The sequence below is a fragment of the Electrophorus electricus genome, chromosome 6 (assembly GCF_041902795.1).
Source record: "Electrophorus electricus isolate QZ-2024a chromosome 6, ASM4190279v1, whole genome shotgun sequence".
NCBI lineage: Eukaryota > Metazoa > Chordata > Actinopteri > Gymnotiformes > Gymnotidae > Electrophorus > Electrophorus electricus.
Window position 1 is genome coordinate 11,361,895 of NC_137502.1, and position 144,179 is coordinate 11,506,073.

The 144,179-nt window shown below is 40.5% G+C and overlaps 5 protein-coding genes and 2 long non-coding RNA genes across 12 annotated transcripts; 3 read left to right on the plus strand and 4 right to left on the minus strand.

Annotated features, from left to right (window-relative positions):
• Positions 1 to 27,075: 27,075 nt before the first annotated feature.
• On the minus strand, positions 27,076 to 48,666 carry LOC145658550 (uncharacterized). The gene is made up of 2 exons (XR_014124132.1): positions 48,072 to 48,666; positions 27,076 to 28,152 (listed from the first exon to the last, which is right to left on the minus strand). It is a non-coding gene; the product is annotated as an uncharacterized LOC145658550 (long non-coding RNA).
• An 11,847-nt stretch (positions 48,667 to 60,513) lies between these two features.
• On the minus strand, positions 60,514 to 61,804 carry LOC145658555 (uncharacterized). The gene is made up of 2 exons (XR_014124137.1): positions 61,760 to 61,804; positions 60,514 to 60,836 (listed from the first exon to the last, which is right to left on the minus strand). It is a non-coding gene; the product is annotated as an uncharacterized LOC145658555 (long non-coding RNA).
• A 101-nt stretch (positions 61,805 to 61,905) lies between these two features.
• LOC113577173 (inosine-5'-monophosphate dehydrogenase 1b) lies at positions 61,906 to 74,127 on the plus strand. The gene is given in 14 exon segments (XM_081715832.1): positions 61,906 to 62,833; positions 64,681 to 64,779; positions 65,981 to 66,029; positions 66,795 to 66,896; positions 66,974 to 67,378; positions 67,717 to 67,804; positions 67,931 to 68,130; positions 68,286 to 68,376; positions 68,525 to 68,620; positions 68,766 to 68,909; positions 69,109 to 69,253; positions 69,370 to 69,513; positions 70,295 to 70,378; positions 72,377 to 74,127. Coding segments are annotated over 14 exon segments (1,890 nt in total). The 5' UTR covers positions 61,906 to 62,612; the 3' UTR covers positions 72,399 to 74,127.
• Positions 74,128 to 74,756: 629 nt separating this feature from the next.
• Positions 74,757 to 80,596, minus strand: prrt4a (proline rich transmembrane protein 4a). 2 transcript variants are annotated; one of them, XM_027009673.3, is made up of 4 exons: positions 80,490 to 80,596; positions 80,061 to 80,257; positions 78,722 to 79,666; positions 74,757 to 76,969 (listed from the first exon to the last, which is right to left on the minus strand). In XM_027009673.3, exons 2-4 carry the CDS (start codon positions 80,077 to 80,079, stop codon positions 75,036 to 75,038), a joined length of 2,898 nt encoding a protein of 965 aa, XP_026865474.2. In that variant the 5' UTR covers positions 80,080 to 80,257; positions 80,490 to 80,596; the 3' UTR covers positions 74,757 to 75,035. The 2 variants fall into 2 exon arrangements, with proteins under 2 accessions (XP_026865474.2, XP_026865475.2); XM_027009674.3 differs by lacking the exon at positions 80,061 to 80,257 and having other exon boundaries at positions 80,490 to 80,570.
• Positions 80,597 to 85,256: 4,660 nt separating this feature from the next.
• On the plus strand, positions 85,257 to 92,706 carry si:dkey-5i3.5 (transmembrane protein 53). 2 transcript variants are annotated; one of them, XM_081716496.1, is made up of 4 exons: positions 85,257 to 85,940; positions 88,244 to 88,291; positions 91,535 to 92,016; positions 92,226 to 92,706. In XM_081716496.1, exons 3-4 carry the CDS (start codon positions 91,548 to 91,550, stop codon positions 92,585 to 92,587), a joined length of 831 nt encoding a protein of 276 aa, XP_081572622.1. In that variant the 5' UTR covers positions 85,257 to 85,940; positions 88,244 to 88,291; positions 91,535 to 91,547; the 3' UTR covers positions 92,588 to 92,706. The 2 variants fall into 2 exon arrangements, with proteins under 2 accessions (XP_081572622.1, XP_026865461.3); XM_027009660.3 differs by lacking the exon at positions 88,244 to 88,291.
• A 632-nt stretch (positions 92,707 to 93,338) lies between these two features.
• rbm28 (RNA binding motif protein 28) lies at positions 93,339 to 102,619 on the plus strand. 4 transcript variants are annotated; one of them, XR_014124144.1, is made up of 20 exons: positions 93,339 to 93,835; positions 94,088 to 94,237; positions 94,334 to 94,458; positions 94,741 to 94,816; positions 94,891 to 94,983; positions 95,079 to 95,150; positions 95,232 to 95,298; positions 95,577 to 95,791; positions 95,907 to 95,976; positions 96,768 to 96,877; positions 97,053 to 97,126; positions 97,214 to 97,349; positions 97,534 to 97,598; positions 97,744 to 97,902; positions 98,142 to 98,291; positions 98,910 to 99,023; positions 99,583 to 99,833; positions 100,081 to 100,195; positions 100,375 to 101,792; positions 102,197 to 102,619. XR_014124144.1 is itself a non-coding variant. In XM_027009685.3 (19 exons), the coding sequence occupies exons 1-19, from the start codon at positions 93,718 to 93,720 to the stop codon at positions 100,513 to 100,515; spliced, it is 2,301 nt and encodes a 766-aa protein (XP_026865486.2). In that variant the 5' UTR covers positions 93,339 to 93,717; the 3' UTR covers positions 100,516 to 102,619. The 4 variants fall into 4 exon arrangements, 2 of the variants coding, with proteins under 2 accessions (XP_026865486.2, XP_081572024.1); XR_014124145.1 differs by having other exon boundaries at positions 100,375 to 101,784; XM_027009685.3 differs by having other exon boundaries at positions 100,375 to 102,619.
• Positions 102,083 to 103,486, minus strand: lepa (leptin a). Its single transcript, XM_035525388.2, has 3 exons — positions 103,461 to 103,486; positions 102,667 to 102,858; positions 102,083 to 102,454 (listed from the first exon to the last, which is right to left on the minus strand). Exons 1-3 carry the CDS (start codon positions 103,482 to 103,484, stop codon positions 102,086 to 102,088), a joined length of 585 nt encoding a protein of 194 aa, XP_035381281.1. The 5' UTR covers positions 103,485 to 103,486; the 3' UTR covers positions 102,083 to 102,085.
• Positions 103,487 to 144,179: the final 40,693 nt, after the last annotated feature.

A 144,179-nucleotide genomic window follows, 5' to 3' on the forward strand; every position in this document is an offset into this window, starting at 1 on the left:
TCGCAGGTGGCTATGGGAGCAATCATCAGTCATGTCTCCTCGTTCTATCAGCATGGGTGTGTGGAACTCCCCACGGTCATTTGGTATATGATGCACTAACTGATATGAGAATGTGAGAGTGTAGCATGTATGTCTCAGTGAACTAATTGGTATATATTTTTTTATTTGGCTTGTTTTTCTTTGTTTGTTTGTTCTGTGGTCTTTGATTCAGTGATTTTCTGATCCTGCCTGGCTTCATTGACTTTACCTCAGATGAAGTGGTGAGTTCTTTTGCAAAATGCACCAAAACAGCTCAGCAGGTTTCCTGACATGCCCCATAAGGGCTTACCAGTGTGTGTGTTTCAGTAAATACAGCACATCTAGTAATGATTTAGTGAAGGGGGCGGGATCTTCCTAATTAATTAGGGAGCTGGCGGTCTCCTCTACCTTCAGTGAGATGGAGGAGCTGAGTCAGTTGCCATGTAGTGCGAACACGACTACAACAGAGGGTGGAGTGTGGCATAGTGTAAGAGAGGGATGAAGGAGTACAAATAAGATGTGCAAAATAGGTGGTGTTGGCATCCCAGGTGCATAGGGTGTGTTGTCACAGGCAGAGAGGCTGAGGGGGGTGTGTGTGTGTGTGTGTATGACAGTGTGAGGGAGGAGCGAACCAAAATTCCCATGTGTAATGGATATGGGATAGTAAATATTGTGGTATTTAAATTTGGTGTTACATTTTGTGTGTGTGTGTGTGCTGGAATGTGGGAGAGAACGTAGGATGTTTTTGTCTGTCTTACCACAGGGAGGTTAAACTGATGCCCTGCTTATAAAAACAGCAATATTTGTGCTTTGAATGAGCACATCCAAGTCACTTGAAGTCAAATTAATAATGGGACAGAGATGTGTGCATATATGAAAGCTTTCCAAAGTAACACCCCAAACTGTTCTTATCTTTGTGCAATGCATAGTCTGTATGAAAATACAAGCATGAACATAAACAAAGATAATTGTTCTGTAGAACATTGGTTCCTTTCTGTTACCATTTGCGTCTGTCATTCAGGATCTGACCTCTGCTCTGACCCGGAAGATAACCCTGAAGACGCCGCTTATTTCCTCCCCCATGGGTACTGTGACTGAATCCTCCATGGCCATCGCTATGGCTGTGAGTATCCCCCACACACTCAAAACCATGAAGTCCTGTTGCTTTTCCATTTAGCTTTCTGTGATTTTGTATTACAGCTCATGGGCGGTATTGGGATCATCCATCACAATTGCACCCCAGAGTTCCAAGCAAATGAAGTCCGGAAAGTTAAGGTGTCAAACTTTCAGTGAATTGTCTTAATAGGAATATAATGAACAACACGTTGAACATGCAGATTTACACACAAGCTTCCCTAAGGCCTCTCATCAGCAGAGCAATATATGGTGTCATGGCAGAAATTCGAGCAGGGCTTCATCGCGGATCCGGTGGTGATGAGTCCATAGCACACGGTCGGAGATGTGTTTGAGGCCAAGGTGCGACACGGCTTCTCTGGAATCCCTGTCACTGAAACCGGCAAGATGGGCAGCAAGCTTGTGGGAATCGTGACGTCACGAGACATTGACTTCCTCTCAGAGAAGGACTATGACCGGCTGTTGGAGGAGGTTTCTGATTCATCTTTGATTGTACATACAATATACAAAAGGTTTTTAAAAACACAAATGAATCACATATGACATACAATGCTTAAAAATATAGGTGGAATAGAACTATCATGAAATTGTGATATTTCTGTGTCAGTGTGTGAAAGAGGGCAATATATATATATATATATATAAAAATAAAAAATGTGTATATATATGTGTGTGTGTGTGTGTGTGTGTGTGTGTGTGTGTGTGTGTGTGTGTGTGTGTGTAAAATCACATTCTTTAAACTCACATCTTTTTGTGATTTATTTGTGATATTTGCCAGGCAATGACAAAGAGGGAAGATTTAGTGGTTGCACCAGCAGGTGTTACACTCAAAGAGGCCAATGACATCCTGCAGTGCAGCAAAAAAAGGTCTGATTCTTCATCTTTTCAGCTTGAGAAGTGAAACTGCTTCTAAAGGACTTTGAAAGGTTATTTTCACTTCTCCACTTCTTCTCTGAGTAACGGGTCGGTCGTGGGGACGCTTGTTGATTGCAGGTAAACTGCCCATTGTGAACGACAGTGATGAGCTGGTGGCTATAATTGCTCGCACTGATCTGAAGAAGAACAGAGACTACCCTCTGGCCTCTAAAGACTCCCGCAAACAGCTGCTGTGTGGCGCTGCCATCGTTACCCGTGAGGATGACAAGTACCGGCTGGACCTGCTCGTGCAGGCAGGAGTGGACGTGGTGGTGCAGGTAGGTCTTAAGGTCCTAAAGGGAGTGGGATTAGTCTCCATCCTGAGTATGGTGCCTGAATCAAATGACAAACTATTTTTGCTATGAGGCTGTGTAACACAGGACTGTGATTGGACATAGTGAATTTTTTCTGAAGGCTGTGTCTATTGTTTTAGGACTCATCTCAGGGAAACTCAGTGTTTCAGATCAGCATGATTAACTACATTAAACAGAAGTATCCTGAGCTCCAGGTGGTGGGGGGGAATGGTGAGTCACAGTTCTCACATTTGCTTGTTCTGTAAACTGAGAGGGTTGAGGTAGGTAAGAATTGATGGTGTTTGGTTCTTTTCATTTGTTGCTCTGTTCACTTTCATCCTTCTTCTCTCTCGCTCTGTCTCTGTGTATGTCTGTGTAGTAGTGACAGATGCTCAAACGAAGAATTTGATTGGTGATGGTGTGGATGCTCTTAGAGTGTGGATGGGTTATCTTTGATAAGACATCGTATACCAGAAAATTGTTTAAAAGATGGTAATAGCTAAACCACCAGACATAATAGTGATGGATAAACAGCAGAAAAGAGTCATAGTGACGGATGTAGCAATCGCAAGAGATAGCAACATCAGCAACAAGGAACATGAGACGCTAAAAGAAGAGGAAACACTGGCTCTGGTAGCAATCAGAGCACCAGGGGTTTAGGGACGATGACCATCAAACTGGGAGAGTGGCTCCAGCAGATCCCAGGAACAACATCCGAGATCCTCATCCAGAAGAGTGCAGTCGATGGAACACTTGGGATACTATGCAGGCAAATGTATATATTGTAAATTCCTGTTCTTTTTTATCAACATTCTTAGAACATAATTACTGTTCTAAGTTTACAACATCTGGTCGAGGTTTTCGTTTATTCAAGATGCATCCTGTAGTGCCTTTTCACATTTTTGCACTATTTCTTAATTTTGAATCAAATGTTTCAAAAATAATAATACAATCCACAAGGAAATGAAAACGAGAATTAAATCAAACTTATTGTTTCAGAAAGATTACTACTCATTCACACACCAGGACGCTACATCTTCTGGAGTATTATGCTCACGTTTCTAAACTTTTAAACATTATAATGTATTTCAGTTATGGAAATCAGTTAAACACTATAGGAAGGCCTACAACAGGAATGTACTACAAATACCATCCTACTCCAGCACCCCTAATCGTCCACTCCCAATGGTGGGATATCCCTGAATAACAGTTGAATGCTATCTTTGCCTATATTTGCCTCTGTCTGTCTTTCAGGAGACTACAATATGAGAGTTACACACTAACATTAAAGATGAATAATGAATTAAGTAAATGCTGCACCGGCTAACATCTACTTTCTTCCCTGTTTTATTACCTGTATTATTATTTATAATATTTGTGAGCTGAAAACATGATATCCACCAAAAACATGATTCACTGACTCATGAACAATGTCAACAAATCTACACCCACACACGCACACACACACACACACACACACACACACACACACACAGCAGGTGAGTTTTCTGTGGTGGCAGATGGGTCCAAGTGGGCTCATACTGGCCCTGCCCACATGTCGCCTCCTGCAGGTGTCAACCGTAGCCACTGTGCTCCATGTGCCCTTTCTCCTCTGCCACTGCTGGGAGAGGGCTCTGCCCACCCTCCTGACATGCTCCGCTACGCCTCCTGCATACCCCCTTTGTGCTTCAGACAGAGGCCAAAACCACTGGCTTTGCTGGTTCCAGGAACAGCCTGAGGTTGTCCAGGAGAGTGAAAGAATGCTATACCTTGCAAGGTATGATGGTCTTCATTGAAATGGGGGTTAAAAACATTTCAAGCCAGTGTTTTGTGCACTGACATCCCTCCTGCTACCGAAGGCCACCTGAGTGTTTCTTGTGTTTGTGAGTGTGAGGCAAAGGAGTGTGAAAGTGTTTGTGTGGATCAAGATGTAAATGCATGAAATGAAACGTACTGAGGCTATGTTTATTGTCACATATTTTATATCTAGAATGTTGGCCTACCTCCAAGTGAATTTGCACAAAGACCAAACATTTGTGTGGGGTGTTTGTTTGTGCATGTGAATATAGATGTGTGTAGTTCAATGGTGTATACATGTGTACATGTGAGTATGGATGTGTAAGTGTGAAAGATGTGTGTGTGTGTGTGTGAATTATATATTTGTTGGGGGCACATTCATATACTGCCACACTGCTATTCTCTCTGCTACTTTCTGTTTTTCAATTGGTGGATTGGATTAGGGCCTGTCAGAGAGACTCTGAGAGATCTGGTGAGCCCTGATTGTGATTCTTTTTGTTTCTCTCTCTCTCTCTCTCTCTCTCTCTCTCTCTCTCTCTCTCTCTCTTTGTGAGTGTGTGTTTGTGTGTGTGTCTCTTGTCAACACAGTGTGAATAATTTTGATTTTAATTGGTTCGTTGTTATGACATTATCTCTCAACTCTCTCAACCGTCTAAATCACACGCGCACACACACAAACAGTGACACCCCCCATCCTATAGTCCACATTCATTCATGAGAAACAGAAAATTTCAATTTGAAATGTATTGGATTGAATAACAAAGATCCTTTTCTTTAGAACCATGCACAGCATGGACATGACAATGTTGTGCTAAATGGTGTGATCAAACCCTATCATCATCCTTCCCAGCAAAGCCCTGATCTACTCCTTCTGTAGTGAGCTAAACGCTATTAATAAACTCCCAAACTCCTCCAGTGCTCTCTCACCATTCTGAGCAGAGCCTGTGCCAGGCCTGCAATTTTATCAACTACATCACAGCTCTGTTTTCTCTCTTCCAAATGTGTAGAGAAAACACACACACACACACACACACACACACACACACACGCGCGCGCGCGCGCTCTGTATTCTGACAGTCCCTGCAATGCTCCACTGTAATCCTCTTAGCCTGTAAGCGCTGGGCTCTCCCTGCAAACACACCCTAAACCCAGCACAGCATGGGACTATGTGGAAGACCACTTGCACAAACATCGACCGCACAGCTCTTTTTGCCTTTGCTTGCTATAGTTTCAACTGCTCGATGCACTGAAATGCCAAATACAGAGGCTAAAGCTCGAACACATGCGCCATGAACCAGCTGCACCCATTCCGAGGTAAATCAAATACACAGTTGCCAATGTTTAAAAAAGCTTTTTGAGCTTTTTACATTTTATTGATTTATTTTTTTTAAAGAACATGAGGACTTTTTCATTTGTATTTTTTCAGAATGCTAAATAGTAGTAGTCCCAGTAATTTTGTAGTTCCAGTAGTATCGTCATTCAGGTCTCCTTTATCAGGTTTTGGATGGATTGGTAGAAGTTCATATTGACTGGTTATAAACATAGTTCTGATGTAGTCAAGCACAGCGTCTGTCTCTTTGGCCAGTTGGTAATCATAGCCTTTTTATGTGCTCGGGAAACCTTTCTGCATACTACCGATTTCTTTAGCTGGTCCTCCTTGGGAAGTGTGTGGTCCCTTTGAGCAGTACAAAGCTTCCCCAGCCATGGCTCTCCCCATGCGCTGCTGCTTAGTTTTCTTCCCCACTACTTTGTCCCATAATGTCTTCAGGTTCTTTCTTTCACACTTTGGGTTTTGGTTTTCACTCTCTAGAGCCTCTCTTTCACTCTTCAGGTGTTGTCTTTCACTCTCAAGATTCTCTCTTTCACCCTTCAGGTGTTGTCTTTCTCTCTCCAGAGCCTCTCTTTCACTCTTCAGGTGTTGTCTTTTACGCTCTAGATCCTCTCTTTCACTCTTCAGGTGTTGTCTTTCACTCTCAAGATTCTCTCTTTCACCCTTCAGGTGTTGTCTTTCTCTCTCTAGAGCCTCTCTTTCACTCTTCAGGTGTTGTCTTTCACGCTCTAGATCCTCTCTTTCACTCTTCAGGTGTTGTCTTTCACTCTCAAGATTCTCTCTTTCACCCTTCAGGTGTTGTCTTTCACTCTCTAGATCCTCTCTTTCACTCTTCAGGTGCCATCTTTCACTCTGTTCATTTTTTGTCTCCTTCTGCTTCTCCAACTCCTTCCCACTACATTCCTCCTCAAATTTTCCAATTTTAACACAGTGTCGTTTTCTAATTTCCTTCGTATCTACTCTGTCAGGTAGTTCTTGTTGCAATCTACTCATTGCTTTTTGTGTGTTCCTGTCCAACAAAATCTTCGTTTTCTTCTTCTTCGAAGATCTTCTGTGAGAGCAGCAGAACTGCATTTTGCTGCTGCAACCTCCCATTTCTGTCAACAGACTGACCAATTTTACCTTTGTCAAGCAGATTATAAGAATAGCTATTATGACAATGGTCAGTGATATTATGACATCACAGTTTTGGTTTTGTTGACAATTCCATTGTCATCACACAGAATAGAATAGAATAGAATAAACTATTGTGGGCTTGCTTTGTTTTCACTTTAGTCTTAATTAGATTAATTAGATTCATATGTTTGCTTTAGATTTGCCTTTTTACATTTTATTTATACCATGAAAAACAATACAGAAATAATTAAAGAAGTCAAAGCCTTTGTCACAGTCTCTCCAGACATGCCTTTCTCTGGTTGTCAAAAAGACAAAAGAGATGATTGTGGACTACAGAAGGATGCAAATGCCTCACACCCTAATACATACAGTGAAGAGTGAGAACATACACTCTCTTAAAATCACAAACAATCTCTCATGGTCCCTGAGCACTTTTTCCTTAGTGAAGAAAGCTCTGCTTCCTGAGGAGACTGAAGAAGGACAGCATGTCCGTCATCCTGATCTGGTCTGCAACAGCATCATAGAGAGTGTCCCGACCTGCGCCATCGCTGTCTGGTACTGGCACTGCTCCCCCTGCTCTTTTGGATTGTTTAGTTGAATTTAGCAGTCTGCTCTCAAATTTTCTGTGCCTGTTTTCTGGGATTCTGAAATTCAGGCAATGTTTTTGTTGTTCTTCTGCAACACTATTAAAACTCTGAACTCCTCAAACTATTTTACTTCTCTAAGTAAATCTGTCACACATTTGTCTAGTACAGAATTATTAGATTTCTTTCTTTGACCATAAGCAAGATACACACATTTACTTTGCACATTTACATATTTCTTTGTCTGTTTCTCTATCGCTCTCCTTTTCTCAGAGAGTTGGATAAGAGATTAAGGACACTTCCTGAGGCAGAGAATGATTGGTCAGTAGTACATTAGAATGGCCCTACATACATTTCATCATTCCATATCTTTTCAGTGGTTATCAAAACCATTTATACACTTTTGCAGTTAAACAATGTTAAGATATTGATTAGTGTTTCAGTCAAATCAGTCTAACTCTGAAAGTATGTGTTTACCTTCCATATGAGACGCTATTTAAGACTACACACACATCAGATTTTGCAATGAAAATAAAAATGATAAAACAAACAAAGGGAAATAGTCAGTGTACACACACACACACACACACACACAGTCTGCATAATAAAACAAACTTTATTTAATAGTCCACAATTTGGTAAGGTGACCTGCAATTTTAAAATCCACATTCCACAGTCTGCATTTCTCAAGCATTGCAGATTATTATTATAATGTTAAGTATAGAGACGATCTCTATGCTGCATTAGTTCTGCTGTCCTACTGCAGAGGTACACGTGGTCAAAGTGCTGTGTGTAGGGGTAGAGAGAGAGAGAGTGAGGGAGAGTGTAGAGAGGGAGGGTGGGAGTGTTAGAGAACAATAATCAAATACATTAGAGCAATCTAGCCAGAGAGACCAATGAAGACTTTGTCCCTAGGGTGTGGCAGTCACTGCTATAGCTGTGTGTGTGTGTGTGTGTGTGTGTGTGTGTGTGTGTGTGTGTGTGTGTGTGTGTGTGTGTTCCTGTCTTGGAGGGGATCGAACACTTCACTTACCATAAGGAGGCAGATGGCGGATTCATGCATCAGCTGTACAGCCATGTTCCCCTGCTGCTCCCTCCCTCACCCAAACCTTAGACGCACTGCACAGGTAACACCCAGCACCTCCAGGACACTGGCAATGCCCACGAGACCCCCAGCACAGTGGCTCTCCGCCGTAACGTTCAGAAAACGCAAAGTCAAGACTCAGGCAACACCAGCTTCTGGGCTCCAGGCAGAGAGTTGTAGTGCAGCCTGCTCCTATTGTCCAATGCCTTGCAAGCGCTGGCTGAAAGGTCCACGTGCCAGCCCCTTGTCTTGTCGTTCCGCACAGTCTTTCCCTCTTCCGTCAGGACCCCCGGCTGTTCTGTCTGCGCTCTCTCACACACTCCTGCTTCTGTGACATCCAACGGCCAGTTAAAGCTCCCTCCTCCCCTCAGAATGGGTGCTGGGACATGCACACATGCGCGTATGCACACAAACACACACACACACACACAAACACACACACAAGCACTGGCTCCCTTCCTTCTCTCTCCCCTTCATGCACACTCTCACAGGAATGGTGATAGGACATGGATCGGCTTCTCGGGTGGAGAGGAGGGGCAGCAGAAGCCCATACATCCGCTTGTGTACTTTTCCGCTCCCAAATCCATCGCATCACACTCCTAAAACCAGGGCAATGAACAAGAGAGAAAGAGGGAGAAGGAGGGAGGAAGAAAGAAGGAAGGAAGAGATCAGTCTCACCTCCAGACTGCCTCTGAACTCATTTCAAGCTCTGCAAGGCAGAGGCACTGGCAAATACAGACACGAGTGCATACACACTCACACCTCAACCCCCCCCTCCACTGTCTGCACATGAGATGGTTCTTATAGTCTTTTTAACCTCTTGTTTGCTAGCAGAAAGCAAATAGAGTCTATAGGGATAAGAGAGAAAGAGAAAGAATGACATAAAAAATAAGAATGAGATAAAAAGAGATCCAGATACATGAAGCACATGTTGATGAGGGTTGGACTTGCAGAGGCCACATGGCAGTCACGTTAGAAGTGTTGATGCAGTAACTGCATCTGCAGCTAAACTAATGCTGCGTGCGTGTGTGTGTGTGCATGCGTGCGCGGGTCTGTGTATATGTGTATCTTTTTCCATTCTCCACCAAAAAGAGGCCAGGAGGCAATTGTCTCTCTAGAGATGTAACACACTTTCTGCAAACATATCATCAGATAATGGCAGAACACCTTACAACACACCAATGCATATCTGTTTACATATACAGTTGAATCATGAGAGATTATGCAAGGTGAGAATTATGATTTTAATGTCCTCTGGTTCTATGGCTTTTGATACAGCCTGTGCTAACTGAACATGGTTTTTCTTTTCTCCAAGACAATTGTGTCTCAGTTTTATTGCAGCTTAATGGTTTAATGCTTGGTTCCTAATATACATATACATATACATGCATGCACCCATACACACGTTTTTTCCTTGACAAGCTCTTATAGGCCTCTGGACTAATTAATCCCCAAGAAAAGTGAAATGACAAATATTTATATATATACACACACACAGCGCTTCACTTTTTCCACATTTTATGTTATGTTACAGCCTTATTCCAAATTGGATTAAAAAAAAAAAAATTCCCCTCAAACTCCTACACACAATACCCCATTATGACAAAGTGAAAAAATCTTTGTTTGGAGTTTTTGCAACTTTATTAAAAATAAAAAAACCAAAAATCACATGTACATAAGTATTCATAGCCTTTGCTCAATACTTGGTTGAAGCACCTTGGGCAGCAATTACAGCCTCAAATCTTTTTGAGTATGATGCTACAAGCTTGGCACACATATTTTTGGGCAGTTTCTCCCATTCTTCTTTGTAGAACCTCTCAAGCGCCATCAGGTTGGATGGGGCGCGCCGGGGTACAGACATTTTCAGATCTCTCCAGAGATGTTCAGTTGGGTTCAAGTCTGGGCTCTGGCTAGGCCACTCAAGAACATTCACAGAGTTGTCCTGAAGCCAGTCCTTTATTATCTTAGTTGTGTGGTTAGGGCCATAATAATCATAATAATTCACTAAAATGATTCATTATAGCTAATGTTTTGAAATAATGAAATCATAGTGTCTGTGATTTCTTTTTTGTGTAAAGTGTCAGACTTTGTTTTTACTAAGATGTTGGGCCCATCAGTTCCACCCTAGCTGCTAAGAACTGCTACTTCCTTTACTGAGCCTGTATTCCTCTGTTCACCACACTGCACTCACACTCAATGTGCAACACAATTAATGTGTGAAGAATTGTGAGTTTACTCAAATCTAATGGCTTTAGTTCACTCATTACACTTTAGTAAATCTAAACTCCAATTTCTTTTTTCTACTGAAAAAGAGATGAGCAATAGCTAATAATTAGTAATAGCTACTCTGCAATCTGAAATGGTTTTTTGTTTGTTTGTTTGGCATACATATTACCTCTTGGATTTTAAAGTTCTTTGAATCACAAAGAAAAACAATACGAGACAGTATGATGCTGCAGTAATTTAATCAAAAGAACAAAATTGATTATTCAGAATAAATTAACAGACAGGAATTAGGTCAAACCTTCTAATCATGTTTTTGTCAAATGTAATACTGTATACATACTACATTAAAATGACAGAAAAAAGAAAAGAAAAGTATAGGAAAATGCACTATTAAATGCACAATTATGAAGTTATGCATATTGGTCAGCATCATCCTCAGTTATAGCCTTCATCTCAGTTGCTGGTTTGTCTTCCTCCACCTTCTGAATTGGTTCCTTCATTGCATCTATTGCCTTCTTCAGATTGAGATTGTCCTTTTCACTCAGTGGGGCCAGTGCTGGGGTAAGGATTGTCTTGATTTGAGTTATTCTTTCCTCGCATCTGTTGTAAAACTCCTTCCTGTTTCTTGCTGCAAGGCTGTTGATACCATTTTGGGCAGATTCGCATTCCTTCCCTAACTTGTCAATCTCTGCAAGGAACTGAGGTGAGTTTGGATCCATGGTCATCAGTCTTCCCAGAGTACTGACATTGTTCATCAGGTACTGGACAGACACCTCAGTGTAAGTGGTAGATATCATGTTAACCAAATAGGCGTAGGCAGAAGCATTCAGAGCATTAGTGTAGATTTTGTCTTTGACAAACATGCTGTAGGTGTAGTTGTTCTCTACAGCTATTTCAACAGTCTGCTTAAAATGTTTAAGATTTTCACTAAGAGTGGTCTTAACAATGTTTGAAATGATCTGAAAGAAGTGCACCAGTTTCTCCCACTGTTCTTTCACCTGCCCCATGATTTCCAGGCCTTTCGCTAGCACCACAATTCTCTTGTTGAAGTCGATCTCCTTGAGATTATAATGTTTCAGCTCACTCACAATTTCAGCAAGAGCTTTTTTCTTCTGATCCAAGTTGTCCATAGTCTTCTCGTTCCGTTCATTTGCAATTTTTAGCTGGGTTTCAGCCATTTGTAGACGTAGATGAGATTGTCTTAAGTGCATCTGGACCACATCTGTATTTGCTGAGTCATAGATTTGCTGTTGACTTGACTTGGGGGGTGCTGTCAAGAAAGATGGCTGATTTGTAAAAGACTTGCTTTTGGAATAAAAGGCCATGGCCCTTACATTCAGTTTGTCAATGGCTTTAATAAGCTCCTCTGTTTTGGCATCATCACATTTCCCCTCTGGAGCATATTTACCTAGCTCTGTTAAAGTGGAGATACCCTTGTCACAGATGCCTAGTGCCTCGGATTTAATCGGGCATTCAGCTTCTTGCTGTATATCTCTGCTGACTTGCTGAAATAGTCCCACCAAGTAATCAGACTTTACCGTTTGCTTCTCCTGATCATACACCTCAGGCCAATTTATTTCCTTACCTTTGCAAAGTTCTTCCATTTTCTCAACCACTAGTAGAAATGTTATAGATTTAGAAAATATGTTACTTGTTGCCAACATTTCATCCACGTTACTCTTCATTCCAGTGGCCATGTTTCTGTGGCTTTCAGGAGTGCCTTTTCAGTTTTTGATCACATGTGTTATGGCTTTTGGTGTAATAGTGTCCGCTTGGAGATAGGTTTGGATAATTTGTCCTGGAAGAAATTCAGTTGCAAACGCAAAGGCTATTGATATTGCTTGCTCTGACATACTTGATATTAGCTTCAGGCCAAAAAGGCCCCATCCACTTGGCAAATCTTTCATTGCTTGCTGGTAGGCCCTTCTGTCCTCAGCTAATTTTTCATTAGCCAGATTGAAAGCAGCCTCGGCCCTGTCGCTTGCCTCCTTAGCTTCAGCCCGTTTAATCTTTGTTATCTCAATGTTTTTCTTGATTTCTTCCATCTCCTCATCATGACTCTGTCTTGCATTCACCAAAGCCTCCACCAGTTCTTGCATCAGCTTGATGATATCTGAGAATTGTTTCTCAGTCATGATGGCCAGGTTTAAGCATTCTGATGATATGTGCGCAATGTTCTGAAGCTCAGCTGGTAAGAAGGCTTGGACAAGACCATCATCCTCCTGTATTATGAGCCCAACTGAGTTTTTGATGTACTCTGGAACCTGTCCGGTGTACATACGAATTTGGTCCATGTTCTTGTGAGCAACATTAAAGGCTTGCCAGCAACCATTACATACTTGAAAGAGGCAGGCCCTAAAAGAATTGGGGTATCTGATGAATTTGAACCCGTCTTTTGGTGGATTTTTATTGATGGAGAAGTCATCTGCAGCAGAAATGCGTACCAGCTGAGACAGTAAATCGATGGAGACGGGTGCCGGCAATAGATACTGCTCCCAGTTAGCATAGGGCTGCATCAGCAGCATGATGTCATTTCTGTAATCCTGTGCTTTGGTGAAACTCTTAGTAGCTTGGTTGAGCTTTGACAGCGCCATTGTTTTCCCTAAAATAGAGTAAGGCAGAAAATTTGTATAACATAAAGCCATAATAAGACAATCAGGAGATTCAGCATTTATTATTTCTGTACTATAAAGCAGTTAGCACTAACAACAACAGCACCTGCAGTGTTTCATCCACTAAACAATTTCAGATTAGAACACATCATAAGTTACATGTGGTTGCTTAGTAGTTTTTTTTTCCTTCACAACAAGTGAAGTAAAATTAGTAGAAAGCAGAAAATAATACTATTTTAACTACCCACCATTTTACAAAATTAATAATCTTTGATTGAGGAGCATTTAAATGCTTTTTTTCATAAACATTGTTTTTTCATAAACTTCATTATGGTGTAGACTTCAAGAAATTCACTATACAGTATATTTCATAAAAAAGTTGATGAATGTAAACAGAAATTCATATTATGCAAACATAAACTCACAGAAATCTGTAGAGGATAGAATAGAACGGTTTGTACCTGAAGTACTGTGGATACCTCTTGAAGAAGTGAGTAGTTGAAGTAGTAGCCTACCAGACTAGATGCTGTTCTGCTCCAAAACAACAACTTTTATATCATCCTTTCATATTTGTCAGCAAAGCAATATAACTGTGTCCTGCAAAAATATGCAGTCTGAGTTGTAATTCTGAATTCTACAGAACAGCTTTACTTCCTATAACTACTGAAATTTCTTTGTTTTTCGTGTCTTTATTTGGATCCCCATTAGCTGAGGTAGCAGCTGCTCTTCCTGGGCTCCACCAACAAAACTGTGTACTCCCATGATCATAGTTGGTAACTTGTTCCATACTGTGGTGACCAAGACAATACAGATCTGCACGCTGCATCTGTTTTGGGTTTTGGTTTAACTAACCTGCCTGGCAGTGTGACTATGTTGAGCTCTCGCATAATTTATATTGTGTTTACTATCACAGATATTCCTAAAGACGCCCATTAGACCGCAGGCCAGCCTCTCCTGAGCTCTGAGCCATGAGAGAGGCATGCTCGCTCTCCTTACTGACAGGGCAGTGTGAGGCTTGCAGATTCATTCTCAGCTAACCAGAGCTTAGACAGCTCTTTCCTGACAGCTCCCCTGGGAAACACCACAATGAAAGCATCTAGGGGAGGAGAAACTGCTGTTTTACCATAGACTAAACCCATATATACTTTGTTTTGTTAATAACAAATGCCACAGTAAAGTCAAGTAATACGATTCCGACCATTATTTTCTTGTAAAAATATCTTGTCGATCATTTTTGTCAGTGCTGTGCACGTAGAATGATCTGCTTTATAGGCATGCTTGAAATCAATGATTCATTAAGTGAAAAATAGTAGATTATCTGCTCAAGAATAACTTTTTCCATTAGGTTGCTCAATACAAAAGAAACTAATTCCAGGCAAAACACACCATTCTAAATTTGATAATAATAGCCCAAAAGTAACACCAGCAACCTTTGAAGGATGATCAATACAATGTTTGATAATAATAATAATAACAATAATAATAATAATAATAATAATAATAATAAGAAGAAGAAGAAGAAGAAGAAGAAGAAGAAGAAGAAGAAGAAGAATTTTATTCTCATTAAGAAATTACGGGCATTTCTTGTTACCCAATGACACTTTACAAGTTCATACAATATAAAAAAGGTCAAATAAAATATAAAGAAGATTCAAATATATAAATAAGATAACAGGATGGAGTAAAACTGGTTAAAAAAAATAGACATAATATTGATGCAAGTGCATACTATAGTAACCAATTAAAGGTTGAAATGATCTCAGACAAAGAGATGAGTTATGAAATTCTTGTAAATGAGCAGCTGGAGGAAGAAGCCTTGGGTCTGCAGCTCCAGAAACGCCAATAGTGCAGAGTGTGATGTGAGGGACAGAGAGCAGATGAGTGTCAGAGGGATGGAGACAGAGTGAAGGAAAAGACATATGAGGAACACCAGAAAGGGATGGACAGGTCAGACCATGAGGGCAAAAACCAAGAGAAGGATTTTGTACTGCACACAGCCACGAACAGGAACCCAGTGTAAATGTTTGAGTGTAGTAGTTATATGTTCCCTTAAGCTGGTGTGTGTAAGAACTCCAGCAGCCATTTTCTGAATGTTCTGCAGCTTCTTTAACCTACAGACAGGAAGCCCATAAAGAACAACACTGCAGCAGTCTAATCAACATCGCACAGCACTGTATTAGCCTAATCAGCATCACACAGTGCTGCAGTAGTCTAACTGGTATCATACAGAACTGCAGTAGTCTAGCTGGCATCACACAGCACTTCAGTAGTCTAATTAGCATCACAGAGCACTTCAGTAGTCTAATTAGCATCACACAGTGCTGCAGTAGTATAATCATCATCAAAAATGCCTAAATAAGTAACCTTGTATCAAAATTTGCATGCCTATATCCTTACACATAGATATATTTGCTGACTATTACGCCATTGTAACATTTTTTAAACAAATTAATTGCAATAACTAAACAATTGAATAATTTAAATTTAATGTCTCTTATACAATCATAAAGCTGACTAAGGCTGACAACCAATCAATAGGAGAACTTCTACCTTAAAGGATTAGTGTGACGGTTGAGTCTAAGGCATTGTGGGAATTGGAGAAATAATTGAATCATGTAGGTGTAACATAATGAAGAGAGGATAATTTAATAAAACATAGAAGGCTAAGGTTAGTCTAATTTTAATTGGCCCAGGCCATTCACTACCACTAAATGACTAAATAGGGATGTTGTGCCCTCTAGTGGGTGAGTCAGAGATAATTATGCAACAAAAATACTTGTGAAGTCTGGTATGCTTTATCATTAAAGTTGCTATAAGATCTTTTTTGGAAACACTTTGACTAAACTGTTTTATGTATTTGTAGCTACCAATAAACCTCTCTTGTAGGAGGATATATTCTGTATCTGTTAATTCTATGTGTACATTCAGCACATGGAATCTGCCAACATCCATTCCTGCATGTTCTTTCAGGATCAAGGCCTCTGGAATGGTGACTGATGTAGCAGAGCACCTAGGCAACTTTCAGTATGTGATAAAAATGAAAAATAATATTGAACAAGCTGGTATGCATGCACACATGTGCACACACAAGCAGACCTTTCTTAACCTCTACTCTTGCCAAGCCCAGTTCACCTGTTTCTTACAGTTTATGGAAGTTACTGTTTCTCCTTTCAATGTTCCTGTTATTAAAGACACATTTGTTACATATGTTTAATGTTCATAGGAATCATTATTTGTGACTTAATATTTTAATTTCAAAGAGCTGGACAAAGACTTTGAATTCCTCTGAACAGTACATGGAGATCAGATTACATCTCAGTAAGATGCATGATGAGATCTTGTACTGCAGCTTGTGTTCATTGTAGTTTTCCATGGAATGACCATGAGATTTGCACTAAATAGATGCCAGTCAGTTCAGTCAGCAATATATATTGCTAAAAAGATTCCCCTGTGTTCTAACAGGCAAAACCTGTATGTCTTGGTTGGATGTAATCATTGAATGTGTTGGATGTAATCATTGAATTAGAACTGAAATTTAATTAATTATTAAGATGCACAAAATATGGTTGTTTTTGATTGTGTAATGTTTTCCTTTTCCACATATGTCTTTTAGCACTTTAGTTCTGTTTAGTGGTTTATACTTCAGTGGAAACAGGTGCTTACATATTCCGCAGAAAGCAAAAAATAAAAACAACTAAACAACTACCAACTAATAAAGATGTCAAGTTGAACATGGAAAGTCTTGTTTTGTTTATTCATTTGTTGTTGTGGTTTCTCTTTATGCCATTCTGTTGATTTGTATCCACTTCATGGCAAGTTGAAAATGATTTGATTCTATGAGACATTTGGAGGAAGTGCGAGTACAGAAAAAAAAGCGTGTAACTTAAATGTGACGTTCTTTAATAGGCTGTATCACTTTTTTTTCTGTGAGTCTGTGAGGACCTCATAAAGCATGGCTTGTGGCAAGTGGGTTAGTACAAGGGTAAATATGGGATAGGAGTGTCAGACGAGAGGCTGATGCCTCTTGCCATGAAGCAGACCCTCCAGCAGATCAGAGTGCTCCTGGACTGGGACAGTGGTCTGATCTCCTTCTTTGATCCTCTCAACAACAGATACGTGCACACTTTCAGACAAACATTCACCAAGCAAGTCTATCCATACTTCTATAATGTTTGTCCTGCTAAAACTATGAGGGTGTTACCAGAATAGGCTGCAACCACTAAGAACATTATGCTAGTGTAATGAAAAAAATTGTAATTATGGATGGCCTTTTCCCACTTGGCCAAAGTTTTTGCTTTTGGCTCAGTTTTCCATTGCTCTGAGGTTGTCTGCTTGAAGGATTCAAACCTAGTTTAAAGGTAATCAGACTTTCTTTTGTTTCCTGTGATCATATACCTTCAATCATTTAATGTGATAATGCTATTTCTATTTAGGAGTTGTTTTCCTTGTGCACGCAGATGCATGCAATTGAGAAACCATTGTTTAGTGAAAAGAATCAAATTTGTTGGCAACTTCCTGGATTTTCATTTATTTGCAATTTTCCTCAGAACTGTTGTGAGAATACACACTCCCTGATAAACAAATATAAAAGGTTTATTGTAGATATTTCCTGTCCACTAGACACCTCCAATGTTTGCTGTCTAGCAAATGTCAGCTGGGTTTACTAGTTTCTTGGAAAACCCATATTATGTGCATCACTTTCATGGTAACCTTTATAATCTCTGGACCTTTAGCTTCGCTGTTGATTTTCTCAAATACCCCAATATGGTCTTATGTAGCATTAATGCATGCTTTAAAATCTTCTAAGCCAAGTGAAAAGCACTCAGGTATTTACTCTTAAGTGCTGGTCATACTGCTGTTTTACTGTGATGTTTTCAGTGTTGTGTAATTACTAAATAGGGCTTAAATAAAACCATTGTCAGTGTAAGAAGGCTCAACAGCAGTACTCATCTACCGAAAAAACAAGATGTGAGTTAAGATGATTCTATTTCCCTTTTCATGTACACTGAAAAACATCAGAACAAATGCTAGGATATATTTTGTCTACAAACACATTTCTATTTATGGTCTTTCTTATCTTTTATAGCATCAAGGGTTCTTTGGAATTTCAGCAGAAAATGGAAGAGAGGAAGCTGTGTGTGAGTGAATGCTTGTGTGTAATGTCGTTTTCTATGTTGAGTGTAGCTCTATGATGTACCCTGGAGATCTGAAGTTTGAGAAGAGGACCATGTCTGCTCAGTTGGAGGGGGGTGTTCATGGCCTGCACTCGTAAGTCTTCGTCCTCTCTGCTCACTAAACTCCTACTACCGAATCCATCATGCTCAGAGGCTCTTTTAGGGAACACTCCACCAACTGTCAAGCAGTGCCACAAAAGCACTCAGGGACTGGAAAATAACCTGTGTGTGTCTGTTCACACAGTTTGCAGGCACAGTGTTATGAATAATAATACACAGTAATAGACCCCTGCTGATCTCCACTGAAATCTGAATGAACATGAAGCTGACAATTTATTTATGAATAATTAATTCAGATAAATTGTGGGTTTCTAATAGATAACAGGGTCATGACATAATGAGTAATGCCTCTATAGATTTCTATAGACAGAATTGGAGATCATGACCTCTCTTGTTCTGCTTTTCAAGTAGGGCAGTGCAAAGAGCTTTCTTTGATGATGTTATCAAAGATGTGAAGATGTATCCCTAGGCACTATCTAGCTGAGAAGAGGTCTCTGTCTATTTCTGCCCACTAGGCCGCCATCTTTAATCTCTGTAATGGAGGCTTTATCTGCACTAGATCCCACACTAGAGGACACTCTCAACTGTGGCCTTATGATTGTCGTACTGCTGGGATGCTCTCTCTCTCACACACGGATGTTCGCATACGCTGCTCTATTTTGTTTACAGTTAGGCTTCCTTTGGCTGCCTCTCTGTCTCCCGTGTCCTCTCAAGCAGTGGTGGGACATTAATGCCACTTTAATGGATAGGCTGTGACATGACGCCAGCTTAAGAACATTAACACGACATCATTGGACAACATACTCTTAGGTAGATTAACTTATTCCATACTCCAGAATATGCGCTCAACTCTGCAAATCAAGCAGGTATGTTCAATTCATGCTACTGGGACATGAAGTTTGAAGTTGAAATTGACCTCACATGTATGCACACAAAGTGTCCGAGCTTCTGCTAGTCGCAGGTGGCTATGGGAGCAATCATCAGTCATGTCTCCTCGTTCTATCAGCATGGGTGTGTGGAACTCCCCACGGTCATTTGGTATATGATGCACTAACTGATATGAGAATGTGAGAGTGTAGCATGTATGTCTCAGTGAACTAATTGGTATATATTTTTTTATTTGGCTTGTTTTTCTTTGTTTGTTTGTTCTGTGGTCTTTGATTCAGTGATTTTCTGATCCTGCCTGGCTTCATTGACTTTACCTCAGATGAAGTGGTGAGTTCTTTTGCAAAATGCACCAAAACAGCTCAGCAGGTTTCCTGACATGCCCCATAAGGGCTTACCAGTGTGTGTGTTTCAGTAAATACAGCACATCTAGTAATGATTTAGTGAAGGGGGCGGGATCTTCCTAATTAATTAGGGAGCTGGCGGTCTCCTCTACCTTCAGTGAGATGGAGGAGCTGAGTCAGTTGCCATGTAGTGCGAACACGACTACAACAGAGGGTGGAGTGTGGCATAGTGTAAGAGAGGGATGAAGGAGTACAAATAAGATGTGCAAAATAGGTGGTGTTGGCATCCCAGGTGCATAGGGTGTGTTGTCACAGGCAGAGAGGCTGAGGGGGGTGTGTGTGTGTGTGTGTATGACAGTGTGAGGGAGGAGCGAACCAAAATTCCCATGTGTAATGGATATGGGATAGTAAATATTGTGGTATTTAAATTTGGTGTTACATTTTGTGTGTGTGTGTGTGCTGGAATGTGGGAGAGAACGTAGGATGTTTTTGTCTGTCTTACCACAGGGAGGTTAAACTGATGCCCTGCTTATAAAAACAGCAATATTTGTGCTTTGAATGAGCACATCCAAGTCACTTGAAGTCAAATTAATAATGGGACAGAGATGTGTGCATATATGAAAGCTTTCCAAAGTAACACCCCAAACTGTTCTTATCTTTGTGCAATGCATAGTCTGTATGAAAATACAAGCATGAACATAAACAAAGATAATTGTTCTGTAGAACATTGGTTCCTTTCTGTTACCATTTGCGTCTGTCATTCAGGATCTGACCTCTGCTCTGACCCGGAAGATAACCCTGAAGACGCCGCTTATTTCCTCCCCCATGGGTACTGTGACTGAATCCTCCATGGCCATCGCTATGGCTGTGAGTATCCCCCACACACTCAAAACCATGAAGTCCTGTTGCTTTTCCATTTAGCTTTCTGTGATTTTGTATTACAGCTCATGGGCGGTATTGGGATCATCCATCACAATTGCACCCCAGAGTTCCAAGCAAATGAAGTCCGGAAAGTTAAGGTGTCAAACTTTCAGTGAATTGTCTTAATAGGAATATAATGAACAACACGTTGAACATGCAGATTTACACACAAGCTTCCCTAAGGCCTCTCATCAGCAGAGCAATATATGGTGTCATGGCAGAAATTCGAGCAGGGCTTCATCGCGGATCCGGTGGTGATGAGTCCATAGCACACGGTCGGAGATGTGTTTGAGGCCAAGGTGCGACACGGCTTCTCTGGAATCCCTGTCACTGAAACCGGCAAGATGGGCAGCAAGCTTGTGGGAATCGTGACGTCACGAGACATTGACTTCCTCTCAGAGAAGGACTATGACCGGCTGTTGGAGGAGGTTTCTGATTCATCTTTGATTGTACATACAATATACAAAAGGTTTTTAAAAACACAAATGAATCACATATGACATACAATGCTTAAAAATATAGGTGGAATAGAACTATCATGAAATTGTGATATTTCTGTGTCAGTGTGTGAAAGAGGGCAATATATATATATATATATATAAAAATAAAAAATGTGTATATATATGTGTGTGTGTGTGTGTGTGTGTGTGTGTGTGTGTGTGTGTGTGTGTGTGTGTGTAAAATCACATTCTTTAAACTCACATCTTTTTGTGATTTATTTGTGATATTTGCCAGGCAATGACAAAGAGGGAAGATTTAGTGGTTGCACCAGCAGGTGTTACACTCAAAGAGGCCAATGACATCCTGCAGTGCAGCAAAAAAAGGTCTGATTCTTCATCTTTTCAGCTTGAGAAGTGAAACTGCTTCTAAAGGACTTTGAAAGGTTATTTTCACTTCTCCACTTCTTCTCTGAGTAACGGGTCGGTCGTGGGGACGCTTGTTGATTGCAGGTAAACTGCCCATTGTGAACGACAGTGATGAGCTGGTGGCTATAATTGCTCGCACTGATCTGAAGAAGAACAGAGACTACCCTCTGGCCTCTAAAGACTCCCGCAAACAGCTGCTGTGTGGCGCTGCCATCGTTACCCGTGAGGATGACAAGTACCGGCTGGACCTGCTCGTGCAGGCAGGAGTGGACGTGGTGGTGCAGGTAGGTCTTAAGGTCCTAAAGGGAGTGGGATTAGTCTCCATCCTGAGTATGGTGCCTGAATCAAATGACAAACTATTTTTGCTATGAGGCTGTGTAACACAGGACTGTGATTGGACATAGTGAATTTTTTCTGAAGGCTGTGTCTATTGTTTTAGGACTCATCTCAGGGAAACTCAGTGTTTCAGATCAGCATGATTAACTACATTAAACAGAAGTATCCTGAGCTCCAGGTGGTGGGGGGGAATGGTGAGTCACAGTTCTCACATTTGCTTGTTCTGTAAACTGAGAGGGTTGAGGTAGGTAAGAATTGATGGTGTTTGGTTCTTTTCATTTGTTGCTCTGTTCACTTTCATCCTTCTTCTCTCTCGCTCTGTCTCTGTGTATGTCTGTGTAGTAGTGACAGATGCTCAAACGAAGAATTTGATTGGTGATGGTGTGGATGCTCTTAGAGTGTGGATGGGTTATCTTTGATAAGACATCGTATACCAGAAAATTGTTTAAAAGATGGTAATAGCTAAACCACCAGACATAATAGTGATGGATAAACAGCAGAAAAGAGTCATAGTGACGGATGTAGCAATCGCAAGAGATAGCAACATCAGCAACAAGGAACATGAGACGCTAAAAGAAGAGGAAACACTGGCTCTGGTAGCAATCAGAGCACCAGGGGTTTAGGGACGATGACCATCAAACTGGGAGAGTGGCTCCAGCAGATCCCAGGAACAACATCCGAGATCCTCATCCAGAAGAGTGCAGTCGATGGAACACTTGGGATACTATGCAGGCAAATGTATATATTGTAAATTCCTGTTCTTTTTTATCAACATTCTTAGAACATAATTACTGTTCTAAGTTTACAACATCTGGTCGAGGTTTTCGTTTATTCAAGATGCATCCTGTAGTGCCTTTTCACATTTTTGCACTATTTCTTAATTTTGAATCAAATGTTTCAAAAATAATAATACAATCCACAAGGAAATGAAAACGAGAATTAAATCAAACTTATTGTTTCAGAAAGATTACTACTCATTCACACACCAGGACGCTACATCTTCTGGAGTATTATGCTCACGTTTCTAAACTTTTAAACATTATAATGTATTTCAGTTATGGAAATCAGTTAAACACTATAGGAAGGCCTACAACAGGAATGTACTACAAATACCATCCTACTCCAGCACCCCTAATCGTCCACTCCCAATGGTGGGATATCCCTGAATAACAGTTGAATGCTATCTTTGCCTATATTTGCCTCTGTCTGTCTTTCAGGAGACTACAATATGAGAGTTACACACTAACATTAAAGATGAATAATGAATTAAGTAAATGCTGCACCGGCTAACATCTACTTTCTTCCCTGTTTTATTACCTGTATTATTATTTATAATATTTGTGAGCTGAAAACATGATATCCACCAAAAACATGATTCACTGACTCATGAACAATGTCAACAAATCTACACCCACACACGCACACACACACACACACACACACACACACACACACACAGCAGGTGAGTTTTCTGTGGTGGCAGATGGGTCCAAGTGGGCTCATACTGGCCCTGCCCACATGTCGCCTCCTGCAGGTGTCAACCGTAGCCACTGTGCTCCATGTGCCCTTTCTCCTCTGCCACTGCTGGGAGAGGGCTCTGCCCACCCTCCTGACATGCTCCGCTACGCCTCCTGCATACCCCCTTTGTGCTTCAGACAGAGGCCAAAACCACTGGCTTTGCTGGTTCCAGGAACAGCCTGAGGTTGTCCAGGAGAGTGAAAGAATGCTATACCTTGCAAGGTATGATGGTCTTCATTGAAATGGGGGTTAAAAACATTTCAAGCCAGTGTTTTGTGCACTGACATCCCTCCTGCTACCGAAGGCCACCTGAGTGTTTCTTGTGTTTGTGAGTGTGAGGCAAAGGAGTGTGAAAGTGTTTGTGTGGATCAAGATGTAAATGCATGAAATGAAACGTACTGAGGCTATGTTTATTGTCACATATTTTATATCTAGAATGTTGGCCTACCTCCAAGTGAATTTGCACAAAGACCAAACATTTGTGTGGGGTGTTTGTTTGTGCATGTGAATATAGATGTGTGTAGTTCAATGGTGTATACATGTGTACATGTGAGTATGGATGTGTAAGTGTGAAAGATGTGTGTGTGTGTGTGTGAATTATATATTTGTTGGGGGCACATTCATATACTGCCACACTGCTATTCTCTCTGCTACTTTCTGTTTTTCAATTGGTGGATTGGATTAGGGCCTGTCAGAGAGACTCTGAGAGATCTGGTGAGCCCTGATTGTGATTCTTTTTGTTTCTCTCTCTCTCTCTCTCTCTCTCTCTCTCTCTCTCTCTCTCTTTGTGAGTGTGTGTTTGTGTGTGTGTCTCTTGTCAACACAGTGTGAATAATTTTGATTTTAATTGGTTCGTTGTTATGACATTATCTCTCAACTCTCTCAACCGTCTAAATCACACGCGCACACACACAAACAGTGACACCCCCCATCCTATAGTCCACATTCATTCATGAGAAACAGAAAATTTCAATTTGAAATGTATTGGATTGAATAACAAAGATCCTTTTCTTTAGAACCATGCACAGCATGGACATGACAATGTTGTGCTAAATGGTGTGATCAAACCCTATCATCATCCTTCCCAGCAAAGCCCTGATCTACTCCTTCTGTAGTGAGCTAAACGCTATTAATAAACTCCCAAACTCCTCCAGTGCTCTCTCACCATTCTGAGCAGAGCCTGTGCCAGGCCTGCAATTTTATCAACTACATCACAGCTCTGTTTTCTCTCTTCCAAATGTGTAGAGAAAACACACACACACACACACACACACACACACACGCGCGCGCGCGCGCTCTGTATTCTGACAGTCCCTGCAATGCTCCACTGTAATCCTCTTAGCCTGTAAGCGCTGGGCTCTCCCTGCAAACACACCCTAAACCCAGCACAGCATGGGACTATGTGGAAGACCACTTGCACAAACATCGACCGCACAGCTCTTTTTGCCTTTGCTTGCTATAGTTTCAACTGCTCGATGCACTGAAATGCCAAATACAGAGGCTAAAGCTCGAACACATGCGCCATGAACCAGCTGCACCCATTCCGAGGTAAATCAAATACACAGTTGCCAATGTTTAAAAAAGCTTTTTGAGCTTTTTACATTTTATTGATTTATTTTTTTTAAAGAACATGAGGACTTTTTCATTTGTATTTTTTCAGAATGCTAAATAGTAGTAGTCCCAGTAATTTTGTAGTTCCAGTAGTATCGTCATTCAGGTCTCCTTTATCAGGTTTTGGATGGATTGGTAGAAGTTCATATTGACTGGTTATAAACATAGTTCTGATGTAGTCAAGCACAGCGTCTGTCTCTTTGGCCAGTTGGTAATCATAGCCTTTTTATGTGCTCGGGAAACCTTTCTGCATACTACCGATTTCTTTAGCTGGTCCTCCTTGGGAAGTGTGTGGTCCCTTTGAGCAGTACAAAGCTTCCCCAGCCATGGCTCTCCCCATGCGCTGCTGCTTAGTTTTCTTCCCCACTACTTTGTCCCATAATGTCTTCAGGTTCTTTCTTTCACACTTTGGGTTTTGGTTTTCACTCTCTAGAGCCTCTCTTTCACTCTTCAGGTGTTGTCTTTCACTCTCAAGATTCTCTCTTTCACCCTTCAGGTGTTGTCTTTCTCTCTCCAGAGCCTCTCTTTCACTCTTCAGGTGTTGTCTTTTACGCTCTAGATCCTCTCTTTCACTCTTCAGGTGTTGTCTTTCACTCTCAAGATTCTCTCTTTCACCCTTCAGGTGTTGTCTTTCTCTCTCTAGAGCCTCTCTTTCACTCTTCAGGTGTTGTCTTTCACGCTCTAGATCCTCTCTTTCACTCTTCAGGTGTTGTCTTTCACTCTCAAGATTCTCTCTTTCACCCTTCAGGTGTTGTCTTTCACTCTCTAGATCCTCTCTTTCACTCTTCAGGTGCCATCTTTCACTCTGTTCATTTTTTGTCTCCTTCTGCTTCTCCAACTCCTTCCCACTACATTCCTCCTCAAATTTTCCAATTTTAACACAGTGTCGTTTTCTAATTTCCTTCGTATCTACTCTGTCAGGTAGTTCTTGTTGCAATCTACTCATTGCTTTTTGTGTGTTCCTGTCCAACAAAATCTTCGTTTTCTTCTTCTTCGAAGATCTTCTGTGAGAGCAGCAGAACTGCATTTTGCTGCTGCAACCTCCCATTTCTGTCAACAGACTGACCAATTTTACCTTTGTCAAGCAGATTATAAGAATAGCTATTATGACAATGGTCAGTGATATTATGACATCACAGTTTTGGTTTTGTTGACAATTCCATTGTCATCACACAGAATAGAATAGAATAGAATAAACTATTGTGGGCTTGCTTTGTTTTCACTTTAGTCTTAATTAGATTAATTAGATTCATATGTTTGCTTTAGATTTGCCTTTTTACATTTTATTTATACCATGAAAAACAATACAGAAATAATTAAAGAAGTCAAAGCCTTTGTCACAGTCTCTCCAGACATGCCTTTCTCTGGTTGTCAAAAAGACAAAAGAGATGATTGTGGACTACAGAAGGATGCAAATGCCTCACACCCTAATACATACAGTGAAGAGTGAGAACATACACTCTCTTAAAATCACAAACAATCTCTCATGGTCCCTGAGCACTTTTTCCTTAGTGAAGAAAGCTCTGCTTCCTGAGGAGACTGAAGAAGGACAGCATGTCCGTCATCCTGATCTGGTCTGCAACAGCATCATAGAGAGTGTCCCGACCTGCGCCATCGCTGTCTGGTACTGGCACTGCTCCCCCTGCTCTTTTGGATTGTTTAGTTGAATTTAGCAGTCTGCTCTCAAATTTTCTGTGCCTGTTTTCTGGGATTCTGAAATTCAGGCAATGTTTTTGTTGTTCTTCTGCAACACTATTAAAACTCTGAACTCCTCAAACTATTTTACTTCTCTAAGTAAATCTGTCACACATTTGTCTAGTACAGAATTATTAGATTTCTTTCTTTGACCATAAGCAAGATACACACATTTACTTTGCACATTTACATATTTCTTTGTCTGTTTCTCTATCGCTCTCCTTTTCTCAGAGAGTTGGATAAGAGATTAAGGACACTTCCTGAGGCAGAGAATGATTGGTCAGTAGTACATTAGAATGGCCCTACATACATTTCATCATTCCATATCTTTTCAGTGGTTATCAAAACCATTTATACACTTTTGCAGTTAAACAATGTTAAGATATTGATTAGTGTTTCAGTCAAATCAGTCTAACTCTGAAAGTATGTGTTTACCTTCCATATGAGACGCTATTTAAGACTACACACACATCAGATTTTGCAATGAAAATAAAAATGATAAAACAAACAAAGGGAAATAGTCAGTGTACACACACACACACACACACACACAGTCTGCATAATAAAACAAACTTTATTTAATAGTCCACAATTTGGTAAGGTGACCTGCAATTTTAAAATCCACATTCCACAGTCTGCATTTCTCAAGCATTGCAGATTATTATTATAATGTTAAGTATAGAGACGATCTCTATGCTGCATTAGTTCTGCTGTCCTACTGCAGAGGTACACGTGGTCAAAGTGCTGTGTGTAGGGGTAGAGAGAGAGAGAGTGAGGGAGAGTGTAGAGAGGGAGGGTGGGAGTGTTAGAGAACAATAATCAAATACATTAGAGCAATCTAGCCAGAGAGACCAATGAAGACTTTGTCCCTAGGGTGTGGCAGTCACTGCTATAGCTGTGTGTGTGTGTGTGTGTGTGTGTGTGTGTGTGTGTGTGTGTGTGTGTGTGTTCCTGTCTTGGAGGGGATCGAACACTTCACTTACCATAAGGAGGCAGATGGCGGATTCATGCATCAGCTGTACAGCCATGTTCCCCTGCTGCTCCCTCCCTCACCCAAACCTTAGACGCACTGCACAGGTAACACCCAGCACCTCCAGGACACTGGCAATGCCCACGAGACCCCCAGCACAGTGGCTCTCCGCCGTAACGTTCAGAAAACGCAAAGTCAAGACTCAGGCAACACCAGCTTCTGGGCTCCAGGCAGAGAGTTGTAGTGCAGCCTGCTCCTATTGTCCAATGCCTTGCAAGCGCTGGCTGAAAGGTCCACGTGCCAGCCCCTTGTCTTGTCGTTCCGCACAGTCTTTCCCTCTTCCGTCAGGACCCCCGGCTGTTCTGTCTGCGCTCTCTCACACACTCCTGCTTCTGTGACATCCAACGGCCAGTTAAAGCTCCCTCCTCCCCTCAGAATGGGTGCTGGGACATGCACACATGCGCGTATGCACACAAACACACACACACACACACAAACACACACACAAGCACTGGCTCCCTTCCTTCTCTCTCCCCTTCATGCACACTCTCACAGGAATGGTGATAGGACATGGATCGGCTTCTCGGGTGGAGAGGAGGGGCAGCAGAAGCCCATACATCCGCTTGTGTACTTTTCCGCTCCCAAATCCATCGCATCACACTCCTAAAACCAGGGCAATGAACAAGAGAGAAAGAGGGAGAAGGAGGGAGGAAGAAAGAAGGAAGGAAGAGATCAGTCTCACCTCCAGACTGCCTCTGAACTCATTTCAAGCTCTGCAAGGCAGAGGCACTGGCAAATACAGACACGAGTGCATACACACTCACACCTCAACCCCCCCCTCCACTGTCTGTACATGAGATGGTTCTTATAGTCTTTTTAACCTCTTGTTTGCTAGCAGAAAGCAAATAGAGTCTATAGGGATAAGAGAGAAAGAGAAAGAATGACATAAAAAATAAGAATGAGATAAAAAGAGATCCAGATACATGAAGCACATGTTGATGAGGGTTGGACTTGCAGAGGCCACATGGCAGTCACGTTAGAAGTGTTGATGCAGTAACTGCATCTGCAGCTAAACTAATGCTGCGTGCGTGTGTGTGTGTGCATGCGTGCGCGGGTCTGTGTATATGTGTATCTTTTTCCATTCTCCACCAAAAAGAGGCCAGGAGGCAATTGTCTCTCTAGAGATGTAACACACTTTCTGCAAACATATCATCAGATAATGGCAGAACACCTTACAACACACCAATGCATATCTGTTTACATATACAGTTGAATCATGAGAGATTATGCAAGGTGAGAATTATGATTTTAATGTCCTCTGGTTCTATGGCTTTTGATACAGCCTGTGCTAACTGAACATGGTTTTTCTTTTCTCCAAGACAATTGTGTCTCAGTTTTATTGCAGCTTAATGGTTTAATGCTTGGTTCCTAATATACATATACATATACATGCATGCACCCATACACACGTTTTTTCCTTGACAAGCTCTTATAGGCCTCTGGACTAATTAATCCCCAAGAAAAGTGAAATGACAAATATTTATATATATACACACACACACAGCGCTTCACTTTTTCCACATTTTATGTTATGTTACAGCCTTATTCCAAATTGGATTAAAAAAAAAGAAAAAATTCCCCTCAAACTCCTACACACAATACCCCATTATGACAAAGTGAAAAAATCTTTGTTTGGAGTTTTTGCAACTTTATTAAAAATAAAAAAAACAAAAATCACATGTACATAAGTATTCATAGCCTTTGCTCAATACTTGGTTGAAGCACCTTGGGCAGCAATTACAGCCTCAAATCTTTTTGAGTATGATGCTACAAGCTTGGCACACATATTTTTGGGCAGTTTCTCCCATTCTTCTTTGTAGAACCTCTCAAGCTCCATCAGGTTGGATGGGGCGCGCCGGGGTACAGCCATTTTCAGATCTCTCCAGAGATGTTCAGTTGGGTTCAAGTCTGGGCTCTGGCTAGGCCACTCAAGAACATTCACAGAGTTGTCCTGAAGCCAGTCCTTTATTATCTTAGTTGTGTGGTTAGGGCCATTGTCCTGTTGGATGAACCTTCACCCTGGTCCAGAGCACTCTGGAGCAGGTTTTCTTCAAGGATGTCTCTGTATGTTGCTGCATTCATCTTTCCCTGACTAGTCTCCCAGTTCCTGCTGCCAAAAAACAACCCCACAGCATGATGCTGCCACCAGCATGCTTCACTGTAGGGATGGTATTGGCCAGGTGCTGAGCGGTGCCTGGTTTCCTCCAGACATGACGCTTGGCATTCAGGCCAAAGAGTTGAATCTTTGTTTCATCAGACCAGAGAATTTTGTTTCTCATGGTCTGAGAGTCCTTCAGGTGCCTTTTGGCAAACTCCAAGCAGGCTGTCTTATGCCTTTTACTGAGGAGTGGCTTCCGTCTGGCCACTCTACCATACAGGCCTGATTGGTGGAGTGCTGCAGGAATGGTTGTCCTTCTGGAAGGTTCTCCTCTCTCCAAAGAGCAATGCTAAAGCTCTGTCAGAGTGACCCTTGGGTTCTTGGTCACCTCCCTGACTAAGGCCCTTCTACCCCGATCACTCAGATTGGCTGGGCGGCCAGCTCTAGGAAGAGTCCTGGTGGTTCCAAACTTCTTCCATTTACGGATGATGGAAGCCACTGTGCTCATTGGGACCTTCAATGCTGCAGAAATTTTTCTGTACCCTTCCCCCGATCTGTGCCTCGATACAATCCTGTCTCAGTAGTCTACAAGGAATTCCTTGGACTTCATGGCTTGGTTTGTGCTCTGACATGTACTGTCAACTATGGGACCTTATATAGACAGGTGTGTGCCTTTACAAAGCATGTCCAATCAACTGGATTTACCACAGGTGGACTCCAATCAAGTTGTTGAAACAACTGAAGGATGATCAGTGGAAACAAGATGCACATGAGCTCAATTTTGAGTGTCATGGTAAAGGCTGTGAATACTTATGTGCATGTGATTTTTTTGTTTTTTTTATTTTTAATAAATTTGTTACAATTCCAAACAAACTTTTTTTACTTTGTCATTATGGGGTATTGTGTGTAGAATTTTGAGGGGGAAAAAAATAATTTAATCCAATTTGGAATAAGGCTGAAACATAACAAAATGTGGAAAAAGTGAAGCACTGTGAATACTTTCTGGATGCACTGTATATATATATATATATATATATATATATATATATATATATATATATATATAGAGAGAGAGAGAGAGAGAGAGAGAGAGAGAGAGAGAGAGAGAGAGAGAGAGAGAGAGTGTTTATTATAATGGCTTTGTTTGCATACATGGATGTCCTTACTTGAGCAGTCATAATTCATAATCATAATAATTCACTAAAATGATTCATTATATCTAATGTTTTGAAATAATGAAATCATAGTGTCTGTGATTTCTTTTTTGTGTAAAGTGTCAGACTTTGTTTTTACTAAGATGTTGGGCCCATCAGTACCACCCTAGCTGCTAAGAACTGCTACTTCCTTTACTGAGCCTGTATTCCTCTGTTCACCACACTGCACTCACACTCAATGTGCAACACAATTAATGTGTGAAGAATTGTGAGTTTACTAAAATCTAATGGCTTTAGTTCACTCATTACACTTTAGTAAATCTAAACTCCAATTTCTTTTTTCTACTGAAAAAGAGATGAGCAATAGCTAATAATTAGTAATAGCTACTCAGCAATCTGAAATGTTTTTTTGTTTGTTTGTTTGGCATACATATTACCTCTTGGATTTTAAAGTTCTTTGAATCACAAAGAAAAACAATACGAGACAGTATGATGCTGCAGTAATTTAATCAAAAGAACAAAATTGATTATTCAGAATAAATTAACAGACAGGAATTAGGTCAAACCTTCTAATCATGTTTTTGTCAAATGTAATACTGTATACATACTACATTAAAATGACAGAAAAAAGAAAAGAAAAGTATAGGAAAATGCACTATTAAATGCACAATTATGAAGTTATGCATATTGGTCAGCATCATCCTCAGTTATAGCCTTCATCTCAGTTGCTGGTTTGTCTTCCTCCACCTTCTGAATTGGTTCCTTCATTGCATCTATTGCCTTCTTCAGATTGAGATTGTCCTTTTCACTCAGTGGGGCCAGTGCTGGGGTAAGGATTGTCTTGATTTGAGTTATTCTTTCCTCGCATCTTTTGTAAAACTCCTTCCTGTTTCTTGCTGCAAGGCTGTTGATACCATTTTGGGCAGATTCGCATTCCTTCCCTAACTTGTCAATCTCTGCAAGGAACTGAGGTGAGTTTGGATCCATGGTCATCAGTCTTCCCAGAGTACTGACATTGTTCATCAGGTACTGGACAGACACCTCAGTGTAAGTGGTAGACATCATGTTAACCAAATAGGCGTAGGCAGAAGCATTCAGAGCATTAGTGTAGATTTTGTCTTTGACAAACATGCTGTAGGTGTAGTTGTTCTCTACAGCTATTTCAACAGTCTGCTTAAAATGTTTAAGATTTTCACTAAGAGTGGTCTTAACAATGTTTGAAATGATCTGAAAGAAGTGCACCAGTTTCTCCCACTGTTCTTTCACCTGCCCCATGATTTCCAGGCCTTTCGCTAGCACCACAATTCTCTTGTTGAAGTCGATCTCCTTGAGATTATAATGTTTCAGCTCACTCACAATTTCAGCAAGAGCTTTTTTCTTCTGATCCAAGTTGTCCATAGTCTTCTCGTTCCGTTCATTTGCAATTTTTAGCTGGGTTTCAGCTATTTGTAGACGTAGATGAGATTGTCTTAAGTGCATCTGGACCACATCTGTATTTGCTGAGTCATAGATTTGCTGTTGACTTGACTTGGGGGGTGCTGTCAAGAAAGATGGCTGATTTGTAAAAGACTTGCTTTTGGAATAAAAGGCCATGGCCCTTACATTCAGTTCGTCAATGGCTTTAATAAGCTCCTCTGTTTTGGCATCATCACATTTCCCCTCTGGAGCATATTTACCTAGCTCTGTTAAAGTGGAGATACCCTTGTCACAGATGCCTAGTGCCTCGGATTTAATCGGGCATTCAGCTTCTTGCTGTATATCTCTGCTGACTTGCTGAAATAGTCCCACCAAGTAATCAGACTTTACCGTTTGCTTCTCCTGATCATACACCTCAGGCCAATTTATTTCCTTACCTTTGCAAAGTTCTTCCATTTTCTCAACCACTAGTAGAAATGTTATAGATTTAGAAAATATGTTACTTGTTGCCAACATTTCATCCACGTTACTCTTCATTCCAGTGGCCATGTTTCTGTGGCTTTCAGGAGTGCCTTTTCAGTTTTTGATCACATGTGTTATGGCTTTTGGTGTAATAGTGTCCGCTTGGAGATAGGTTTGGATAATTTGTCCTGGAAGAAATTCTGTTGCAAACGCACAGGCTATTGATATTGCTTGCTCTGACATACTTGATATTAGCTTCAGGCCAAAAAGGCCCCATCCACTTGGCAAAACTTTCATTGCTTGCTGGTAGGCCCTTCTGTCCTCAGCTAATCTTTCATTAGCCAGATTGAAAGCAGCCTCGGCCCTGTCGCTTGCCTCCTTAGCTTCAGCCCGTTTAATCTTTGCTATCTCAATGTTTTTCTTGATTTCTTCCATCTCCTCATCATGACTCTGTCTTGCATTCACCAAAGCCTCCACCAGTTCTTGCATCAGCTTGATGATATCTGAGAATTGTTTCTCAGTCATGATGGCCAGGTTTAAGCATTCTGATGATATGTGCGCAATGTTCTGAAGCTCAGCTGGTAAGAAGGCTTGGACAAGACCATCATCCTCCTGTATTATGAGCCCAACTGAGTTTTTGATGTACTCTGGAACCTGTCCGGTGTACATACGAATTTGGTCCATGTTCTTGTGAGCAACATTAAAGGCTTGCCAGCAACCATTACATACTTGAAAGAGGCAGGCCCTAAAAGAATTGGGGTATCTGATGAATTTGAACCCGTCTTTTGGTGGATTTTTATTGATGGAGAAGTCATCTGCAGCAGAAATGCGTACCAGCTGAGCCAGTAAATCGATGGAGACGGGTGCCGGCAATAGATACTGCTCCCAGTTAGCATAGGGCTGCATCAGCAGCATGATGTCATTTCTGTAATCCTGTGCTTTGGTGAAACTCTTAGTAGCTTGGTTGAGCTTTGACAGCGCCATTGTTTTCCCTAAAATGGAGTAAGGCAGAAAATTTGCGATAATAAGACAATCAGGAGATTCAGCATTTATTATTTCTGTACTATAAAGCAGTTAGCACTAACAACAACAGCACCTGCAGTGTTTCATCCACTAAACAATTTCAGATTAGAACACATCATAAGTTACATGTGGTTGCTTAGTAGTTTTTTTTTCCTTCACAACAAGTGAAGTAAAATTAGTAGAAAGCAGAAAATAATACTATTTTAACTACCCACCATTTTACAAAATTAATACTCTTTGATTGAGGAGCATTTAAATGCTTTTTTTCATAAACATTGTTTTTTCATAAACTTCATTATGGTGTAGACTTCAACAAATTCACTATACAGTATATTTCATAAAAAAGTTGATGAATGTAAACAGAAATTCATATTATGCAAACATAAACTCACAGAAATCTGTAGAGGATAGAATAGAACGGTTTGTACCTGAAGTACTGTGGATACCTCTTGAAGAAGTGAGTAGTTGAAGTAGTAGCCTACCAGACTAGATGCTGTTCTGCTCCAAAACAACAACTTTTATATCATCCTTTCATATTTGTCAGCAAAGCAATATAACTGTGTCCTGCAAAAATATGCAGTCTGAGTTGTAATTCTGAATTCTACAGAACAGCTTTACTTCCTATAACTACTGAAATGTCTTTGTTTTTCATGTCTTTATTTGGATCCCCATTAGCTGAGGTAGCAGCTGCTCTTCCTGGGCTCCACCAACAAAACTGTGTACTCCCATGATCATAGTTGGTAACTTGTTCCATACTGTGGTGACCAAGACAATACAGATCTGCACGCTGCACCTGTTTTGGGTTTTGGTTTAACTAACCTGCCTGGCAGTGTGACTATGTTGAGCTCTCGCATAATTTATATTGTGTTTACTATCACAGATATTCCTAAAGACGCCCATTAGACCGCAGGCCAGCCTCTCCTGAGCTCTGAGCCATGAGAGAGGCATGCTCGCTCTCCTTACTGACAGGGCAGTGTGAGGCTTGCAGATTCATTCTCAGCTAACCAGAGCTTAGACAGCTCTTTCCTGACAGCTCCCCTGGGAAACACCACAATGAAAGCATCTAGGGGAGGAGAAACTGCTGTTTTACCATAGACTAAACCCATATATACTTTGTTTTGTTAATAACAAATGCCACAGTAAAGTCAAGTAATACGATTCCGACCATTATTTTCTTGTAAAAATATCTTGTCAATCATTTTTGTCAGTGCTGTGCACGTAGAATGATCTGCTTTATAGGCATGCTTGAAATCAATTATTCATTAAGTGAAAAATAGTAAATTATCTGCTCAAGAATAACTTTTTCCATTAGGTTGCTCAATACAAAAGAAACTAATTCCAGGCAAAACACACGATTCTAAATTTGATAATAATAGCCCAAAAGTAACACCAGCAACCTTTGAAAGGATGATCAATACAATGTTTGATAATAATAATAATAATAATAATAAGAAGAAGAAGAAGAAGAAGAAGAAGAAGAAGAAGAAGAAGAAGAAGAAGAAGAAGAATTTTATTCTAATTAAGAAATTACGGGCATTTCTTGTTACCCAATGGCACTTTACAAGTTCATACAATATAAAAAAGGTCAAATAAAATATAAAGAAGATTCAAATATATAAATAAGATAACAGGAGGGAGTAAAACTGGTTAAAAAAAATAGACATAATATTGATGCAAGTGCATACTATAGTAACCAATTAAAGGTTGAAATGATCTCAGACAAAGAGATGAGTTATGAAATTCTTGTAAATGAGCAGCTGGAGGAAGAAGCCTTGGGTCTGCAGCTCCAGAAACGCCAATAGTGCAGAGTGTGATGTGAGGGACAGAGAGCAGATGAGTGTCAGAGGGATGGAGACAGAGTGAAGGAAAAGACATATGAGGAACACCAGAAAGGGATGGACAGGTCAGACCATGAGGGCAAAAACCAAGAGAAGGATTTTGTACTGCACACAGCCACGAACAGGAACCCAGTGTAAATGTTTGAGTGTAGTAGTTATATGTTCCCTTAAGCTGGTGTGTGTAAGAACTCCAGCAGCCATTTTCTGAATGTTCTGCAGCTTCTTTAACCTACAGACAGGAAGCCCATAAAGAACAACACTGCAGCAGTCTAATCAACATCGCACAGCACTGTATTAGCCTAATCAGCATCACACAGTGCTGCAGTAGTCTAACTGGTATCATAAAGAACTGCAGTAGTCTAGCTGGCATCACACAGCACTTCAGTAGTCTAATTAGCATCACAGAGTACTTCAGTAGTCTAATTAGCATCACACAGTGCTGCAGTAGTATAATCATCATCAAAAATGCATAAATAAGAAACCTTGTATCAAAATTTGCATGCCTATATCCTTACACATAGATATATTTGCTGACTATTACGCCATTGTAACATTTTTTAAACAAATTAATTGCAATAACTAAACAATTGAATAATTTAAATTTAATGTCTCTTATACAATCATAAAGCTGACTAAGGCTGACAACCAATCAATAGGAGAACTTCTACCTTAAAGGATTAGTGTGACGGTTGAGTCTAAGGCATTGTGGGAATTGGAGAAATAATTGAATCATGTAGGTGTAACATAATGAAGAGAGGATAATTTAATAAAACATAGAAGGCTAAGGTTAGTCTAATTTTAATTGGCCCAGGCCATTCACTACCACTAAATGACTAAATAGGGATGTTGTGCCCTCTAGTGGGTGAGTCAGAGATAATTATGCAACAAAAATACTTGTGAAGTCTGGTATGCTTTATCATTAAAGTTGCTATAAGATCTTTTTTGGAAACACTTTGACTAAACTGTTTTATGTATTTGTAGCTACCAATAAACCTCTCTTGTAGGAGGATATATTCTGTATCTGTTAATTCTATGTGTACATTCAGCACATGGAATCTGCCAACATCCATTCCTGCATGTTCTTTCAGGATCAAGGCCTCTGGAATGGTGACTGATGTAGCAGAGCACCTAGGCAACTTTCAGTATGTGATAAAAATGAAAAATAATATTGAACAAGCTGGTATGCATGCACACATGTGCACACACAAGCAGACCTTTCTTAACCTCTACTCTTGCCAAGCCCAGTTCACCTGTTTCTTACAGTTTATGGAAGTTACTGTTTCTCCTTTCAATGTTCCTGTTATTAAAGACACATTTGTTACATATGTTTAATGTTCATAGGAATCATTATTTGTGACTTAATATTTTAATTTCAAAGAGCTGGACAAAGACTTTGAATTCCTCTGAACAGTACATGGAGATCAGATTACATCTCAGTAAGATGCATGATGAGATCTTGTACTGCAGCTTGTGTTCATTGTAGTTTTCCATGGAATGACCATGAGATTTGCACTAAATAGATGCCAGTCAGTTCAGTCAGCAATATATATTGCTAAAAAGATTCCCCTATGTTCTAACAGGCAAAACCTGTATGTCTAGGTTGGATGTAATCATTGAATTAGAACTGAAATTTAATTAATTAGTAAGATGCACAAAATATGGTTGTTTTTGATTGTGTAATGTTTTCCTTTTCCACATATGCCTTTCAGCACTTTAGTTCTGTTTAGTGGTTTATATTTCAGTGGAAACAGGTCCTTACATATTCCGCAGAAAGCAAAAAATAAAAACAACTAAACAACTACCAACTAATAAAGATGTCAAGTTGAACATGGAAAGTCTTGTTTTGTTTATTCATCTGTTGTTGTGGTTTCTCTTTATGCCGTTCTGTTGATTTGTATCCACTTCATGGCAGGTTGAAAATGATTTGATTCTGTGAGACATTTGGAGGAAGTGTGAGTACAGAAAAAAGCATGTAACTGAAGCATGACATTCTTTAATAGGCTGTATCACTTTTTCTTCTGTGAGTCTGTGAGGACCTCATAAAGCATGGCTTGTGGCAAGTGGGTTAGTACAAGGGTAAATATGGGATAGGAGTGTCAGACGAGAGGCTGATGCCTCTTGCCATGAAGCAGACCCTCCAGCAGATCAGAGTGCTCCTGGACTGGGACAGTGGTCTGATCTCCTTCTTTGATCCTCTCAACAACAGATATGTGCACACCTTCAGACAAACATTCACCAAGCAAGCCTATCCATACTTCTATAATGTTTGTCCTGCTATGAGGGTGTTACCAGAATAGGCTGCAACCACTAAGGACATTATGCTAGTGTAATGGAAAAAAGGAACCTAGTCTATTGAAAATGAACACATTTCTACTTGATCATCATTTCAACAAGGGTGCACCGTGAGATAACATTTATTATGGTAATTATGGATGGCCTTTTCACACTTGGCCAAAGTTTTTGCTTTCGGCTTAGTTTTCCATTGCTCTGAGGTTGTCTGCTTAAAGGATTCAAACCTAGTTTAAAGGCAATCAGACTTTCTTTTGTTTCCTGTGATCATATACCTTAAATCATTTAATGTGATAATGTTATTTCTATTTAGGAGTTGTTTTCCTTGTGCACGCAGATGCATGCAATTGAGAAACCATTGTTTAGTGAAAAGAATCAAATTTGTTTGCAACTTCCTGGATTTTCATTTATTTGCAATTTTCCTCAGAACTGTTGTGAGAATACACACTCCCTGATAAACAAATATAAAAGGTTTATTGTAGATATTTCCTGTCCACTAGACACCTCCAATGTTTGCTGTCTAGCAAATGTCAGCTGGGTTTACTAGTTTCTGGGAAAACCCATATTATGTGTATCACCTTCGTGGTAACCTTTATAATCTCTGGACCTTTAGCTTTGCTGTTGATTTTCTCAAATACCCCAATATGGTCTTATGTAGCATTAATGCATGCTTTAAAATCTTCTAAGCCAAGTGAAAAGCACTCAGGTATTTACTCTTAAGTGCTGGTCATACTGCTGTTTTACTGTGATGTTTTCAGTGTTGTGTAATTACTGAATATGGCTTAAATAAAACCATTGTCATTGTAAGAAGGCTCAACAGCAGTACTCATCTACTGAAAAAACAAGATGTGGGTTCAGATGAATCTACTTCCCTTTTCATGTACACTGAAAAACATCAGTTTTTCAAATGCTAGGATATATTTTGTCTACAAACACATTTCTATTTATGGTCTTTCTTATCTTTTATAGCATCAAGGGTTCTTTGGAAGGTCAGCAGAAAATGGAATGCTTGTGTGTAATGTCATTTTCTATGTTGAGTGTAGCTCTATGATGTACTCTGGAGAGCTGAAGTTTGAGAAGATGACCATGTCTGCTCAGGTGGAGGGGGGTGTTCATGGCCTGCACTCGTAAGTCTTCGTCCTCTCTGCTCACTAAACTCCTACTACCGAATCCATCATGCTCAGTGGCTCTTTTAGGGAACACTCCACCAACTGTCAAGCAGTGCCACAAAAGCACTCAAGGACTGGAAAATAACCTGTGTGTGTCTGTTCTCACAGTTTGCAGGCACAGTGTTATGAATAATAATACACAGTAATAGACCCCTGCTGATCTCCACTTGAAATCTGAATGAACATGAAGCTGACAATTTATTTATGAATAATTAATTCAGATAAATTGTGGGTTCCTAATAGATAACAGGGTCATGACATAATGAGTAATGCCTCTATAGATTTCTATAGACAGAATTGGAGATCATGACCTCTCTTGTTCTGCTTTTCAAGTAGGGCAGTGCAAAGAGCTTTCTTTGATGATGTTATCAAAGATGTGAAGATGTATCCCTAGGCACTATCTAGCTGAGAAGAGGTCTCTGTCTATTTCTGCCCACTAGGCCGCCATCTTTAATCTCTGTAATGGAGGCTTTATCTGCACTAGATCCCACGCTAGAGGACACTCTCAACTGTGGCCTTATGATTGTCGTACTGCTGGGATGCTCTCTCTCTCACACACGGATGTTCGCATACGCTGCTCTATTTTGTTTACAGTTAGGCTTCCTTTGGCTGCCTCTCTGTCTCCCGTGTCCTCTCAAGCAGTGGTGGGACATTAATGCCACTTTAATGGATAGGCTGTGACATGACGCATGCTTAAGAACATTAACACGACATCATTGGACAACATACTCTTAGGTAGATTAACTTATTCCATACTCCAGAATATGCGCTCAACTCTGCAAATCAAGCAGGTATGTTCAATTCATGCTACTGGGACATGAAGTTTGAAGTTGAAATTGACCTCACATGTATGCACACAAAGTGTCCGAGCTTCTGCTAGTCGCAGGTGGCTATGGGAGCAATCATCAGTCATGTCTCCTCGTTCTATCAGCATGGGTGTGTGGAACTCCCCACGGTCATTTGGTATATGATGCACTAACTGATATGAGAATGTGAGAGTGTAGCATGTATGTCTCAGTGAACTAATTGGTATATATTTTTTTATTTGGCTTGTTTTTCTTTGTTTGTTTGTTCTGTGGTCTTTGATTCAGTGATTTTCTGATCCTGCCTGGCTTCATTGACTTTACCTCAGATGAAGTGGTGAGTTCTTTTGCAAAATGCACCAAAACAGCTCAGCAGGTTTCCTGACATGCCCCATAAGGGCTTACCAGTGTGTGTGTTTCAGTAAATACAGCACATCTAGTAATGATTTAGTGAAGGGGGCGGGATCTTCCTAATTAATTAGGGAGCTGGCGGTCTCCTCTACCTTCAGTGAGATGGAGGAGCTGAGTCAGTTGCCATGTAGTGCGAACACGACTACAACAGAGGGTGGAGTGTGGCATAGTGTAAGAGAGGGATGAAGGAGTACAAATAAGATGTGCAAAATAGGTGGTGTTGGCATCCCAGGTGCATAGGGTGTGTTGTCACAGGCAGAGAGGCTGAGGGGGGTGTGTGTGTGTGTGTGTATGACAGTGTGAGGGAGGAGCGAACCAAAATTCCCATGTGTAATGGATATGGGATAGTAAATATTGTGGTATTTAAATTTGGTGTTACATTTTGTGTGTGTGTGTGTGCTGGAATGTGGGAGAGAACGTAGGATGTTTTTGTCTGTCTTACCACAGGGAGGTTAAACTGATGCCCTGCTTATAAAAACAGCAATATTTGTGCTTTGAATGAGCACATCCAAGTCACTTGAAGTCAAATTAATAATGGGACAGAGATGTGTGCATATGTGAAAGCTGTCCAAAGTAACACCCCAAACTGTTCTTATCTTTGTGCAATGCATAGTCTGTATGAAAATACAAGCATGAACATAAACAAAGATAATTGTTCTGTAGAACATTGGTTCCTTTCTGTTACCATTTGCGTCTGTCATTCAGGATCTGACCTCTGCTCTGACCCGGAAGATAACCCTGAAGACGCCGCTTATTTCCTCTCCCATGGATACTGTGACTGAATCCTCCATGGCCATCGCTATGGCTGTGAGTATCCCCCACACACTCAAAACCATGAAGTCCTGTTGCTTTTCCATTTAGCTTTCTGTGATTTTGTATTACAGCTCATGGGCGGTATTGGGATCATCCATCACAATTGCACCCCAGAGTTCCAAGCAAATGAAGTCCGGAAAGTTAAGGTGTCAAACTTTCAGTGAATTGTCTTAATAGGAATATAATGAACAACACGTTGAACATGCAGATTTACACACAAGCTTCCCTAAGGCCTCTCATCAGCAGAGCAATATATGGTGTCATGGCAGAAATTCGAGCAGGGCTTCATCGCGGATCCGGTGGTGATGAGTCCATAGCACACGGTCGGAGATGTGTTTGAGGCCAAGGTGCGACACGGCTTCTCTGGAATCCCTGTCACCGAAACCGGCAAGATGGGCAGCAAGCTTGTGGGAATCGTGACGTCATGAGACATTGACTTCCTCTCAGAGAAGGACTATGACCGGCTGTTGGAGGAGGTTTGTGATTCATCTTTGATTGTACATACAATATACAAAAGGCTTTTAAAAACACAAATGAATCACATATGACATACAATGCTTAAAAATATATGTGGAATAGAACTATCATGAAATTGTGATATTTCTGTGTCAGTGTGTGAAAGAGGGCAATATATATATATATATATATATATATATAAATAAAAAATGTGTATATATATGTGTGTGTGTCTGTGTGTGTGTGTGTGTGTGTGTGTGTGTGTGTGTGTGTGTGTGTAAAATCACATTCTTTAAACTCACATCTTTTTGTGATTTATTTGTGATATTTGCCACGCAATGACAAAGAGGGAAGATTTAGTGGTTGCACCAGCAGGTGTTACACTCAAAGAGGCCAATGACATCCTGCAGTGCAGCAAAAAAAGGTCTGATTCTTCATCTTTTCAGCTTGAGAAGTGAAACTGCTTCTAAAGGACTTTGAAAGGTTATTTTCACTTCTCCACTTCTTCTCTGAGTAACGGGTCGGTCGTGGGGACGCTTGTTGATTGCAGGTAAACTGCCCATTGTGAACGACAGTGATGAGCTGGTGGCTATAATTGCTCGCACTGATCTGAAGAAGAACAGAGACTACCCTCTGGCCTCTAAAGACTCCCGCAAACAGCTGCTGTGTGGCGCTGCCATCGTTACCCGTGAGGATGACAAGTACCGGCTGGACCTGCTCGTGCAGGCAGGAGTGGACGTGGTGGTGCTGGTAGGTCTTAAGGTCCTAAAGGGAGTGGGATTAGTCTCCATCCTGAGTATGGTGCCTGAATCAAATGACAAACTATTTTTGCTATGAGGCTGTGTAACACAGGACTGTGATTGGACATAGTGAATTTTTTCTGAAGGCTGTGTCTATTGTTTTAGGACTCATCTCAGGGAAACTCAGTGTTTCAGATCAGCATGATTAACTACATTAAACAGAAGTATCCTGAGCTCCAGGTGGTGGGGGGGAATGGTGAGTCACAGTTCTCACATTTGCTTGTTCTGTAAACTGAGAGGGTTGAGGTAGGTAAGAATTGATGGTGTTTGGTTCTTTTCATTTGTTGCTGTGTTCACTTTCATCCTTCTTCTCTCTCGCTCTGTCTCTGTGTATGTCTGTGTAGTAGTGACAGCTGCTCAGACGAAGAATTTGATTGATGATGGTGTGGATGCTCTTAGAGTGTGGATGGGTTATCTTTGATAAGACATCGTATACCAGAAAATTGTTTAAAAGATGGTAATAGCTAAACCACCAGACATAATAGTGATGGATAAACAGCAGAAAAGAGTCATAGTGACGGATGTAGCAATCGCAAGAGATAGCAACATCAGCAACAAGGAACATGAGACGCTAAAAGAAGAGGAAACACTGGCTCTGGTAGCAATCAGAGCACCAGGGGTTTAGGGACGATGACCATCAAACTGGGAGAGTGGCTCCAGCAGATCCCAGGAACAACATCCGAGATCCTCATCCAGAAGAGTGCAGTCGATGGAACACTTGGGATACTATGCAGGCAAATGTATATATTGTAAATTCCTGTTCTTTTTTATCAACATTCTTAGAACATAATTACTGTTCTAAGTTTACAACATCTGGTCGAGGTTTTCGTTTATTCAAGATGCATCCTGTAGTGCCTTTTCACATTTTTGCACTATTTCTTTATTTTGAGTCAAATGTTTCAAATAAAATAATACAATCCACAAGGAAATGAAAACGAGAATTAAATCAAACTTATTGTTTCAGAAAGATTACTACTCATTCACACACCAGGACGCTACATCTTCTGGAGTATTATGCTCACGTTTCTAAACTTTTAAACATTATAATGTATTTCAGTTATGGAAATCAGTTAAACACTATAGGAAGGCCTACAACAGGAATGTACTACAAATACCATCCTACTCCAGCACCCCTAATCGTCCACTCCCAATGGTGGGATATCCCTGAATAACAGTTGAATGCTATCTATGCCTATATTTGCCTCTGTCTGTCTTTCAGGAGACTACAATATGAGAGTTACACACTAACATAAAAGATGAATAATGAATTAAGTAAATGCTGCACCGGCTAACATCTACTTTCTTCCCTGTTTTATTACCTGTATTATTATTTATAATATTTGTGAGCTGAAAACATGATATCCACCAAAAACATGATTCACTGACTCATGAACAATGTCAACAAATCTACACCCACACACGCACACACACACACACACACACACACACACACACACACACACACACACACACACAGCAGGTGGGTTTTCTGTGGTGGTAGATGGGTCCAAGTGGGCTCATACTGGCCCTGCCCACATGTTGCCTCCTGCAGGTGTCAACCGTAGCCACTGTGCTCCATGTGCCCTTTCTCCTCTGCCACTGCTGGGAGAGGGCTCTGCCCACCCTCCTGACATGCTCCGCTACGCCTCCTGCATACCCCCTTTGTGCTTCAGACAGAGGCCAAAACCACTGGCTTTGCTGGTTCCAGGAACAGCCTGAGGTTGTCCAGGAGAGTGAAAGAATACTATACCTTGCAAGGTATGATGGTCTTCATTGAAATGGGGGTTAAAAACATTTCAAGCCAGTGTTTTGTGCACTGACATCCCTCCTGCTACCGAAGGCCACCCGAGTGTTTCTTGTGTTTGTGAGTGTGAGGCAAAGGAGTGTGAAAGTGTTTGTGTGGATCAAGATGTAAATGCATGAAATGAAACGTACTGAGGCTATGTTTATTGTCACATATTTTATATCTAGAATGTTGGCCTACCTCCAAGTGAATTTGCACAAAGACCAAACATTTGTGTGGGGTGTTTGTTTGTGCATGTGAATATAGATGTGTGTAGTTCAATGGTGTATACATGTGTACATGTGAGTATGGATGTGTAAGTGTGAAAGATGTGTGTGTGTGTGTGTGAATTATATATTTGTTGGGGGCACATTCATATACTGCCACACTGCTATTCTCTCTGCTACTTTCTGTTTTTCAATTGGCGGAGTGGATTAGGGCCTGTCAGAGAGACTCTGAGAGATCTGGTGAGCCCTGATTGTGATTCTTTTTGTTTCTCTCTCTCTCTCTCTCTCTCTCTCTCTCTCTCTCTCTCTCTCTTTCTTTGTGTGTGTGTGTTTGTGTGTGTGTCTCTTGTCAACACAGTGTGAATAATTTTGATTTTAATTGGTTCGTTGTCATGACATTATCTCTCAACTCTCTCAACCGTCTAAATCACACGCGCACACACACAAACAGTTGACACCCCCCATCCTATAGTCCACATTCATTCATGAGAAACAGAAAATTTGAATTTGAAATTTATTGGATTGAATAACAAAGATCCTTTTCTTTAGAACCATGCACAGCATGGACATGACAATGTTGTGCTAAATGGTGTGATCAAACCCTATCATCATCCTTCCCAGCAAAGCCCTGATCTACTCCTTCTGTAGTGAGCTAAACGCTATTAATAAACTCCCAAACTCCTCCAGTGCTCTCTCACCATTCTGAGCAGAGCCTGTGCCAGGCCTGCAATTTTATCAACTACATCACAGCTCTGTTTTCTCTCTTCCAAATGTGTAGAGAAAACACACACACACACACACACGCGCGCGCGCTCTGTATTCTGACAGTCCCTGCAATGCTCCACTGTAATCCTCTTAGCCTGTAAGCGCTGGGCTCTCCCTGCAAACACACCCTAAACCCAGCACAACATGGGACTATGTGGAAGACCACTTGCACAAACATCGACCGCACAGCTCCTTTTGCCTTTGCTTGCTATAGTTTCAACTGCTCGATGCACTGAAATGCCAAATACAGAGGCTAAAGCTCGAACACACGCGCCATGAACCAGCTGCACCCATTCCGAGGTAAATCAAATACACAGTTGCCAATGTTTAAAAAAGCTTTTTGAGCTTTTTACATTTTATTGATTTATTTTTTTTAAAGAACATGAGGACTTTTTCATTTTTATTAATTTCAGAATGCTAAATAGTAGTAGTCCCAGTAATTTTGTAGTTCCAGTAGTATCGTCATTCAGGTCTCCTTTATCAGGTTTTGGATGGCTTGGTAGAAGTTCATATTGACTGGTTATAAACATAGTTCTGATGTAGTCAAGCACAGCGTCTGTCTCTTTGGCCAGTTGGTAATCATAGCCTTTTTATGTGCTCGGGAAACCTTTCTGCATACTACCGATTTCTTTAGCTGGTCCTCCTTGGGAAGTGTGTGGTCCCTTTGAGCAGTACAAAGCTTCCCCAGCCATGGCTCTCCCCATGCGCTGCTGCTTAGTTTTCTTCCCCACTACTTTGTCCCATAACGTCTTCAGGTTCTTTCTTTCACACTTTGGGTTTTGGTTTTCACTCTCTAGAGCCTCTCTTTCACTCTTCAGGTGTTGTCTTTCACTCTCAAGATTCTCTCTTTCACCCTTCAGGTGTTGTCTTTCTCTCTCCAGAGCCTCTCTTTCACTCTTCAGGTGTTGTCTTTCACTCTCAAGATTCTCTCTTTCACCCTTCAGGTGTTGTCTTTCTCTCTCTAGAGCCTCTCTTTCACTCTTCAGGTGTTGTCTTTCACGCTCTAGATCCTCTCTTTCACTCTTCAGGTGTTGTCTTTCACTCTCAAGATTCTCTCTTTCACCCTTCAGGTGTTGTCTTTCACTCTCTAGATCCTCTCTTTCACTCTTCAGGTGCCATCTTTCACTCTGTTCATTTTTTGTCTCCTTCTGCTTCTCCTCCAACTCCTTCCCACTACATTCCTCCTCAAATTTTCCAATTTTAACACAGTGTCGTTTTCTAATTTCCTTCGTATCTACTCTGTCAGGTAGTTCTTGTTGCAATCTACTCATTGCTTTTTGTGTGTTCCTGTCCAACAAAATCTTCGTTTTCTTCTTCTTCGAAGATCTTCTGTGAGAGCAGCAGAACTGCATTTTGCTGCTGCAACCTCCCATTTCTGTCAACAGACTGACCAATTTTACCTTTGTCAAGCAGATTATAAGAATAGCTATTATGACAATGGTCAGTGATATTATGACATCACAGTTTTGGTTTTGTTGACAATTCCATTGTCATCACACAGAATAGAATAGAATAGAATAAACTATTGTGGGCTTGCTTTGTTTTCACTTTAGCCTTAATTAGATTAATTAGATTCATATGTTTGCTTTAGATTTGCCTTTTTACATTTTATTTATACCATGAAAAACAATACAGAAATAATTAAAGAAGTCAAAGCCTTTGTCACAGTCTCTCCAGACATGCCTTTCTCTGGTTGTCAAAAAGACAAAAGAGATGACTATGGACTACAGAAGGATGCAAATGCCTCACACCCCAATACATACAGTGAAGAGTCAGAACATACACTCTCTTAAAATCACAAACAATCTCTCATGGTCCCTGAGCACTTTTTCCTTAGTGAAGAAAGCTCTGCTTCCTGAGGAGACTGAAGAAGGACAGCATGTCCGTCATCCTGATCTGGTCTGCAACAGCATCATAGAGAGTGTCCCGACCTGCGCCATCGCTGTCTGGTACTGGCACTGCTCCCCCTGCTCTTTTGGATTGTTTAGTTGAATTTAGCAGTCTGCTCTCAAATTTTCTGTGCCTGTTTTCTGGGATTCTGAAATTCAGGCAATGTTTTTGTTGTTCTTCTGCAACACTATTAAAACTCTGAACTCCTCAAACTATTTTACTTCTCTAAGTAAATCTGTCACACATTTGTCTAGTACAGAATTATTAGATTTCTTTCTTTGACCATAAGCAAGATACACACATTTACTTTGCACATTTACATATTTCTTTGTCTGTTTCTCTCTATCGCTCTCCTTTTCTCAGAGAGTTGGATAAGAGATTAAGGACACTTCCTGAGGCAGAGAATGATTGGTCAGTAGTACATTAGAATGGCCCTACATACATTTCATCATTCCATATCTTTTCAGTGGTTATCAAAACCATTTATACACTTTTGCAGTTAAACAATGTTAAGATATTGATTAGTGTTTCAGTCAAATCAGTCTAACTCTGAAAGTATGTGTTTACCTTCCATATGAGACGCTATTTAAGACTACACACACCTCAGATTTTGCAATGAAAAGATGCACACATGCATACATGATAAAACAAACAAAGGCAAATAGTCAGTGTACACACATACACACACACACACAGTCTGCATAATAAAACACACTTTATTTAGGATTCCACAATTTGGTAAGGTGACCTGCAATTTTAAAATCAACATTCCACAGTCTGCATTTCTCAAGCATTGCAGATTATTATTATAATGTTAAGTATAGAGACGATCTCTATGCTGCATTAGTTCTGCTGTCCTACTGCAGAGGTACACGTGGTCAAAGTGCTGTGTGTAGGGGTAGAGAGAGAGAGAGTGAGGGAGAGTGTAGAGAGGGAGGGTGGGAGTGTTAGAGAACAATAATCAAATACATTAGAGCAATCTAGCCAGAGAGACCAATGAAGACTTTGTCCCTAGGGTGTGGCAGTCACTGCTATAGGTGTGTGTGTGTGTGTGTGTGTGTGTGTGTGTGTGTGTGTGTGTGTGTGTGTGTTCCTGTCTTGGAGGGGATCGAACACTTCACTTACCATAAGGAGGCAGATGGCAGATTCAGGCATCAGCTGTACAGCCATGCTCCCCTGCTGCTCCCTCCCTCACCCAAACCTTAGACGCACTGCACAGGTAACACCCAGCACCTCCAGCACACTGGCAATGCCCACGAGACCCCCAGCACAGTGGCTCTCCGCCGTAACGTTCAGAAAACGCAAAGTCAAGACTCAGGCAACACCAGCTTCTGGGCTCCAGGCAGAGAATTGTAGTGCACCCTGCTCCTATTGTCCAATGCCTTGCAAGCGCTGGCTGAAAGGTCCACGTGCCAGCCCCTTGTCTTGTCGTTCCGCACAGTCTTTCCCTCTTCCGTCAGGACCCCCGGCTGTTCTGTCTGCGCTCTCTCACACACTCCTGCTTCTGTGACATCCAACGGCCAGTTAAAGCTCCCTCCTCCCCTCAGAATGGGTGCTGGGACATGCACACATGCGCGTATGCACACAAACACACACACACACACACAAACACACACACAAGCACTGGCTCCCCTCCTTCTCTCTCCCCTTCATGCACACTCTCACAGGAATGGTGATAGGACATGGATCGGCTTCTCGGGTGGAGAGGAGGGGCAGCAGAAGCCCATACGTCCGCTTGTGTACTTTTCCGCTCCCAAATCCATCGCATCACACTCCTAAAACCAGGGCAATTAACAAGAGAGAAAGAGGGAGAAGGAGAGAGGAAGAAAGAAGGAAGGAAGAGATCAGTCTCACCTCCAGACTGCCTCTGAACTCATTTCAAGCTCTGCAAGGCAGAGGCACTGGCAAATACAGACACGAATGCATACACACTCACACCTCAACCCCCCCCTCCACTGTCTGTACATGAGATTGTTCTTATAGTCTTTTTAACCTCTTGTTTGCTAGCAGAAAGCAAATAGAGCCTATAGGGATAAGAGAGAAAGAGAAAGAATGACATAAAAAATAAGAATGAGATAAAAAGAGATCCAGATACATGAAGCACATGTTGATGAGGGTTGGACTTGCAGAGGCCACATGGCAGTCACGTTAGAAGTGTTGATGCAGTAACTGCATCTGCATCTAAACTAATGCTGCGTGCGTGTGTGTGTGTGCATGCGTGTGCGGGTCTGTGTATATGTGTATCTTTTTCCATTCTCCACCAAAAAGAGGCCAGGAGGCAATTGTCTCTCTAGAGATGTAACACACTTTCTGCAAACATATCATCAGATAATGGCAGAACACCTTACAACACACCAATGCATATCTGTTTACATATACAGTTGAATCATGAGAGATTATGCAAGGTGAGAATTATGATTTTAATGTCCTCTGGTTCTATGGCTTTTGATACAGCCTGTGCTAACTGAACATGGTTTTTCTTTTCTCCAAGACAATTGTGTCTCAGTTTTATTGCAGCTTAATGGTTTAATGCTTGGTTCCTAATATACATATACATATACATGCATGCACCCATACACACGTTTTTTCCTTGACAAGCTCTTATAGGCCTCTGGACTAATTAATCCCCAAGAAAAGTGAAATGACAAATATTTATATATATACACACACACAGCGCTTCACTTTTTCCACATTTTATGTTATGTTACAGCCTTATTCCAAATTGGATTAAAAAAAAAAAAATTCCCCTCAAACTCCTACACACAATACCCCATTATGACAAAGTGAAAAAATCTTTGTTTGGAGTTTTTGCAACTTTATTAAAAATAAAAAAACCAAAAATCACATGTACATAAGTATTCATAGCCTTTGCTCAATACTTGGTTGAAGCACCTTGGGCAGCAATTACAGCCTCAAATCTTTTTGAGTATGATGCTACAAGCTTGGCACACATATTTTTGGGCAGTTTCTCCCATTCTTCTTTGTAGAACCTCTCAAGCTCCATCAGGTTGGATGGGGCGCGCCGGGGTACAGCCATTTTCAGATCTCTCCAGAGATGTTCAGTTGGGTTCAAGTCTGGGCTCTGGCTAGGCCACTCAAGAACATTCACAGAGTTGTCCTGAAGCCAGTCCTTTATTATCTTAGTTGTGTGGTTAGGGCCATTGTACTGTTGGGTGAACCTTCACCCTGGTCCAGAGCACTCTGGAGCAGGTTTTCTTCAAGGATGTCTCTGTATGTTGCTGCATTCATCTTTCCCTGACTAGTCTCCCAGTTCCTGCTGCCAAAAAACAACCCCACAGCATGATGCTGCCACCAGCATGCTTCACTGTAGGGATGGTATTGGCCAGGTGCTGAGCGGTGCCTGGTTTCCTCCAGACATGACGCTTGGCATTCAGGCCAAAGAGTTGAATCTTTGTTTCATCAGACCAGAGAATTTTGTTTCTCATGGTCTGAGAGTCCTTCAGGTGCCTTTTGGCAAACTCCAAGCAGGCTGTCTTATGCCTTTTACTGAGGAGTGGCTTCCGTCTGGCCACTCTACCATACAGGCCTGATTGGTGGAGTGCTGCAGGAATGGTTGTCCTTCTGGAAGGTTCTCCTCTCTCCACAGAGCAATGCTAAAGCTCTGTCAGAGTGACCCTTGGGTTCTTGGTCACCTCCCTGACTAAGGCCCTTCTACCCCGATCACTCAGAGTCCTGGTGGTTCCAAACTTCTTCCATTTACGGATGATGGAAGCCACTGTGCTCATTGGGACCTTCAATGCTGCAGAAATTTTTCTGTACCCTTCCCTCGATCTGTGCCTCGATACAATCCTGTCTCAGTAGTCTACAAAGAATTCCTTGGACTTCATGGCTTGGTTTGTGCTCTGACATGTACTGTCAACTATGGGACCTTATATAGACAGGTGTGTGCCTTTACAAAGCATGTCCAATCAACTGGATTTACCACAGGTGGACTCCAATCAAGTTGTTGAAACAACTGAAGGATGATCAGTGGAAACAAGATGCACATGAGCTCAATTTTGAGTGTCATGGTAAAGGCTGTGAATACTTATGTGCATGTGATTTTTTTGTTTTTTTTATTTTTAATAAATTTGTTACAATTCCAAACAAACTTTTTTTACTTTGTCATTATGGGGTATTGTGTGTAGAATTTTGAGGGGAAAAAAATAATTTAATCCAATTTGGAATAAGGCTGAAACATAACAAAATGTGGAAAAAGTGAAGCACTGTGAATACTTTCTGGATGCACTGTATATATATATATATATATATATATATATATATATATATATATATATATATATATATATATATATATATATAGAGAGAGAGAGAGAGAGAGAGAGAGAGAGAGAGAGAGAGAGAGAGTGTGTTTATTATAATGGCTTTGTTTGCATACATGGATGTCCTTACTTGAGAAGTCATAATTCATAATCATAATAATTCACTAAAATGATTCATTATAGCTAATGTTTTGAAATAATGAAATCATAGTGTCTGTGATTTCTTTTTTGTGTAAAGTGTCAGACTTTGTTTTTACTAAGATGTTGGGCCCATCAGTACCACCCTAGCTGCTAAGAACTGCTACTTCCTTTACTGAGCCTGTATTCCTCTGTTCACCACACTGCACTCACACTCAATGTGCAACACAATTAATGTGTGAAGAATTGTGAGTTTACTAAAATCTAATGGCTTTAGTTCACTCATTGCACTTTAGTAAATCTAAACTCCAATTTATTTTTTCTACTGAAAAAGAGATGAGCAATAGCTAATAATTAGTAATAGCTACTCTGCAATCTGAAATGTTTTTTTGTTTGTTTGTTTGGCATACATATTACCTCTTGGATTTTAAAGTTCTTTGAATCACAAAGAAAAACAACACGAGACAGTATGATGCTGCAGTAATTTAATCAAAAGAACAAAATTGATTATTCAGAATAAATTAACAGACAGGAATTAGGTCAAACCTTCTAATCATGTTTTTGTCAAATGTAATACTGTATACATACTACATTAAAATGACAGAAAAAAGAAAAGTATAGGAAAATGCACTATTAAATGCACTATTATGAAGTTATGCATATTGGTCAGCATCATCCTCAGTTATAGCCTTCATCTCAGTTGCTGGTTTGTCTTCCTCCACCTTCTGAATTGGTTCCTTCATTGCATCTATTGCCTTCTTCAGATTGAGATTGTCCTTTTCACTCAGTGGGGCCAGTGCTGCGGTAAGGATTGTCTTGATTTGAGTTATTCTTTCCTCGCATCTGTTGTAAAACTCCTTCCTGTTTCTTGCTGCAAGGCTGTTGATACCATTTTGGGCAGATTCGCATTCCTTCCCTAACTTGTCAATCTCTGCAAGGAACTGAGGTGAGTTTGGATCCATGGTCATCAGTCTTCCCAGAGTACTGACATTGTTCATCAGGTACTGGACAGACACCTCAGTGTAAGTGGTAGACATCATGTTAACCAAATAGGCGTAGGCAGAAGCATTCAGAGCATTAGTGTAGATTTTGTCTTTGACAAACATGCTGTAGGTGTAGTTGTTCTCTACAGCTATTTCAACAGTCTGTTTAAAATGTTTAAGATTTTCACTAAGAGTGGTCTTAACAATGTTTGAAATGATCTGAAAGAAGTGCACCAGTTTCTCCCACTGTTCTTTCACCTGCCCCATGATTTCCAGGCCTTTCGCTAGCACCACAATTCTCTTGTTGAAGTCGATCTCCTTGAGATTATAATGTTTCAGCTCACTCACAATTTCAGCAAGAGCTTTTTTCTTCTGATCCAAGTTGTCCATAGTCTTCTCGTTCCGTTCATTTGCAATTTTTAGCTGGGTTTCAGCCATTTGTAGACGTAGATGAGATTGTCTTAAGTGCATCTGGACCACATCTGTATTTGCTGAGTCATAGATTTGCTGTTGACTTGACTTGGGGGGTGCTGTCAAGAAAGATGGCTGATTTGTAAAAGACTTGCTTTTGGAATAAAAGGCCATGGCCCTTACATTCAGTTCGTCAATGGCTTTAATAAGCTCCTCTGTTTTGGCATCATCACATTTCCCCTCTGGAGCATATTTACCTAGCTCTGTTAAAGTGGAGATACCCTTGTCACAGATGCCTAGTGCCTCGGATTTAATCGGGCATTCAGCTTCTTGCTGTATATCTCTGCTGACTTGCTGAAATAGTCCCACCAAGTAATCAGACTTTACCGTTTGCTTCTCCTGATCATACACCTCAGGCCAATTTATTTCCTTACCTTTGCAAAGTTCTTCCATTTTCTCAACCACTAGTAGAAATGTTATAGATTTAGAAAATATGTTACTTGTTGCCAACATTTCATCCACGTTACTCTTCATTCCAGTGGCCATGTTTCTGTGGCTTTCAGGAGTGCCTTTTCAGTTTTTGATCACATGTGTTATGGCTTTTGGTGTAATAGTGTCCGCTTGGAGATAGGTTTGGATAATTTGTCCTGGAAGAAATTCTGTTGCAAACGCACAGGCTATTGATATTGCTTGCTCTGACATACTTGATATTAGCTTCAGGCCAAAAAGGCCCCATCCACTTGGCAAATCTTTCATTGCTTGCTGGTAGGCCCTTCTGTCCTCAGCTAATCTTTCATTAGCCAGATTGAAAGCAGCCTCGGCCCTGTCGCTTGCCTCCTTAGCTTCAGCCCGTTTAATCTTTGCTATCTCAATGTTTTTCTTGATTTCTTCCATCTCCTCATCATGACTCTGTCTTGCATTCACCAAAGCCTCCACCAGTTCTTGCATCAGCTTGATGATATCTGAGAATTGTTTCTCAGTCATGATGGCCAGGTTTAAGCATTCTGATGATATGTGCGCAATGTTCTGAAGCTCAGCTGGTAAGAAGGCTTGGACAAGACCATCATCCTCCTGTATTATGAGCCCAACTGAGTTTTTGATGTACTCTGGAACCTGTCCGGTGTACATACGAATTTGGTCCATGTTCTTGTGAGCAACATTAAAGGCTTGCCAGCAACCATTACATACTTGAAAGAGGCAGGCCCTAAAAGAATTGGGGTATCTGATGAATTTGAACCCGTCTTTTGGTGGATTTTTATTGATGGAGAAGTCATCTGCAGCAGAAATGCGTACCAGCTGAGCCAGTAAATCGATGGAGACGGGTGCCGGCAATAGATACTGCTCCCAGTTAGCATAGGGCTGCATCAGCAGCATGATGTCATTTCTGTAATCCTGTGCTTTGGTGAAACTCTTAGTAGCTTGGTTGAGCTTTGACAGCGCCATTGTTTTCCCTAAAATAGAGTAAGGCAGAAAATTTGCGATAATAAGACAATCAGGAGATTCAGCATTTATTATTTCTGTACTATAAAGCAGTTAGCACTAACAACAACAGCACCTGCAGTGTTTCATCCACTAAACAATTTCAGATTAGAACACATCATAAGTTACATGTGATTGCTTAGTAGTTTTTTTTTTCCTTCACAACAAGTGAAGTAAAATTAGTAGAAAGCAGAAAATAATACTATTTTAACTACCCAACAATTTTACAAAATTAATACTCTTTGATTGATGAGCATTTAAATGCTTTTTTTTCATAAACATTGTTTTTCATAAACTTCATTATGGTGTAGACTTCAGCAAATTCACTATACAGTATATTTCATAAAAAAAGTTGATGAATGTAAACAGAAATTCATATTATGCAAACATAAACTCACAGAAATCTGTAGAGGATAGAATAGAACGGTTTGTACCTGAAGTACTGTGGATACCTCTTGAAGAAGTGAGTAGTTGAAGTAGTAGCCTACCAGACTAGATGCTGTTCTGCTCCAAAACAACAACTTTTATATCATCCTTTCATATTTGTCAGCAAAGCAATATAACTGTGTCCTGCAAAAATATGCAGTCTGAGTTGTAATTCTGAATTCTACAGAACAGCTTTACTTCCTATAACTACTGAAATTTCTTTGTTTTTCGTGTCTTTATTTGGATCCCCATTAGCTGAGGTAGCAGCTGCTCTTCCTGGGCTCCACCAACAAAACTGTGTACTCCCATGATCATAGTTGGTAACTTGTTCCATACTGTGGTGACCAAGACAATACAGATCTGCACGCTGCATCTGTTTTGGGTTTTGGTTTAACTAACCTGCCTGGCAGTGTGACTATGTTGAGCTCTCGCATAATTTATATTGTGTTTACTATCACAGATATTCCTAAAGACGCCTATTAGACCGCAGGCCAGCCTCTCCTGAGCTCTGAGCCATGAGAGAGGCATGCTCGCTCTCCTTACTGACAGGGCAGTGTGAGGCTTGCAGATTCATTCTCAGCTAACCAGAGCTTAGACAGCTCTTTCCTGACAGCTCCCCTGGGAAACACCACAATGAAAGCATCTAGGGGAGGAGAAACTGCTGTTTTACCATAGACTAAACCCATATATACTTTGTTTTGTTAATAACAAATGCCACAGTAAAGTCAAGTAATACGATTCCGACCATTATTTTCTTGTAAAAATATCTTGTCGATCATTTTTGTCAGTGCTGTGCACGTAGAATGATCTGCTTTATAGGCATGCTTGAAATCAATGATTCATTAAGTGAAAAATAGTAGATTATCTGCTCAAGAATAACTTTTTCCATTAGGTTGCTCAATACAAAAGAAACTAATTCCAGGCAAAACACACCATTCTAAATTTGATAATAATAGCCCAAAAGTAACACCAGCAACCTTTGAAAGGATGATCAATACAATGTTTGATAATAATAATAATAATAATAATAATAATAATAATAAGAAGAAGAAGAAGAAGAAGAAGAAGAAGAAGAAGAAGAAGAAGAAGAAGAAGAAGAAGAATTTTATTCTAATTAAGAAATTACGGGCATTTCTTGTTACCCAATGGCACTTTACAAGTTCATACAATATAAAAAAGGTCAAATAAAATATAAAGAAGATTCAAATATATAAATAAGATAACAGGAGGGAGTAAAACTGGTTAAAAAAAATAGACATAATATTGATGCAAGTGCATACTATAGTAACCAATTAAAGGTTGAAATGATCTCAGACAAAGAGATGAGTTATGAAATTCTTGTAAATGAGCAGCTGGAGGAAGAAGCCTTGGGTCTGCAGCTCCAGAAACACCAATAGTGCAGAGTGTGATGTGAGGGACAGAGAGTAGATGAGTGTCAGAGGGATGGAGACAGAGTGAAGGAAAAGACATATGAGGAACACCAGAAAGGGATGGACAGGTCAGACCATGAGGGCAAAAACCAAGAGAAGGATTTTGTACTGCACACAGCCACGAACAGGAACCCAGTGTAAATGTTTGAGTGTAGTAGTTATATGTTCCCTTAAGCTGGTGTGTGTAAGAACTCCAGCAGCTATTTTCTGAATGTTCTGCAGCTTCTTTAACCTACAGACAGGAAGCCCATAAAGAACAACACTGCAGCAGTCTAATCAACATCGCACAGCACTGTATTAGCCTAATCAGCATCACACAGTGCTGCAGTAGTCTAACTGGTATCATAAAGAACTGCAGTAGTCTAGCTGGCATCACACAGCACTTCAGTAGTCTAATTAGCATCACAGAGCACTTCAGTAGTCTAATTAGCATCACACAGTGCTGCAGTAGTATAATCATCATCAAAAATGCATAAATAAGAAACCTTGTATCAAAATTTGCATGCCTATATCCTTACACATAGATATATTTGCTGACTATTACGCCATTGTAACATTTTTTAAACAAATTAATTGCAATAACTAAACAATTGAATAATTTAAATTTAATGTCTCTTATACAATCATAAAGCTGACTAAGGCTGACAACTAATCAATAGGAGAACTTCTACCTTAAAGGATTAGTGTGACGGTTGAGTCTAAGGCATTGTGGGAATTGGAGAAATAATTGAATCATGTAGGTGTAACATAATGAAGAGAGGATAATTTAATAAAACATAGAAGGCTAAGGTTAGTCTAATTTTAATTGGCCCAGGCCATTCACTACCACTAAATGACTAAATAGGGATGTTGTGCCCTCTAGTGGGTGAGTCAGAGATAATTATGCAACAAAAATACTTGTGAAGTCTGGTATGCTTTATCATTAAAGTTGCTATAAGATCTTTTTTGGAAACACTTTGACTAAACTGTTTTATGTATTTGTAGCTACCAATAAACCTCTCTTGTAGGAGGATATATTCTGTATCTGTTAATTCTATGTGTACATTCAGCACATGGAATCTGCCAACATCCATTCCTGCATGTTCTTTCAGGATCAAGGCCTCTGGAATGGTGACTGATGTAGCAGAGCACCTAGGCAACTTTCAGTATGTGATAAAAATGAAAAATAATATTGAACAAGCTGGTATGCATGCACACATGTGCACACACAAGCAGACCTTTCTTAACCTCTACTCTTGCCAAGCCCAGTTCACCTGTTTCTTACAGTTTATGGAAGTTACTGTTTCTCCTTTCAATGTTCCTGTTATTAAAGACACATTTGTTACATATGTTTAATGTTCATAGGAATCATTATTTGTGACTTAATATTTTAATTTCAAAGAGCTGGACAAAGACTTTGAGTTCCTCTGAACAGTACATGGAGATCAGATTACATCTCAGTAAGATGCATGATGAGATCTTGTACTGTAGCTTGTGTTTATTGTAGTTTTCCATGGAATGACCATGAGATTTGCACTAAATAGATGCCAGTCAGTTCAGTCAGCAATATATATTGCTAAAAAGATTCCCTTGTGTTCTAACAGGCAAAACCTGTATGTCTTGGTTGGATGTAATCATTGAATGTGTTGGATGTAATCATTGAATTAGAACTGAAATATAATTAGAAAGATGCACAAAATATGGTTGTTTTTGATTGTGTAATGTTTTCCTTTTCCACATATGCCTTTCAGCACTTTAGTTCTGTTTAGTGGTTTATATTTCAGTGGAAACAGGTCCTTACATAGTCCGCAGAAAGCAAAAAAAAAAACAAGTAAACAACTACCAACTAATAAAGATGTCAAGTTGAACATGGAAAGTCTTGTTTTGTTTATTCATTTGTTGTTGTGGTTTCTCTTTATGCCATTCTGTTGATTTGTATCCACTTCATGGCATGTTGAAAATGATTTGATTCTGTGAGACATTTGGAGGAAGTGCGAGTACAGAAAAAAGCATGTAACTGAAGCATGACATTCTTTAATAGGCTGTATCACTTTTTCTTCTGTGAGTCTGTGAGGACCTCATAAAGCATGGCTTGTGGCAAGTGGGTTAGTACAAGGGTAAATATGGGATAGGAGCGTCAGACGAGAGGCTGATGCCTCTTGCCATGAAGCAGACCCTCCAGCAGATCAGAGTGCTCCTGGACTGGGACAGTGGTCTGATCTCCTTCTTTGATCCTCTCAACAACAGATACGTGCACAGCTTCAGACAAACATTCACCAAGCAAGTCTATCCATACATCTATAATGTTTGTCCTGCTATGAGGGTGTTACCAGAATGCTGCAACCACTAAGGACATTATGCTAGTGTAATGGAAAAAAGGAACTTAGTCTATTGAAAATGAACACATTTCTACTTGACCATCATTTCAACAAGGGTGCACCGTGAGATAACATTTGTTATTGTAATTATGGATGGCCTTTTCACACTTTTTGCTTTCGGCTCAGTTTTCCATTGCTCTGAGGTTGTCTGCTTGAAGGATTCAAACCTAGTTTAAGGGCAATCAGACTTTCTTTTGTTTCCTGTGATCATATACCTTAAATCATTTAATGTGATAATGTTATTTCTATTTAGGAGTTGTTTTCCTTGTGCACGCAGATGCATGCAATTGAGAAACCATTGTTTAGTGAAAAGAATCAAATTTGTTGGCAACTTCCTGGATTTTCATTTATTTGCAATTTTCCTCAGAACTGTTGTGAGAATACACACTCCCTGATAAACAAATATAAAAGGTTTATTGTAGATTTTTCCTCTCCACTAGACACCTCCAATGTTTGCTGTCTAGCAAATGTCAGCTGGGTTTACTAGTTTCTGGGAAAACCCATATTATGTGTATCATCTTTATGGTAACCTTTATAATCTCTGGACCTTTAGCTTTGCTGTTGATTTTCTCAAATACCCCAATATGGTCTTATGTAGCATTAATGCATGCTTTAAAAACTTCTAAGCCAAATTAAAGGCACTCAGGTATTTACTCTTAAGTGCTGGTCATACTGCTGTTTTACTGTGATGTTTTCAGTGTTGTGTAATTACTGAATAGGGCTTAAATAAAACCATTGTCATTGTAAGAAGGCTCAACAGCAGTACTCATCTACCGAAAAAACAAGATGTGGGTTAAGATGAATCTACTTCCCTATTCATGTACACTGAAAAACATCAGAACAAATGCTAGGATATATTTTGTCTACAAACACATTTCTATTTATGGTCTTTCTTATCTTTTATAGCATCAAGGGTTATTTGGAAGTTCAGCAGAAAATGGAAGAGGGGAAGCTCTGTGTGAGTGAATGCTTGTGTGTAATGTCATTTTCTATGTTGAGTGTAGCTCTATGATGTACTCTGGAGAGCTGAAGTTTGAGAAGAGGACCATGTCTGCTCAGGTGGAGGGGCGTGTTCATGGCCTGCACTCGTAAGTCTTCGTCCTCTCTGCTCACTAAACTCCTACTACCGAATCCATCATGCTCAGTGGCTCTTTTAGGGAACACTCCACCAACTGTCAAGCAGTGCCACAAAAGCACTCAGGGACTGGAAAATAACCTGTGTGTGTCTGTTCTCACAGTTTGCAGGCACAGTGTTATGAATAATAATACACAGTAATAGACCCCTGCTGATCTCCACTGAAATCTGAATGGACATGAAGCTGACAATTTATTTATGAATAGTTAATTAATTCAGATAAATTGTGGGTTTCTAATAGATAACAGGGTCATGACATAATGAGTAATCCCTCTATATATTTCTATTCATGTCTTCAAGTAATTCATGTACATACATTTAATTGAAATAAAACTGGCTTTGGCATGACTGGACAGAGCATTGTAATGTAAACTTCAGTACTATGCACATTTTGCAGTGTGGACTTTTATAAACTCATCAGCTCTGTGCAGACAGACTGTAGCGCTCTATATTGAATTGTGGATGAGCATATTAAAACCACAAGGGGGAGCATCTAGAAAATGGATGAGAGAGAGAGAGAGAGAGAGAGAGAGAGAGCGAGAGAGAGCTGAAAAGAGAAGATGAAACAGAGCTTTTTAATGTTCAACAAATGGAAAGAAGAAGAAAATTATGAAAATCAGTAGAACTATTAGCAAAGTTGAAACTAGTTAATATTTAGGGACAGTACTTGTGGTAGCCTTTTTAACAAAGTGTACTTAAAATCAGACATTAGCACACTAAAACATTAAAGCATTAAGATAAATCCTTTATGCAAATGCAGTTGTTTCTTAAAGATTGTTTCCTTTAGAAATATAAGTTCTTATCACACCTGTATTAGAATATGAGCCCAGGAGAGTAACCCTAGAACACTAGGAACATTTATGTTACAATTTCCTTGCAAAATCACAAGCCTGATGTGAATATTAAAATGAGAACAACAAATAGATACACCTGTTATCATTTTATTATCCATCTTCACATAATATAGGGAAGGTGCTTATGTGCTCATTTCTCCTTTGTTAAAAAAGCACTGACATTTTGCTGCATCAAACATTTGTGTGCCATGCATTTAGTGTGTAGCATAACAACAAACAAATTCTGCAAACTCCTACTTTATGAGCATTAAAGGCGGTTGGGCAGAGTGTTGAGTGAAGCTTCAGAGCTTGACTGTAACCTTGTTATATTTCAATGGCAATGAGGGCAGTACAGGTAGTGACTAAGAGGCTTTCCTTCCCAATCCCTCTGCAACTGTCACAAGCACTCTGTCACCTGCAGATGAAGTCATTCACAGGAACCTTAGCAACACATTGTCCTACTTGTGTGTGTGTGTGTTTGTGTGTGTGTGTGGGGGGGGGGGGGTGTAGGTGCATGTTAATGCAAGAAGTATGACACTTTTTTGGCACAATTACGTATGCAAAAAGAAACAACACAAAGTCTGGAATATTAAATAGAAAGCAGATGGTACTAATATTTAAACTGGACTAATATTTAGGATGAACTGAATTCATCGTCACGTAATCAACATATACAGTAGGTAGTTTTTCTCTCGAAGGTTTAAGGACAACAGCCACTTTTTAATCCTAAAGTAGGAAGATGAATGCACATTAGAGGAACTAGAACAAGTGTCACTGTCACTTTGACCCTCAAAGACATGTTCACACACACACACACACACACACACACACACACATTAATCAGAAGGCAACTGTTTTATGGGATAGACTAATCTCTATGATGTCAGAAGAATAAATACAAGCCTCAGCTGTGGATACTTTAAGGAGAATTAGCTTCTTGAATACCTATTTAAAATTTAGTTTGAATTTTTAATGGAGTGTCTGCTAGTACTTGTACCAGAGTGTATACTAGTTTGTACAGGTGAAGAGTACATGCTAGCCTGTCTAATGCTACTGCTGTAGAGGCTGGCAGTGTCTCTTGGGAAAAACCCTCACAACCATCACAAACTCTAGGGCTTGACTTTGTTTGTCTCTTTGGGCAAAAGCTGTTTCCATGACCTGCTCACACATATACACACTTGCATGCCAAACAACCCAATGCCAACACACACAGTCCCATATTTGCACCCCCCCCACACCAACACACACACACACACACATAAAGATATCTACAAATACAAATTTTGTTTATACATGAACCTTTCTTACACATGACGTAGAAATGAGGAACTACTATACCTTAGAGATATCACTAAGCAGATAACTCCACCTGTGCCCTCCCTTGTCCTTCTTTCCTTTGTTACCCAGCATGCACCTCAGTTCCCCCTCCCCACTACTCCACCCTCTCTCTCTCTCACACACAAAACACACACACACACACACACACACACACACACACACACACGCACGCACACACTCTCACTCTTAATGCTGCAATCCTCCTTATGAAACGGATGCTCTTCTGTCAGCAACAGAACTAAGCTGGAAAGAGACAGAGCCAGAGAAACATATGTCCTCTTGCAGTCCATAGAAATTAGTGATTTGTATTCTTTCAAGCCCTGCACCCTGCTATGCCGTTGGTTCCGTGTGTGGAAGCTGTCACTTTCCAGTGCTGAAGTAGCAACTTCATCTCTTCTCATCCTTGAAGACAGCAGATTTTTCCACAACCAGGTTGTCTCTGACAACACTCCAGACAGCACTTTAGAGAAAACAGTAGTCCAATGGCAGCAGACAGGCCTTTTTAGGGATCACCACTTACAGAGTCTTACCAAGACACCCAGTAGCTTTATTTTGTTTGGGATGAAGCCTCTATCAGAGCCGTATTTCAGTCTACCTGATTCAGCTGCTGCTTGTATGATGCATGTTGGATGAATCTCTTACTCTGCTCCTCGGCTAAGAGAAAGCTCTCCATCTCGATCTGAGGAACAAACTTGGATTGTGTGCGTGGCTCCAGCACAACCACTGGTGAATGCGCACGCAGTGTCCCAGGAGCCGCTCTGTGGTGCAGGTGGAGAGGGGAGGTGGGCGGAGGCCCGGGGCGTCAGCTCACGCAGGGTTGTAGAGGAGGATTGGAGTACTGGACATCGCTTACATGGAGGGCCATGTCTATGAGCACTTTGCCAATGGCAAGCACGACAGCTACCAGATCGACTACCGCCTCTTTGTGGGCGACACAGAGCCAGCCAGATTGCAGCTGTCGCCTCGCGACCCTGAGCACCAGGGGCCATTTGGCCACAACACATCTCATGGGCATGAGACTGCAGCTCAGCGCTACAGCGCCACGCGCATCCAGGCTGGCTACGAACCAGAGAGGTGAGACTCCTACGGTTTCAAAGGAGTGCTGATCAGCAAAATTAACCGTTTGCATCACTAGGTTAACGTTAGTGTCACTAAACAAGTTCATTAGGAGTGGACTTTATTTTTCTTTTGGATTGTGTACTTTTAAACTGTTGCACAGACTGGGTTGGGTTCTCAGTGATGTGCAATTTTAGCCCAATTCCATATTGTTGGTCTGAGAAGAACACATTCCTTTCGGGGATTATCATCACATAAAATAGACCTATAAATTTAGTCTCTACAGAGAAATACAGTCATGTCATAGTATAAAAAAAATGTCCTAATGTGTAAATAGTGATGTTTACTCATTAATAATGTCCAGCACTACTCAAATATAACTGCTTGCCTTCTTTGCCCATCATATTAACATTCCCATGTCAGCAGAGTAAAAAGGACCATAAATCTGATTAAGGATTATATTATCAAAGACCGATATAATCTGTGTTGTAGAACAGATATGAAAACATTTTGTCATAGCAATGCTCAAAAGCATCACATTCCATTTGTTTTACAGACCCATATCTCTGTACATTTCAATTTACAGAATGGACTAAATTAACTTCCAGGTGTTTAAAGCTCAGTTGGGGGCTGTGTCAGATCCTTTGTGAATAACATAATAAAGTTGAGTATTGGGCAGCCTGACCACGGCTTCAAAACGATTGTGTAGATTTGCTACATCACCAGTCCTCCTTTTATAAGTAAGATGATTAATTCAACCCAAGTCAAAAACATTTTTGTCTCATCCAAACGGAAATTTCACACCTGAACTGGGCTGGCCAGCTAATAGCGTGGACAGTAAAACAAAGGCGCATCGCCCGTCTGTTCTCTCTCACTTCACATCCAAATCCAACTGAAACGCACTATCAGTATTTCAGTTCCATGCCGGAGCTGAGAGACGTGAGCGCCCTTAAAATGTCCCGTCGTCATCCACCACGTTGAGAGGATGAGAGTTTTCTCAAACTGAGCAGGTCGAGTCTTTAAAATGTGTAAACTCCAACTGTGATTCTGGGTGATTTAGCTAAGGGCTAGACTTTCGCTTGACTTTGAGAGATGCCACAGAGGCTAGTCTGTAACGGTCGCAGATGAAGACCAGCTGTGTTCCTTGACGTCGTTTTTTGTTGTCTGAAGTACGCGACGCTATCGTCTTGTGAGTAACCCGAGAAGCGGGATTTTCATTCACATTCACTAAGAATAAAGCATCATTGTTCAGTCTTGGAAGTATATCACACTAAATCCGTGTGTACTACTTGAGTACGATAATGACGGTTATTGTTTGCATGCTGCGAATGCGAGACATCGGCTCTCCCGAATAAAAGGATAGCACGTCGAAATGGAGAAAGGGCAAAGCGTAACGAATAGAAATAGCTTTAGCATCCTCGGCCAACACCCACTGGATAAATATTTCGATCCGCGGATCAGTAAAACGCTTACGTTTTAACTCTGTTTACATGAGGGCACAGACAGAATAGCCTTCCTTTAGCGTACATCTTCTGATGTGACTTGTATTTGCTAGGTTGTTAGTATAATGTATTTGTAGTATCAGCTATTTCTTTATTAATTATTTGTATAACACACTTGTAAGGTTACAATCCCACTAAAATAAGGCTTTGATGTTTTTATAGTATTCATAAATTTAAAAAAGAAAATTAGTTTCTTTTAGGTGTGTGTGTGTTGTGGGTAGAAGGGGGCATAATATCTTAAATGAGGCAGCAATTAGCTCAATAAAATCCCATGAATCTCTCTCTGTCTCTCTCTTTCTGTGTGTGTGTGTGTGTGTGTGTGTGTGTGTGTGTGTGTGTGTGTGTGTGTGTGTGTGTTTGCAGTATGGCTGACTACCTGATCAGTGGGGGTACAGGCTATGTGCCTGAAGATGGGCTCACTGCCCAGCAGCTTTTTGCTATAGGAGATGGTCTCACATACAAGTAAGTCTTTGTGACTCATTCCACATCACATCACTGTGGTCAAAGAGCCAACTGGAGCTCACTGCCATGGTGCAAGGATATTCAAGCACGTTTTATGTTTTGAACACAAAATTGTACTTTTCAGAGACTGTTTTTGTTCATTTTGTGGATCATGGATCACAATGACTTAAATAGCCTAAAGAAGCAGCATTTGCAAGCTGTCCAGACCTGTGTAAGAGAGACATGCTATGTCATATCGGGTAGAGTTGTGTGTAAACAGCCTAGATTTTTTTGTAGACAGGCTCTTCTTTGGACATCTGTCCAGGAGAGGGCTCTGAGCACTATGGTAACCTTCAGACTGTATCCATAGAAACAAAGCAGTTAATGGTTCAAGCCTAAGGGGGGGGGGGGGGGGGGGGGGAAACAGAATTGGAGATCATGACCTCTCTTGTTCTGCTTTTCAAGTAGGGCAGTGCAAATAGCTTTCTTTGATGATGTTATCAAAGATGTGAAGATGTATCCCTAGGCACTATCTAGCTGAGCAGTGGTCTCTGTCTCACTCTGTCACTAGGCCGCCATCTTTAATCTCTGTAATGGAGGCTTTATCTGCATTATATCCCACATTAGAGGACACTCTCAACTGTGGCCTTATGATTGTCGTACTGCTGGGATGCTCTCTCTCTCACACACGGATGTTCGCATACGCTGCTCTATTCTGTTTACAGTTAGGCTTCCTTTGGCTGCCTCTCTGTCTCCCGTGTCCTCTCAAGCAGTGGTGGGACAGTAATGCCACTTTAATGGATAGGCTGTGACATGACGCATGCTTAAGAACATTAACAGGACATCATTGGACAACATACTCTTAGGTAGATTAACTTATTCCATACTCCAGAATATGCGCTCAACTCTGCACCTCAAGCAGGTATGTTCAATTCATGCTACTGGGACATGAAGTTTGAAGTTGAAATTGACCTCACATGTATGCACACAAAGTGTCCGAGCTTCTGCTAGTCGCAGGTGGCTATGGGAGCAATCATCAGTCATGTCTCCTCGTTCTATCAGCATGGGTGTGTGGAGCTCCCCACGGTCATTTGGTATATGATGCACTAACTGATATGAGAATGTGAGAGTGTAGCATGTATGTCTCAGTGAACTAATTGGTATATATTTTTTTATTTGGCTTGTTTTTCTTTGTTTGTTTGTTCTGTGGTCTTTGATTCAGTGATTTTCTGATCCTGCCTGGCTTCATTGACTTTACCTCAGATGAAGTGGTGAGTACTTTTGCAAAATGCACCAAAACAGCTCAGCAGGTTTCCTGACATGCCTCATAAGGGCTTACCAGTGTGTGTGTTTCAGTAAATGCAGCACATCTAGTAATGATTTAGTGGAGGGGGCGGGATCTTCCTAATTAATTAGTGAGCTGGCGGTCTCCTCTACCTTCAGTGAGATGGTGGAGCTGAGTCAGTTGCCATGTAGTGCGAACACGACTACAACAGAGGGTGGAGTGTGGCATAGTGGAAGAGAGGGATGAAGGAGTGCAAATAAGATGTGCAAAATAGGTGGTGTTGGCATCCCAGGTGCATAGGGCGTGTTGTCACAGGCAGAGAGGCTGAGGGGTGTGTGTGTGTATGACAGTGAGGGAGGAGCGAACCAAAATTCCCGTGTGTAATGGATATGGGATAGTATATATTGTGGTATTTAAATTTGGTGTTACATTTTGTGTGTGTGTGCTGGAATGTGGGAGAGAACGTAGGATGTTTTTGTCTGTCTTACCACAGGGAGGTTAAACTGATGCCCTGCTTATAAAAACAGCAATATTTGTGCTTTGAATGAGCACATCCAAGTCACTTGAAGTCAAATTAATAATGGGACAGAGATGTGTGCATATGTGAAAGCTGTCCAAAGTAACACCCCAAACTGTTCTTATCTTTGTGCAATGCATAGTCTGTATGAAAATACAAGCATGAACATAAACAAAGATACTTGTTCTGTAAAACATTGGTTCCTTTCTGTTACCATTTGCGTCTGTCATTCAGGATCTGACCTCTGCTCTGACCCGGAAGATAACCCTGAAGACGCCGCTTATTTCCTCTCCCATGGATACTGTGACTGAATCCTCCATGGCCATCGCTATGGCTGTGAGTATCCCCCACACACTCAAAACCATGAAGTCCTGTTGCTTTTCCATTTAGCTTTCTGTGATTTTGTATTACAGCTCATGGGCGGTATTGGGATCATCCATCACAATTGCACCCCAGAGTTCCAAGCAAATGAAGTCCGGAAAGTTAAGGTGTCAAACTTTCAGTGAATTGTCTTAATAGGAATATAATGAACAACACGTTGAACATGCAGATTTACACACAAGCTTCCCTGAGGCCTCTCATCAGCAGAGCAATGTATGGTGTCATGGTAGAAATTCGAGCAGGGCTTCATCACGGATCCGGTGGTGATGAGTCCACAGCACACGGTCGGAGATGTGTTTGAGGCCAAGGTGCGACACGGCTTCTCTGGAATCCCTGTCACCGAAACCGGCAAGATGGGCAGCAAGCTTGTGGGAATCGTGACGTCACGAGACATTGACTTCCTCTCAGAGAAGGACTATGACCGGCTGTTGGAGGAGGTTTGTGATTCATCTTTGATTGTACATACAATATAAAAAAGGTTTTTAAAACACAAATGAATCACATATGACATACAATGCTTAAAAATATAGGTGGAATAGAACTATCATGTAATTGTGATATTTCTGTAAGTGTCAATGTGTGAAAGAGGGCAATATATGTATACACATTTTTTATTTATATATATATATATATAAAAACACACACACACTTATATATATATAAATATATAAATAAAAAATGTGTCTATATATATATATATATATATATGTGTGTGTGTGTATAAAATCACATTTTTTAAACACATCTTTTTGTGATTTATTGTGATATTTGCCAGGCAATGACAAAGAGGGAAGATTTAGTGGTTGCACCAGCAGGTGTTACACTCAAAGAGGCCAATGACATCCTGCAGCGCAGCAAAAAAGGTCTGATTCTTCATCTTTTCAGCTTGAGAGGTGAAACTGCTTCTAAAGGACTTTGAAAGGTTATTTTCACTTCTCCACTTCTTCTCTGAGTAACGGGTCGGTCGTGGGGATGCTTGTTGATTGCAGGTAAACTGCCCATTGTGAACGACAGTGATGAGCTGGTGGCTATAATTGCTCGCACTGATCTGAAGAAGAACAGAGACTACCCTCTGGCCTCTAAAGACTCCCGCAAACAGCTGCTGTGTGGCGCTGCCATCGGGACCCGTGAGGATGACAAGTACCGGCTGGACCTGCTCGTGCAGGCAGGAGTGGACGTGGTGGTGCTGGTAGGTCTTAAGGTCCTAAAGGGAGTGGGATTAGGCTCCATCCTGAGTATGGTGCCTGAATCAAATGACAAACTATTTTTGCTATGAGGCTGTGTAACACAGGACTGTGATTGGACATAGTGAATTTGGTCTGAAGGCTATGTCTATTGTTTTAGGACTCATCTCAGGGAAACTCAGTGTTTCAGATCAGCATGATTAACTACATTAAACAGAAGTATCCTGAGCTCCAGGTGGTGGGGGGGAATGGTGAGTCACAATTCTCACATTTGCTTGTTCTGTAAACTGAGAGGGTTGAGGTAGGTAAGAATTGATGGTGTTTGGTTCTTTTCATTTGTTGCTGTGTTCACTTTCATCCTTCTTCTCTCTTGCTCTGTCTCTGTGTATGTCTGTGTAGTAGTGACAGCTGCTCAGACGAAGAATTTGATTGATGCTGGTGTGGATGCTCTTAGAGTGGGGATGGGTTGTGGCTCCATCTGCATCACACAGGAAGGTGTGTGTGTGTGTGTGTGTATGTTTGCGTGTGAGAACTAATTATACACTTAATACTTCTATTTGTATAATGTTTTGCTTTCAAAATTCAATATTATGCAATATGAGAGATACAGTATGAAACTGTGTGTGTGTTCTGCCCACAGTGATGGCATGTGGGAGACCCCAGGGCACCTCGGTGTATAAGGTCGCGGAGTATGCCCGTCGTTTCGGAGTGCCCGTCATTGCTGATGGTGGCATTCAGACAGTGGGCCATGTCGTAAAGGCTCTCGCTCTGGGAGCGTCCACGGGTCTCTGCCCTGACAAGCCTCCTCACCTGAACTTTAATGTTTCTGAGAGATACATATACAGTTTAGCCATGCCTGCCCAGTCAGTCCTGTAATGTTAATGGTCTCCTGCTTGTGCATTTTCCTCTTGTGCTTGTGTGTCTTTGTCACTACTGCCCTCGACCTGTGCTGCACTCCTTGTTCTGTGCTGCACTGCCCCCAGTGATGATGGGCTCCCTGCTGGCTGCCACCACCGAAGCCCCTGGTGAGTACTTCTTCTCAGATGGTGTGCGGCTCAAGAAGTACCGTGGCATGGGTTCCTTGGATGCCATGGAAAAGAACAGCGGCAGCCAGAAGCGCTACTTCAGGTAGCCTGCTCACATACACTCAGATCACTCTAAAATACACCCAGACACAGTGAAGTGCTTATAAATATGCCCTCCAAGCATCTGAACATATATGTGTGTGTGAGTGTGTGTTACAGTGAGGGCGATAAGGTGAAGGTAGCTCAGGGAGTGTCTGGCTCCGTTCAGGACAAAGGCTCCATCCATAAGTTTGTCCCATACCTCATTGCTGGAATTCAACATGGCTGCCAGGATATTGGTGCGAAGAGCCTGTCCATCCTGCGGTAAGAGCATGAATCAGCATAATCTCATTACAGGACTATTCAGAGGTCCATGCTCATGTGTTTATGCATGTGTGTTGATGAGGTGCTGGGTGTATCTGACAATTTGTGTGTGATATGTTTTCTATACCAGTACCTGTAAGGTGCTGTTAGTAGTAGCTTGTATTGTGCTGATACTCAGTAGTAGTAATAATGATTATATTGTGCTGATACTGTGTAGTAGTAGTACTGCTTGTGTTGTGCTGGTACTCAATAGTTGTAGCAGTGCTTATATTGTGTTGATACTCAGTAGTAGTAATACATATATTGTGCTGATACTTATGCTTATATGCTTATATTTTGCTGAATAGTTGTGCCATTCTCAGTAGAAAAAATCCAGAAAAATATAACAGATTAATATGAGCAGTGAAGTTATATGAGCAGTGATTGACAGACACCACATGTTGCATGTAAGGCAACCACACTGTAAACTATTATGGCCTGCAACATTTAAAATGATCACCTTTGAAGATCTTTTCTTTTAAGGTAGATGTTCATTTTATGTACTTGTGTATGTATTCTGAGAGCTGATATTTTTATGTAATGTATAAAAATTACATGTGTTATTAGTTCTGGGATATAGGGGTAGCTATGAAATGTACTATGAAGAGCTGGGGTTTTATTGTTTTTTGTGTGTGTGTGTGTGTGTGTGTGTGTGTGTGTGTGTGTGTGTGTGTGTGTGTGTGTGTGTGTGTGTGTGTGTGTGTGTGTGTGTGTCTAATGCCCTTTTCTATGTTGAGTGTAGCTCTATGATGTACTCTGGAGAGCTGAAGTTTGAGAAGAGGACCATGTCTGCTCAGGTGGAGGGGGGTGTTCATGACCTGCACTCGTAAGTCTTTGTCCTCTCTGCTCACTAAACTCCTCCTAACAAATCCATCATGCTCAGTGACTGGAAAATAACCTGTGTGTGTCTGTTCTCACGGTTTACATGCACAGTGTTATGAATAATAATACACAGTAATCCTCCTGCTGAGTCCTGCTGACTCTTGCTGATCTCCACAGAATCTGACATGGACATGATGCTGACAATTAATTTGTTAATAATTAATTCAGAAACGTTGAAGGTTTCTAATCAGCAACAGGGGAATTGTGTATGTATTTGCTGTTCTCTCTTAGCAACTAAGCTTTTCATTAAGTCAGGTACTGTCTCCCATAATGCATCAAGGTCAAGGTTCTAAGATGTTCACCTCTGAGTAGCTTTTTATTGTCTATCATCTGACAGTGTGACTTAACACAGATTGGGAGTAAAACAGACCACTGCAGTTACATCCTATAGGTGTTTTGCCCATATTAGGAACTCCAGGGTCTAAAGGGTTTTTCTCTATGAAAGAAATAATGGTATTTTCAAAAACTGCCTCTATTACACCATGTGATAAATAAAAATGTTTAATATTTGACATTTTGTCCTACATACTTTCTTCTTGCAAATGTCACTAGATTCCTTGAATTGAGAGCTCATTAGTAGCTGAATAGTAAAATATTGCTATATAGAAACTAAAGTACTGCACAATAAAATGGCATCACATTATTTGTTTGTGTTGAACATATCATTTCCCTCTGTGGTCTGTTGAAGGACGGTCAGAGGAGGAGCATATTAAAAGGGGTGAAATCCACTTCCAGTCTGGTCATGTTGAGCAGTGTAATTTGAGTTCAGGTCAGCTTCTCAGGCTTGTCAAAGCAAGATATGAACAGAAGAAAATGACCTGTCATGTGTCAGATTAAGTAAGTCATCTAACTGCATTGTAGCGTACAGTATAGCTCAAGCAAACCAATTTACAACAGATAACTGACATCTGCTAGCTAAGTTGTAGCTCGCCTAACAAAAAGCAAATTTGAAACACCTAAATAGAAAATGTGAAAAACTACAATAACAGGATAGTTTGCTAGTTTTGTGATGTCAGTTCAATGTTATCTTATCTGTAGCAAATTCCGTTTTTCAACTGTTTCACAACATAATTAAATTGATCCAGTGACAATTGGGAGAAAATTGTAAATGGGACCAAATGCATTGAATACAGGAAGTGTTTGTGTACTCCACAGAAAGACCGAGCCGGTTTTCAAAAACATTGAAAAAGGCCATAAAACCCCTGCAAAAAACAAAACAAAAGTAAAATCTCAGTGATGTTTCCACAGTTTGTCTCCAGTACCACATTCAAATGGATCATTCCTACACCCTTTACCTTTTAGCTTTTAGCTCTCAGTCAAACACTACCTTTTCCTACATACGTCTGGAATTGTAGACTTTCCATGTGAAATTGTCCTCTTCTCCTCTTTTTTATGCACTCATCATAGATATTCTTTTGTGCAATGTAAGTACTCTCTCCACGTATTTGTGCCTCTGTTGTAAACAGTGGTGGAGGGGTTTGTACTGGGTATTTAGTGAGATGTAGGATTTAGGGAAGGATAAGTTTAATTTTTCTCCTATGGGGCCCATCACTTCCTGTGTTGTCTTGTGATATTCCCTTCACCTATTCCACCTTATAACCCCTTTTATCTGTATTCGGTGTTCATGCTTTTAGAGGGTTGGCTTGGGCAAAAATACTTACACTGAACAGGCTCTGTTAACAATTTGACATTAACTTTCCCCTTTTATAATTGGAGGAGTGGAGACATATACCATAATGTGTCCTATTGCTATTAAAGATAGCAGTGTCATGGAGGCTTCCTTAAAACATGCTTTAAAATGGCAGTTGTTTCCTTCTGAATCACAACTGCATATTTGCTCTTCTTTTCCTGCATATTAACATATTCTCATTCTCATTCTCTCTCTCTCTCTCTCTCTCTCTCTCTCTCTCTCTCTCTCTCTCTCTCTCTCTCTCTCTCTTAGTTATGAGAAGCGACTATACTGAGAGTGGCAACAGAAGCCAAGCAAGAGTGCTCCCAAATGTTCTGACCCCAGCTGTGACCAATTAAAAACATCATCACGTGCTCCCTCGAACACTCCTCTCCTCCTTCCCAACAGTGACCCTCCTCCGAGGAAAGGCTGATGTGCTGTTGCTCTTCAGGTAGGACCTGCAGTGAAGTCCAACTGCCCTAACACAGAATGTACTGTGCACTTCCTGCTTCTGCTGTGTGAAACTGTATTTAGCTGTTTTCTCTGTGTATGACAATCCTCCAATGTCCTTTGTGGGTGGTAATCCTAATTTAAATTACCAAGATGTTTACGTGACACAATATGTGATATTACCCTCCATACCGTTGGATACACTGTAACCAAATGTCTTGTAGAACACCTTATCTGTGGGGTCATTAGCAATAAGCTCTAATACTGTGACCTGGTGGCACTAAGAGGTGGCATCCTGAACACAGTGAGATTTATGGCAGTGGGAACTCTCCTGAAGCAGGGCAGGTGGGCTGCTGAGACGCTTCAGCTTGCCAGCTACGGGGCCAGAACCTTAGCCTTAATATCAGGGATTCTTTCCACCTGCATGCCTTACAAGTTAAAGCAGAGCGTGGTATTAACACTACACTACACTACATGGATGCTCTCTGATGTCATTTTAGCATTTTGTTCAAACATTGTGGTCAGTACACATACAGCCTTGATCAATAGAAATACTGATACTATCTTAAGATGTAATGTGTCAAGCGCAACATTACCGCTACTGCTGCAATTTATTCATTAGTGATGGAAACCAGTAGCTTTCTTGTTGTTAGCTTTCATTAAACTTTTCAGTGAATTTGACCTGAGTAGAGCATCACCTGGCTTGCTTATGGGGAGCATTGTGGCATAATGCTGTAATGCTCTTACACTGGTTGCAGGCCACATGACCTTTTCTGGGAGAGCACCCTTGCCTATTTATTTGGTTAATGCAGTGAAGTAAACAGGGTTAGTTAAAATGAACTGAAATGGAGTAAAAATGAAGATGTTTGTTTTGTATACTTGCTAACAGTAATAGCAAGAATGCTACTTTGCAGAGAATGTGTATGCCATAGTGAATATTAGACTCATTATTTAACAGCAAAAATATAATGTATGGATATGGCTCTTTTATTGGTGTTGATATGAGTGACTATTCTTTTGCTATTGCTTGAATCATTTTTTGAGCTCAGTGGAATGTATACCGTGGGTTTACAGTGGGTTTACTAGCCATATTTTTCCCAGAATTTGTACAAAGTCTTTTGGACAAGAGAAACTGGTAAAAGAAATCTATTTTATTATAGTGCTTTATTTTGTTTAATGTTCATGCATCCTTGATAATATTCTTCTGTAAAGGAGGTTATTGCAGAGAAAAACTAAAGATTTCATTTAGAATTTCTTCAGGTGAAAGAATAGTTATTGGCCTGCTGTTTTAGCAAAGGGCACACAATGGTCTCTAAGCATCTCAAATAATTAAATCTCTGTGCTCTGGCTACGTAAAGTGCAGATAAAGCTAAAGACTGACATTTTAGTGTGTATAATCAGGGATAATGAAGACTGTTATGACTTATCTGTATGTCAGGCTTTGGCTGCTCATGTTCTGCACGATTACTTCCTACTTATCCTGATACACAGAATTAAATCCCAATAAATTTGTGCATGCAATCATCTGGTGCAATAGATTTGCATTAATAAAGATGGTTATGATATAAAAGTCAGTTGTGTGTCATTGATTTTTCTTTGCATATTTGCACCAATAGAGGGCAGTATAAACTATGAAAATTAGACAGCCCTGCAACAGCATTCCAATAAAGGGGATTGGTCAAAAAGATTTGATGGAATGGATCAGAAACAATTGGATAGCAAAGATGAGGGTTTTTTTGTTAAGTTTATTTGTCATTAATTTATACATCCAAATAATTCCTTGACTTCCTTATTTAATTTCCTTATCGACTCATGTTGCGTCTAACTCTACCCAGTACATTAGGAAGTAGTGCAAAATCTTGGAATGAATGAATGAAAGCCAGGACAGAGGAGAAAATGTTTTCATACATTTGCCCATACAGCTGCATAGGGAAGAAATACCCACTCAAAAGGGTATAACTAATTCCCTACCACAAGCATGCAATGATGGTATTGCTATATTAGTGTCACACAAATGGTCTTCTTTAACTTAGTTACTTTATATAATGACATCTTCATGCAGACTTCACATGAGCACTTTTCTTTTCCACAAGTAAATGTTTCCTGTGAAACCAGCCCCCTCACACACCAATCTGAAACACACCTCAGCGTTTTCTTCTGAAAGGTTCTGAATTGCTAAAAAGGTAGGCTTATTGCTAGTAGATTTAAAAAAAATTATATTTACTTACATCATAGTGTTACACCTGGTATCATATGCCATATATGCAAATCATTTTGACCTGTGAAGTTCAATGTGTAGAAAGTTCATTCTTAAACAAAGCTCTTTAGGGGGAAAAAAATTGTCAATCTCTTCATAAGATGTGTAGCAAACTGCTGCAGGTTGGAACACTCCAACAGGATCCATTTTGAATGACATGTTCTTCTGAGCATAAAATGTTCTACCAGAGCAACTTCAGGCATTCAAAATGCCTGTCCAATTGCCCTACAGTTCGATTGTGTCACTGCTGACACTCAGCGCGTCTATTTGTCTGCAGACGCTCATGAATTCAGCTTGCACAGCCTGTTCATCAGTTTGTGGGTGAGTGGGGTTCTCCTCAAACAGACTCTCTCTGGAGGATGAGCCAAGCATCATATACTGCTTCTGGGTAGGGTTCCCCAGCTGCACCCCTCTAGGCAGGCTGCTCTGACGCCCGGTACCAAAACTGCTATAGTAAGGCGCCTGACCTCCATGACTCCTTGGCCCTCCACACAGAGATTTGGAGTTGGAGCACTTCTGTGCTGCCCCACTCTGCTGTGAGGGGAAGGTCACCGAGGGCGCATCAACCTCTCCACACGAGGCAGTGCGGTAAAGAGCAGACTCGGACGAGGTCCCCCTGCAGGGCTGCCCGTCGGGGGGTCCGCGTGTGCTCAGAGACAGCCTGGAGGAGCCGAAGAGGCTGCAGCGGAACAGAGCCTCGTTGTTCAGAGCCTCGTCGATGCTGCGCCGCAGATCGATGGGAGACGGAGGCCGCAGGTCAGCCGTGGAGTCGCCAGCCAGGCTTGCCAGGGAGGGACTCCGGGAGACTGACCGGGCCTTCTTTGCTGCTCTGGGGGGTTGTGCGGAAGCCTGGCGTGGAGGGCTGCTAGGAAAGTGGAGGTCCAGGCCATCCGATTCGCTGAGCGGCATCTCCACCAGGGTGTATAGCGGCACGCTCTCGCTCTCATGATGCGCCATGCTATCGCACAGGCCCAGCTTCTCGCCAGGCCTCTTGGACCAGCCACTCGACAGGATAGGGGGCTTGGCTGTCACAGCACCCCCTGTGGATGACCTTTTGAGCAGCGAGCCACAGCAGCCAAGCTTGAAGGGAGCTACCCCACAGCACAGGAGAGGGTGTGTGACGACGAGCGCTAGGCTGAGACACACGCCTGCCTCGCACACTCTGCAGCTGAGCTGAAATCCCCACCACGGCCAAGGCGCTAGTCCGCCCGCGTGCACCATGGCGTAAACCCTGAGCCCGGCACATGCCAGCAGAAAGAGTGCAGAGAGCAGCCCCAGATCGGCTGCCCGCTCCCACATGCTGGCCTCAGCCAGCGGGTAGCGGCGTCCCCGGTGGCCTGGGTCCTCCGGGGAAGCCTCACTCAGCTGGTAGATGTGCCTGGCACAGGCGTAGGTACGGCAGTAGAGCAGCAGGTAGGTGGCGGCAAGCAGCGAGGAGAGCAGCGTGAAGGCCGACGCCGGCAGAAGAGCTGCGACGGGCAGGCCGGGGAACAGACGCAGCACAGCCACAGTGCCCGCCACCAGGGCGGTGTGCACCAGCACCAGGGCGGCCAGCAGGCCCGAGCAGCGGCGCAGGGTGCTGCGCAGGAGGAGCTGGGCGGGTGAGCGAGCGCTCAGCAGCAGCAGTAGTAGGCCGAAGGCGGCTGCCAGGCATGGGTAGGTGGCCTCGTGGAGCAGGCGTGCCCAGGCGGCCGGCAGGCGCCCCTGCTGCCCGTATGGGTCGTAGAAGAGCCAGAGGGCTCGGCTGGAGCCAGCCAGCAGCTGCAGAAGGTGCAGGAGCCCAAAGCGTGTGCAGTCGGAGGGCCAGCGCATGGGCAGGCAGAGCAGGCCGAGTGCCGACAGAGCTGCCACCAGTGAGAAGATGCAGGCCAGCCCATAGACCTGCAGCTCCCATGCCAGGCCCCACGTTGCCAGTGCCGCGTTCCAGTCGGACAGCAGAGGCACCAACATGGGTGGGGTCATGGCAGAGTGAGGTGGGGTCATGTGACCAGGAGAGGGCATCGGGGAAGCAGGAGACAGAGTGCTGAAAAGGTTGTTGTAAGGGTTGATTTTGAGGTCGTCAGAGGAGTTGCAGGCCCCTGTGGTATCCATGTTGCAATCCGGTTGAGAGGAAGATTCCATGAAGTCATTGTCATGTCCGTCATCAAGCACAGACAAGCCTGAAATATGCAATATATTAATTAGCATATTAATATTAGCACTTCACACTTTTTGTCAATAGCTATGAACTGTAACTTCTGTTTATTATCATATGTATCTAAGGTAGACATTTTAATCCAATGGAGTCTTCTTTTAAGAATGCACCGTACTCCTCATATATAGAAAAGTCTGTATATTATAGCCTAATGTTGAAATACAGGATGCAAAATAATCTAGAGTCTCATATTTAATATGGGTCTTTTGAACACAAATAGATACACACATATCAAAAACATACTTGAGTAGATGGGACTTTTGCCAAAACTACAGCCACCCTAGTTCCAGAATGCATATCATTATTAAAATAGGACTATTGACCTGAGAGGCACATACAACATGAACTGTGTTAATTAGCTGGTCCAGGGAGAGATGTGGAAGTAGGACTGTATTAAGTGGGTCACACACACACACACACACACACACACACTCAGAAAATAGAGAGTATTGACCTTGTTGCTGCTCTCATTTGTGTGGCTATTTAAAAAAGCTACAACTGGCACACTTGTAGCAGCTACATGGCTTAAATAATCAGAATAATTAGATGCATCGCAGTGTGGGTGTCCTATGTAAAGTGTTAATACTTAAATACTAGAAAACCTGATCAATCTGCCATACTTAATAAATGGTGCCTTGACAGAAAAAGTACAATGTAAGGAATGATCATCTAAATGATCAGCATTTATTATTGCTTATTGAACAGTAGGTACACTGTGCATCAGGTGTGTTGCCAATCATGATTCAGCAATATTCCCTAAGATAAATACAGTCTCCAGGGTCCCTCACCTCCCCATCCCTGTCTTCTTTGGGGCATCTGCCTAATTTTGACCTCACTAAGATACAGGAGAGCATGCTCTGTGAGCTAACCTTGATTAATGGTGCATGCTGTCATTACTGAGATCACTCTAGCTGTCTGCTCTCCACTAATGTTCCTTATACAGGGCATTGTCTCGATGCACTCTGTCTAAGCCAGACCTTGTTTTACTGGTGAGAGACTCTGATTTCATCAGTACAGGATAAAGGGAGCACAGGATCAGATATCTGTACCTAAACCACCGGCCAAGCTCAAGCCTAGTCTAATACGAAAATGCTTTCAAATGGAAAAAATTGCATCTGTGTCTGAGAAGCTGACTCAAAGTATCTAGAACGAAGTTCCTACAGATTTATGGCAAGTGGATGACATATCATCATGTCATTATTAAATCAGGACAGTAAACTAATCTGCTAAAAAACTACATTCTTTGAGCCATGTCATAATCATTTACTCTTGATGAGGTTTAACAGAAATAGAATTGAAGTGAGAGAAGAGAGTGTACAGTGCACAGGGTCGCAGGCAGCTGGACTTTTTTTACTCTCTCCCTCTATCGTGCTGTGGTGACAGACGACCCCACAAACGCCACTGGAATACTGAGCACGCACACTGCAGCAAGCAGGACACCAACTGGACAGCCCCTCGCCAGCTCCATGACATCTCATGGACAGGAAAGTGAAGATGGAAAGTTGGTGGAGACACAGCATGTCTCCTGTAGGAATGGAGGGCTTTTAGCAATAAGACTGCAGACAACACCAGGGATGGTGTAGCACCGAACTGACTGCTTGTAGAAGTGGGTGGCGTGTTTAATAAATACATCATATTAAGACTCTCACAGGAGCACAGAATCAACATCAATCGCTATATGAAACTGTAGCTATCAAATGTAATGAAGGTTATTTACCTTTGAGGGAATCACTCACAACCATTTCATGAAGTGGCTTTTTTGTAAAATCCTCTACCTGCGTACCATTGTACCATTGATCTGCTTGTCTCTGTCCCAGACCTGCACCGCCTGAAAGCTCTCCTGTATCCAGTCTATGTGAAATGACTTCAGACTGCCTTAGCCCCCACTCAGCACTGACTCTGGTTTCTACTCTTTCTTGGTCGGGAGATTTTTGTGCTGTGCGGGAGTGGATGAACTTTGGGGAATCGGCAGGCTCAAGAGCTTGGAATGTTTTGTTCCAGGTCTGGGCAGCTGACTGAGGAGATGCAGCCAATCTTAGCTCTGCCAATACGGCAGTTTCAGAAGAACGACCTTTACGTCCTGAAGAGGTAACAGAACGCTCTGTTACAGGATTCTGCTCGTCGCCCTGAGTAGCTGACCAAGAGTTTTGTCTCTTGGTTGGAATATCAGTCAAAATGCCAGTTTTGTTGGTTTTAAAGGAATTTGTATTCTCAGCCCATGTTGCACTTGAAGCTGACCGTGACGACTTCTTGTTCCGTCTACTTTGGAAATTTGCTTTTGTGAAGGCAGCAACTCCCAGATCTTCCAGTGCTGTGCTGTTCTTCTCAGAGTTCATGATGAGCTCTGAAAAAAGGGAGATGGTCATTGATGGAGTAATGGTGTCAATCTTGGCTCTAGATGTATGTTTGGTCCATAGTGAGCTGCTAGCAGGCTGGATATGGTTTGTGGGATCTACAACTCGGTTTGTAAGAGTCCAGACCTGGCTTCCTCCATCTCTATTCAGGGACACGGTGTGTAGGCTGCTGAAAAATGTGAGACTAAAAGCCAGTAAAAATGGTCCACTGTAATGGACCATGCTTGCAACCTTTTTCAAGAAATCACTGCTCAAACATGTGCCTGGTTTCCTCCATCTCAGGCCTCCAGACTCCTCTGCTACTGAACCTGTAAAACAAGTCAAGTAAAAAGAGTTGTTCTTTAGTTGCCTCTCTGTTGTAGTCAGCACACAGGCAGGCAGGGTCCAGGCAGGGTCCAGGCAGGGTCCTGTCAGACTGTTATCTTTTAACTTGAGCCAGTTCTTAGCTGCATTTTGGTGTGGTAAAGCTTTTAGTTCCAGGGCTCTGAATGCCTGGATTACTGCTGAAGCACTAACCTCCCAGCCAGTTAGCTCTCATCAATCTTACTCTAAGAGTATTGATCAGACATATGACCTAGGTTTCCCCCTCATATCAGTCGAGAGAGAGAGAGAGAGAGAGAGAAAGAGAGAGCGAGAGAGATGAATTTAACAATTTAATATTAAAAATAGATAAGATAAAAAAAGATTAAAAAAAAGATATACCCATAGCAAGCACTACCATCCATTATAATGCCTCCAGGACTGTGGATCTGAAGTCTGCATTAAGACCTCTGCAGTAGGACCTTCAACTGCCTCGCTCCCCTATCAAGTCTTCCTTGCCCTCCTTGTTCCTCTTCTGGTTCCTCTTTCTGAATTTCCCTCTCCATCTGACCACACGGTGCACTAGTATCCCTCACCAGCTGCATTCAGTGACATACATTCCCAAATAGCAGCAGTTTAAAGATGTGCACGCACACATACGCACACAAACATACACACACACACACACGCACACAAACATACACACACACACACACGCACACAAACATACACACGCACACACACGCACACAAACATACACACACACGCGCACACGCGCACACACACACGCCTACGCATGCATGTAGGTTAAGCTAAAAGAAAGGGGCTCACCCCAGCAAGCATGAAGGCAGAGATGAAAATAGGAGTAATCCCTCTGCTGCTGCTCTGCAGCTGTAAAGCGCTGTCTGTGCCTGTTCCTGCGCATGTGTGTGTGAGTTTTAGTGCTCTCGCTCTTACTCTGTCACACACACCCCCTCACACCCATGCACCATCTCTGTCTCAGTGCCTCATAAAGACACACTGGCTGACACTCCCCCTCTCTGCTTGCCCAAAGCTCTTACACTTTTTAATCTGAGCTCTGCCATCACTGACAGTGTTCATCTGAGCTCTTCTCCCTCTGTCTCTTTGCCAGGACAGTATTAGCTCATCTAAGTGTTTGACTTTCCTGATCTTACCTCAGTGAACAAACTGCATAATAACAAGACAGGAACAATACCTAACACAGCACAGAGAAGCACATTTGCAAGAGGAGAATACATTTTCTTTCCACATATTTGACACTAGATTAGTTTTAATGTCATTCATTGAGTGAATAAGTGTCAATAAATATTTATTATGTCTGAAATTAAATGTGACGATTACTAATTGGTTTGACCTTTAGGAGTCTTGGGCTATTTTGGCTATTTTTTATAATTCTGATTTTGCCTTTATATTCAAGTTTCAAGTTTGGTTTATTTGTCACATACATAGTCATACACAGTATACTCGCAGTGAAATGGTTGAGTGGTCCCAGTTGTCCCAGTTGTCCGAAAACCTATATTTTACTTAAAATTAGCATTTTAATGAGTCATGTGACATGATTATGTGACATGCTCTGTCCAAACTGAGGAAAAAGAAAACAGGGGTGCATAGCGAAATATATATTCTATATATATACAAAAATATATTACAGTGTATGTACAATATATGTATATTATGTTTATATACACAATGTACAATGTATATATGGATATTTAAATATGTATGTACACAATGTACAGAATGTACAGTCCCATCTTGCAATTGACATATTTACAGTTATGTTACATGGTGGTAATTGAACATATTACAGTTATGTTTCATGGTGGTGGTGGTCCCCACAGTTTATCAGTTTCCCTGATTCAGGGCCCGAAAGGCCTGTGGGAAGAAGCTCCTCTTCAGTCTCTCTGTCTTGGTCTTCAGGGAGCGAAGGTGCTTCCCTGACCTCAACAGAAAGAAGAGTCTATTGTTGGAATGGGTGGGGTCCTTCACAATCCTCCTGGCCTTGGTCTGGCACTGCTTGTCGTAGATGGTCTGCAGGTCAGAAAGTTCCGTACGAGTGATGCGCTCAGCTGAACGCACCACCCTTTCGAGTGCTTGTCTGTCCTGCTTGGTGCTGTTCCCAAACCAGACTGTGATGTTCCCCGTGAAGATGCTCTCGATAGTGCAGGTGTAGAAGTTCCGCAGTACCTTGGAGGGCAGTCTGAAGTCTCTTAGGCGTCTGAGGTGGTAAAGACGCTAACGAGCCTTCTTTGCCAGGGAGTTGGTATGGCGGGACCAGGACAGGTCCTGCGAGATGTGAACACCAAGGTACTTGAAACTATCTACTCTCTCCACCGTGGTTCCACTGATCCTCAAAGGTTAGTAGTGCTGCTCCTGCTTCTTGCTGCAATCCACGATCAGCTCCTTTGTCTTGCTGACGTTTAGGAGGAGATTATTTTATATACCACCTTAAATAATGTTTACAATGCTAATGTTTGGTATCTTTTTCAACATTACCTATATAAGCTTGTGCATACAGGTTATTTTTCACTTTGATATACTGTATCAACATATTGGACCCAAAAAAACACACAAAATTGTATTTGAACAAACATAGTCAATTAAGCATTTTAAAGACTGAAAATGAAAATGAAAACACGGGTTGCAAATGTGAATGTATAAGTGTAAAATTTAAATAAAATCAGTGATCTGTGACTCCAGAAGGTATTAAAGCATTAAAGGTATTAAAGCAGTTATTTTCAACCCATGACTCAAAACTCTACCCATGGCTCCCAACACAACTCTTCCCATGACCCACCTGTATTTTCATCCAGAAGTGGGTAGAGCAGCCAGAGACATTTTCAGCTAAATGTACTTCAGTTAATCACATAAGCAGAAGAAGTAGTAGTCTATAAAATCACAACACAATAGGTGTAAAGATTTCAGGAGTTGCCTATGGAGTTGGAGTTTGTTAGGTTATATTACTATTTTTTTGTGACTTTTGGTCTAAGAGTAAATAATAAAGTTTGAAGGTGAGGGACATCAGTAACAGCAAACCCTTGTGTTATCACCAGTGTGTAAAAGAAGATCCCTTCGCTCAATAATAAACTATAAAGAAAAGTATTATGTTTGGAAAATGACCAGAAAAGTATAAATCCATCAGAACTTAATTGAGGGTCACAGCTGCGAGTGCTCTGATTACCACCGGAACCACTGTTGCCTTCACCCTCCACATCTTTTCCAGCTCTTCTTTCAGCCCTGGGTATTTCTCAAGCTTCTCGTGTTCCTTGTTCCTGATGTTGCTATCTCTTGGGATTGCTACATTTGTCACTACAGCCTCTTCTGCCATTTGTCCATCACTATTACGTCTGGTTGGTTATCCATTAACATTTTGTCAGTCCGTATCTGGAAGTCCCACAGGATTTTAAGATTGGTCATTCTCACTTCACCTTTAGGGGTGTAGCTCATTTTGACTTTGGACTTTGAGCCCATTCTCGGCACAAATGTTCATTTATATAATGCCTGCCACTTCATTATGCTATTCCATGTACACTGTGCCTGCTAGCATCTTGCATTCCGGTGTTCTGTGCTGGATTGGCTCAGGGGCATCTTTGCACAGTCTGCAACTAGTGTAGTAGATTCCCAGATTTCTGCTCTTTGAGGTATTCACTAAGCACTTCTTCACTTGCGGACATCTTCCTAGTGTACTCCTAGATCTTGGTTGTTTCATCCTGGACAGTAGCTCTGATGTTCACTAGTCCTTAGCCCCCCTTTTTCCACTTAGTGTAGCTCAGTGGGCTGACTTCAGTATAGGAGACTAGAGGTTTGAGGGCTGCCCACGGTGACTCTCCAGTGTGGTCCCTTAGGCAAGGTCCTATATACTACCTGCCTACCTCAGTAATAATGAGAGCCAGAAATGATATTGGCTCGGACGTCGCCTGAGTCAACAAGGTCCAAGGTAATCTGAAGAAAAGTGGTCTACTGGAACAAATACAAGACACTTATGGACAAGAGTTGAGTGTTTGTGTGTAGAAAAGTAATATTTATAAATGTGTGTATATATGTATTATTTCAAACTTATTTTCAGTCCATCATTAGCTGATATATCATACTTTATTATGTTTAACTGTTGCTGAAACTTATCCAATCATTAATAATTGTATTTTGTAAATATTATATGTATTCATGTGGATTTGATGAAAGTGTCTGTGAGCACAGGAAAGTAGCAGCTGAGGCAGAACTAAAAGAGGGTTTGATTTAGAACAATGAGGGGCTGGTTGAACATATGACATCAATGTCCACATTCACGTTAACGCCCCCCCCCCCCCCCCCGTAAAAGTAAAAGTACAGTTTACAAATTATTCGGTACAAATTATTAAAACAAGGGTACAGTTCATAAAACGAGAAATTTCTATACCATGGGTACAGATTTTCCTCCAAATATTTCTCTAAGCCCTGGCGGGTTCCGTATAAAAGAGATTAATTGTAAATACCTCAAAAATTAAGCATTGTGATTCTAGCAACACTTAACACTTAATTCAACAATAGTGAATCAAAATCTGTCAAAATAAAAGTCATGTAACGTACATTTTAAAAGCGAAAACAGACTAAAAACAAACAATAAGAAGAAATAACATTTTAATGAAGATTTAATCCATTTAAAAATTCAGTACAAAATTAAATATTGACCAAAAATTCATCCATAAACAGAAAGAAGGAATTTTATAAACTAAAACGTCTAGTGACTAAAATTCAATCTAATCTGATTTCAGGCTATACACAACAAATGACAGAAATGCCCTGTTTTTGACTCATTGCTTAGTAGATGTGCTCCCAATTGTACAAAGACCTATATTTTACTTCAAAATTGCATTTTTCTTAAAGAGTCATGTATCCTGACAATGACACAATAAATTGTAGCACAAAATTGTATGTCCCAGCCACACTAGTTTAATTATGGGTATACCCCCAAAATTACAGAAATGTCCTGTTTTTGACTTATCACCTGTTATTAAATGTGGTCCCAGTTGTCCGAAAACCTATATTTTACTTAAAATTAGCATTTCAATGAGTCATGTCACATGATTATGACAGTATCAGTAAAGTACCAGCGGAAAACTATTTCCCAGCCACAGTAATTTGCCTACAGGCTAAACACCCTACATAACAGAAACCTTTTTGAAAAATGTAACCATGTTGGCTATGATGATGTTTCAGTGTCTCAGCCTGTTTTAAAACAAACAAACAATATTTAAGCATTTTATTTCTTGTTTTTTAAATTATGTAGATAATAACATCCCACTGCAAAACCTCATGTCCCATAGTAAAGCATCTATATGTTTTATTAGTGTATCATATAGTGAACTCATAATTGCTTGCTATTCAGCATTAGATTATCTAATATATTCCATAAGCAAAATACCATGAATGAGGACTTTACCTTTAGTTAACTAGCTGGGAAAATAGCAGTCTAACATGCCTTGTCTTGCTTAAAATTCAGGACGTCGATTTTTCCCTTTTTCTTCTTTTTTGTGCAACACAACTACTGGTTTTCCGTGCTGACTTTTATTTTGACGGAAAAGTCACTTGACCGTCCAGTGCCTGTTGCTCATTCCACGGAGCTAAAAATGCCGTGTTTACAATGTTATGGTTTCCACTGAACTGATTTTATTTTATTTTATTTTTTCGGTAATTGCTTTAGCGGTTAAAATGTTTGCTGACACATGACGCTTTAATATTTAATTTTACCGACAGTATCGACAAACATGTTTAAGCCCAAAAGCAACTTTGAATGGAAACGTATTTTGTTTTGTAGCAAGAAATGCCGAAGAAGCCAACTTTAGAAGCAGTTAGAATCCCTCATCTAACACTAAAGGGGAAACAAGCTCCAGCCTTGGTTATCTAGACAACAAATGTGTGCCTGCTTTATTTGGTAATATGTATATAATTAGTGATATATTGGTTTAAAATAATAAAGTGAAACTGAAGACTGTTACTTTGAAGATTAATTTTCCTGATTTATTTCCTTCCATCTGGTGTTTTGCCTCGGCATACGGTATCTGTAGCTATTATAGAGTTTCCTTGTCTTGCAATGGGTGTGGGAGAAACTCTTCTCTTCTATACTTTTCACTGCAACTGGCAACTCTGCGTTTTCTGGCTCTGCGTAGTGTTTATTACTGTACTGTTTATCGGGGTTTGTCCGCAATTGTTCTCAAGACCAAGGACATCAGATATCTCCAGACGTAAAGCATATATGTTTAGATCTTCTCTGTTTTTGCGAAGGTAAAGTTATGTTGCGTTATGAATTAGCCCTAAAGTGTTGCTATGCTTTGAATGGCTTATACACATAAGGTAGCTGTCGGTTTTGTACATAACCAGACGGAAACGTTGCTAATTCGTTAGCTCGTTTCATTATTGCCCGTTCAGGCCATGTTGCTAATCAGTTAACCTAGCTATGCTAACGGTAGCTATTTAATCTCTATAGAGAAGATAGCTTGTTAGGTGGGGCAGACGCATATAGGTTATCTAGCTATGTATTTAACTTAGACCTCACTAGGAGCAACGGGAAAGAACAGTGCTTGTGATTTTTTACGTGTGTTTGTAAATGTCATCCGTTTTAGATTGAGATTACCTGTAAATATTTAGAGCATCTTCGTGAATTTTCATCACTAGACTAAGGACGTTTTGCTGGCTAAAAGGTCTACGTATTTTTGGTAGGCTAAAGCTAGCTTGTTATCCTAAAAAGTTAGCAAGCTAACTATCGATCTAGGTAGCTAGCTACTAATATTGATTTTGCTATGTTAACACGTTGCATGCAGCCGAGTTATAACTAGGTTGATAGTTGCATTTGCGCCGTAAGCGAAGTGAAATCACTTTCCAAATATAACCTACTGTTGGTTTTTCACCTTGATGCTTGAGAGTTAAAAGCGTTGACATGCAAGATAGATAATTACTTATTATGTAGTAACAATTATTACTTCAGGCATCATTTTGCATTCAGTCAATTTATCCTTATTTTTGTGTTTGAACACTTGCGTTTAGGCAGTTGGCTTTTGTGCGCTGTGGGGAGGACATATTTCTTGATCTAAACTCTTTACCCATACAACGATAAGCGTGCGCACAATGCGTGTAAATGTGAATTTAAAGCTGAATATAAATCCAGAAAAATAACACGAAATTTAGATTTTCATTTTGCATTGCGAAGTATTATAGAAACATGACATGACGATACTTAAAGTGTGATTGTGAAGGAAAAGCCTTGTATGAATACTGGTATGCATTTATCAGGCGTCTCAGAATAGCTCCCATTGAATTCGGCTGAAAGGTTTACTAACCTTTACCTCAAAGTAGGACATAATTAGTTATGAAGTTTCTTACATGTACTATAAACATGGGACAGAGGTGCTCTTTAATGATGAAGCAACATTACTGGTGATTGATGTTTAAGTTTTTTATTTATTTATTTATTTTATTGTCACATCAAGGCTTTTATCAGTTGATGTTTTGCAATATAACATTATTGGATTTCTGTCCTCATCATGCAGTCTTACACTCTTCCTTGTTGGAGTGATTAGGTGCAGAATAGTTTCTCTTGCTGCATGTCTGTTTTTGAACATTTTTGTTTTTCAGATATGCTTATTGCCTGCTTTCTGACAGAATTTAGTCTGTTCATTCTGTTTTTACCTTGCTTATTATCTTTGCTTATTATCTTCTGTTTACACACCTGAACCCTGGACACAAAAAACTGAGGCAGTAAACTTTTTGAAAACCAAAATTTGTGTGAGTCTCAACCTTTGGCCTGTATGCCGGCTTCCTGGTTAACTTGGTCTTCAACAGCACTTATCCTTCACCTTCTCTTTCTCTCCTGTGCCCCTTGCGGTGCTTTCATGGATAATATGTATTAGCTGATTGTAGAACTAAGCTCTCCCGTTCTGTCTGGCAGTGCTTAGGTTTCACTTGCACACCCCCGTTCACCTACTGACAGAGCTTGTCACTCACTACCTCATTATTAGCACAAAGGTCACACTTTTTTAAGGTCATATTTTTCCTTACCTTTGTACAGCGTGTACAACATGCAATACTGATAGCAGCGGTAGCATACAGAGCATAGTGCTTATTTTATTAATGTGTGCAGGGTCCTTGCTACAATAGCAATACATCTAGAAATGCCCTCAGAAAAAGCAGGGATCTGGCAGGCCTTCTAACCACCTGTATTCCAGTTTTAAGTGGAATATGAATAAATTATGTAATCTTTTAAATCTGGAAAATGTATCCAGTGTTAACACTTTCATGTCAAGCTCAGACAGCCCTGAGGCCTAACTCTAGAAGCTAGAGTAACTCTAAAGGCTTTTCTCAGTATCTCATTTATTTTTAGTTAATGTTAAATATGTCTCTGGAGAGATCAAGAAAGGAGGTAGAGTAGATGTTCTTTTAAAAATATACATTCCAGTGCACACCCATAACATTGTAATTTCTCCAGCAGATTTTAGTTTCTTTATTCTGTACTCAAAGGTAGGCCAGAAATGTTACTGCTGTCTGCTTAAAGGCCCCATAATACTCTGAAAATGTCATTAATGATTTTACAGAACTGCTGTCAGCCACTATCAGTGAATAAAGCTGTTTTGTCATAACTGGTAAGTTCAGTATGCACACAAATATGCCAAAGGACAATACATATACATTTTAGGCAATTAGCAGATGGTCTTATCCAGGGCAACATATAAAAGTGGTTTGTCATGTACACTTAGGATGTATCCTAGCCAGTACAGTACATTAAGAGTCAAAGATAGCATGGATCTAGAATAGTAATAAATGCAGGAATCAATGCTGAAGCTAAGAAGAAATGCAAAATGAGCATAAGTGCTATATCAAACTATGACAACTACAATGCCACACTAAGTGCTAGAAGTGATATATAATAGTAGTACAAAATTTGGGGTAATTTGAATACTCCACAAATAGGTGATTCTTCAAATGAGTCTGCTGGTTAGGCAGTAAGTGGAAGTTCATTCCACCATCTGGGAGTCAGATTACAGTCAAAGTCCTTAATGCTGCATTTGACTTGACTATGCTATCAAACAGCTAATAATGTGTTGGTAATATTAGACAAGCCTGGTCTATATACGGCATTATAACATCAGTAGCAGAGAAAACATAAGGCATTTTTGCTCTAATAACACACTTCTTTTTGAAAACAGCACGGCAAAGAAACAAGGAAATATGGAAGGGTAATTAACTAAAACAGCACAAACACCAACTAAATTTCCATGCGCATAACTATGCTAATAAACTACAAAATACACACAACTTCACAGAATAGGGAAATAACATTTTCAACATTAAATGTAACTAATTTACACGTTGTGCGGAGGCACAAGGCACCCTGGGATACCTAGCTGTGCCCTCCCTGTCCTCTTTCTTTCCCACAGGCGAGTGGTGGACTCCACAGTGTACTGTGTGCAGGGTACAGCAGTTGTATTGACAGTGAAACCTAACGAGACTAACCTTAAATCTTCATAGATTTAAAATTGATTTATGATTTCTTGCATGATAGTATTTATAATAAAAAAGCTGCCAATACATTTCATATTCTTGAACAGGTTCTCAGTGCTATGGATTAGTGAGATTCTAATGTTTATTTTTATCTTGTTAAATGTATATTTTATTTACTAATGTTACGGAAAAATGGGGGTGAGGGGTGGGGGGTGTTTGTGGGGGTGTGAGAGGTCCCCCCCACACACACATGAGAAAGGAGACTGGGTGTTAGTTCAGAGTTCGTTTGGCTGTGATTGAAACTTTGTTTGACCTTATTTTTCCTCATTTTTGGACTTTGTCTTTGGCTTCACCCCTCCTGCTTCAGTAGCTGTGTATATATACATATATGTAGATTGTGTAAAGAGTGTGAATATGGTTTGTTAGGTATTTTGGTGTTGGATACTGGTGGTAGGGAGTGTCTGCCATTTTTGTGGGGTGGCCTTTGTCTCTGTTTATGTATCAGGGAGTTAGGAAAGTCTGTTGTATGTTTCTTGTGTTATTAGGATTAATTAGTGTGTAGTTTTATTTCAGTAGTGTGGGTTTTGGTTATTATTTTGGCCTGGGTCACTCCTAAATGAATTGCACCAGTAAGATTATTTGTAAATGATAACCTCTGTACAATACACACAAAAAGCTCTTCCATTTGTGCTTCTGTTTTGTTTTGTTTATGTTCATTTTTTTCACAACTTCTATTACGTTAGCCGGTTGCACTTCTTCCTTTTCCATGTTACGGCCTCACAGCCTAGATTATTTGTTTGTTTGCTTTTTATACTTCTCTCCTTCTGATGCCCCTGTACTGTTCTCTGTAATTTGTGACATTAAAAAATAAGATAAATTTGAGGAGGGAAAAACATTTGTATTGACAATGCATGGCGATGTGTACATTTGAAAAGAATAAAAACATGCTTTAGAATTCCCAATTGAAAAGATATTTCCAAACAAGCAACTTTATATCCATGTCATTACCCTCTGCTACTGTTACCATTGTGAACAACCCCAAACTCAGTTTTCTGAAAATTATTGCAATGAATAAAGCCATCATCAAATTTATCTATCTATCTATCTATCTATCTATCTATCTATCTATCTATCTATCTATCTATCTATCTATCTATCTATCTATCTATCTATCTATCTATCTATCTATCTATCTATCTATCTATCTATCTATCTATCTATCTATCAACTTGACATGAATCACTGTTTAACTTGGCAGGTTCACATTGTGAAACCTTATCTAGCACAAGGTAGGTTTGTAGTACACAAAACAAATGGACATGTTGGCTCATACTCAGTGTAGCCCCAGGTTAAATGGATAGAACAGTGGCTTCTATATATGTTTTTGCAATAACAACTTTTTTGTTTTAATAAAATTTTCAGAACAGTCCTCTGTGGAATGATTACTGCAAAGTAGAATTTTCTCTGGAGGTTTGGCTGGGACAGTCTGATTTTTACAAATAAACCACCCATTTCTATATGATTTCCAAATATGTGGGAGATGCATGAAGGCTCACGTTTTATACTTTTGCAACTTTAAGTGCATACAGAACATCTCTGATATTGTTTTGAAAGTATAAAAAAACCCCCCACCAAAATACCTAACAAACCATATTTACACTCTTTACACAATCTACATATACGTATATATACACAGCTACCGAAGCAGGAGGGGTGAAGCCAAAGACGAAGTCCAAAAATGAGGATACAGATTCAGACAGCCGATTTATGATTTATGATACAGATTCAGACTGCAGTTGCAAAGCCAAAATGCTTAGTCTTGGTGCTGATGGCTTATTTCTCACCTGATTTGTCGTTTAGCATATAAAAAAACACCACATGGATGTCTTTTAAAATTGCATTTCTTAGTCTTTTAATTACATGTTCCTACTTAATTTATCTTATCTTATTTTGACTTTCTCTGTCTTTGTAATGTATTTCCCCCTGTTTGGTTCATACATACTGGCTGTGTATTGTAGCTGATGTATCAACTTGTACTCTAACAGACTGCTTGAGCAAATCTTTAACCAATCACCTAAAAAAGGTGACTTGTCAAATTCCATTTTTAGAGGTTTAAGTGACCTAAACCATTGCACAGGCTGTACATGTGAGAGATGCCTCATGCACTGCCTAGTAGAAATATCTTTCTGTGTAATGGTTGGTCCAAAGTCCCTTCTAGTTGATGCAAGAGACTGATGGACAGAAGAAATACTTATGTCATATCTGTTGGATGGAGGAAACAGCAGTTGCTAAAGAGTTAAAAATTCTCAGCGAGAATTGTGTACTTTCCCACACCTTTGTTAGCTAGCATATTCTGTTTTACTAATAAGTCTGTATCTTTACAGGTCCCCTCTTGGAATGCTTTCCACAGAGGTTTCTCTGAGTGGGGTAACTACACAAAAGATCAGCAAAGGTATCACCTTCTATGAGAATGAGTGTACGGTGCCGCCTTCATCCACTGGCCGACTCAGACCCCTGCTGCTGCTGCTGCCCTGGCTGGGCTCCCAACCAAAGGCTCAGGCCAAATACTGTGAGATCTACCTTAGAACAGGCTTCAACGTGCTCGTGGTAGAGAGTAATTTGAGCATGTTCCTATGGCCTCGATGGGGGTTTCAGAACAGCAGCAGGGTGCTGGAGCTCCTCAAGAGCGAGCGCTTCTCACAGCAACCCCTGCTTATCCATGCCATTTCCATCGGGGGATACACTTTTGCCCAGATGCTTGTTCAGATGTCCAGAAATGCTGAGCACTACCAGGACCTGACCAGTAGGATCCAGGGACAGATCTATGACAGCCTGGTCATAGGCTCACTGGAACACATGATTACAGGTAAGAAATGAGACAACATGGCTTACTTATTCAGTGCTGTTTTATTTTTTCCAGTGCAACTTTTGCAGATGTTTAGGTTATATGCATCAAATTGCAATAGCAATAAAGTCAGTAATGTTGTGGTTGAGTTGTTGAGAATGTGGGTGTGTCTGGATTATTTACAGCCATTTATCTTCTGATGATTTTTCTGTGCTTTTGTTGCACTCCAGGTATAAGCAGATATGTGTCCCCTCTTTTGGAGAGCCTAGTGAAGCATGCTAGCCTCCTATATTTCCAGGTCTTCAAACACCAAACAGTGGATTACTTCAACCACAGCATTGATGTGTTCCGAAACACTCCAGTGACAGCTCCTGCACTTTTCTACTACTCTGACAGTGATGCACTGTGTGATCCAAAGGTTATGCAGGAACTGCTGGAGTACTGGAAGAAGAGGGGCATTACAGTGATGAGCAAGAATTGGACAGAGTCTGTTCATGCCGGACATCTGCGTGCTCATCCTCAAGAGTACCTGTCTCTCCTGGAACACTTCCTGTGCTCTGTGAAGATGACTCCTTTCAAGGCTAAAATGTGATGGACATTTAAATTGACATGTGAAGTCCTTCTTGTCTAAAATGTATTTAATCCAGCAAAATATTTTACTTTTACTTTTAGATTTTACTTTTAAAATAATTTAAAAATTCCAATATCTAATATTTATCATGGTGTCTTCTGTAATTGTAGCCTACTGAATTTATATTTTGCAGATTTTTCTCTTCTGCTGATGCTATAATGCTGTATAAAAACAGTTTTTGACATTTTGTAATTCAGTTCTAATTTTGATTTACAACTGTTTAAGATGACATCCAATAAATAGAAAAAATATATATATAAAAAATATTTATATATATTTATATATATATATATATATATATATTTATTTATTTATTTATATATATATATATATATATATTTATATATATATATATATATATATATATATATATATTTATATATATATATTTATATATATTTATATATATATATATATATATATATATATATATATTTATATATATATATTTATATATTTTTATATATATATATATATATATATATATATATATATATATATTTATATATATATATTTATATATATTTATATATATATATATATATATATATATATTTATATATATATATTTATATATTTTTATATATATATATATATATATATATATATATATATATATTTATATATATATATATATATATTTATATATATATATATATATATATATATATATATAAAAGAATAGAATAAATAAAAGGCTCTACGCCTGTGGGTATATTCCCGTCCATATTCTCCAGTTCTGTGTGCGGCGCTGTTGCTTGCAAGAGTCGCCTGCCATGTAAAACAAAAGAATAATGACTTCCGCTCCTTTCAAAGCATGTCAGCTTCGTAGTAAAACGTGTGTAGTGTGGAAATGTTTACACTTCTTTGAGACTAATAAATGCAGCACTGGTAGTTGTAAATGTTGGAGAACTGTCCGTTTCGCATTGAAAGGTCAGGCAAATGAGGACATTTAGCTTGCTGGCATCGAATTTAGCAAGCTAGCTTGGCTAACTAAGGTTGCTTTGAGCGAACCTAACGTTAGGTTAGCTAAAACCCACGACTGGGAGCATTCCGAGTTTTCGACACAGTTAGCTAGAGATCTAACCAGAATGTCAGCATTAACCTTATTTGTGCGAAATTTACCCTCATCGGCGTCCAGTGACCACTTGGAGGAAATATTCTCTGAAGTAGGACCAGTGAAGCACTGTTTCGTTGTCCGAAATAAAGGTAAGTTGGCTATTTAGCCAGTCCTAGTCGCACCAGAGTGTGGAGAACGTACTAGCTAACCTAGCTACGAGTGTTGAAAGTCATACTCGCTTTACAGATGGTATTTATTTATTTTGCTACTTACATGATGTCCTAGTTTGTGTGGTGCGTTTCCTTTGCGCAACGGGTGGCATTGCTGTCTTGCTGTTTCTGGCTGAAAGAATTGCCTTATTTGATCTTGAGCTTAACTATAGCCTGCTTTCTTCATCTAAGGCTCAGAAAAGTGCCGTGGTATAGGCTACGTTACGTACTCTATGGCAGAAGATGCTCAACGAGCTCTCACAGAAATCAACGACTACGACGGAAAGAAAATATCTGTGGTACAGGCAAAGAAAAAACTTGATAAAGGAAAGAAAAACAAAGGTATACATTATGCTGTACTTACGTGTATTGCTTCAGTTCCTATGTTTATGTGGAATCCGTTTTTGACTTTTAATTTCTTTTGAAAAATCTACATAGCTCTGCAAGAAACTCCGCAAGAGTGCCCAAAGGAACCACCAGAGATCAAAAGTCATGAAAAATCTAAAGGCACGAGGAAGAAAAAGCTTAAGGCCAGACTTATAATTAGAAATCTTAGTTTTAAAGTAAGTGTTGTATGATGCATGCTAACTGATTAATGTATATGTAATTCTATATCTTAAGTGTGGCCTAAGTGATAGATGTGTAGTTTTCCACTTTGTTTTGGTTGCTCTGTGAATATGAAGCGATGAAATGAGTGAAAATAATTTGAGTCCAGCTTTGCCTATTCTTCTGTGGGCTTGTAAATTTTATGTTACCTAATTCGCATTTTATTTATCCAATTTTTTGTTTTGTTTGTTTATTTATTTTACAGATTTTATAGTTGTAATATTTGTGTGTTTTATCAGTGTTCTGAGGATGATCTCAAAAAAACATTCTCAAAGTTTGGGACAGTCCTGGATGTGAAGATCCCTCTAAAACCAGGTATAACTCAAGACAATGCTCTAAAATGCAGTGTCTGCAAAAATATGAATTTACATTGTACTGTATTTGTGCAGATGGAAAGAAACGAGGCTTTGCTTTCATCCAGTTTAAAAACATGCTTGAAGCAGGAAAAGCTCTTGCAGAAACAAACCTTAAAGAAATTAAAGGTAACTCATTCTCCACACTGAAGTATCTGCTTCTAGCTTTGGTTCCGATGCCTGTATAACTTCTCACCTGCTTTCTCTCTCACCTCTTCCCACAGACAGGAAGGTTGCTGTAGACTGGGCGGTCCCTAAAGATAAGTTTGTAGCAACTCAGTCAGGCTCCACCTCAGGTACCCATTAACTTTTAATGTATGAATGGATACAATTGACAGAATAATTGTTTTGCACTCAACACAGCTTGTTGGCTGCAGGACATAAAGACAAAAACATGAAGAAATTTGAAGACTCCAGTGAAGAGCATGATGCTCCACAGGAACAGTAAGCGCTAGTCATGGTCTTTTCCTCCCTCTGGCGCCTGAACGTGAAAACGCCAGTGTGTGGCTCATGACTGCCGCAAGTCGTGACATGCTGGCAAGTGTTTAGTCCACAAGCTGTAGAAACCTTACTGAAGTATTTAGACTTTACTTCTTTTCTCCCCATCTTCGTCCTTGGTCATTTTATATCACCTTAACACTGCCAGTGTATGCTTTCTGTTATAAGGGTATGTGTGTTTGAATGGCAGTGTAGTTGTGTGAGGACAACTCTTTCATCTCAAGGGCCAAAAAGCAGCAAGATGAGAACAAGCACACAGAGTCTGATACAAAGAACATGCCATCTGATGATGATGATGATGATGATGATTTTGGTGATGAGGATCTTGATAAAGACAGTGAAAGTGAAGCGAATGAAGAGCATTATGACTCTGAATCTCAGGAAGCAGACAGTGATGACAGAGATGAGGAGGAGGATGACGATGATGATGAAAAAAGTGGTATGACTTGATGTTAAGAAATATCACACTGGCTTGCTTTTTGGTTTTTATTATTCATTTGGCTCTGATGTTGATTGTGGCTGCATCATAGTGGTTTTTGTATTTTTGTTTCAAGGTCAACTGAAGAAAAAGAGAAAGAATGCCCTCCCTTCAGATGTAAATGAGGGAAGAACTGTTTTCATAAGGTTAGAATCTTTAAATACCTTGGCAAAGCAAGAATAAATAGTAATTTGGCAATATAAGTTGATTCTAAACAAATATAATATCACAACATTTGCATACTTTTCAGTATCTGTTTTGTCTTAAAATGGTATGGAGTAAAAGTACTGTAGTAACCTATGCATAAAAATATAATATTTATATGGTGATATTATATGGCCCCCTAGTGGTCATGTTTGGCCTTGTATTTCTTTAGGAAATAAATTGACATTTGTTGATGGCCACCTGAGGATAGCTGGAACTGAGAGTTCTTTAACGTTTTATGTTTTGGCTTTGTTTTGGTTTGTTTTATTTGCTTTATTAGAAGGATTTGCCTATTATTTATAGTTAGTTTGGTTGAGTATTGCTACAGCAAGTACTAACTTTAGCTGCCTTAATACACACACATGCAAGTACACAAGCACAATGTTTTACAAAATTAAGATGATAGATAATGACAACAAGTTTTAAATAACCAGAGGCTTTTAAAAAAGTGAATCAACCTGAACAAAACCTTTAGTCAAAATCAGTTAGCACTCATTATTCCTGGTGATGTAATGAAAATGGCCAAATAGAAAACTAGGAACATGAATCAGCCGTTACACATACTATAAGGACAACACAAGCTTTTTATAAACTCATCTGTTGTGTTTCAGTGTTGTGTTTTATAGAACTTCAGATCTTCAACCCTCTAAAAGGCGGCAGTGTAAGCTCATGTGAATGGTGAATTTTCCATTGCTTTATGGGCTGTTTTGAGTGTGCCCCCCGTCTCCCTTAGAAACCTGTCCTTTGACTCTGAGGAGGAGGGCATAGAGGAGATTCTGCTGCAGTTTGGTGAACTGAACTATGTAAAGGTGGTGCTACATCCCGATACAGGACTCTCAAAAGGTTGGTGGGCTTTAATACAGAGAGCTTTATCCAGCCATTTCATCCTAAAACCTCCCACAGACAAAGGCCTGTTATTGCAAACAAAGGTCTGGTGTCCACTGCCCTTCTTGTACATTAGATTAGCTCTGCTGTTTCAGGCTAACCCTGCTGACTGTCTCTCTCGCTGCATGTCCAGGCTGTGCGTTTGCCCAGTTCAAAACTAAAGAAGCAGCGGAGAGATGCCTAGCGGTGGCCCAGGACGAGTCTGAGGTGCGTGTCTGCTCTGCCTGCGTGTGCGCGCGTGCTCGCCGCGTTCCCGTGCCTTGTCTCAACTGAGCCGCGGTCTCCGCCTTCCAGACCGGCGGCTTGCGCGTTGATGGCAGGAAGCTGAACATGGTGCTGGCAGTGAGCAGAGAGGATGCGTCCACACTGAAGAGCAAGGCGACGAAAACTCACAAAGGCTCCCGGAACCTCTACCTTGCCAGAGAGGGCTGTGAGTGCAGCCAGTGCCACATCACTGAGCCCCATAGTACTGCTCTGTTTCCAATATGTGGCTAATAGCACTCCACAGTTACAGAGAGAGTAGCTCAGTGTAGTCATGACCTGTTAACCTTTTCTGACCACTTCTCTTACTTATCTGGCTCGTTGTTGCCCCTTTTTCCTCTGTCTATAACCAGTGATCCGTGCTGGAACCAAAGCAGCAGAAGGTGTCTCTGACTCCGATATGGCCAAGAGGGCGAGGGTAGGTGGGCCCCGAGGCTAACGAAGTCCTGTATCACTGTTACTGTGGAATACAAGTTTGTTAAATTTCCTGTTAATACTTCTGTGAGCATATAGTATGTTACTGATTTCTGTGTTATGGTCATGTTACGACTGTGTTTTGCCAGTTTGAGGACCTGAAGAGGGCAAAGCTGAAGAATGTGAACATATTTGTGTCTCAAACACGCCTGTGCATCCATAACCTGCCAAAGAGCGTAGACCGTCGCCAACTCTTGCAGCTCTGTACCTCTGCAGCAGGGGGAGGCAAGGGTGCCCGCATCTCTGAGGTACACACACACAAACACGCACGTGAATCTGAGCAATAATCAAAAACCCTATGAATCACTTGAAATGAGCGACACGTTCTTGCATTAACACTAGATGGCAGTACCAGATCATGTTGATTACGATACTGAGATTTATTATGTTTGAACTGATCATGACCATTGTTAGAAATATTCAGAGTTTAACATTATCAAAACCTATCTATGTTTTTCTTACATCTGTTACTCTTTTCCTATCTTAGTGTCACGTCATGTATGACAGGAAGCCAGTGCGTGGTCAGGTGATGGGCAAGTCGCTAGGTTATGGATTCGTGGAGTTTCATCAGCACGAGCATGCCCTTCAGGCCTTGCGTCACCTTAACAACAATCCCACCATCTTCACCCCCAGCAAGGTCAGTGTGGTACCAATGGTCAGAGCTGGCCACCTGTCCAGCATGGTTCGTTTGGTAATCTCCTAAGAAGAAATGCAATTAAACTTTTTACATTTCAGTTTAATTTTTCTTGAAAGTTAGTTAATTTAATGCTTTGATTGTAAGAATAAAAGTTAGAGAGTTAAGGGCTCGTGGATGCCCTGCAGACATATAGTGACTGTTTTGGACTGAAGGATTGTTATCTGCCTGCTTACAAGTAAGTAAATATATGTGTAACCACATGGGGCATTTCAATGAACAGAAGACCTGTTGGCTGTTGGGGCAGGTTCTTGGAAGTAAATGCCTTTATTCCTTTGTCAGACTCACCACCACCACTCCCCCCAAATGCCACAAACTCTCGCATTTCCCACTTGGTCAAATGGAATGTGTTTTTGTCCTAGTTGAATGTAACTTCTTAAAAATAAGGTGAAAGTGCCAAGAGGAACCAATCTTGTCTTATTCGCTGAATTCACATGGAGGAATGTTTGTCCTGGAGCAGCGTTTGGGACTGTCGCAACCCTGTGTTTTGCCATGAGGCAGCGTGTTTTCGTGCGGCCAGTGCAGGAGCTCATTCTGCCGTGATTTTCATTCCCCGATCAGAGGCCCATCGTGGAGTTCTCCTTGGAGGACAGCAGGAAGCTGAAACTGAAGGCTGCACGGCTTCAGAGGAGCAGGACCAAACCTGCCTCTGCCTCTGACTCTGGGAGTGAGAAGGTGAGCAGCAGCCATGGTTTCATGACATCACAGATAACGCAGTTCCTCTTAAGCAAGAAGGTAAATTCCGGAATGAGAAAATGCCATTGGAAAATCTGGATGAGCCAGCCAAAGCCAGCTTCATATCTGACATGCTGTAACCTGAGTAGAATTTGATCATAGATTGAGCATCATATAAAGAATCTGAAAAGCTAAAAACTGGATTTTATATACTTATTTCTTTATGTATTGTAGGGAATATGAATTGTTTTGATTGGTAATTAGAAGATCTGCTTTGCTGTATTTTGCATTTTCTGGAACAGCGATTTTATGAAATACATTAAGTGCACTAATGAGGTCTGAAAACTTCTGGTGTACTTAATTTCAGTGATTTGTGAAATATGCTTATGAGAGTGTTTTCAGGCTTTCATTACGAAGCTGTTTTGGTCCTCTTTGCTTTCTTTTAAGGTCAGGATTAGTCTAGGGAAGTAATCCTGCGCTACAGTACAGCATCAGTTCAGCTGTTTGGCATCGTTAAGTGGTGGTGGATGTAATATCGCGCTCATTATTTGGTCCACAGAAGCAAGTGGCCCAGTCTGGCGAGGGGGGCCATGGGCTCGAAAAGCCTTGGCAGAAGGCTCCGGGAGCGGGTAGAGGTGCAGGCCGCCTGGCGGCCTTAGCAAAGACGGATGGCAAGAAGAGCCAAGCAGCTCAAAGAGACCACTACTCAGGCTTCAGAACCACGCATGAGGTGAAACACGTGGAGCTGGATGACGGCAGAAAGCGGCAGAAGGTCCTCCCCATGCCGTCCCACCGAGGCCCGAAGATCAGGTACTGATCTCTCTCTCTCTCTCTCTCTCTCTCTCTCTCTCTCTCTCTCTCTCTCTCTCTCTCTCTCTCTCTCTCTCTCTCTCTCTCTCTCTCTCTCTCTCTCTCTCTCTCTCTCTCTCTCTCTCTCTCTCTCTCTCTCTCTCTCTCTCTCTCTCTCTCTCTCTCTGCAGTACCTTCATACTGAACCATGTGGAGGGTTGTAAAAGTAATCTGAGCTTGACCTGCATGCTTCTGATTTGTGGCCCAGGCATCGGGATAAAGGCTGCCTGCCCACCCAGTCCAAGAAAATGAGCAAGGCGCCCAGCAGGAGGGTGAGGAAGGGGGCCCACTCTTTGGAGAAACCACAGCTAAACAAGAAACAGGTGAGGGCATTCTTCTGCCTGTGTGGTATATCTAATAAGAAGAGTTACAGTTCACTGTCATAGTCAGGTACACAATATGTTTATAGTAGCTGTTCATTTTTTAGAAAATGGCTACAATTTAAAATTATTCTGGTACCTCTGCAGCTGAGCAAAGTGGGTTTACATGTGTCCTATTTCAGAGTGCCAAGCCAGTGAAGAGAAAGATCCAGAACAAAGATGATGACCGCTTTGACTGCCTGGTTGAGCAGTACAAGAAGAAACTCCTGGGCAACTCCAGTACTAAGGGCTCGCTTGTCAAAAAGAACAAATGGTTCAGCTGATTCGGCTGTTTGCGTTTGGTTGCGTGTGGGCATGCATGTGAGCACATGCCAGAGAAAGACTTTTGTTTAATTGGTGTCTCTAGCATGAGCTGTTTTATGGGGGATTAAAAATGTACATGTATATTGTTCTCCATTTGTGGAGTTGTGGAACAGTCCTCCTCCCTTTTTTATGCTGTCAGACATAGTGGAAGCTACTTGTTTGATCCAACTGTAGACAATTAAACAGTTACACTTTTAAGAGATTTTCAGCTGATCTAGGTTGTGTGTAAGTATTTGCAGGTATAGCTGCAGTCTGTCCAAAGCCACAAGGCCCAGCATGATGTGATTGTCCAACTGTGGACAATTAAACAAATCCACGCAATAAGTCACTTTTGGTTAAAGATGGCAAGTTTTAATTTGCTTTAATAACTAGTGCTGCACCTAGCCTGTGCCTGTTAATGAACTGTTGAAGAAGGAATATGCTTAGGATAGAAACTGAAACTTATAGAATTTAATTAAAAAACAGACTAGTATTACATCACTGTTCCAAATAAATTTAAAACACAATCACCATGCCAGAGAATTACAAATTAGGGAAAAAGATGGTGGCAGTCAATATTTGCTATGCTGGTTAAATGTGCCTCCCTCTGTGTTCTAAACAGTCTGGTAGCTAATAGACTGCTGTTGTTTAACTATGGGTTTCTGAGTTTTAAAACACCACGGGGGAAAAATGGTCTTAGCATCTGTAACATTTCTTAGTGGTGTTTGCTACTGAAAGGTCTTGTGTTATAGTTCATGAATATGATGATGTGCCCTTAATTGAGTTCATAGATGATTGTCTCAGTGAAGCTCCTTTATGGAGAGATTACAGCTGGAAAGACTGTCTCGGACAAGCATCAAGCAGCCAGTCACTGTATAAATGATTGCCCCTTAAGTGAGCCTAGTGAAAGCCTTTCATGGCTGGGGTACGCTTAAAGAATTCCTATTTGGGTTTGTTTCTTTGTCCTTGTAACAGCTACAACTTTATTTCAGTGCATTTGAAGTTGTGAATATAAAAAAATAAGCGTGTTAAAAAAACTGACATACTTCATAAATTAGATTACAGATGCAAATAGCTTTAGATCTTACTTTGTTACACTGTTTGCATTATTTACAGAAGACATAAAAATGCAAATTCATGGTGAGCATATGCTGGTGATCCAGGTGGGGGAGAAGATTTGTGCTTCCCAGCAACAGCGATCATGGGTCTTCTGGGTAAAATGGTGTGACATCAACATGGCTGGTAGTGAGGTCAGCAGGTATACGGAGGATGTGCTTCATTTGTATATGTATAGGCTTGTGTGTGTGCATAGATGTATGAGCATTCACACTCACTTGAATTGTTGCCTTTCTAAATGCCATTTGCTATTACATTCTCAATGGCTTTCTCAACAACCCCTTATAAGCTTTATGCATTTAAAATACATTATACAAAACTTTGCATACTTTTTAAAACCTAGTTGCAAAAAATAGTTATTTGGTCTATAAATATGTTTATAAATAAATAAAGTAAATTGGTATTAAAATGTCTGATAGCAGAGAGATTACACTTTTAACAGGTTTTCAGATGGTCTAGCTTGCGTGTAAGCTTTTGCAGGTATATCTGCAGTCTGTCCAAAGCCACATGGCCCAGCGTGATATGATATGTGCCATTGTCCTTCAGGAAGGCCTCCAGCGTCTTCTCTGTGGTGGCTTTGCGGTGTGTGCACTGCAGCGAACGTGCCCGCTCCTCCAGAAAAGACTGCAGGGCAGAGATGTCCACGCGGAGCTGGCTGGCATGGCCCTTGGGCAGGCTATGCAGGACACTCTGGAAGGTGCTCAGGGTGTCCACCATGGAGCCAAGGCCCTCGATGGGCTTATCAGAGGATAGCTCGGGTAGTAATTCGGGGCTGTCCAGGACCATCTTATGGAATATCTGCAACTATGGTTGAAGGCACTGGCTCAGCATGAATTTGTTTCTTCACAGTATGGATTTATTTAATTTGTGCAATTATAATACATTTTTGCAAATTGCTATTGTTGGACATATTTTATGTATTTGTATCGAGGTGAGAACACATAATAAAGGAGTTATAGTAAGGTTTTACTTAATATCTTTTCATAGAACTTCTTTTGGCATAAAACTGGCATTACCTCATCTTTGTGTCTCTGGATCCTGGTGATGATGTTATCAGCCTGCATTTTGACAAAGTTTTTGACGCTGTCTGCAGGGACTGGGAGGCCATGGCACAGTGTGAGCATGCTCACAAGGCAGGAGTAAAACAGGGTGGGCGTCATGCTTTCTAGGGGGCTGTGCCTCTGCAGGAGTCCAGCTGTACCTGCCGACTGAAAAAACACTAAAACCTGTATTACTGTTTAAGGGAATGCAGGTGAACAGGAGTAAAAATTGCACTTCCTGATCGATCTCTCTCTCTCTCTCTCTCTCTCTCTCTATATATATATATATATATAGAGAGAGAGAGAGATACTCAGATATTCTTCCAAATGTTTACACTATTAAACTTTACCTGACCTATAATCTTGTTGCATTCACTAGTTAAATACATTTGTTTGCAAATACCTTTTGAAAAAAAAAAACTTTGCTGTAAAAACAATTAAGATGACTACATTTTCCTTATTTCATGTATTGAATTTAAGAATGTACAGGTAACCTTGACATTACAGCACCAAACAGTTAACAAATAATTTAATTTAAATTTCTTAGTTTCCATAACTTGGTCTGCTGTCTTATCAGCTAACACTGGGTTTCCCAAATTCCCAAAGAACAATCTAAAATTGAGTTTTTCTCCATTTTGATATTTTTTAAATAGTGATTAATTGCAGGTGCTGGATATTAATTGCATATTAGAGTAAACTAACCATGTAGACTTTAAATAATATCAGTGTAGCAAACGGTAGAGCTGTACAAACAGAGAGAGGGCACTTACCTTTAGATGAGAGAGCTGTGTCATGCTTAACCTCCATCAGTGCTCAGGCTTTATAGTTGATGGTTGTTGACTCATCAATGAATCACCTCAGGCTGTCCTGCCAAACTGTCCCACAGCAGAACTGGGAGAAGGGGACGCCCCCCCCCCCCCCCTTACTAGACCCCACTCACTTTCAGCAAACACACACCCACATCTATAAACTCATAAATATTTATGTTCAGTTCACTGGGTAGTCCATGCAGTGTCAGATGTGCTTACTGCATCTTTTTCAAGAACAGATGTCACTTTTTAGGATGGGTGTAATTCAAAACTGACAAATACATTAAGAAGAACAAATTATGTAGCGAGGATATTACCCATATTCATTCTGCAAACATTGTGGAAAATATTATGGGTGTAATGGAATGGTCTTATAGAGTAATTTTACCTTCTGTGGTGTTTGTGTATATCAGATGACATGGCTCACTGAGGGTCTGGGGTCCAAGGCTGTGCTATGTTCAGATTGCCTCAAGGAGCCATGTTTTTTGTAACTTGCCCATGTTTCCCTAAGCCGATCCCCACCTGGGGGATCCCCACCCATCATCTCATCCTAAATGTCCACCAAAAACTTGAGTATCCTCCTTGCACCCTGAAAAGAAACTGCAGCTTTTTACTGTGTTGGCATAATAGTTCATAAATGCTCGTGTGGGCTTGTGAGCGTTCTATAGGTGTTGCTCAGTGTATGTGACTCACAGGATGATGTAGATCATAGTGCATGATAAGCAACTGTTTCGACAGAAACCCTTCTGTGTCTAAAATGTATGTCACTTGCACTTTTTGGGTGTCATTTGCACTATTTAGGTGCACACCGTCGTGTTGTGGATTTGCCCTTCGTCAGTGTTTACATCTCAAAAACAAATTGCTTATTTAAAAATGGTGCTAGTACAATGTTTGGCACTTATGTAATTACGTATTTCACGTAACCTTTCTTTAGTTTCCTTTTTTACTGAGTTGTAACATGCCATTCACCAATTATCTGCTAAACACAATCTCTTGGTCATCCTTGTTCTCTTGGAGGTGTCATCCTATTTCCTGTCGAGTGTTCGGCTGGTGTGGCGCAACAACTGGAACGCTTCCGTCGCGGGTGTTCACGTTGGCACACCGACGCCGGTGTACGCAGTTACGTGCGGGCTTCGCGCTGTGAGATCAGAATCGCATGACGAACATGCTAATTGTATGGTGGGTGTAGGCCATGACAAGACCCAAGTAATCTCCCACAAAATGAGATAGAGAGGGATCTCATTTCCATCCTCTCCTCTTTGCTGATTGCACAAACACAAGCACGGTAACAACAGGTACAATTGATTCACTATGTGAGCTCATTAGGAATATCTCAGCTTCCCCCAGACGCTAGGAAATACAAGATTTGTGAGTCATGCCTTATCGAAGAGAAAGAAATGGAATCTGAGTTAGGAATATGAAACTTTAAGTCGAACGAATCAGTACACAACACGTAATGACACACACACCAAAAAAAACAAAACAAAAAAAAAACAGGAGGAAAACAGCGGGGAAATGCTGTTTTTTTATGATTAGAGTTTAATTATTTCCGCTGAGCACTTCCGTATTCACTATTTGCAACAACAACAACAACAACAACAACAACAGCAAACTCTTCTAGGTCATGCTTCTCAAAGATTTGTACACAACACACTTTCTCCTGGCTGCGACTACGTCGGACTGACCGAGTGGGCATAGAATCAACTTTTTGGCCAAATGTGGCTAACGTCCACGTTTAGATCTGTATTATCACGCTCAACAGCCTTTTGTTAGCAACACCTCCTGCGTCTTCTAGGTTCAAAATTAGTGTCTCTAGTCCATCTCTGGCCGTAGGATTTGTGCTAAGAATCTTCTGTAAGTGATCAGCTTCTGGCAGCAGGCCCGATGATGGCTAAATGCCCACATCCCAGAATCTAAACACACGCTCTTTCTTCGTGTTGTCAGCTGAATCGGTGTGTGACTTCACAAATGGCAACATTACAGTACGATCGACAACTTTGTTGTTTATCCTGTGATTCACATTCACGCCGAGCAGTGTCAGCATCACACAACCGTCTACTCGAAGATTTCGTGCTGCCTCAGGATTCTGTCCGACAAATATGACTTAAACAGCGATCCAGAGACACATTTGCACATGGTTACAGGAATCACAAATGACTCCCGAATGAGTTCCATGTTGCCTGGCCATGCGACGCCACGGTCATGCATTTGCAGTTGAAGTTACGGGAATACAGGGAAAATACACGCACAGGAAATGTTTCTATTCCTGTATTCTTGCTCCTGTTTCTGGCACACATACACGTGTACGTGTGTGCGTGTGTGTGTTCTGTTTCTGGTGAGGTTTTTATTTGGCCTCCAGGGTCCTGCTCTGCGTAGAAGGAAGAGATAGGACCATGAATTGTTCGAGAATGTCCTTGTGGGTGTGTGATCTGATGACGACAACAACAACAACAATAATAATAATTGAAGTGCAAAATCCGCTCAAGGGTAAAAAGTCAAAACAATGTAATCCATGATGCCTTGGTATGTAACAGGCATTATTTCTTCTGAGCAGAGTAAGTACACCAGTACTTGCAGAGTAAGCTGCACCTATGCACACATTAACGGCACAGCCAGTGTAGATTTTAGTTTTAAGCCGTGGCATTTTATAATAAATACCATGGCTTTAAAAGGACATGACTATACCCATGGAGTTAGATGTGAGATATCGAGTCTTTGAGAAAAGCTTTGGCTCAGAATCTAAAGTCCGAGTCCCGTGTTGACACTGGACACCAAGTGCATGTTTCTGCCTTGATGGAGTGTTTCTCAGAACTCTTACAGCAGCACGTACTGATATAAAGGGAGATGTGTGAGGGGAGTTTGGAAACAGAGTTTGGAATGTGGTTCCAGTGAGGAAGTTTTCTGCTTGGCTACAGAGGCCACAGCTCGTCTGGTTCTTCATGTCTCACTGAGGAGATGAAGCAGACTCTCACTCATTTATCAACCACTGTTATCACACATTCCATTGTTTCTCACACTGAGGATGTGCTGCAAATAGCTCACCACTTATTTTTCTGTCATTATTATTATTATTATTATTATTATTATTATTATTATTATTATTATTCTTCAGTAGTTATACTAAATTTATATCTAGATTAATAGAACATTGCAAGTACTGTATACAGGACCCTTCTAATAGTTTGGCAAATATATTCTTGTTGAAAAATATTAAATAACTACAGGGGCATTCTCAGACTAAGGTTAAAGGGATAAGTGCTTTATCTTTTCATTACAAGGCCTGGAGTTTGTTTCATAATAGAGAGGTATCAGGTGTTCATTTGGGTTTGATAAAACTTGCTTTTAGATAGACAATACATATACAACTAGACTATACATGTGTGTTGCAGGGCAATACTATAATAGATAAAGAGGGAAAGATGTCCAACCAATGCCATGCTTTCTGAATGATCAATGACACTGAACCTCAGGTTGTTGGGTGGAGGATGGGGGTATTTTACAGGGTTAGCCCTGACAGAGATTCTTGCTGTTCTAGCGCAAATGAGAACATCTGTACCATGGCATCAGCACTCCTCAGAGCCACCTATTTCTGATCCATGGGCCTCTCCAAGTTGAAGTCACCAAGTGCAGAGCAGAACTCATAAACGAACCACAGTTCCCAAGGGTGTAGTGGGCCACACTGAGGCTTGGCTGCTTTCTGGGGCAGGACAGGTCATTTTCACTCTCTGAGACAGGAGAAATGATAGAGTAGCAATTTTTCCATGCCCTGGATTAGGACATTTTCTGCAATCAGAATGTGCCACCAGTGACCTTCTGAGCATATAATTTTTATGAGCATATGAATAGTTATAAAACATTTTAACATCAGCCACCAGTAAAATTAATATTTGAACAGAAATGCACACATACACAAAAAGCCTTGAGTCCGGATTAAAGGATTCCAAGAACAGGCAACATCAGAGGAATTCTAGGAATGTTAATGAATGTAAACTGTCCTTTTTCATTTTTGCTCCATGTAACATTTTTGTCAAGGAGGAGGCACTCTTCATGTGTTGCACTCAATTTCCAGGAAGAATATTTCTACTTTATTTTTTGTATTACGGATTTATTTCTGTATTTGTATTTAAATGATCAAATTTGTATTAAATTTGTATTAAATTATCAGCTGGTCTGTGTTTTGGTGTGCTTGTGTGTATGTGTGTGTGTGTGTGTGTGTGTGTGTGTGTGTGTGTGTGTGTTAAAAGGGCAAAAGCAGCAAATGTTAAACACATGGAAAATTGTGAAATTTAGTGAAATAGTCAGTCATGTGCTTTTACATTCAAAGATGGTTGTTACAGCATAATCTGTAACAAACTAGTACTGTAAATTTCTCATTTTATATTTTGAAACAAAAAAAAACAAAACAAAACAAAAATTTGACTCTGACCACATGTACAAATGATTTGTTACTTACAGAAGGTAGACAAAATAAACAATAAATCAAAGAGCAACATCGAGGAAGCCACACCTTACAGAAATATTTAGATTTTTTGCAGAAATATTTAAAACCACAATACTGTTTTAGCAGAGACAATGGAGATCAAATTATAGACCGTACATCACATGAGCAAATCTGTCTCTGAAAGGAAAACAAGCAACTCAAGGTGTAAAATGAGTATTAACAGAAGGCGTCTGTAGGTCCAGAAATGAAGCAGGCTGGGGTTACAGATTCAGAATTAACTCTGGGAGGTTGTACAAGAAATATGCATGCATACATGCTCAAATGTCATGTAAGGAGCCGGCACTTATTAATAGTTTCATTCTGTGTAGCGAATTCTCACTTGTTTTGGATAACGTCTTCCACACTCTCTCAGTGATCTTGGACACAACTCTGCATCCTGACCTTGTGGTTTGCATGTGTCATAGGAACTGCCCAAAGATCAGCCACTGCTATTCTCTGCTTACTATAGAAAAACAAGAAGACAACCCCCCCACCCCCCTTAAGCTCTAACATCTTAAATAATGTTTCATGTTAAGGGATTACTAAAAAATGGCATTCCCCTTTTCCAAGACTTAGCTAATCAGTAAAACAAATCACACTTCTGCAGTGCTCGTGTAAAGTATGGAGTTGATTTAGCTGGTTGTGCTCGGGATGGTACATTATACTCCCCACACATTAAACATGCAATGAAATATGTGTTGGAATTAATGTGGTCATTTCATATAGGATGTACTTTGCGTCACATTTAGTCAGGTCTGATGTAATTTCCCCCAGTTCAGACATTTTACCATGGCATGTACAACGCTATGCACTTCTGAACCACACAAACTACGAAACAACGGTATGTCTACTCCAGAGAAGGATCATAGGCCTATGTGGCTTAAGTGTCTGTGGAGTATTTCTTCTCCCTTTCACAACCACCAAACACAACACTGTTGTCCTTTTACAAGGTCACTGTAAAGGACAATGTTGATACGTAACAGAAAAACTGAAGTGGTCGAGAAATTTGATAAATTTCGCTCATTTTGCTAATATTAGCCAATGTCCAATCACTATGTATCTATATGCGTAGATTTTACATTTTTAAAAGTCTACACCTTGTAACCCGAGGATCGCCAAACACCTGTAACGGAAATTTTGCTGAAGCGTATGCTAAAAGTACTACCAGCGTCTCCAAGCTTCTCACGTGACTGCCATTAGGTAACCAATGTTAAAAACATTACCTGGCACAACATTTTTACCTAGGAATAGAACGAACATTGAGGTCAAATGAGTAATGTAAAATGCATTTTAAAAATATGATTCGACTGAATAAAGCCAAAGCTGTCTAAATTTTAAAAATAATTTCTATACACCTTGGAATGTTTCAACTATGCACCCCGCCACTTGTGTAGAAAAGGGGGAGGTGCTCCATCTAGTGGCTGTTTTATGAAAAAGCATAGAAGAGCGAACTATGCTGTAAAAGTGTTAAAAATGTCCAGGATATGTAAGTGCCCACATGGAATACAATTAGATATGAATTATCATATAACAATAACTACACAATTAGTTTATTGAAAGTAAGAAATTATAAGAGGAATTTAGAAAACAGGTTGGTTTAATGATTACTTCATAGGTTCAATAATACAGTATAGGATCATCTGTAATATCTTACGGCTTAGAACTGTTGCGACTGTTCTGAAACAAATTGAACAATGTTGCTTACTGACTAATAAGTCACATCAATCTTACTGTATTCATATTAAACTAATTTCTCAAATAAGATGTAGAATCAGATAAACAACTAATGTTACTGTAGGTGACCAGACAGGGCATGTGTTAGTTGGTGAAGAATTCTTTTCATAAAAACCGGACATACGAAAGTGCACAGGGTCTTAGTTGTCCTGATGTTGAGTCTGAGAGTTGAGAAGTATGTGCTGTCTTAACCCTCCACAAATACTTTTTGGGGTAAGGGCTTCCTGGCTACTGGGTTACGGAACAGCAAGCCCAGACCGCAAAAAGGCTTGGGAAGGGCAGAAGAGGGGAAGAGAATCAGGAGCACAAAGCTGATCGTACACTTTTAGGAGTTCATGCTGGATCTAAAAAACAGAAGCGTATGGTCAGTCCATCTGTTCATCTGCATGGAGAAAGTTCAGTCTTTTTTTGGTACTGGAATAATTTCAATTATCAACATGCTGATAACTGCATTCATATGACATCTAAATAACTGATGTTGATATATGATATAATTTAGTTGAAGCAATTGAGGATTGTAAATACAGTAAATCTATTTGCATTTGTAATGTATTTTATTGAGTTAATAGCTTCATCACTGATATTTAAATTCTAATTATATATATATTTTTATAATTCAGTCATAGTTCAGAAACCTTGTAAAATTCTGAAGATGTCTTCATGAAAAGAAGTGTAGTAGTGTTTAGACCGAAAAATGAGCACATCGTACGAATATGAAACTTCACTGAGAAAATACTGTCCAAACAAAAAACAATATCAGGATGAATGAATGTACTGTGAAATACAATGTTCATTTTTTAATATTTGAAAATTGGTTCCTATAACTAACACAGCAAGTATGAAATCAGAAAATGTGTTTGTCCTGTCTGATAGAATTTTCTTCTTAAAAAGAAGGAAATTAACATCTTTCAACAGCAATAGTCAACAATTTAGAGATCTGATTTATTGCCAATAAAGAGTTTTATCACTCGAGACAAAGAATTGCAGTAGATAACCATCAATCATGAGGAAGATGGGGAAGGACGCTATCTGAAAAGTAAGCATGACGTCAGACATAATGGATAACATTTTTAAAAAGGTTATTAATATCTGGAAACTCTCAAAATATCTAGAGTAAATTATTCCAGTATTATAGACAGACCTTGAGCAAAATGAGCTAAGCTCCTGCCAATGCAATTTCAAAATGGTGGAGGAAACTTAAAATTGATATGCTGGTATTCTAGGTTCCTGAAGTGGAAATAATTTAAAATATGCTTTTATTTTACAATGAAATTAGATTTTTTTTAAATGACAAATTAACATACTAATTTATATTGGCTCTGTATGAAAAGAAATGGGTCTATACCACATGTGACATCATTGCTCAGTGTGTAATTTATAATATAAAGTCATCAGATGAGAAACATAGATTCCTTTTATTATAGATTAGCATGCATCAAAAGCACAAATAAACTTTTATCATTAAACATAAATACATTATGGTTTTATTGGATTTGTCTTGATTAAATAGGAAAGCCTGTTGAAAACAATCCTGACAAATACATTTAGGGTTCTAAAATGTATAATCATCTAATCTGTCTTTAGCTATATGTCACATAAATTGACATGCAGGTGGGGAACATGCTATAAACACCTTATTACCTACAGGAGAATCAGGGTGACATCATTTGCTCTATTAAATTACACACATGCTGTGATTCAGTTTTTATTAAACCTAGCCTGTATCATCAGGTGTCTTAATAATGCATGAGACAGAGGATGAGCACTAGCTACACTGACTCTTTTCAGTTGCAATTTGTGAGTATTGTTTAATTTATCATTGTACTTCATTCTATTCCACATACTAATAGGTCCTATTATTACTGCACTTCACACAAACATTTAATAAAAAATAGAAATAGTATGTTTACATTTATGCATGTTTAGTAGCAAACTCCTACATACTTACTAAGGCAAACTTTAATGCTGGATTATTGGCTGTTCCCACTTTTAGAGACCAGACGTTTGTTTCACTAAAACAGATTTTTTATTTTTTTATATTTACACAGTATAGCCACTAAAAGGGGCCATTCAAACAATAATCTTTACTTTTGATCCTTAATTGGATTTAAGTGTAAATGTTTGTGAATGAAAATGATTTTATTGATCAAAATGTGTTCTGAGCTTCTTCATGAGCTTTTTTCCACATGGGCTCTGCTTTCAGGAATTCATCTTCAAATGTGTAAACTAGCTATAGAATATGTATTCACATTTTATAGAATATGTGTGGTATTTGGATATAAAATTGATTTTATATCAGTTTATTTCATGCATGAAGGATTCAAAAACTAATAATAGTTTGGTATTGCCATTGCTATTGTAAATTTAACATATAGGCATAGGAATCATAACATAGTAGATTCTACTCAGGGTTCACTTACCAAAATGAAAAGAGGATTTTGATCACTGAATTTTAGAAATATGGTTATAAGAATATCAACTAAATCAAACATCATTTGCACAATTGTCAAAATGTAATCAAATAACCACTATTTAAAAAATGATTAAGCCATATGAAGATAGAAAGAAAGCAAAGCTAAATTAGAATACATCAGGAAACACTTCCGCTGAAAACTGTTCTCTTGTTCCACTTCACCTTAGCTGTCCATTGGTGTAGTGGAAATGTGTATTCATTTAAAATTTGAGAGATATATCTGTTTTGTCATTTTATGATCATCTTCGGTTTTAAAAATACAGTATTTTGGTGTGGCTGATACAGGTTCATTATCAATGTTAGGAGGCTGAACAGAACCAACAGGTGAACCAGTGTTCTAATGGAACAGGCCCACAAGTAGTCCTCACTCTTACAGGTGCCTAGTGTGAGATATGCACTTCAAAGAAGAACAGAACGTTCATAGTCAGACAGCTTGTACGCCACACATGGCATTGGTTTCCCTCCACATATCTTAAGTTTAGTATTGGAGTAAATTATTCACTCAATATTTAATGTTTTAGACTAGGACAAAACTGAATTTAAACCTAATTTTAAAAGCACAGTTAAAACTTTTGATACAATACTCTGTTATTTATGATGTATGTACATGTAATTTATGTACATGCAATCATATATAGTTATTTTTTTTCCAGCTTCACGTTAAATAAGGTGTGTGTGTGTGTGTGTGTGTGTGTGTGTGTGTGTGTGTGTGTGTGTGTTTGTGTGTGTGTGTGTGTCTGTGTGTGTGTATGTGTGTGTGTTGGAGGTGGGGGTTAGCTACACGTGTGTGTGCGCGCGCGTGTCCGGAGTGTACTATGGCCGCAACACGGGGAACTGTCCGCGGTGCTGAACTCGAACGCACGCCTGCCGCGTCGGTAACGCCCTGCACGTCAAAGTGTGTAGGAAAAAATGTGAAACGCTTCTGTATTTCACAACCCAACCTGGAAAAAAACATCATGCGATTGCTACACATATTTAAAAGATAGGCAAACGATCCGAATACATTTCTGAACAATTTTCATAAGGAAACATTCGTGCGCCTCAGCGCATGCATAGTGGCACAATCTGTTCCTATGAAATCAACACATTTCACGTTTTGTCGTGCATGTTTTATGTACAAAACGAGTAAGAATCGAAAGATGTTATGAAAGTGTATAAATTATTGCCCAGCTTCATATATGTGCACATATTATTAGAAAAGAAAAGGAAAAAGAAAAAGTATATCATATTCAGTTCACTGACAATGAGAAAAACGATGGATTTGATGTTGTTTTTAAAATTCTGCATAAATCGGAGACATATGACACCAACTTTATCAAAGATATCGCCAATTTTACCTTTCTGTTATCGGACTGAGCTACTCGGTTGTTCTTCGTGGCTGCATTCAGAATGCCCATCACGTGCATCCCTAGTCCAGTTAAAAACACCCAAATGGTATTTCATTATATTTAGCCAACTGATTAATTGTTTCACACCTTCTTTCCTATAACATTAAGTGAATATTATAAATACATGTGCTGATAAAACGAAGAGACTGCACAGTTCTATTAACACAACAACCAAACTTAATCATGTTTTGCATAAAATCAAAATGGTGAGGTCCAGGTATGTTTTACCTTTGACATGTGTAGACGAATTCGGGAATGCCTGACTGTTCTTGGTAGAAAACCACGAACGTTCTTCAGAGACCCCAATGACGCTTTTACCATCAAATGCGAATGAATCTCAATGGATGAGCCACATCGCGTATCTTAAAGATATCGAGAGAGTCATTTCACCGGGCGCAGCGAGCATTTTGGAAACGAATAGGTCGAGAACACGAAAACGCCGCCCGCTCTTGTTCAGACACCATTACTCCACATCAGTTAGGGCATGCTCTTCCAGTGGAAGAGGAAAACACATTCCTTGGACATACATTACTACACCCGTTACTGACGCTGTTATGATGGAAGGGTGTCGCCATTAAAGCAAACGTTTAAAAGCAGTAATTTGTTAGCGTTCTAAAACATTTCCATTTAGTCCTCTCCTTGTTTCTGAAAATACTGCAAAATCTAATGGAAGCGCTCAATTCCTCCAGTCAGCTATTGACCTGCATTGACGTCATTGCGTCATTAGGTTTCCCCTGGAAACACGGGAGTTCTAAAAATAGCGGCGCATTAATTCAACCAGAGCAAGGGAGCAAAGTTGGTGCGAGTGACTATTTGTATCAGTCCATAATCCCTCAGATTTTTTTCCCTCTCAAGACAAGGCTTTCAAGGGCGAGCTGATCACGACTCTCCTCCTGGTTATTTTAAGAAACGAGCGGTAGCATATAGCCGGGACAGAGCTCTCGGTTTGTTTTAGCATTGCGGACGCACTGAGATGCCGACAGCGGCGAAACAGCGCCACGGGGATATAAATAGCCCAGACCCTGCTAGCGGACTGCACGAGGAGACCCTAAAAACAGAGGCAAACTGGGATTCCGCTTGGGCAGGGCTACGTGCGTGCCAAATCCGCGACCACACATGCAACTACTATGAAACAATGTGTATTTGTTTAAGGTAGCGTTTAAGAAAGACACACTTTCAATTTTGCATTCATTCTGTAAATACAGTCTAAGTTAGACCATTAGTCTTTAATTTATTATTCCTAAATGTATTAAGTGGTGATTCATTCGACACTAACTAGTGCCAATCTGGAGACGGTTGCCGAAAGAGGACATGGGATTACCAGGTCGCGTGATATAATGTTGATAATATGTAAATAATAAGAACATTTCACCGTAGCGATACAATTTGCGCACCGATACAATATGTGTGCTAGAGAGAACATAATAACGCGACTGGCAAATGTGTAATTTCTAAATTGGTTCCGTTTAAAGCAGCAGTACTACTGTAAACAGAAAAAGACTATTTACAACACAATTCGCGCGCCATCCTAGGCCTATCACTTTTCGTGCAAAGCCATCCTAACAGCTACATAAAGACATTTCTTAATCGATTATCTATCAAATTCTGGTACTCTTAAGTGGTACAGTGTTAATCAGCCAGTGTACTGTAGTTAAAAGGCCATTATATATTTCAGATGTGCAAAGGGTGCAGCTAAAACCGCCGACCATTTTCAACAATGCGGTGACATTGAAAGGGCGTAACCAGACATGCTCAACATAGACTTTAAAGAACCAGGTAGTCGTTATGCATATTGTCATAAAATAAAATAAAAAAAACAACAACCTAAATATTTGGAATATCACAATTTACAAGATTTTTGTGAAAGAAAATGAGCAACATTATTACAAATCCTATTATGAGCAAATTCTACACAGATGACTTTAGTTCTGTTTCCTTTTTTTGATGCATCAGATTTAAAATGCAAAATAACTTTTTTTATAAACGCTGCTTTAAACAAAATCATGTTAAATTCAAAATAATTAAAATTTCAGATGCATACTGTCTATTGGCTATGGCCACAAATGTGCATTTAGCGCATTTTCTAGCCATCCTAGTTTTCTGTGAAACGGAAGAAACCAGAGGTTTTTTCTTTTTACTATTGCTGCCATCTACTGGCGCAATTGTGAAATAGCACCATTTCAGTTTTGCGCAAACTGATTGCAACAAAAAATCAACCCGCATTTTTTTTTTTTGTAAGAAACCCAAATATATCACACTACTTCATTTAACTTAGATGCAGTCACTAAACACTTTTTGTAGGCTTGTGGTCTGCTTAGAGAAACAATCACAATTAAATAATCACTGGGAGAGAGGACATCTGCTCATGCATCTGATTGTAATAGATAAACATGGGCAGGTGAGTGGAGTGGATTCCTATTATTGAAAAACAGAAAAATATCAGTTCGAGAATCCCAGACTGCAGTTTATTACCAGGTTCTGATGAAAACATTGTAAAGGGGCCAAAAATGTATGTGTTTTTCTAAACTATGAATACAGTTTAAAATGAAATCATTAACTGTTCATTAAGAACTTATCAACAGTAATAAAACTATATTTACATATTCAGCAGATGTCTTATTCAGAGGGATTTACATGCCATTTTCATTAGACAGTATGAGACCTCTCTGGGAATTGAACTTATGACCTTGGGGTCATTAGCACATTGTTCTACCTGTTCTTCCAAGTGAGTAAAATACCTGTATGGAGCTGCATGCAGAAATACCAACTCCCAGAAAGACCATTATCATGTGGTTTTCAAATCTTGAGGCCTGTTTACACCTTGCATTAGCATGTGTTTTATGTCCGTATCTGGATATACTTTGACCGGATTCTGTTTACACTTCTCAATAAAATGCTTCCCCAGTGTGAGATTCGATTTGATTTTAGTCTCCTGCATAAAAAGCACAAAAACACATGCCATTTCCAGTTTACTCGCATGTCTTTTCACTTGCTACTACCACAGTATTATATGCAATCAAAAACTGGATAAAACTATTTAAAGCAGGCAATGGAATGTCTGCATAAGCAGAAAAGAAGGCTTTGCCTTTCACCTAATTTCATTTCTTCAATGGTCAGTATCACTACAATCTAGAGGATGATTTGGGCATGAGAGAGAAGTCAACACTAGGGGGAAAAATGTATCTGCTTTCTGATATAGGATACCTGTCATTTCTTATCATACAATGGTAGACAATCAAATTATTTTGTGAGAAAGTTTGATAATGATTAAAAAAAAGATCTCCAGACTTGTACTAAGCAGCGCTAAATGAATCAAGTTAGAGTACATTGAGGCACATTTAGTATGCATCCAAAATTGCATACTTTTATACTAAATAGTATTTGAAAATAGTACTTCTGGGATGGTTAGTGTGTCAAAAATCTTCACAGATAATAATTGGGATTCACAAGATTATATTCTATGTTGGATGAAAATGATAAGTGTCACGGTATAGCTCCTCCCCCCTCAAATGTGTGTGTGTGTCTGTGTGTGTGTCTGTGTCGCTCCAGGGATCCTTGATGAGGGAGGAACCCGCTGGACGATTTTGGGGGGACCCAGGATATGGTTCGTGGTCGGACATGGCTGAGTCCTACGTAGACCAGCTGGACTACGATAACCAGCAATCAGATATGGACTCCGCTGAGTCCTATGACCCCTGCACGAACTATACAGAGGGCTGGACTGAGTATGGAGAGAGAGGGGAGTACCGAGACTTTGGTCTGCAGTCGGAAATGGGGTCCAATTGTGAGAAGGACTCTTTGATGGAGGTGGAGGAGGTCCCTTATGGGGATCCTTCCTCGCAGAGTGATGTTAAAGGCTCTGAGGAAGACGAGCCCCCAGCACCCACAGCTCCACCTAAGGCTCCGCCCAGGGCACGCCGCCCCAGAGCGAGCAAGCTGCCCCGGGTGACTGGCAGAGAAGCAGCATCATCATCAGAGGAGGATACTCCTCTCCCTGAGGCGAGAGGTCCCAAAGCACATGTGCCTACGCCTAAGCCTTGTGGAGGAAAAAAGGCAGCGACACCAGTGCCTGCACTGGTACCGGGCAATATGGCTGGTGCGCTTCTCGGCGTGCATACGCCAAAATTGGGACAGTTGTCGCTACCCAAACCAGCAAAGGCCGGTCTTCCGCAGGCTGGACAGCCTCCAAACCAGCCAATGACTGGGGGACTGGCTGCGGCGCCTTCTGCCTTCCCCGGACTATTTAATGTGTGTGTTGTTGTTCATGTGCCTGTCCCCGTCACCATGCCTGTCCCTATTACAATAAATGTACCGGTCACTTTGTTCCCCTTTGTGTCTGTCCCCATGCCCGTTAGTGTGTGCGTCCCTGTGTCTGTCATCATCTTGGTCCCTGTCCTTCTCCCTGCTACCTTGCTCGCGCTGGCCCCTGGCAGGTTGCCCGGTCCTCCAACCTCACCTTTTGGCGTTGGCCTCAGGGCCACAGCCCGATAGGCTGGCGCGCCGGGAGTTGCGCCCTTGAGGGGGGGCTCTTTCACGGTATGCCCCTCCCCCCCTCAAATGTGTGTGTGTGTGTGTGTGTGTGTCTGTACTGCCACGCCCTCTTGTGTCGTTCACCTGATCCTTATTGTGTGTAATTGTCATGCGTGTATATAAGTCTCGTGTTGTATCGTTGAAGTTGTCGGTGTTTGACCAAAGTAGTGTTTTTGTGTGGATTCGTGAATGTTAAATATACATTAAAACATGTGCTTTTGTTTAACGTGCTTTGTCCCCACATCCTGTTTATCCCTTCAGCGTTACAATAAGTGTGTTTGCACTAGACTCTATTCATTCCTGTGATTCCAAATTCATAGGAGACATGGCCAAACCAAACAATACAAAATGGTGGGTGCTGATGAAGGCATTTTAAGAGTAAGTATAATGCTTAATAACATAACAATTGATTCATGTGCCAAATATTCTTTATTTATTCTGTAAAATGTTTGTTTTTTTAGCATAATTATGCCTAAAAGTAAGACAACAAAATTTGAAGCTATGATTTCAGTTATCTGATTAGCTATGGTAATGTTTGCAGCCTTGTCCGCTTTGTTAATCATCTCTGGCACTGGGTAATCTAGAATGAATCATCACTTAATACATTTAGGATTAATAAATGATGGAGTAGTGGTCTTGCACCCCTGGAGTCACAACAGTTGGGAATATGTGATGCAAATTTGAATCATGTTCTCCGTACCCTAATTTCCACCAAAGTGGGAATGGCATGAAAATAACCAGGGAACAGAGGGTCTTAATTAACATATAATTCAATGTCTCAAATTAAAATAGAAAGGCATTTTTCACACAAACAGTTTAAAGCAGTATGAGAAAAAGATGATCAGTGTCAACCAATGTCGCCAATGACTAATATAAAAATATTTGATTGTTTGTTGAATCACTTTTTAAGTCATGTATGTTAGCAATGCATGTTGATTTTCTGATATGCTTGACTATAGCACAACTATTTGGACAGTGGTACCTCAGTGGTTAAAGTACTTAACTAGTAACCAGAAGGTTGCCAGTTCAAGTGGTCACTGTTGGGCCCTGAGCAAGGCCCTTAACCCTCAACTGCTCAAACTGTGCTCAGTCATAATTGTAAGTTGCTTTGGTTAAAAGTGTCAGCTAAATGCTATAAATGTATCCTCCTAATTTAAACCAAAATCACTTAATCTTTTGAAATTATGAGGGCAATGAATACATAGATAGATCAATGAATATAGGTCAGTCATCTTCCTCTGGAGTGTACCACTCCTCTATAATTGTTTAATAGACAGCAGTGATTCTGTATGACCACAGTATACTGAACTTCATTAGGTGTGAGACAGACTGTAATGGCTGTGTAATGGAGGGATGGTAGTATAACAACCTCTACTCACCTGCACTGCAGTCTGTGAATGATTGTTACATAAATCTGTAGTTTAGCCAAGCAGAAACAACCTTTTCCTCTCCTCCTTTACAGACCAGAAGGTCCTGTATCCACCTTCCCTAATCAGGATATGTTGGCTTCTCTGCTTCTCTAAAATATGAGAATCATTTCCACATTCAAAATTAGCTTGTTCATATATGTTCATATCAGACATACAAATGCTTGTGATATCTAAAGTGGACTGAACATATCATTCAATTCTATACAACAAATCTTTCCAAATGCTCTGTGCATTGTAGTATTATGAAATTTGGTGTAACTTTCCTTATTATATTGTATTATGTGATATCGCCTTATATTAGACAATACAAACAAAATCAGCGAAATGCACTTACTGCCAGTGCTCACATATCTCAAAGATCCTTGATAGTTTATGAATTGAGAAAGTATGCAATAGATATTGCACTGTGGGAGCTGTGAGTAAATGTACTTCAATGACATTTTGTATATATTGTAAATACATACAATCACATGGAAACCATGAGGCAGCAATGAGAGGGACAACACAGCCAAGTACCCCCCCAGAGGATAATGTGTGTTGAGAGGGAATCACAATATCAATTTATAAACACCTATGTCCTGCCAGTCATCAGATACCCAGCAGGCACAATAAGCTGGCAAAGAGAAGATCTGGAAGCTGCAGACATCAAGACAAGAAAACTCCTCACATTGTGTGGGACACTCCTCTTAAGATTTAACATCCAAAGGCCATACTGCAGCTGGAAGGAGGGAGGAGGGGGCCTACAAAGTGTAAGATCGTGTACAAGATGTTCATGAACTCATCTAAGCAATGGCTCCCATGGATGAGTGCTTCAGACAGATGGGGCACATGGCCTCTGTGGAAACAGAGGAGATTCTATGGCAGGATAAGAACTCCACAGAATGTTCCACCAACAGAAAGCAGTGGTGGCGATCATGCAGGACTGAAGGTCAGCACAGAGACAAAAATCATGGTAGCACAAATCAAGCACTAACCACAAGGTCAACTAAAGCAGGCATGTGTCACATCAGCACAAAAATACACCACTGAATCCTCAAATTTCCAGGCCTCTGGTAGAAAGCCCAGGTGTGAGGAAATAAAGATATAACAATCCACTAGAAAGGTGAGATAGGTAAAATCTATATACACTCACCAGCCCCTTTATTAGGTACACCTGTTCCGCTGCAATAATGCAAAAATCTAATCAGACAATCACATGTGTCAACTCAATGCATGTAGGCATGGTCGAGATGACCTGCTGAAGTTCAAACTGAGCATCAGAATGGGGAAGAAAGGTGGGGAATTGACTTTGAATGTTTGTTGGTGATAGACGGGCTGGTCTGACTATTGCAGAAGCTGTTGATCTATTGGGATTTTCATGCACAACCATCTCTAGGGTTTACAGAGAATGATCCAAAAAAAAGAAAATATCCTGTGAGCAGCAATTCTCTGGGTGAAAAATTCCATTTTTGCTGCAAGAGATCAGAGAAGAATGACCAGACTGGTTTGCGCTGATAGAAAGGCAACAGTAGCTCAAATAAACACTTGTTAGAACTGAAGTATGCAGAAGAGCATCTCTGAATGCACAACATGTTGAACCTTGAAACAGATGGGCTACAGCAGCATAAGACACTGCTGGGTGACACTACTACACTGGGTGCCACTCCTGTAAGATAAGAACAGGTAACTGAGGCAACAATTTACTCAGGCTCTACCAAAACTGGAGAATAGAATATTAGAAAAATATTTCCTGGTCTGAAGAGTCTTGATTTCTGCTGTGACTTTTGGATGGTAGGGTCAGAATTTGGCATAAACAATATGAAAACATGGATCCATCCTGCCTTGTGTCAGCAATTCAGGCTGCTGCTGTTGGTGTAATGCTGTGGGGGATGTTTTCATGGCACACTTTGGGTCCTTTTATTACCAACTGAGCATCGTATAAATGGCAAAGTCAACCTAAGTATTGTTGCTGACCATGTCCATCCCTTTATGACCACAGTGTACCCATCTTCTGATGGCTACTTACAGCAGGATAAAGCACCATATCACAAAGCTCAAATAATCTTAAATTGGTTTCTTGAACATGACATTGAGTTCACTATACTCAAATGGCCTCCACAGTCACCAGATCTCAATCCATTAAAGCCCCTTTGGGATGATTTGCATCAGCACCTGCTATCATGTCAATATCATGTCAATATGCACCAAAATCACTGAAAAATGTTTTCAGCACTTTGTTGAATCTATGTCACAAAGAATTAAGGCAGTTCTGAAGGCAAAAGGGGGTCCGGTACTAGCAACTAGTGGAGTCTGCCATGGACTTGTGTAGGCCATTTAGGAAGATGGAGAGGACTCCCATAATGCCACGAGCCTCTGTGCAGGTTTATATAGTTTAATTAAAAATGTAGTTTTGTTGTTAGATTTTTTATTTGTGTGTGTGCGTATGTGCATAGGAAAGTGTGTACAGTCTTCATGTAGTGCATGTTCTTTAGTTATCCCATTTTCCCCCTTGAGTCAGTTCTTCCTTGTTTTTGCCTTTGTGGTTGTGCTTGTTCTGTTGCTGCTAACATTCACTTGAGTCACGATGTCTTCTAATGCCGTGATGACTTCTTTGCATTGCTGCTTAAAAAAAAAAAATAAATTAAAAAAAAAAAAATATATATATATATCTATATCTATATCTATATCTATATCTATATATATATATATATATATATATATATATATATAATATATATTAATATATATAATATATATATATATTTACAATGCCTCCCACAAAACCCAATATGTTCTCCAGCATCGAAAAGATCATTCATCAATTCATCATTCATCTGTGTTCCTTCCAAACTGGTGTAATTGTGCCATGTGTGTGGGGGGAAGGGGAGGGAACTGCTTGCCTTACATTAAGTGAGGGAATTAAGAAGCAGTAATAGCATTCCCACTGCTAACTGCCTGTGAAGCAAGAGATGCTGAGACAGCAGGGTCCAGGAGCCGACCCAAGAAAGCATGTTCCCTGATTAGGGCTGCTTCGGTGTTTTTTTTATTTTAATTAATTTTGTCACTTTCTCGGACATCAACTCATCAATAATGTTTTTTCAGCTTCTATTGCCCTCTAGAGAAAATAAAATCTATGAAATGCAAGTCCAATGTCTAAGACCATCCCAAATAGCTCTAAAACTAAATGGCAGTGCTTAGGTGAACTAATTAGTGTTCTCATTTAAATAATATGATTAGGAGGGTAAAGTTAGAAAATTCTATCACTTTAACTGCAGAAGACAGAAGGCTTAGAGGAGAGAGAGAGAAACAAAGAGCAAGAGAGACTATGTTTTTGCTTTGTTGAGTTAATGACAGCAAACAGTGGGTGATAGTCTGAGTAATGGGAAGATTTACATAAAGTCTTCTTCATGCATTTGGGCAATCATACAAATGAATGTTCAAATCTGTATAATGGTCTTTTTATCCCATTCAATTTATTGCGCTAAATATTATTTTTTAAATTTTACTGTGAGTGTAAACCATCAAAATGAGCCTGACCTTTTTCACACCTAAAGCATGTTTATTAAAGTCAAACCACCAGGATAATACAATTCAGTTCAAATACAAAATGAACAACATCTCTTGGCGCATTATGTGCTAATATGTGGTAGCAATTTTGAAACATTTATAGCATTTCCGCCTTATAGCTTGTAACTTATCATAGCAAGGGAATAAGAAGTTTATATTCATTATTTAATATGTGCTTTTAGAATGCATCTAAAGGCATGTGAGTTTGGAGCCATTTCCTGTCCTAATAAACATCTGAGAGGATTCGTTACTCATCAGGAAGTCTTGTTCCAGATTTATTACATTTGACATATATGTTTTTCCTTAACATTTCACCAGCCATTAATGGAATTTTACTTATTGCTGTATTAGTCAAAGTTTTTGTACTAGCATGCTTTCCAAAAAAATATGTTTTCATTACTGCACTTAATTCTTTTTTTTTTCAATTAAGTTTAATAACATCAGACCTACTCCTATCTTGCTCTCTCTCTCTCTGTGTGTGTGTGTGTGTGTGTGTGTGTGTCTGTGTGAATGTGTGATATATTTGAGGCTGGGGTGTGGAATGATGTGGGTCAGTGGATATTGTTTTTATATGATTCTTTATATAAACCCAGCTCATCAAAACCAACTTCATGGTGAATTCAGTCTCCCCAGTATGTGTGTGCATGCATATGATTTCATTCAGAGTGTACAGAGAGATTCTCTTGGCAGGCCATTAGGATTCATACAGTCTGTTTTGTGTGCAGCTGCCATAGATAGTGTGAGCGTGTCAGCAGAATCATTTCAATGCTAATGTCCCCGACATTCTAGATAACTTGTAACAAACTCACTGTCAGAGGGGGAGCAGGAGGGAGAGTCATTTCTGCTGCTGCATCAGAATCACAGAGAGTTGCGTGATGCACAGTTGATTTATAATCACATGGGGATTTGTGTGTATATTTGAGAGCTTACACACACACACACACACACACACACACACACACACCCTCACTCTCTCACACACACACACTTGAAACAAATGCAGTGTTTTTTAAACAGTGGTGAAGAAATAGGGTTTCGTTTTTATTATGTGTAGAGACAGCTCATTAAAGATTCAGTGGCAATGTATTTGAGTTTTATCCACTATCTAACTCACTTGTAAACATTTGCATATGCATGAAAGTAATATGTTGATGATGGCAATCACTCAGTAAACATATAAGTACTCAGTCAGCTGAAGGCTCAGTGAATCAATTGGTTTGCATTTGTTTGTGTGACTTTAAGACACAGCAGTAATATAACAATAAAAATTGTGGAATCCATCCCCTTATCATTCCATACCCCTCACAGGGCACAGTTAATGTGTCTGGGACTCGACAGATCTCTATATACTGTAACTGGTTTTTGCCTAAATTGCTATTTAGGAAATGTAATGATTTATTCTCTATCACTGTATTCTAAGTTTTATAGCATTATTAGTTTGACATTTAAATTACATTACATAGTATGCCTACATTAATTTACTTTACATACTACTGTCATGTCATGACAAAGAAGAATAAAACAAAAATTATCTTAAGAAGTTTTATAAATTAATTTGTTGTGAAAACCAACAATTACTAATGTGCTGTGAATATATTTGCAATTATGTAAGAAATTAATCCAAATGTATTAATTTATCGTGTTGGGGTGGTAATGGATGGGTGTAAAATCAGAATGCTGCAAATGGCAGTGCATAGCAATATTGATGCATTCACAAAAATGCACACACACACACACACACACACACACACACACACACACACACACACACACACACACACACACACACACACACACACACACACACACACACACACCAAGGTTCAGATCCAGGAAAATATCATCTTAAACCAGCAGGGTATTCAAATTGACTGCTGTGCATTATGTTACAGTAGTCTTTGAATAATGTCTTGAACAGAATGCTGCATCACATAACACATACACACACACACACACACACACACACACACACACAGAGTGAGAAAGAGTATTGATTGCAAATGCAAGCAGCCTCCTCTATGAGGCAGCAGAGGAACTCATGCTTTCATCTTCCTTCCTTTCCCTTCTTCCTTTCCTTCGTTCCTTCTGCTTACATATATACACACAGCTCTGGAAATAAATGTCAAAATTCATTCCGATTCCAAATACAAATGCTTCTTAAGTCAGCATCTTTACCTGCATGGTAGCCATCCCACTCCAGTGTCTGCTGGTTTCCAACTTAGGTACACCTCATTTTACTTAATGGTATTAGGTGATCACCTAAACCAAAACCTGATTAATGAGCAATGTGAAGGACTGGTGGAGAGCATGCAAACATGCATGAAAGCGATGGTTGAAAATCAGGGTTATTCTACCAAATACTGATTTCCTGCTAAGTTAACAACTGTGTTGTTAAAAATGAATATGAACTTACAATGAAAACATTACATATTTTTTGTTATTTAGACCAGTGGTCATTACATATAAATGCTCTAAATGACAATATTATTTGGAATTTGGGAACATTTCTGTCAGTAGTTTATAGGATAAAGCAAAAATATTCATTTTAGCCAAACACATGCCTAAATAGTATATATTAGATCAAACTCATATATGTAACATGCATGTCCAAATAGGCCTTTTAAAAATATTAAAGCACAATGTTGCACAAAATTAAACAGGAATTAATACATTTCATCTGTTCCCTGAAACAAGGGTGAGGAAAGTCAAGAGAAATGCCTGATTTAAAGCCTTTATGAAGAAATTGTGTGTGTGTGTGTGTGTGTGTGTGTGTGTGTGTGTGTGTGTGAATATGAATTTGTGAATTACCCAAAATAACTATTTCAGTCTTGTTCTCAAAATTCCCACTCTGAAGCTTTTACCAATTTTACTTGAGCAAATATTCATCTGAGCTGAATGTTAATGAAATAATTACAAGTGATATTTGCGGCCTTCTGACCCCTGGTAGCAGATGAAAGAGCTTGTGTGAAACATGTCTCCTTTTCATCATCAGCTTTAATACAAATGAAATGAGAGGCATAAAGTGAAGCTGACAAGCATGGAGCTCAAATAGAATGCTTAAATAAAGTATATATTAGCCAAGGTGAGATTAGGCTGTGGAATTTAAAACAGGCACATACCAAACGGGTGCTCCCATTCTGCTGCAGGGAAAAAGAGGGAAGAAATGTTTTTTTTTGTTATTACCAGTGAATAAATACTTAATCTGTATGTCTAAAGTATCTATCTATAAATTCACTTTATCAAATAGGAGGCAACAAATAATTACATGAAAAAAGACATAAGTTGTAAATTCATTGCACAAATATTATTGAAAACTGAATCATGAGTATTACATGTTGCAGTTAATGTATGAAGAAATGCTTTCAATATCCTATAAGAACACATGAACATTAATTAAGTCACATAAGTCTATCTTGGTAATCTCACTGCAATGTCCACTACATAAAGAAAAAAACAAAAAAAAACCCCAAATATTAATGGAATTAACATAAAGTGACAGTGAAGTCGTTTATAAAAATATTTTTCTTACCTTAATTTCCCTAATTAATAAGATGTAAAAAAAAATATTTAAATAGAGCCTTGCTGCTTATATATTAGTGTAAACTGGTTGGCTTTTGACTGTATGGTGGCCCAGCTGTTTATGGTCCAGTTCACTCTCTGTTGCAGGTGACTCATCCCCTTATTAATGACCTACCCAGTGGAAGAAACCACCGACTACAGTAGGAGGGGGAGAAGTTCAAAACCATCGCATTATTTTCAAGATGTATGTGAAGAAAACTGAAGCAAGGTGGAGAGTGTGTGAGATTTGTGGTGAGGGGACACTGGAATGGAATTGCAAGAGTCCAAAATGGTAATGTTTTGTGCACTTAAAAAGTGAATAATTACTCTAAGAAATACCGTGCAGCAATATTTTATCACAATGTACTTGTAGGATAAAAAAGAAGGATCCCATCCCCCCCGCCCCCCCCAGGGAAAATTAAGGCTGGCATTGCTCTGGGTGTACAAAGAATACAACTCCTTACTGTTATCAAAACTGTGTGCTTCAATATTAAATATTAAATAATATTATCAAAAATAATATGTGATTCAGATTTTCTGCCTACTAACACAATTTAATCTTATGAAATGTTTTACCTCATGTGCAATTTATTGCTTCTTTAAAGAATCCAAAACATGCCTTTTTGTTTTGGCTTATGTACTAACAGTACACTCATAAAACGATAGCATTGCAATTTGTAACGTTGTTTGTGGATTTGGATTTGAAGTCTTAACGCAGTACAACTATTAGGAATTTCATGACTGGTTAATGTGACGCGCAGACCGATGTACGCATGGGCGGGATAGTTGTCACAAATACATGGGATGTCAGTGTTAATAAGGTAACACAAAGTGAGGTGGTGTTGTTTTCATAAAGATTTAAGACATTGGACTAATGCATCCCAGGACCACATCTGTTTTCGGCACAGCACCTAAAACCCTACCCAATCTTCCAAACTCTATGCGTTAGGCGCAACAAAATGTGCGTTGGATGTACGTGGCAACACTAGGTCATAGAATTATTTTCTAAATAAACATAGACTGTCTTCTAAATAGCCAACTATATAGGCTACTACTATTGTCCGCCGAATCAGTACGGCGTAGTTCAAAATGAATTTTTCCAGTACGCAAAAGATATCCGAATGGTGTACTACTCTGGCCAAATATTCCAGTACGTGACCAGTGCTGTACTGTATCCCGTCATGCAAGGGTGGTAAAAAATCTTTCACAAGTGTGCAGAACCTTTACAGGCACGCGTGACTCCGTAGTATGGTTTGTTTTTGTCGCATAATGGATACTATACTGCATACTGCTACAGGGACAAGTATGCAGTAGGCTATTTTGAACAGGGCAATAGTTATGAAACTGCCCGAAATGTACGTTATTTCTAACAGCTTTCCCATCTTAAGAAAGATGGGACACAGGCTGGCCCTTTCTATTGTCTTTTAATGCACTGCAAATAGTCGATTTTAACCACTAATGCCAGGTCTTTGCGCACGAGCACTCTTTTCGAACTCTTCTGATAGTGCCGAGGGTTTGCTCTTGCATTTGAAAACGTATCTGCGGTATCTTTAGACCGTAAATTAAAAACCGCACGTCTTTGGCTTTAGTGACTGCGCTGTTTATGAATGCTTGACATCGTGGCTCTTTCCTTCGCCTAAATAGGACTCGAAAATTGCGCTAGTTTTGACGTTTTTTCTTTTCAGTGGTTATGTTACAACTGATGGGACCGTTTCCATGATTTAATAATTAACTTTTTAAAATGGCGTCGGTGATATGGTTAAAAAAAGCAAAAAGGTACGTTACAATATTTCAGCAGCCAACTACAGTATTACATTTCCGTACATTAGTAATGTACATTTCATTTTATTTTTGCGATACATTAACAAACAAGCGTAAATTAAACGTACAATTATACGACATCTAATATATTTAAGGGTGTAGGTTAAATGCAATAGAGAATATTGCTGCAATAATTCTACTGACATTAAAATTCAGCAGACATTTTTTTCAGTGTCTCTAAGTTTCAGTGTTTGCTTTCTAAACTCTCTGCCAGCAATACCGCCAGGTTCTCCTAAAGTTGGGCGCCATAGCCGCAGGAAGTAGAAGTGCTGGATTCTGCAGCATCACTACTGGCACAGGATATATTCGAAATAACCCAGAATACTTAAAATATGCAAAATGTATTAGGAATTAATTTAGAGACTTTCTGCAGTTTCTGAAAGCAACCGATTGCACTACACATTAGTACTGAATATAGAGCAATATTATATTTTATTGTTTAATTACTCAGGAAGGTAATATATTAGCGATCACATTAACCAGATGAACACTATATGTTTAATCTTTTGACGATATTGTAGTTTTGGTGGAGAAGAAGAGATGCCATTTCCTCTTCATAAATAAATGGTCTTTCATTAAACAAGCAGTAAAAACAACAGAAAAAGGGCTTGTCATTGAGGGGACATTGAGGGAAAGGTAACTAATCCACTCTGCTGTCTCAATGTACCTTTACAAATGTCTACTGGCAGATGTCACACAGCCACCCCCTCCCTCCCAAAGGTTTGCTGTCCCAGCAACCCATACAGCCCAAATGTAGTCCCTGAGGGTCACAGGGGTGCAGGCCGCTGATGCTGTTGCATCTCTGCAGCAACAGTCCCAGTCTGCTCACTGCCTTGGCTAGCACAAATGCCATGGAATGCTCTCACTTCAACTGCGGGCGCCCCAACAGTCTGCTCAGCCTGCTGACCACAGTCTTTCCTTCAAAGGGCGGGAGCAGGGTAAGTTGGTCCCTAACAGAGTATGTGAGCAGAGTGGAGTAGCGCAAAATCCTGTTTCTCGCTCAAAGCGTTCTGTGATCACTCCTTGCGTCCTGCTCAAGCCATAAAAATGGTTCTGTTTTAATATGTATTTAAAAATACATATTAGTTTAGCTAGTTCTTAGCTTAATAAAAAAAGCTAAAAAACACTTTATGAAAGGTATCAAGTTTTATTTATCTAGTTAAGGAAATCTAGCAGCTGCAAAAAACAAAAACAAAAAACACAAACAAACAACCAAGAAACATCATCTAAAATGAACCAGAAAACTATATCATTGTTTAGATTACTGTGGATTGTGCAGAGACATGTCCCTGTAGCTGGAAAATATCATGTTTTGTGAGATACATATCTCTTCAGATTCCACAATGAGGCCTTTGGCGTAATGATAACCTCACTGTGTTCACCATTAGGAGTTTTAATTAGGGACTTGTATTTTTGATAATTTTCATGATCTCTGAAAATACTCAGAGAACACCAAGTTTGTAAAATTTATGGTGCAATTTCATTGTGGGTCTTTGTCATGTGCTGCACTAGAGCAGTACTGGAGCAATCTTGGAGCAAGAGATAACACCAATCCTCCAACTTTACGAAAACTGTGCTCCAGACAAAACTGCATTGCCCTGTTCTCACTCTGGTCCCCATGGAGCACAGCAATTCAATGCCCCATCCAGTTCCAATAATCACTTCTAGGTACACCATCATGATGCAGTGACCCTCCCACAGGGAAAGGAGCTTGGGGCAACATCCTTTTTTTCAATGTGGGTTGCACAGCTCACTTACATCCCTGGTGAGAGTGGCTGTCCCTGACAGGGTGTGGTTGGCAAGTGTTTTGGCAAGTGTTGGTGTTGCTTTGGTAACTCATGGCAAGCTGATGGATGGCATCCAGGAGGTGGCAGCATTCCTTGAGATAACTTATTCTAGGAACATACTCCATTTCATACCCCAGCGGACAACAACACAAGCTGTGTGGACATCCCGAGCTCATGTCTGAACATCAGGAGAACTGAACCCAGCTGTCTCCTGCACAGTGCAGTGGCATGCCAACAGGACCAGGGTTAGGTAGCAGTTCCAGTCATACAGGTGCTGGGTTGTGACATTGGTGAGCTGAGGGTGGGCGTCTGGTTGAACCATTCCGCAATGCTGTCACTCTTTATATGTAGTGGAGTTGTTCAAATTGTCCAGATGCTTAGACAGTTGCAGACCTCTGTGAAAACTTCTGACTCAAAGGTCACTGTGAGGCTCCTTAGGCACTTGAAAGTGTGGAAAAACTCGTCTTTCTGCTGCTGTGACCACCATAGATATCCATGACTTCATATACCTTGGGCAACTTTGTTAAACAATCCATGGGCATAAGGACATGTGGTTCTCAACATTGCTGGTGGAAAAAGGACCAAGAACTTCCATGGCAACACAGGAGCTCCAGAGCAGAGAGACTGAAGCAGGGCATATACCTGCTGTAGCAGTTCCTTCTTTAGCATGCACTATTCACAGCAGTGCCAGCTGGCCCACGCACTGTGCAAAGCATAGGTTTCCTCAGACTGTGCGGCACAGTTGTTCATGTGGAGAATGTCCCAGCCTGCACTAAGTGCATTAGCAATGGACCTGTGTGGCATGATGTCTGCCAAATTCAATTCTTGCACCACTTGGAGCCATCCATGCACCCAAGAGACTTCTACGTTCTCCTCTGGGGTGCAGCAGAATTCCTCACAGCTCACAGCATCGAGCCCGGTGTCATTGTGGATGATGACAGCAGCAGGAGCACTTCTTTCAGCCATCTCTGCTCTTTCCTCTTTGAGCACAGTACTGGTATTCTTTAGTGGCACATAGGTGGCAAAACAACGCATCTGCATTACTGTGTAAGTGGATGGTGAAGTAATATTATTGCAGCACTATGATTTATCTCACTTCTTGACCCTTGTGCTCTCTGAATTGTATGAGCCAAGTCAGTGAGGCTCAATCAATATGCAGGACAATAGGCATGTCATAGAGATAAGGGCAAAAATGGTGTAGCTTTCCACAACAGCCACCAACTTTTTCATTGTCATGCAGTAGTTGTGTTCTGGCTTGCTCAAACACAGGCTGTAGTTTGCAGAGACTCTCTCAGTCCCATCCTGCACCTGTGAGATGACCTTGCCGATGCTCTTATTGCTGGCATCTGTGTCTATAACTTGCTGCTTACCATGGGAAATGCCAAGGGCCTAAGCATAGCTGAGCATGTTGCCTCACATAGCTGAGCATGGACAGCAACAAATGCACACTCAGCCTGCTTGTCCCAGTTAACCCATATTCTGCAGCATGGGCTACTGCCATATGGTGGCAACCTTTGCTGGGTGTTCTTCCACTCTTTTCAGCTCTACTCACATGTCCCAGAAAGCTCATGCACTGCTGAAGGAGATTGCATTTTTTTGGGGTGCAGTTTACAGGTTATAGACTTAATAGTCTGGGATTTGTAAATGATGTGCAGGTAAATGAACCAATAGATCATTTAGATAAATGTTTCAACCTTGGGGACACCCATGAACATTCACTCCATCAAATGCTCAAATGTAGTTGGTGTATTACAAAGCCCAGAAGCCATCACTGTGAACTGCCACAGCCTAGTGCCTAGTGTGTACACCATCTTCTCTTTGCTGTAATACTTGCTACTTACCAACACTTCTGCAGATCCAATGAGCTGAAGCATGTTGAGACAGGGAGTTGATCTAAAGTGATGTGTAAGAGTGGATACGAATTGGGCTTAGTAACAGTGTTGATCTGCCAATAGTCCACACAGAAACACCAGCTGTTATCCCTTTCTTGGCCAGGACCACCAGAGTTGCCCAGGGGCTTTGACAGCTTGATGATTCTTGCAGCTGCCATCTCTTTCACTTTCTGTTTCACAGTTTCTTCCTCAACAAGTCAGAGCTGGTGCCAATGGAGGTGACTCTGAGCAGCATGTTTTGGTGTTAATGTTGTGCTGCACTCTCTGTGGCCATGAAGATATCACTATATTGATGGAGAAGCTCTCACAGCCATCGTTTCTGCTTTTCATTTAAGACTCGTTCTGCAACTGTTTATACACTGCCTTCATTGTTGTGCAAACCTCTTTATTCATAGCTGATGCTCTCTATGCTTTTTGCTTTCTCCATTTTTTCTCCAAGTGTTGTCCAGCTCCCCCAGTACTGATATCTTCACCCACAAAAAACTGGTGCCTCTCACCGAACAGCTACTCCAGCAATGGTAGCTTCATACATGAAAAACTGTGATGCCTCTTACCCAATAGGGAACTGCACTTCTGGAGTTCCACCAACCAATTCTTATAACTGTATCTTCAACTCCCCCAGGGAGCCCTAAATCTCTCCCTCTACTCCCTGGAGAGCTGTGGTTAATGCTGCTACATTGTCATACTGCTCTCGGGGCAAAACCATGAGTGCTTCCAGCACCAAATATAACTGTGTCATGGTGATAGCTATGCCAACCATGATGCTGAGCAACCATTTGAAACTGAGCAACCATTGCTGTTGAAGTAGGGAGTAGTGGTGTAGGCAGATGAGTACCATCTTTCTCTTGCTGTGTGCCCAATGAGCTTTGCTGCTTTGCATCACCACAATGGATTCTTCATCATCTTCCTTAGCCGACTGCCTCACTCTTGGCTGGCTGGACCCATCCGGGAGGGGGAAGGCATAATTCTCCGTATTCCCTTCCTCCAGCCTCCATCTTCACTGCTCGCCTTCAAGCCTGCAGATACACTGCTCGATTGCTTCAGTCTTGACTGCGACATTCCACTTCTGACACCAACGAAGAGTTAGTGGAGTCCTAAAAGGCCATTTCCTCTTCAGCAGTAAATGCTCTTTTATTAAACAGCAATAACAACTAAAAAAGAACTACTCTACAGAATACAAAAAAAATCCTAGCTATAATACACTAAAGAAAGAGGCACAACTTTTTGAACTAAGCATGTACAAACAGTTCACCTATTTAACAACGTTAATGTGAATTTAAATTTAAACTAAATAAAGCTAAATAAAGGAGAAGCAATCATCATCCACAACACCCTGAGAGTTCCCGCCATGCTCCTCTCTGCTCTCCCATTGGCCTACTCCCAATGTGTGGTGGTGGATGCCACAATATTTCAGAGTGACTCAGCTGCTGAACATCTATCAAAGCCTTCTAGTTTTGGTTTGTGCCTTCTCACTTATTTTCTAATGTGACAGACTCATAAGACAGGAAAACAAACACAGTTTGATTCATACTCACTGGGATAATTGTGGGCCATTTGAGAAAGACATTAAGAAAGAGCATACAGTGAGAATTAGTTATAATCCAATCCACTGCACTGCTAATTATGCTCCTTATCCTTGATCTTATTTGATTGTGTTTTAGCATTGTTATACTCCTGCCAGACATTTGAAGCAAATAAAGGCAGTATGTGTGCTCAGGAGGGCTCTCTGCAGGAGAGGGGCGATGTTTAGCAGGTTGCTGCTGGAAGCTCAAGCGAGCCACTACATTGGTGCCACAGTGTGGGAGACGAGGGAAGGTGCTAAGTGGTGATTGGCCTGATGTTGTTTTCTCAGTTTCCCCCAGTATGTTAGTGTAAGGTGGTGGTAGGTGTGGAGAGAGAGTGAGAGAAAGACAATGATCTCAGCTGGAGTATTAATTGTGGAGTTTACAGATGGGTTCTTGGCATTGTTGACTATGTCTTGGAAATTTGTCAGTTCTTGTTAACTTCTTTGTTATACAGACTGCATGATGCTTCAGAACTCTACATTGCATAAGTGGATTTGACTCTGAAGTCACCTCTCTGTCATACTTCTTGTATAACCGTATTTGATTTTCAGCTCATGGCATGTTAAGTGCTTATGAAAGACCTTGTGATTTTTTTAAAGAACACACAGGAAGTTACATTTTCTCAGCACAGAAAACATCAAAGTCATCCAACCAGGGGCCTATAATATACTGTTAACAATTCCCTGATTTTGAAGCACTGCCTTACTCTACCTTAACACCTCTGTTATGTGGTGTGTAGATATTGCCTTAATAATCTAATAAAGATTAATATGACATATATCTTTTACTCATCATGCCTTATAGTTCATGAGTCATAAGTTGCTTATATCACTCTCAAGAACAGATATCAGTTGCCAATATCATTGTTGATAATCAAAGCTATGGAAATCAAACTGACTGTTCTTGATGGCAGTCAGATACCAACTGGCACTATACAAAATTCTATGGAATTTTTTTTCAGCTCACATGGTAAAATAAATCAGGGATTTTATTGCCTTGTGATTTAATAGTCCAATCAGAATTTTCTAAAATACTATTGCATCCATGCCTGCACTAACTCTATTAGAGATTACAGTATCCATATTGTTACAACGAGCCTATCTGTTGCAATGAATCCTGGCAGTCAGCATAGACTGAGCACAGCAGAGTTTTATTTGTGTTATAGGCTCCTTGCATTTGCAGGTTTATGCTTACCCTTTTGAAAACAACACAAAAAGCTTCTAACCATGGTGGAGAGCAGTAGGGCCAGCTAAGCTCCATCTCTGTTTCCTATATTGTGTCATTTAGAACTGACAGAGTCTGCTTCCATGGATAATGCAGCCTAGGTCAGCCACTTTTCCCCAGGAAAATCTCCTCAATAGGGGCTCATTTTTGCTGAGCTGTGCCAGGCTGCTGAAAAATGTTGTTCTTGTGGCAGGCTGCTCTGTAAAGTTCCCTGATGGTTTCTCCCAGATGCAGGCAGAACAGCAACAGCAGCAGGCTTCCACAAGCTCTCCACTTCAAAGACACAGCCAAGCACAGCGGGACTGCGGCTTATGGGGACTCATCCCATTTCTCCTGATCCATTTTGTGTGTGTGTGTGTGTGTGTCTGTATTTTTGAGAGAAAGAGAGAGAGAAAGAGAGAGAGAGAGAGAGAAAGAGAGAGAGAGAGTTGCAGGCAGAGTTCTTACATCTTTTGTTTAACAGATGTTTAATAATTGATGTTTAATAACTGATGTCCAGTTTCTGATCTATTTCTATTTCTGATCTAGTTCTGATGTCATCTGATAGTGACTGCTGTAGAGCTGCCTGCCTAATTCTCTGCCTGCTTTTAAAGGCCTTTAAGGTGTTTCTCTCTGGAGAGCAATAGCAAATACCTCCAGGTCATCTCCACTCTCTGAGGACTATCCTGTTAATGGAGTTTAATTCACAAAGTAATAAAATCAAATCAAGTGTATTACACTGAATCAAGCCAGGATCTTTTGAAATTAGCTATTTGATTTGAGAGTCCTAGATTTTATAAGCTAATTTTAAATTTCAGCCAGTTTCAAGGTTAATTCATCTGAAAATATATTTTCACACCTGACAAAGACAAATGCATTGAACAAATTCAGATGATCTACAAAGATAATAAGAAAACAAAGTTGTGCATTTCTCATGCCTTCAAAGTGTAACAAAACAATCTTAAAATCAGACAGTACAGAAAAATGTATATCTAAACTAAAACCTTTTATTCCAAATGTATTTACCTTGTAATGAAAACAAATGAAAAGTTAAGAAGGGCTGTTACTAGCATAAAGCCTTCAGACTGATTCTAGCTAATACACCGCACAGCTCTTTACTATAGAGGATTCACTGACAAAGTAAGTTATCAACAGTCATTTACTATTTTGTGATAATTATATCAGACTGAGGTATGTTTATTAATTTCCTAAAACACACACATGTACACACACACACACACACACACACACACACACACACACACACACAGAGTGTAAAAGCATTCTCTTCAATTCCCTTCTAATCTCTGTGCCAGGTTATTTTCTTATGCAAATGTCCTATCAGGCACTGTATATGCATGGGACTCTCAGTAGCCAGGCCCATATTAAAGCTGACTAACGCAGGCAAAGCCTGCAACATAAAATGGTGTTTTGACATACACACAGAAAATCAATCAGAAACTTAGCCATACCCACACATCATGCAGATATCTTTTCCTTTTCCTGTCACACCAGTCATCTTACATGCAGAAGAACACCAAGCGAAATAAAAACTGAATGATGGTAACTGAGGCAGTTGTCAGTGCAGCACATCTAAGCCAGTTTATTTTATTATTGCAAATGTATTAATACAATAGCATGGGTGTAAAGATGACGCTAAAGAGTTAAAGGAATCCATACTCTATTGGAAATATATGTAATTTGATGTGATTTGGTGATAAAACATAGAGGCCCAAATACTGGACCTCATGCTGTGTGGTCAAATGCCTCCTCTAATACATATTGAGCCACAATTAGTTCCTCTGAAATTATAGCACAACAATATCAATGTGTTCCTTCCTTCAGATACTTTGTAAGCCTTTGTAAAATGATTTCAAATCAACAGTTTTCAAGTCTTGTTTACATTGGGGAATTCCTGACTTTAGAGACAGAGGTTTTTTATTCCAAAAGTAACTATACCTCCTCAAAAGGGTAACCTTCTATACTTCTGTGTCATGTCCATCTTTTTATTTGAAATCAAATGGAATGATGTTCTTAAAGCATAATTAACTATTTTTCTTTGTGGTAAATATATAATATGTATAAGCTCTGAGCCCTTGGACTCACACTGACTGAACATACACATATCTAACACATGAACTATCTGTGTGCTGTGGTGATTACTGGCTCTGACTTGAGAGGGCAGTTGAATAGTACTTCAGAGCTGCAGTCCAGAGCCAGAGTGAATGATGAGTGAGAGGGTTACACGGCCCTGCCTCACTAGCTCATTTGTGAACTCATCAACACAGCACAATGAAGCCGCATTGAATTGGCAATTTAATTTGACAACAGGCAAAGCACAACCACATCAGCCAACACTTTGTTGTTTCTTGAGTTAAGATTTCAAGATGTATTCAGATAAACCTGCTGATGCGTTTGATCTGATTGGCCACATTTTTCTGGCTGTTGTGACTGAATCTGATTTCACACCTTTATATGATAAGTAGCCTCAATATTTCCTTTGACCAGATTTATCGGTATTGATGCCTTGAACTTTTCAAAAACATTTGGTTAGCTGAAAAAATAAGTTTAAAATTTATTATAGAAGTATATTCTTGATTGTTATAGTGGTGTTATTTGTCTCTCAGCAGAAGTTTTTTTTTTAAATAATTTATGACTACCCAGATAATTACCTTTATAATTACCCATAGTACCCATAGTACGCCCCACAAATAAGCATTAGAACAAGCCATGTTACTTGCCTAGCTAGATAAAGGTTTTGCTGTCATAACAAAATGTGGATGAATTTGAGTCTGTTAAAGAATGAATTTGAGTCTGTTATTTTCTAGGCATGATTCATTCAGTCAAATTACTAAAAGTCATTCATATTACTAAAGAATGGGAGATTCCACAGTTGTGACTTGTGATATTTTATCACTAATAAATCAAGGTAAGAAGTAATTAAAGTACAGGATTTTAATTTTTTCTTTACAGAAAAAAGCTTTTGCAGGTCACATTCTGTCATCTTGGTAACCCCTGTGTAGCCAAATAATTTTTAAATATCTGTGATTCAACTGTGATTCAAAATTCTTTTTGTTCACAGGCTGAGGTTATGAACTTAGCCAGACTCCAGTGGAGGCATGTGTGTGGTTCATGCTTTAAACATGGCGATAGTGAGCTATGTCACATTGTTGGTCATGTGTCCTAGATGAGCAGCATCGCATAGCCATCTTAGACACACTCAGTTAGGCTGTTTATGAGGAAAAACATTAGCATAACACACCAGCACAATTTCCTGCTTCCTATTAGCACCCTGTCTTTTGATAATTTCTCACGAAGTTCAATGCAATGGGTATTTTATTTCCAAGGAAAAGAGAACATAGGCATCAGTGTTTGTTTAAAGATGTCCGCAGAACATGTTCTGCAGACATCTTTAAACAAACACTGATGCCTCATATTTATTCATGTAATTGTGTTATATAATTACAGTGACAAATGCTTGACTGATTTTATGCTGCATTTTCATTCAAATAAACCTACCAAAGAGAGGAAGAAGATAAAGGGGTGGACAAAATGGTTCTTTTCTATCATTGCCTGCTCTCATAAATATTGTAATTGTCTATAGATGGACTGAGCGCAAAAGATGGTGGATTATTTTAGATGCTCACCTCTGGTATAACTCAAGGCTTGGGTGTTTATAGGGGATTGTGTATAAAAGCAGTTACGTGTTTGTGTGTGTGGGGGGGTGTGGGTGCCTCTTGGGTATATTAACACCAATAAACTAAGATGTTTAGTATTCTGTTGATTGGATACAGTGTGTCCTGTCTGGATGCTTTGTACATGCTGCATCCTTCATCCAGATGCTCAGCCTATCAGATAAAATGACTGTAATTGAATAAATAAAAAACAAATGACATTATAGCCTTATGGGAAGCTTACAGCACACACCACATACCTCACATATTGTTGCTACAGTGAAGGTCAAACTGAAATGCTGACACCTTTTGGACTCTAATGCAAATAGTTCCACAGAGGAGTACCCTTAAGCTTAAGCAAGCACACAGCTCCCTTACAGTAGTCCATTACATTTATTCTTCATACTTGAGGTTTCCAGCTTCCTTACATCCACTGTCAGTAATCATTAACACCTCATGCTTCATTATCAGAAAATGTAGTTACATTTTGCAAATAATACATCTAATCTGAAAACAAAGACCACATAATTCTTTTAAGTGGACTTCATTGCATAGGCTTCAGATGAATAGAACTGGTCTAACAAGGAGATCTAGGTCCTTAATGGCCTTAATTTATCAATGACATCACAGACTGATCGCTAGTTTCACAGAAACAACGAATGGAATATAAAACAATCATTTTCCAAGCTGCGTCTTGTTTTGCAAGCTAAGTGCTTTGATCATTCACAAGATGAATGTGTCTCATGGAAATGAAAATGTGTTAAACTACCCACTGAGTTCTGTCAATGCCATTTTGACAAATGATTTGTTAATCTAACTCTTGATCGCACAGGGTACTGTTTGCTCATATGGCAAAAAGTTCTCTGAGCCGTTGGTCAGATAAATAAATTCTCTTTGTTTGATTCATTCTCTTCTCTTTGAATAAGAAATGAACTGTCAGACTTATGAATAAAATGAATCAACATTGTGAAAAAGCATCACAGCAATGAGTAATGCAGTATTATACTTAGCTTTTTTTCTTCTTCTAATTTTCTCATCTTCTCCCCTTTTGTAGGTAAAAGCAGTTTTCCTCAAGTGCTACCCAAACTTGTTTTACCTATGTATCTTATCCAATTAAGATGCTGCTTTATATTCTCAGGGGCACTTTCCCATCTGAATTTATAGTCACTGCACTCACGTTGCCTGTACGTGTATAGCATGGATAGCCACTCGACTAACTGCAACACTGAAGTCCTCCAGATGCTGTGAAGATGTCTGGCAAAGATACTAACTGCAAGCAGTTGCAGGGGAAGCCTTGGGAATTCTCATTGCCAACACATAATGCTTTATAGCTTTCCTTAAAAAGAACCTCCATCCGGGATTATCGGAACTGTCAGATTTCAGATAGGTGAAGTAAATACCTGAAAGGGGCCTTAGTAGAGGGGCATTGAGCCCCAGCATATCACTGAAATCTTTCCCAGCCGACATCTGTCGAATGTCTTCTGTTGTATTACCCTCCACTGACAAAATAAGAGCACTACTTCAATCTCACGTCAAACTGCCATGACCCAGAGAACATTGAAGCCAAATGTTTCAGGGCTAAAGTGCAGAAACTATTCTTAAAAAAGAAGGCAATGTAGAATGTAACATGCATGCAATAAGACTTACATTAGTAATTAATAGAATTAAATTACACTTACGTGGGCGAAGCTAAAATAGAAAAAAAGATGAAAAAAAGTAGGATTTAATATACTGCTTAATCTTAATGCAACTGGTATGACTGTGCGTTTGTGCGCGCACGTTTGTGTGTGTGTGTATAGTGCTGATTGAGGTGATGCAGGGTGGAAGACAGTAATAGCAGTAATCAAATACAGTGTCATCCCTCACCTTGCTGGGGGAAGGCCCTCTCTGAGCTAAACTCCTGCTCTGACTGCTGAACAAACCCCATGAATGTTTGATACCAGCCATGGAGTATAATAAATCTCCCTCCTAGAATGAGAGGGTAGGTAGGAGGCAAAATGTATGAACAAGGACAGAAAGAGCGGGGAGTGGAGCAATTGTGCATCTAGATCATTTTAAATAGGGGGCCAGGGTGGGGCCAGTGGCTATGTTAGAAGGGCTGTGGGTTAGCAAGCATGAGGAAACTCACTCTCATTTAGGGGAGCCATTGGGGGGGCAAGCTTGTTGTCACAGGGGCACCACTTCCTACTCAGGCCAGGAGTCTTGGTCTAGCTGTCTCGTTTGAGGCAGCAATAAAATTGTGACACATGTATCATCAGAGGGAGAGAGGCCCCAGCCTAAGCCTTCAGTAGCCTGCCCTGGAGGTCCTAGCACATGGTATCTGGAATCCCCTCAGCTCCTTGGAGGGACTAGTAGGCCCCTGGGCCCTGCTCTCCAGGGGTCTGGTGGGATGGACTCACCTGTTGTGCTCTGTGTTGCAGATAGGAGCATGGTGGTAGTTGCTTTGCTGACAGAGGAGCCTTGTTGACACAAGAGGGTGCTAGCTGTGCACTCTGCTGACTAGAGGGGGGGCTCCCTCAGTGGAGGGGGTGACAACTCCACACCCTGTCCTAATCTTTGAGTGGTCCAAGAGAAGCCCTGGCGAGGCAACAGGGTACTGCTTCTGTACCACCTTAGCTGGACAACTTGGAGGGCCCCGTTGAGGCAACAGGGCATGCCTCTGCACCCCCATCAGTCAAAGGGTACTCTGATGGAGAAGAGGATGGCCACCATGCCCGGGGTTGATGTGCGTGGTCACTGTGCCCTGGGCCTGGGTTGGTATGGTGTTCTCTTTGCCCTGGTCCTAGGTGGGTGTGGTGTCCTCTATGCCCTGGGCCTAGGTGGGTGTGATGTCCTCTTTGCCCTGGGCCTGGGTTGGTATGGTGTTCTCTTTGCCCTGGGCCTAGGTGGGTGTGGTGTCCTCTATGCCCTGGGCCTAGGTGGGTGTGATGTCCTCTATGCCCTGGGCCTAGGTGGGTGTGGTGTCCTCTATGTCCTGGGCCTAGGTGGGTGTGGTGTCCTCTATGCCCTGGGCCTAGGTGGGTGTGATGTCCTCTATGCCCTGGGCCTAGGTGGGTGTGATGTCCTCTATGCCCTGGGTCTGGGTGGGTGTGGTGTCCTCTATGCCCTGGGCCTAGGTGGGTGTGGTGTCCTCTATGCCCTGGGCCTAGGTGGGTGTGGTGTCCTCTATGCCCTGGGCCTAGGTGGGTGTGATGTCCTCTATGCCCTGGGTCTGGGTGGGTGTGGTGTCCTCTATGCCCTGGGCCTAGGTGGGTGTGGTGTCCTCTATGCCCTGGGCCTAGGTGGGTGTGGTGTCCTCTATGCCCTGGGCCTAGGTGGGTGTGATGTCCTCTATGCCCTGGGCCTAGGTGGGTGTGATGTCCTCTATGCCCTGGGTCTGGGTGGGTGTGGTGTCCTCTATGCCCTGGGCCTAGGTGGGTGTGATGTCCTCTATGCCCTGGGCCTAGGTGGGTGTGATGTCCTCTATGCCCTGGGTCTGGGTGGGTGTGGTGTCCTCTATGCCCTGGGCCTAGGTGGGTGTGATGTCCTCTATGCCCTGGGTCTGGGTGGGTGTGGTGTCCTCTATGCCCTGGGCCTAGGTGGGTGTGGTGTCCTCTATGCCCTGGGCCTAGGTGGGTGTGGTGTCCTCTATGCCCTGGGCCTAGGTGGGTGTGATGTCCTCTATGCCCTGGGTCTGGGTGGGTGTGGTGTCCTCTATGCCCTGGGCCTAGGTGGGTGTGGTGTCCTCTATGCCCTGGGCCTAGGTGGGTGTGGTGTCCTCTATGCCCTGGGCCTAGGTGGGTGTGGTGTCCTCTATGCCCTGGGCCTAGGTGGGTGTGATGTCCTCTATGCCCTGGGTCTGGGTGGGTGTGGTGTCCTCTATGCCCTGGGCCTAGGTGGGTGTGGTGTCCTCTATGCCCTGGGCCTGGGTTGGTGTGGTGCTCCCTGCATTCCCCCCGCCCCATTTATGTTCATTTCATTAAACTTTTCAGTTGGAGACTTGCATTTACTTCGTCCTTTTTTCCCCCTGCACATTCTTTGCCTGTGACAATAATTAAAATAAATAAAAAAATGTTATCATTATAATTTTATCAATTTAACAGAATGAAATCCTAATCAATTTAAATAAAAATGCATTTAAAGTTCATAAATGACTTAACTAAAAGACTTAATTAAAACTCTTAAACACACTTTGAATGACCTCAGTGTATGAAAAATTGTTATATAAATAAACTTCCCTTGCTTTCACTAACAAAAGCTGCCCCCACTTTCAGTGCCACTTCACAGTGACTCATGCTCAGATGCCTGCATGTGAGAAAACAAATGTACATCTGAATAATGGTTTGTCGATGTATTAGAAATGCTCTGGTTATTATTTATGGTTTTTGAGTAAATCTACATCTTTTTTATTTACCTGCATGATTTTGAAAGTGTTCAGTAGTATGCAATAGCAAATTACTTCTAAGGAACACAAACCATACTGTTCTTTCTAACAATGTAAGGTCATTATGGGATGCCAGTCCTTTCTTGTTGGAGGTATATTAAAGAGCTTCACATAGGGCGTATGGAAACTGTTATTGATGTATTTGCTCTCACACAAGGTCTCTTGAAAAAAAGCACTAAAGTCAATTTTCCTTCTTGCTTTTCCTTCCCAGAGGAGTTCCAAGCAGAATTAGTCACTTAATTAACCAAGCAGCTGAAAGAGGTGGAAGAGAGATGGAAAGATATGGAGAGAAAGAGAGAGACAGAAAATGAATTTAGGGATGGAGGAGACTGAGAAACAGTTAATTCTGAGTTATAATCTGAACAATTACCAAATATACACTACACCATCACCATAAATCACACTTTATGTAACTGGGCTTCACTGTGCTTCATTGAAATGATCCACAGTGCTCCACAAGTCTCATGCCTACGTCCAGTCCATTAGCACGTTTGGACAGACGCCTATCCTGAGCTCGGTCTTTGTTCAGTGAAGCTATTCTCACTGGGAACTGCTAGAAACTAGGACACATGAAAAATTAAAGCTCCCCTCTTATCAACATATGTTTCTCCCAGTCAACAGAAGTCCACAACCAAAATGACACAGACACAGAATACATTAATAACTGGGGGAGCTGGAGATTTAGTTATTTATTTATTTTTACCTTTCCCTTCATTGGCATGTATTTTGTCTACTGTAATTACTGGCCTTTCCTAGTGACCGACAATATTTAATATGCTTGTTCGGTTTATAATTAGCTGCTTAATTCAAGACAAAAGACAAAACAGTCACTTTCTTTGCTGCCCTGGTCAGAGGATAACTGCATAGACAGCAAATACTTTTCAAGAAAGTTTGATAGAAAAGTACAAAATAGGGAGGAAATTTTGCATCGAAACACTTTCTCTGAAAGGCCACCTGGCAAGCGTTCAACGAATGCAACCCTTGCTCTCACAGCCATTAGACCAAGATCATTAAAACAGGACAGACTTCCAGCTCAGAATTCCCCCCAGGGTCACACTTCAGGCCTTTTCTCCCCACTTGTCAATCAGAAGGGGAAGGCAGGTCAAAGGTAAGATGGGTGGTAGATTTCCTGTTCCCTATCTATTGTTTGAAGTGAACACCAGCAAGGTACACTAA

Bases quoted from the DNA above. Each gene is read 5' to 3' on its own strand.
- lepa (XM_035525388.2), bottom strand. From the start codon at position 103,484: ATGACACAGCTCTCTCATCTAAAG. The intron at 102,859-103,460 runs GTAAGTGCCCTC...GTGTTTTTTCAG, and splicing joins CACAGCTCTCTCATCTAAAG to TCGGCAGGTACAGCTGGACT. The intron at 102,455-102,666 runs GTAATGCCAGTT...CTTCAACCATAG, and splicing joins TCCAGAGACACAAAGATGAG to TTGCAGATATTCCATAAGAT.
- rbm28 (XM_027009685.3), top strand. From the start codon at position 93,718: ATGTCAGCATTAACCTTATTTGTGCGAAATTTACCCTCATCGGCGTCC. The intron at 97,350-97,533 runs GTGAGTGCAGCC...GTCTATAACCAG, and splicing joins CTACCTTGCCAGAGAGGGCT to TGATCCGTGCTGGAACCAAA. The intron at 97,599-97,743 runs GTAGGTGGGCCC...GTGTTTTGCCAG, and splicing joins ATATGGCCAAGAGGGCGAGG to TTTGAGGACCTGAAGAGGGC.
- prrt4a (XM_027009673.3), bottom strand. The intron at 76,970-78,721 runs GTAAATAACCTT...TGCATATTTCAG, and splicing joins TGTGAGTGATTCCCTCAAAG to GCTTGTCTGTGCTTGATGAC.
- si:dkey-5i3.5 (XM_027009660.3), top strand. From the start codon at position 85,750: ATGGGTGTGGGAGAAACTCTTCTCTTCTATACTTTTCACTGCAACTGG. The intron at 85,941-91,534 runs GTAAAGTTATGT...GTATCTTTACAG, and splicing joins TCTTCTCTGTTTTTGCGAAG to GTCCCCTCTTGGAATGCTTT. The intron at 92,017-92,225 runs GTAAGAAATGAG...GTTGCACTCCAG, and splicing joins ACTGGAACACATGATTACAG to GTATAAGCAGATATGTGTCC.